The following is a 124,132-nucleotide window of genomic DNA, read 5'->3' as shown; positions in this document are numbered from 1 at the left end:
TCATTTTAGCATACTCTACACAGGTCAGATTCAGACCTCTCTGCCTTCTGACCACACAGGTTCCCTAGAACCATTCCCAGATCAGAAACAGGCATTCTTTGCAGTGATGTATAAAGGGGTTGCTCCCAAGAAAGGCAGGTAAAAAGGGTGGCCATTCACAGTAACATCAAATAAAAGACCTCTACAAGGAAAACTTCAGACCGCTGAAGAAAGAGGCTTCATCATGCAGTGGATGGGGACAAATACAGAGACCTACATACAGTCTGTGTATGGAGAGACCTTGGAACACACAACTCTAAAGGAGACGTCTCCATCAAACCCCTCCCCTCAGAGGTCAGGGAACCCCACAGAAAAGGAGGCAGAAGGAAGGGGAAAACAGGGGAAGAGGGGACACCAGGAAAACAAGGTCCTCTAAAGTTAGCAAAGCTCATATTGACTCACAGAGACTGAAGCAGCAATCAGAGGGCTTATATGGGTCTGCACCAAGTCCTCTGCATACGTTCTATACAGTTTTCAGTTTAATACTTTCATGGATTTCCTGAATGTGTTAATTAGTGGGTCTCTGACTTTTGTACCTTCTCTTGAGTCTCTTTCATTTTTTTGTTACTTTGTCTTGTCCAACTTCAAAATGATGGCTTTTGTTTTACCTTATCTTACTTTATTTTGTTAAAAATAAGCCAGATGGTGGTAGTGCATGCCTTTAATTCCAGCTCTTGAGAGGAAGAGGCAAAAGGATCCCTGAGTTTGAGGTCAGCCTGGTCTATAGAGTGAGTTTCTGGACAGCCAGACTATACAGAGAAACCCCGATGATAATAATAATAATAATAATAATAATAATAATAATAATAATAATAATAAAATGAAAAATAAACCACTGAAGAAAGATTTGGAAAGACACAAGAGAATGGAAAGACATTTTTACCAAAAGCTATTTATAGATACAATATAGTCCCAGTCAGAACCTCCATCTCATTCTTCATAAAAACAGAAAAAAATACCCTAAAATTTATATAAAACCACAAAGGAACTTAAACAGCCAAAACAAAACAAAAAGTCTTGTGCAAAAAGAGCAGGAGGCTAGGCAGATTACCATTCCAGATCTTAAGATATATTACAAATGGGCAACATGAATTGGGTCTTGTAATTTTTTTGTTCTTTTGTTTTGGGGGAGGGCATAACAGTAGAGGACAGACCTGGGAGGACTGGGAAGTAAATAGAATCAGGGTGCATTATGTGAAATTTCCAAATAACCAATAAAAAAATTTAAAAGATATATTACAGAGCCATGGTAATAAAAACAATATGGTTTAAAAACAGACACATAGACCAATGGAATATAATTAAAACCAAACATGAATACATGTAACTTCTGCCATTTAATATATGTCAAAGATACCAAAAGCATGTGCTTATGAAAAGAAAGAAACTTGAGCAAATAGTGCTAGAAAGGCTGGATACCAACTGTCTTAGTTATCGTACTGTGAAGAGATACCACAAACCATGGCCAAGGCAACTGTTAAAAGGCAGCATTAACTGGGGCTGGCTTACAGTTTCAGAGGTTCAGTCTACATTCATCACAGTAGGAAACATGGCAGCATCCAAGCAGACCTGGATGAACTGGAGGAGCCAAGAGTTCTATATCTTGATAGAAAGGCAGCCAGGAGGAGACTCACCCTTCAACACTGGGGGGACCTTGAGCACTAGGAGCCTCCAAGCCCACCTACACAGTGACATGGTTTCTCCAATAAGTCCACACCCACCCCACAAGGCTACCTCCTATGGACCAAGCATATTCAAACCACCACATTCCAGTGCCTGGTCCCCATAGGCTTTAAACACATAAGTCTACGGGGATCATACCTAGCCATAGTGTAATGCAAAATATATTTAGTCCATCTTCAAAAATGTCTGCCCTGCCACTCACTGTAGCACCCCCAGCAAGTCACTCAGGGGAGGCAGAGCACAGTTCATCACAGGGTTCCTCAGCCTGTGTTTTCTCAGTTGGGAAACAGCAGGTTCTGGGACGGTTGCTGTGGTCCCTAGTATCCTGTGTACCCAGGTGCTGCCGACATACAGACATACAGCTGGTAGTTGGGAACAAGGGTCCCCCAGGCCCATGCTTCCCCTCAGAGTGTTTATGCACCGGGCAGGAAGGAGAAGGCTGAACCTGGGCCTGGGGGAAGGGCAGAACCCAGTGTGGTTCCGAGTGAGTGCCAATAGTACAGAGGGGCTGGGAGAAGGAAGGAGATTTAGGAACAGCTCTTTATGATGAAGACCTCCGCACTCCCACTCTGCAGTGATCCTTGATGAAGAGATGGTTCTTGCTTTTCCAAACTGTTTTATTTGATAGTGGACATGAATGTATACACCTTACTCAGGGTGAACCAGGGGTTAAACATCTTCTGCAGGAAGGAGTGCCCAGGAAGGGAAGCTCATTGACTGAACACTCAGAGCCTATCTAGATACCTCATCAACAGAGAACTCCAGGTTTTTATGCTATGTGACTAGTTGGCATGGTCTCCTCAGTGGGGTGTCATGGCTAAGTGTTTCAGACCAGGTAGTTTGACAGGGAGTTGGCACCTCTCCTGCCATTCTCAAGTCTGAGATTCCCTGGGGTCTGAGCCTGCTCAACCTTACCTCTTCTGTCTAGTAGCCCAGTCCGCTTGCTCTGCAAGTCTCCATTGTCTACAGCAGTCTGAACAACGTTAAAAGACCAAGGTTCAAAGTCTCTTCTGAGAGTCATGAAATTTCTTAACTGTAATCTCTATCAAATCAAAATTAAAAAAAAATAGATCATATACTTTCAACATATCATGTCACAGGATATACCTTACCATTCCAAAATGTCATAGTAATAAAGTATTTGACCAAAACAAGACCGAAAACCAGCTGGTCAAACTCCAAACTCCTCATCTCCATGTCTGATGACTCCTTTCAGCTTTGATGACTTCAGCAGACCTCTTTCCCTTGGGCTGGTTCCACTCCCTGTTAGCAGCTTTCCCTGGCAGGTTCCCACAGCTCTGCATCTCTAACACATTGGGGTCTCCAAGGCAACTTCAACTTTACACCTGCCTGGTCCAGTGTCTGGGATGCACACATGACCTTCTGGGCTCCTCCAAAGGGCTGGAGCCCTTCTCCAGCTCTGTCCTTTGTAGCACTCTAAGCTCGGGTTGACTCTACCACTGCTGCATCTCCAATGCACTGGTGTCATCTGCTACAACTGGGTTTCACAGTAGCCTCTCTCAGGCTTTCTTAATGATGGCAAGCCTCAACTACTTTGCATTACTTCAGTCCTAAGCCATCAACTGCAACTCAGGCTGCACCTTCACCAGTGGCATTTCCTGGCCTCTCACAGGGCCAAACTTCAGCTGCTCTTCACGACCCTTTCATGCCTTCAAAATTAGTACCACCTATGTGATTCCTACATATTTCCAAGTCTGGCAGCAAGCAGAATGTCTATCTCTGGAGTACAGCTTCTTTGTGCTCTCAGAAAACACCTCAGTTATGCTGGTCTTTTCTTAATCACTGCTAATTTCTAAGCTCCAGCTAACTAGCATCAAGTTGTCCCAGTAATCCCTTCTACCATTGACTCTAAAGTCAGAGCCACATGGCCAAAGCTGTAAAGTTCTGCTGCTTGTTGGGTCTGGAACATGGTCCCCTTGTTCTATTACATCATCACTAGCTTTCTGTTTTCCAACTCCTTCATGCCTAAGCTTGGCTGTCCTGCAACTTGCTCTGTAGATTGACCTAGAACTCAGAGGTCTGCATGCTAGGATTAAAGGCCTGTACCACCATGCCTGGACCTAAGCTTTTCAAGGCCACCATCCCTCAAGAAGACTATATCTTCTGCCTCAAGATCTAGATCACTAATATACCCTCCAATTATGATATAGTTAATTCCAGATATAGTTAAGCTGACAACCAAAAATAGCCATCACAACCCATCCCTTCTCAATTCGACACACAATCATATCTCCTTATGTCCAAATGAAAACAATAATCAGATCATAACAGCACCTAACATGATATAATTAGCCTTTGTTCAACTGCAAACCCATAAACAATAAACTTAGCTGGGTTGGATCTTCCCCTGAGGTCAATGTTACCTAAATCTCTTTATCTCCTTGAACATGGGATTTAGCTCCATTCCACTTCCTGGTGCCCCTTTCATACTTGAATCATACATTTTGTATTTTTCCTTTCTCAGGTTGCTCATGTTCATCACAATGCTCTTCAGAAGAGTTCACTTTAGCAACCACTCAACAGAATTTATACCAGGCTGTTTTGAGATTTCCTTTGCTAAAGCACCTAATCTAAATCTCTTCACTTTAGCCTCAGACAGACTCTTCAGATAAGGGCAAAAAGCAGTTACATTCTTCACCAAAATAATCACAAAACAGTCTCAAGCCCACATACTAAAATTCTTCTCCTCTGAAACCTCTTGAGCCAGGCTTCCACAGCTCAAATCACCTTCAGCACAAATGTCTTCCATATTTCTACTAGGATGGGTCATTAAACTAAACTTAATGAATTCTACTGCTTTCCAAATTTCCAAAATTCACATTCTTCCAAACAAAAGCATGGTCGGGCCTATCACAGCAATACCCCACTTCTGGTACCAACTTCTGTCTTAGAGTCTCATTGTTGGGAAGAGACACTATAGCCAAGGTAACTCTTATAAAGGACAACATTACCTGGGGCTGGCTTATGCCAGCATGCAGAGCAGCATGGGAAGAGGAAGACAGAGACCTGCAGACTTCATTTCACCCACAGACCTGCCTTCCAGTGCAATGTACAGGATGGCCATAGTCACCCACTTATCTCCATGTCATGCAGCATGGATGGAGGATGTTGCCCAGAGGCCTGCCAGCCATGTGGCCAGCCTACAGCAGAAGCCACCACAATGTGAGTGTATGTGGTGGTCAGATGGAAGAGAAAGAGAAGTGGAGCAACTTGAGCATTATGTAGAGACATGGAATGGGAGACTTGAGGGTAGAGAGTTGTGAATTTTGAGTAACCAGCCCTGCCACCTGGAACCATGATGAGGTCCCAGCCAAAGTTGTCACTGAGGGCCATATTTGGGTTCATGGCTACACAGTCAGGGTTAATTTTGTGTCTCATATTACCACTAGAAAACATGGGGACAGCCTTGGTCCGGCAGCTGCTTGGTCTGGCATCCTGGATGTCCAGAACTGTCCCTGTCCCTCACTGACTGCAGTGCTCTGCAGAGTTGGCCAGCCCAATTTCTCACTAGCAGCAGCACTTGTGAGAGTGGGCCCCAAGGCTCATTCAGGCACAGTGGAGCTGGCCCTGCTGTTGAGGGTGTAGTGAGCCAGCCCCAAGGACATGAGTGAGAGAACTAACACCGCCATTTGTCTGCCCATGGAGTGGCAGAGCTGATGGTGGCAGCAGCACCTCAAGAGTGAGCATGCTGGAGAGTGAGCATGCTGGAGAGTGAGCATGCTGGAGAGTGAGCATGCTGGAGAGTGAACATGCTGGAGAGTGAGCATGCTGGAGAGCTGGCCCTGCCACTGGGCTGCTGTGAAGTGGTGTGGATATGAGGTAGATGCTCCCTCCTACCCCTTCCCACACCTGTAGTAGTTGAGAAAGCTAACGCAAGGGTATGAGAGCAGGAGCTCTGACCCTATTTTATGCTGATGGAGGCATTGGGTCACCCTAGCCGGAGCAGTGCTGGGGAGCTCACCCTGGTGGTGTCAATAAAGGAGAGCTGGCATGCTGACCAGCTGAGCTACTGCGCAGATCCAGATCTGAGCTCTGAGTTGGTCTACCCAAAAATCGACATCATCTGTGAACCTTTGGACTCTGGAAAGGGCCAGGCCTGCTGAATCAAAGCTGCAGGATCTCTATGACACAGGACAACACCAGGATAACCAGGAGGAGTCCTGGTGAGGACCTAATACTGATGGTGTCACAGAAGCCAGAGGTCTTGATCCAGACCAATGACTCACTGCAGTGAACATTTGCAAGTGAAGATGCGTGGACAGAGGGATACACTGTGGCACACTACAGCTTCCATGAGATGTTTTCTTGCTTTGGGGTGTGTGTGTGTGTGTGTATGTGTGTGTGTGTGTGTGTGTGTGTGTGTGTGTGTGTGTGTGTTTTACTTTGGGCGGGGGGGAGGTTGCAAGGATGAAGGGCAACTATGAGAAAACAGGGAGAAGAGTTGGGCTGGGTGCATGATGTGAAATTCACAAAGAACCAACAAAAAGTTTTAAAAAATAACATTATACAGGTTGTGCTTACATATTTAAGGATGTCTATGTATGTACATATATGTATGTGACAACAGTCAATGGGAAAGAGGCCGTGATTTTGAAGGAGAGCAAGATGTGGTGTGTGGGAAGGTTTGGAGGGAGGAAGGAGAAAGGGGAAATGATGTAATTGCACTATAACCTCAAAAAGATAAAAGCAAGGGTGGGGAAGGGAGAAAAGGAGGGAGGGAGGAGATGATGCAGGACAACCAACAGAAAACCATAGGCAAAGCTCCAGCCTGGTCCCTTAGGGAGCTCTGGAGAATCAACGACAGCTCCAGACAAAGGGCTTTTGTCAGTCAGTGATTCTAGGCCTGCCCTGGAAGGTGGAAGGAGACAAACTGTTGGATACTTGGACATTCTATCTGGTTTTAAGAAAAAAGAAGTCTAGTTTTTTTGAATGCAGTTCTTCAAATGGGGCTCCAGGTTGGGTGTGGACGTGTATTTGGAAATGCAGGAATGCAGGAGAGCCAAGAAGACAGCAGCACTTCTGATGACTGAATGTGTATGCCCCTCCCCCACATTCATGGATTAGCCCTACTCAGAATGGTTTCCAAGTGGGGCCTTTGGGAGGTTTTCAGGTTAGATGAATCTATGGGGGGCAAAACATTCGCACCATTGCATCAACCACGGGGCCAAGTTTTGTGCCAAAAAGGTGGGAAAGGTGAAGAGGAGACAGGAGGGGAAGTCTACACTCATCCGGGAAGGGAAATCAGAGAACAGTTCTTACTGGTGAGCTTTAGCATGAGAGAGAGAGAGAGAGAGAGAGAGAGAGAGAGAGAGAGAGAGAGAGAGAGAGAGAGAGAGAGAGAGAGAGAGGAGAGGGAGGGAGGGAGGGAGGGAGGGAGGGAGGGAGGGAGGGAGAGAGAGAGAGAGAGAGAGAACTGAGACCCCAGCAGGAGCAGGGAGAAAGTTGCCCAGAGAGATGGAGAAGTGGCCCCGGAAGGCTAGGCATAGTACTCTGGGCAGAAAGACAGAAGAAAGCACGGAGCTTCTGAGTATCTTGAACCAAAGCTGAGTTCTCCATAGCTTCTCCTGGATGGCTGCATCTCCCAGAAAAGCCTGAACCTCTTAATCACATTCCTAGAATGCCTTCCCCTCAAAGCCAGGGGACAACCACTGCTTAAGCTTTTAACCCCTGCACAATAGGCCCACTTGTCAGGAGCAACGCCTGTGTGCTCCCAAGATCTGTGCCTGTCATCACCCAGGGCAGGGATGCTCCACCGAACCTGGTTCTAGGACTCTGGATCTGTATCCCAACTTCCGAGTCAGAGTCCCTTGGAGTTCCCCTCCCCCACCTGTTTTTCTCGCTGTTTTGGTTTTCTTGTCGTTGTTGTTCTGATACAGTTTCAAATGTACAGAAAAGTTTAGTGATTGGACCACACCCACATCCCCTTTGTCCAGGCCTCTGCCATGTGTGCTACACCAACATGCAGATCTCCATGCTCCTCTAGGTTTACGGGACGGTTTAAAGAGCCATGGGTAACTAGGACCTCTCAAACAAGTGGGTAGTCCTGGTCTGGTGGTCTCAGCCAATCCCCATGAATATTCGGGCCCATCCTGCCTCTCTACTCTTGGCTCCTGGCTCTGAGGAGCTACAGCCCCATCAATGCTGGCGGGAGGACCATACACATTAAGCCCTGCTCTGGGAACTGGAGTTTGTCCCCTGGCCGCCTGCAGAAGTAGCTGCCCAGAGCCAGCTATAAATAACCTGGAGGGCCGACTGTGGGGTGGTGTCACTGCTACCCTGGGGGAGGCGGGTGAAGAATGCCCTGGTGCCCAGGGCTTTACCTTGGCTGGTAGGTCGGGCAGGGTAGGACAGGCCTGGGGGAGGGGCCGGACAGACCTCCTTCCGAAGCAGCCGGCTTCTGGTCCCTATCCCTGAGCAAGCGAGTGGCAGGATCTGGTGTCCCATGGGGACCCCAGGCTCTCTTCCCAGTGCACAACTCCTCCTCTGCCTATACTCTCTGCTCCCACTGCTCCAGGTAAGTGGCTAAGTGGGTGTGCTGGGGCCATCAGAACGGGAGCTCCCAGTTCTATGACAGAGGGAAGGAGGGGAGTCTCAGGACTTGGTGTTTGAGTAGCACTGGAATCTATGTCTCTGAAAATGAGACAGAGTCTCATACCTAGATGGGACAGGACAAGGAACAAGAAGACTAACATCAGTTAAGATAAGAGAGGAAGGAGTTCTATGTGGATTAACATGGGGCTCTGAGATGACACTATCCTGTGCAGGACCTGTCCTTCATGGTTAGCAATAGTCTAACAATTTCTCTAGAAATTCTCTGCTGTTAAGCCTCCCCTCCCCCACAGCTCTCTTCTCCGCCCTTTCTCCTACAGATCACTAGAGAGCTCCCCTCACCCACCACTGCCTGTCCCCACCTCTACTAACCTCAAATGAGTCATGAGCAAAGGGCCAGGAGAGAGAGAGAGAGAGAGAGAGAGAGAGAGAGAGAGAGAGAGAGAGAGAGAGAGATCTGAGGAAGAGGGTGGTCCCCAAAAGCAGGTGTGGAAGCAATGAACTGCCAACTGTCTTTTCACTTTACATGTGGAGAGACTGAGGCCCAGAGACCAAGGTTACCTTCCTAAGACCACACTTCTCCTGAAAACAAAAGCCAAAAAACCCAAACTACGTTCAGATCATCCCAAAAGACAGAGCCCTGGAGTAATCTCAGGGACAGCATCTTAAACCTTGGTATCCTCAGATATGCCAGGACTGATTCATTAGACAGTCATTCCAGACATGCAGTAAATGTCTATCTGAGGCACGATGGTTTTTGCCAGCTTGGACTGGCTCCCCAAACTTACCCAGCCTCAGTCTCCTCATCAGGAAAAAAAAGATACTACCTCAACAAGGTCATCCTGAAGAAGAACTGAGATGACACAAGTCAAGCCTTGAGGCACGGTGCTTATGTGGAGAGGGCCCTGTCTTCCCTAAGGCCTGGCTAGGACCAGGAGGTGGGTACCAGACTTAGGTACGGGCTATAGGACTCAACTTCCTTCAGGACCAGCCCAGGCTCATCTCTGCCTTCTCTAAGGTCCCCAGCCGGAGACAGAAATCAGTACCTTGCCCAAAGTCACTCAGCATATCCGTAACTGGAGAGTAAATACCTTGGGCTTTCTGATCCCCAAGCCCAACCTTCCTCACCCTGGGCCTTCCTGGTAATAGGATTGATTTCTGGGTGCTTGGCCAACTATTCTGAGAGTTCAGCCCCCAGGGAAATGAGAGCTAGAGAGCCAGGCAGCAGCACGGAGGAGAAGCAGCGGGAGCATGGTGGCTTGCCACCCTCTCATTTATCCAAGGCGAACTTAACACACAGAGTACCCACAGAGTAAGGACACAGCTGTGCAAGCCCACCCTGGGCGTCTGCCTTGGTGGATTCCCAGCCAGAAAGGGCCCTGGCAGGAAGACTAGCAAAGAAATAGTGTGTGTTGACAACCTTTGTAAATCGGGTCTGCAGAAAGAGATTAAAAAGGTGTGAGAGACACCAGCAGGAAGTGGAGGATTCTGGTGGGAGGAGGCCGACCAGCAGCATGTGAAGAGGGGCTGAGGGAGGCCATCAGGGGCCAGGTCTAGAGGCCTTACCTCTGGAAGAGGCATATGGGAAGACCTCTAAACTGGAGTGCGGCTGGGGCTGGTTTCCAGGAGAGAGAGGTCAGGGTAGGAGTAGCAAGAATATTCCTCCTCCAGTCCACCCCTCCAGAGCCTGGAGGGTGTAGCCAGTCTTTGAACTAAGACTTCTAGCTTATCTTCGAGGGCCTCTGGAGGCCTCAGAGAAACAGTGCATTCTGCATGCCAGGCTGTGTGCTGGTTTCCCAGACTAGTGGTCCAGACAGGGTGAGCACGCTAGATGACATGTTTGTTCCAAGATCCCTAACTTTTTAAGTAAATCTTCCAGTTTGAGTTTCAAATTTTGGCATTATAGATCTTACCTTCACTTCAGTGCAGTTCATATAAATATTCCAAATTATGGGGAAACTCCCAAATCTCAAACACTTGTAGTCCTGCAAGCAAGCACGTCAAATGAAAACACTGCCTGTCCTCTAGTCAGCTGCACCTCTGTGAAGGCTTCAGGAGCCCAGCCCCTCCCAGTCAGTCCCAGTCCCTCTCCTTGGGATGAGGAAACTTTCTCCTGAGGTCTCGAGGCAACCTCCTACAGTCTCTTGCTGGTTTTCATCCAGAGAAGGCCCAGTAAAAGGAGGAGACACTGAGAACTCTGGATGTCTTCAAACGGCTGTAGAAAACTGGACTTTATATAATCCACTCCATTCTCTCCCAAAATTGAGTTCCTGGACTTTAATACCACCCTTCTACACACTCCCCCACATGCTACCCCTTGCCAAGAGTGCAGTCTACCCAAGGCCATTTCCCAGAAGCTTGGTCATCTAATGTCTCTCCACCAAAAATTTAACTCCATTTGGAGTGTTTTCTAACCTAATCAGCTAATTTAGTTTCTTTGGCTTTTCCATTTTGCCAATGTTTAAGTATTTTATTTTTTCTGAAGCAATTTGTCTGCGGGACGCTGCCTACTGAGTTCCGCAGAACTCAGATGTCCTGAATTTGCTGCTCTAGAGTGACGGCACGGCTTCGCGTCTTCCTCATTTCCCCCATCTGACTGGAACCAGTTTGTTTAATATGATGGTTCAGAATTCTAACTCCTGAAGATGGCCTCTTAGATCTACAGAGTTAGGAGGATGGCCTGCTTTGTATCTTGACTCTGTTTGGTTTTCTGTGCAGTTGGCCTAAGCAAAGCATGTAGGGCTCCAGCTAGGTGCCACGTGAGTCCATGCTTTAAGCTTCAAAACCCAGCCCTTAGACCCTCCAATCTCCATCTGTCAATTGAGGAGGGGAGAGGAGGTCAGGGCTCATGGCTGCTGCTGGGGCCCAGGTGGGAAAGAGACGGGATGGAAGAGAAAACCCTCACCAGTTCTTAGAGAAAAGAGCAGAGGGAGGAGGCCAGAGACACCCCAGGGCCTGCCGGGATAGATTTGGAACTGGAAAGGAGACATCAAGGCATCTTAGGAAGAAGGGCTCACCAAAGAGCCCACTGGAGCAGAGCTGCAGGGGTAAGAAGCCCACCAGAGGCCTCTGATGTCTTGGGGTCCTCATTTGAGGTACCACATCCTGTAAGCTATATTTGAGCATTGAAAGTCTCCCATTAAGGTTGCTGACCCCCATGCTCTAGAAAGCAGTAGCCTGTCCAGTCTAGTTGTCACCCTCAAGAGGAATAGCTCCACTACTGCCCCCCACTCCTGAATCCCAACGGGACCCAGATTTGCTTCTCTTCCGGTTCCCTTGCCATTCTCCTCCAGTGTCTCCTTTCTCTTCCTCTTCATCCTACCTCTTCCTCCTTACTTCTCTGTCCTTATCCTGCCTTCTCCCCTGCTTCCTATTCTCCCCTCCCCACCCTCTTCTTCCCCACTCTGCCCTCCCCTCCCCCTTCTATCCTCCCCCTCCTTTTCTTCTTCTCTTCCCTGACCACCTCCCTGAGTGGAGGTAAATGGACACACTGAATGAGGCAGAGAGTAGGAGGAGCTCTCACTCCCTAGTTCCTTTCCTGACCTTGGACAGCAGAGAGAAGAGGCAGGAAGGGGCTGGTTCCTGGTCCAGCCTAAGACTCAAGGTCCATAAATCTGCCTGACTTAGGCAGAGGCCTAAATTTAGAGGGAACTTGTCACCAGACCCAGGAGGAGGAGGAGGTCCAGCCAGACCCCCTGGCTCCTGTGAGGTGGCACCTATGTGCCTGACTGGCACCTAGGACACAAGCTCTGCTTGGATAGTGCCCAGGGAGAGGAAGAACAGCTGGAGCCTTGGCTCTGACCTCCTATCCCCTTCCCTGCCAGGGCTTCTGCCTTCTTCAATAAGGGATCGTTCTAGGGGCTAGAGACGGGAAATGGGCTCCACACTGGCTAACCTCTTAGGGAACATCAAAGCAAAGGCAATCTGAGGAAGAGCAAAAATTCAGAGCTGGAGTTCCAAGAACAGGGAGTGGCATTGACCCTACCTAGCCAGGGTAACAGGGCTCTTCATCCATCCATGCACCCATCCAATCACTCAGTCAACAAACATTTGCTGAGCACCTGCTGTGTACCAAACCATGGTCAGGAACTTTGGGCACAGGTGTGTACCCTGATCTGCACTGGGACTTCTGTGGTAGCAGTGAAGGTGAGGGCAGCTCTCTAGTCTCAGGCTATCCAAGGGTAGTGTAGAAGCAAAAGCTGGCCAGTCAGAAGACTAGGGTGATGGCCAAAGAAAACGAAGGCTGCTCTCTGCACATTACATGGGTCTCTATTTCCCTGGAGTCCATCTAGACTTCTGCAATTCCATTCTTCCCTGACAATGCCTCCATGGAAGTGGCATATACCCCTCAGTGAGGGCTTAACTGGGCCTCTCAGAGAACAGTCTCATATACCCAGGATCCCAGGCTTCAGTCTATGGGGAACCCAGACTCCATGACCCTTCTTGGAGTCCAGTAATGGATTAGAAGAGCTCAAGACCTCAAGGAAACATCTGGTCCAGCCAGATACCTGTTGACGGAGAAGAAGGGAGAAAGGACACAGCTGAAGGAAGGTGCTGAATAAGGCGAGGTGGGTAGGGTGCGGTCCTTGGCTTCACAGCCAAACTACAAGTCTCTCAATGTGTCAGGAGACTGTGTTCCACAGACAAGACAGACCATTAGCACAGCGGTTACTAAGGCAGTCTATCTTAGTCAGTGTTCTGTTACTGGGAAGAGACACCATAAACCAAGGCAACTCTCTTAAAAGAAAGCGTTTCATTGGGGGCTCGCTCCCAGTTTCAGAGGGTTAGTCTAGTAACATCACAGAAGCACACAAGGCTCTGGAGCAGAAGCTGAGAGCTCCATCCTGATCCACAGGCAGAGAGAGTGAGACTGAGCCTAGCGTGGGCTTTTGAAACCTCAAAGCCCAGCCCTAGTGACATATTTCTTCCAACAAGGACACATATTTAAATCATGTCAAGGAGTCCCACTCCTGGTGGCTAAGCATTCAAATACATGAGCTTATGGGGGCCACTCTCATTCATACTGTCAAACAGACCCCACCCATTTCTACCTGGGAATGTGTCTGAAAGTTCCATGCTCCTCATCAGGACTCCAGGAGCTCTAAGAGCTACCTCTTTAGAAAGAGAAGACACATCTCCCACTCAGAAAATCACAAGGGGTTCAGGAGTTCTGTGTCAGTGGACCAGGGACCAAGGCCAAATAGAGTCTCCATTCTATATCCTAACATTGCAATGTAAATTTCCCTTTTCCTTGCTTGGACCTCTGACCTGCTGGCTGCACCTGCCTCCTGTGACCCAGCTCTCTGTGAGGTCTCCCCATCATCCACTCTGCTCATATATGGCTGGCAAGGGGCTTCTGAGCGCCACGTTTGGGCTGGTGTCCTAATGGCCTGAAGATCTTGCCTTTGTATTCTTATCTAGGACTGGCCTTTCTATGTGTAACAAGACCAGTCAGTCATACACATAGCTCATCAGGCTGTCTGGGCTGGAATCTTGCCCTGGGCTCTTACCTGCTGTGTGGCCTTGGCTTCTGTGAAGTGGGATTATTCACAGCTCTCTCAGAAACTGTGGCAGGGAGTAAATGAGCTGTCTTCTGGTCTCATTTTAGAGCTATGCCCAGCACACAGCAAGCATCACACAAGAAAGTGTCTGTCTCTCACTGCCTCCTACCCTCTCAACAAGCACCCCCCCACAACCAAGTTCTGCTGGCCTGTGTCCTCCTCTCACCAGCATCCTCCCATCCCCCAACAGTGTCCCCAAACCAAGTTCTGCTGGCTGCCTTGAGCCTTTGTTCATTTGCTTCATGGGGTCATTCCTCTTCTTACTGTTCACCCTGATACTTCTCTACTCATCTCCCCTTTGGATTCAGCTCTCAGTTCATGCTTCCCAGAGTCTTGAAAGCCTTGACAAGACATCCACTATGCAATACTGAAGAGTGAGCCTGGTGAGGGAGGTGGAGGTCATGTCTGCAGGAGCTCAGTGTCCACTGAAGAGATGAGACTGGTCTCAGAGAGGTTCAGTAGCTTTGCTGAGGCCATGCTGTACAGAAACAATGTTCCCTAGAAAGCTGAATGTGGGACTCTCTGAAGCTCCACTCAAACTACCCACAATGCTGCTCTTTCCCTACCTACCGACCATCTCAATAGCCATCAAGGGTTCTGCTCAAAATAGGTACCCAAAGGATGTGCTGTGTGCTTGAACTGAGTTCAGTGTAATCACGTAGACCTTGGGTGGGTGTGGGGCAGAGTAAAAGAAGATTCTTGGCTATGCCAACTTTGGAATCATGGAAAGAGGAGTTTGGAGAGACAGAGAAAGAACCAGAGCCAGGGTATGCGAATATTCCAAAGCCTACTCTGATCAGCTCTTCTTGTCCAAGATGGAGCAATACTGCCCTATACTGAGCACAGTGCTACTGTGCCCACACCCAGCAAGGGGCTTTGCTCAGAGAGAGCTGGCACTGCCTGGGCCCAAGCATCTGAGACAAGGTTGGTCCCATATCACCAGAGTCCTGAGAACATTGCCCTCCCCCACCCTGTGGGCTCAGAGCAAGAGGCAGACAAGTCACCTAGGTCAAGAAGAAGACATTTGGGGGCCACATATATTGTGTTAGGGTCTCTGAGAAGTGTAGATGGCATCTGAGGTGCACAGTCTGTCTAGCCATGGTGGGCTTCCACTGTCTCTGTGGTCTTTGGTTCCCTAAAAGCCTGCCCCTCCAAGAAGTACTTGCGCTCTCTCTCTGTCTCTCTCTCTGTCTCTCTGTCTCTCTGTCTCTGTCTCTGTCTCTCTCTCTCTCTCTCTCTCTCTCTCTCTCTCACACACACACACACACACACACACAATGGGATGACAGAGGGGCTGTGCACCCCCCTCCTTCCTTGCCCACTCTGCTGCTTTCCCACTCGTCTCTCTTTAGGATTCAGTTCTAAGTCCTGGCATCCCATATCCTTGACTGGTCTTGACAAGACAGGACACTTATTCATCATACGGTATTAAAGGCTGAGCCCAGAGAAGGATGCAGAGTTCATCTTCAAGAGCCCAGTGTCCATGAAGACAAGAGATGACTAAGCAGCAGAGGGTCTGGCCTGAAAGCTCCCTTAGCCACTTGATGTGCAGTCCTTGTACTGAGCAGGCAGGGTCTTTGTGACATCCAGGAGCCTGGTATAAAGGAGCTCCCAGCAGTGTCCAGAGCCTGTGCCCAGAATCCTATATCCTGGTCTCTTATATCCTAGAAGCATAAAACAAAAGCCTAAGGTTGACAGCTCAGGATGTCCCTTAGAGTGTGTGTGTCTGTGCATGTGTTTGCATACACAAACGTCCCTGAGCACCCAAGGCTACCAGCAAAGTTCCAGTAAGCCACGTAGGCACAAGCACAACATCTGAATGATGGGGTTATTAATCAGCAGCTCCAAGTCAGCATGGGGAGACCAAGTGTTCAGCCTCCAGCTCCAACCCAGAAAACAGACCAAATGTGATGTTTGAGGGCCTCAGCCTAGGGGGACATCCTGGGGCAAACACTGGCCCAGCTGTCCAGGAAAGAAATCCTGACAAGCAAGAGAAAGACAGCTGCCTGCTAAGGGAACAATGACTTATGCAGCCTCAGAATCAAAAGTGACAGGGCTGAGAGGAACCCAGAAGTACACACACACACACACCACACACACACACATTTGCGTGTGCATGCGCATACACATGCACACTAGTGTGCAACTCAAAGAGTAAGAGAAGCATGGTCTTGGGAGGAGCTGTAGGCAAGGGTTAGGATTTTAGAGGGCTTTGCTCCAATCCAGCCTTATGTCATTTTCCCCTACTTTTTCTGCCTTTGCAGATGCTGTGCTCCCCACTTAGGCAGGGACTCTTATTAGCTAAGCAAACTCCTACTCACATGTCAAAACACATTTCTTTGTGTTCTTTTTTCCATGCCACTAATCCAGAAAATGCCCCCACCCAGGGCAGACATGCTCACATCTGTTTTATCCACAGTGCCCAGCAATTACTCTGAAGACTTTCCTGGAAGATGGGGTCCTAGATGGCTTTGGGTTGGATTTCTACTGTCACGTCTGCTCTTTAATGGGTATCTGAACTGGCACTGTGGTCCTTCCTCTCTCACCCACTCATTCTTTCATCATCATAAAACTCTCCCCCTACAGGAAGCCCGCCAAGACCTGGTTAGTTCTCTCTCCCATGTGTTAACCTTTATGTCTCTCCAATTTATCAGAGACAGGAGAGCTAAACTGCAGTCTGCCTTTCCCGCCTCAGCTCTCTCTCTAAGTTTAGGATACATTCACCTTGCCTAGACACTTAAAATTACCACAGGACCAGAAGGCCAACTGCAAGCATTTGCTGGGAGCTTTACTGATAGAGATCAGGGGACTAGATTGGTATATTCCATCCAGTGGTGGGAAAATCACCTTTGGGGGCTGAGGGAATGGATAGAGTCCTGCCTCAAAGGTGTCCCTTCCTAGACCACTTGTACAGCTCTTGTGGGATTCCAGGCCAGGCAGGAGGACTGCTTTCCAAGAGGGCTTGAGTATCTCCCTGTTGAACTGTCCCTCTCTGCAGGAAAGGTAATAGAAGTGAGGTGCATGACTGGGTGCCTGGCCAGTAACCCCCTCTCTGTTCCCCTAGGTGGCCCAACCAGGCCAGGCACTCCAGGACCAGCCCCTGTGGACACTTTTGGAGCAGTACTGCCATAGGACCACAACTCGGAATTTTTCAGGTATGCATGTTGCCAGTCCCCACCCCATCCTGCAGTAATCCTGGGACCTGAGGGAGGCCCTGGAGCTTACGCAAAGAAGCACACAGGGTAGCACACTGGCCTTCAAGCCCAATTTGGCCTCTTCATTGAGGTCTTTGAATAGTATCCTATTCCATTAGAACTGTGGGATCTGGATCAATGGCAAGAATTTGGCCAGAGAGTCTCTTCTTGTTCACTGTCCCTATCTGGACACCTGGGGGAAAATATCGGCTACACTGGTGTGTTTGGGAGCCCAGAGAGAGGATGACCCTTCTGCTTTCAAACTCAGTCAAAAGGCAAGACTAGCAGAAGGTGTAAAAACATCTCTGGTTGCCGTGGCTACAGGCATCACCCCAGTATGGTCCTGTGAAACAGAAGCCAGGCTCTGGGCTCTGACCCTCTGAGGTTTCCAGAAGCTGACTCACACAGTGAGGGGACGTGCTGCTGAACATTGAGGCGCTCTGGGGAGATACTTCTAGGGCCCCTCCCTCTCTCCCAGACTTCCAAAGGGCTGGTTCACAGAAACACCATGGAAAGAGAACTTAGGAGGGTGAGAGTATCCTGTGGCTCAGAACCTGTCAGGGCTCAAGGGGACAGGAGTGCTGGCCAGCCCTGCATATCCGAACACAACCGAGGTAGACATAAAGGAGTTAAATCCGACCGCCTGCACCTCTATTATGGGGCTGTCCAGAACTCAGCTCTCAGAGTCACAGACCAATCTTGTCCCACCTCCTCCATGAAGCAGCTCTGTGGCTTTGGGCAAGGCACCTGTCTATATGAGTTTCCTAGACTACTTGGGTGGCTGGCTGGATTCGAACTCATCTTCTCTTCTCCCTATTCTTGAGTCTGGAAGGGCATGGCTCAGGTTGATTATTCCAAGGCCCCTCTCTGGCCTTTCCTGTTCTCAGGTCTTCCTCTGAGAGGGTGTGTCCCACCTCCTCTTCTTAGAAGGCTGCTCATCCTATGAACTGTGCCTACTGGCCAAATTGCATTCATATTATTTGAATCACCTCTGGAAAAATCCCAGACCCAATTAAGACCACATTCTGAGGTATTAGGACTTTGAAATGCAGTGTGAAAGCTTGGAGGGGCAGCATTTAGTCTATGTCAGTTTCTTCATCCATTAGAGAAAGTTAGGGTTGAAGTCTATCTAAAAGGCACACTTTGGCAGAGGGGACAGACAGCATGGGCCATGCCTAGCAGACATAGGCAGGATGAGATGGAGGCCCCTTACTTCAGGAGTGCCATCCCTTCCTTCACTTTTTCATTGGAGGAAACACTGCTGTTCAAAGACACCCTGGCCTCTCCCTGTCTTCCCTGCCCAGATGTTTAGAAAGGTGGCACAGATGTCCCACCCCCAACTTGAGTTGAGGGAGAAAGTCCTCCTCTTGGACACCTGCCTTCCCTGCCTAATTTTTAGGGCCTATGTCTGCTGACAAAACACACCTGAACTAAATTTAAACAAAATTTGGTTGAAAAATCTTTTTGACTCATAAGGTAAGAGCTCATTAACTCACAGCACAGCAGTTTTGACAGTACCTTGAGTCCCTGATAAGTTCCTCGTCCACAGAGCCTCACCTTGCTTGTTTGTTTTTTATTTTATTTTATTTTTTGAGGTCTTTTGGCTTTTCACTTTGCTTTGTTTTCGCCAGAAGCAAGCTGTGATTGTGGCCATGGCTTTCTAACCTGTGCTTCTCTCTAATAACTGAGAGTGAATGCTTCCTTGTGTCATTAAATATTCATCCAGTGCGTCGCTGGTGACGCTGCCTAGCAGCCACTGTGAGGACACATCACCCCTCATTAGCCACGGCCCTGGGGTGGACATGGGAACTGTTAGGATGCCTGCTGGGCTGCAGAAATTGCTTCTGTTGTCCCCACATGGGAGCAGTCTCTTCTCTTGTGTCCACTAGTTAGGAGAATGTGGAATTGACTAAGAAGTGCAAAATAAAGCAAAACTGCGCTCACCATCCTTCAGAGACTCTTACATTCGAACACCTGAAAAGGAAGAAAAAGGAGCAAGGGGGAACAAATGCAACCTTCAAGACAGCGCTTCCTCCGGGAAGGCACCTGTGGGCCTGACTGCTAATATCTGTTCCATTGGGCGGCCAGCTCATTATGGTCACTGCTATACAAAGGCCTCCATTAAAGAAATGACCATAAAACAAGTTTAGTCCATGTGTATGTGGGCTGATGATGACAAGGGACTGTAAATCAAAGGCTATGACCAATTGTGCTGTATGCCCCTGTGGTCCAAATAAATGAAACAATCCACAGAGTCAGGAGAGCAATTATAACTTCCAGCAAGATTTTAATGGAATGTTTCTATTTTATTCATCACACATGCATTTATATATATTTGAAAAATGCTAGGGAATTATTGGGAGGCATATTATTTATTCTATTCAGAGACAATATAAGGGTCCAGAGGCATCCAAGGAATCTTTTAAGTAACTTTCCAGTCCAAGATGCATGGCTACTCATACACAAAGACACTCATGTGTGCACACACAGGAAGGCATACTATGATTAGAGGGGAAGGGAGCCTGGCCAGGCAGATAGAACCCTGGGTTTTCCTCAGCCCTGTGGCTAAGGAGCCTGTTTGGTTCTTTTGATGTTTGTTTGTTGGTTTGTTGGTTTGTTTTCCCATGTGATGGATACCATCTCTGGAGCATTCTGATGGGTGTTGGGGACTCTGGGGAAAATTAGGCTTGCCCACCCATGGAACCTCAGGTGGGTAGAGTTGGCTAAGTCCGGGTTGGTAGAGCTTTAGTGAGACCTAGAGCAGCCCCTATGACTAGGGAAGCCTCTTGAGCAGTAAGGGCAGAAGAGGTAAGACCACAGTTGCATGCTTGCAGGAAGAGGAAAAGAAGCTGCAGAGTTGAAGGGAATTCTAAATGGCGGGAGACCTTGGCTAAAGCACAGAGGGCTCAGCCAGCAACAGAGTGAAGATGGGGGATGGGCTTCACCAAGTGTCTTCTTTATAGTGCCAAAGACACTGGCTCCATCCTGGAGGCTGTGCGGAGCTAAATGTGGAAGTAAGACGACGTGACCACAATTGCAAAGTCTTTCCATCTTCCCTATGAAGGAAATGGGAAGCCGGCTGTGGTGCCGCAGAGATGAGCACAGCTGGCAGACTGGCACAGGGAACTGGCTTTCCTTCTCTGCGTGTCTGGACAGTGCATATGTGGGTGGGATTATCACTACAGCCTTTCCTGGTCCTGCAGCATGGATCCATTGTTGAACATCCGGACACCATGTCATCTCCTCTGTTCTTAGGCAGAGTTAGGGGAGGTATGACCTGGAGCATCCCTCAATGTCATAGTTTAAGAGAGTTGCTCCACACCTCACTATAACTCCCAGAATAAGATGGCATTGCTTGTCCTTAGCCATCCCTAAAAAGACTTCCTGTGTACACCCTGTCATGGAGGGCAGCCTCTCACAGAAGCAACGGCTAACCCTATAAGCCTTGTTGTCCACTTGGCACTTGCATGGTTGGGGGCGTGAATGAGAGCATGCGTAGTTTTGCCTGAGTGCAGCACTCTGACAGTAGTGTCTGTGGGCTCTGCAGGCCTATTTAATGGCATGGATGGGGCTGTGCAGTGGATGTGTCTAAGCTGGCCTAGCATTATTCATCACCACCATAGCTTCTATTAGTGGTGACCCAAGATGTGAGACACTGAGTAGCAGAAACACATCCCTCAGCCCAATTCCTCATGACAACAGGGCCCTCCCTGGCACCTGATCCACTTCCCTGAACCTACCCTGCAGTGTTCCTGGCCCCACTAGGCTGAAATGTACCTACTTTCCAAATATGTGTCCTTTCATGCCTAGCTTGGGTCTACCATAGGACTGACTGGAAGCCTCAGGGACCTCTGTCCACCCCCCTCTTCCTCTTTACTAAACAGCCTCCACCTTGCTTGTATAGAGCTGGGTCTAACCTAAGGAAAGCCATCTTGCCATTTCTGCATTTGCCCCCTTGCGAGCATTAGAGTGAGCTGTGAAGCCAGTTGGTTTCCCTACTTAACATCACGAATCATGTACCAGCTGTGCCTGTAAACATGATATTATGAAGAAATGGTGACATGTCCTAGGATCCTAGAGGTCTTAAGTATTCATACATTTAGGGTGCACAGTAGCTTTTGGTCCTGACACTGAAGTGGTCACTTTCCAGAGGAAACTCTGTCAAGCAAGCAAGTCACCCAGTCCCTATTCTGTAGAAATCTGCATGTAAAAGGGTAGGTCAGAAGTGCTCACCACCTCCTTACTGTGGTATGTGTCTCCTGAGCCATGGCTCTGATTAGGAATAAAGTCACCCGGGGCTGGGGATTTAGCTCAGTGGTAGAGTGCTAGGAGGCGCAAGGCCCTGGGTTCGGTCCCCAGCTCCGAAAAAAAGAACCAAAAAAAAAAAAAAAAAAAGGAATAAAGTCACCCTTTGCACTTGAATTGGTTTCCTTCTTCTCTGTGCTATGACAGTATATGAAGGGCCATCCTTTGCTAGTGAAGGAGACTGCATCCCTGTGAGGACGGACTCAGCCAGTCATGCTCAGACCTAAGACTGCCGAGATTTGGACCGGAGTCCCAACTGTCCATCCAGGAGGCAGAGGACAGATCTATCTGGTAGTCTGTCTCCCTGCCAGTTGGCAGGTCCTAGAGAGAGTCCAGGGCTCAGTCTGGTCTTACCACTTGCTCAGTCTCTCACAAACTCACTTGCTGTGCGAGGGAATGAGGGCACCATTAATATGGAGGCTAGGAAGACTGTACAAAAGCAATGGCAAGTTCTTTGGAGGACCGGCCTCTTTAGGGGGGCTTTGGCCTTCACTAGCACCTGGTCCCCTATGGAGGGTGCAGGAGGACTGGACTGGTTCTAGACCCTCTTACACCATGTCTATAGATGCTCTGGACTGTGAAGGAACTCAGAAAACATGCCACTGGTGGAGAAAAGTCAGGAAGGCTCTTGCCTCAGGCAACATGACAGAAAAGAGAGGCAAAACCGCATCCAGACTGGAAAAAAAAAACACCTAGGCAGGTTCCTCAACCTAGGCCCATCCACAGTTATAGGCCCACCCTGAGCACTCTACAGGGTGCTCACCCCTCCATTCTTGTGACTTTTCTCCACTCCTCAGATAGCCCTGCTTAAGCCAGGAGAAAGAGACCTGTTTTCACCTCTCACTCTATCTGGTGCCCAGGATACTAAAACCATCAAGTCTTCCAGATAATTTTAATTAATGTCTTCCTAGATATTCTCATCTCGCTGCTGGTGGCAAATCTGCCGGTGTGAAATCTGGCGTTGTCACCAGTTCCTGGCTCCTGCTGAGAGCCATCTACCTACTCCATATTTTCTCCATCTCTCTTAGACCCTCTCTGGTAAACTGTCTGCAACCCTCCGGGGCCCCTTCAATCCATTTTCTTCCCCAGGGCACAAATCTGCTGCTGGGCCGACTTGTTGCCCCTATCCATCTCTAGTGTACTCCTTTGGGAGGATAAATTTCAGGGTCAGGAGCAGACCAACTTTGGCTGGCAACGGGTGTAGGAAGGTGGTGTGGATTTCCTGTAGACCCGAGGCCTGCGACCCTCGATCCTCGGACGGGTTATTAGCCACCCCAGACCGTAGATCGTCAGCCCTGCCACCATTCCAGAGACTTCTCTGGTCAAGAGAGCACCGACGGGGCTGGAGATAGAGCCCCGCCCCCGACGCCGCTATTGGTCATGGTCGAGCAGGCGGCCCCTCATCTCCGTGAGCCCCGAGGCTTCTCTTGGCCAAGGTCCTAGGAGTGATCCGATTGAGAGCGGCGCCCCAAAGCTGCCGGGCTGGCCGGGGTGGGCGGGGAGGCACCTGGACGCTGCACTCTCTGGTGGCTCCGCGTCGCGCCAGGTCCCTCGCAGCCACGCGGGGCGCGCACTCCCACTCCCAACGCGCGCGGCTCCGGAGCGCAATGGACGCGGCGCTGCTCCTCAGCCTGCTGGAGGCCAACTGCAGCCTGGCACTGGCCGAAGAGCTGCTTTTGGACGGCTGGGGAGAGCCCCCGGACCCCGAAGGTAGGCAGGAGGCGAGAGAAGTAGCGGCACGCGGGCTTGCTCCATGGCTTTCTTCTAGCGTTGGTCTGAGTGGGGCCCCCGTGCTCGGGCCACCCCCTTTGAGCCTCTGTGCGCTCCCTCCTGTCTCCAGGTCCCTACTCCTACTGCAACACGACCTTGGACCAGATCGGGACCTGCTGGCCCCAGAGCGCGCCTGGAGCCCTAGTGGAGAGACCATGCCCCGAATACTTCAACGGCATCAAGTACAACACGACCCGTGAGTGCCCCTTGCTTGTCTCGTGCTGGCCTCCCAGAAAGGCGGTTCAGGAAGAGGGGAGGGCTCTGAACCCTGAATTGGACACCTACCGAGGGTCTCTGTACCCTGAAGCGCTTATTTCTGGAACTCTGTAAATGTGGGGGCACACCTTCTGTTCCTAACTCTACGACCGCTTCTAACCCAGGCTAAGTGGTGGTTTGCCCAGAGTTCTCATGCTACATTTGGAAAGAACTGAGCAAGAGAATAGGAAATGCTTCCTCCCCTTAGAGGCAAGCTCCCACACTGTTTAGGTGCCTGATGTGCGTCCCTTCGGGTCTCTGTTCATTCAATCCTCTCACATCCCTAAGGCAACACAGCAGACCGATGTTAAGGCCCGAGTCCAGTACCCACAGTGTGACTAAGGGGATCAGACCCAACTACTGGAGAGGAGAGATCGGGAGGGGAGAGGGACACGAGATGAGCTCCTATATCGGGGAACATACCAATCCTAGAGTCCGGGAAGCCAGAGGAGATAGGGGATCATCATTTTCCCTAACCCCTGGCACGCACTTGGCTTGTGAGTCTGGAGCCCTGGGCTGCATTACCTCTGTTCAACCTCAGGTAACTTGTGGGTTTGGATGAGGTCCATACCTCCACCTCCCAGTTAGAACAGCCTTCAGTTTCCTTCCTCCTGGAGAGCCCCCTGAGAGGTACACTACAGGAAAAAGAAGAGGGAAGCGGAGGTTGGGGTGGAGGGGCATTCAATCTGGGGTTTGTGTCAATGTGCACATGTCAATACAAATGGAAGCCAGGGCATGGGAGTCAGGACTGAGCTCTGTGAGATTGTGGGTAGCAATAGCTCGCCCACTGGACATCCTCACCTGTCCAGCCCTACATGCTAATATGGCACTGATGAGACTCTGTGGCAAGCTGTTTGTCTATAGCCCTTACATCCTAGCAGTAGTGTCTGAATTGTGATCTACCTCCTTCACACGTGCATGTCCCAGCTCTCTGAAGGCAAGAAGACCTTCACCTTATAGGTACTTAAAGCAAGGCCACAGTGCCTGCACTAGAGCCAGGCTCTACTCCCTGGGCTCAAGGAGCAGCCTGCTCTGACGAAGCTAAGACTGGATGCTCCTAATAGAAAGGAAACATCTGTGGAGGTAGAGGTGCCACTGACGAAGGTTTCCCCATCATCCAATCAACGCCTGCTAAGCACAATTAAAACAGATCTCATTGAGAGGTAGTGAGGATCCTAACCCAGGAGGTAGGCGAGAAATGCCTTCAAGTTCCCTCTCAGGAATAGCTAATGGCATTGTATTTCGAGGAAGTGACCTCTGTAACACTGGGCAATGAAGATCAGGTACCTAATTCAGAAGCACTGAGGCTAAGGGCCATGCAGGGCAAAGGGGGAATGACGGAGTCTGAGGACGCTAATTGTGAGCTCTTACCCTGTTCCCTCCAAGCAGCCTGGAACCCCACCTGAGCACAGCACAGCATCATATAACCAATCGCTGAACCCCTACTGTGTGCCAGCTACAGCAACTATACTTACAGTATTGAGACTGCCCTTGCATTTGCACTAGACATAAGAGTACAGAGTGTTAACTGCCCTGCTTCAGGAAAATCAGGGAGCTTATGGGAAGAAGGAGAGGCAGGGACATCGCATACCAGACCCCTCCCATCAAGTCCAATGAGAAACTGAAAAAAGGGTCAGGATGCCACTGAGGTCGGTAAATGTGGTAGCAATTAGCCCTTAGTATCTAATGAACAATTTTCTTCATTTGGACCAAAGTGCTGCCTGTACCTTAGGAACACAGGTCTGGGGGTGGGGTGCTGGCTCAGAGAGATACCTAGAGCTGGGAGGGTGCAGTTGGTCAGCCCTGGCTCCTGGCAGCAGTGGAAATACCCAATAGATGCTCTTCCTACCTGGGGCCAGCCCAGCACCTCTATCTGCTGTCTTCAGCTGGCCTTCTCAGTGGGCTCCTTCTTTAAAAAGAGAAAACCACTCAGCGAGGAACCTGAGGGAAGTTCCTAATCTCATCATGTCACGGGCACGCTTTCCCTCCCCAGTTCCCGGCCTCTCAGAAGGCAGATAGTGCTTGAGGATAGGAAACGCTCTGTGGAGATGGCAGTGTCTGCAGAGGGGCTTGTGGTCTGTTAACTCCGCTGAGCACAGAACCTTTACGTGCTAATCGCTGCCAGGTGCCTGAATCACCAGAAGAGCCTACTACCCACAATTCCACTCCTGCGGCCCCCTAAAGACCCACGCTGTTTTCAGACCCTAGCTGCGGAGCTCAGGCGTGGATATGTACCACAGAGTTCTTATGCACCAGGCCAGGCAGGAAGCCATGACCCTTATGCAACTACCTCGGGGCAACACCAAATCCAGGAGAGACGACAGTTGAGTTTGCAAGGAGGACCTGAGAAGACTCAAACCTCCAAGTCTAGAGGGTTAGTGAGGACTCAGCCCTCTGAGCTGCACTTTTGAGGCAGGTTTGGTTGAGCAGGTGGATATAAGATGGGCAAATGAAGGTTTTCCAGGCCAGAAAGAGCCATAGGAGGCCTGTGGGTGAGGTGTGCTTAGTGCCTGGGAACTAAGGAGTTTGTAGAATATAATAGGACAAAAGTTAATGAGACCAGAGAGAGGCATGGAGGACCGAAGATTCACAGCCCTGCAAAGGGCTTTATTGTAGCAATAAGAAAGAGCTTGAGCAAGATTGTGAGAAAGAAGAGCTAGGTTGAGGTACTCTTAGTCTTGGGGTGCAGGGGGAGGGGTCAGGAACACTGACAGCCCTTTGGTGGAGAAGATACTTTGGGAGCAGAGGAGGGTTTCCACATGACCTGTTGGAAAGGGCCTCATTGGAGCCATTTGCTTATGACACCCAGGGCCTTGGATGCTGGAATTGACAAAGGGAGAGGAAACGGCAAGGAACCAGGAATTGTAGAAAATGGGGGGGGGGGGATATATGCTTGCTTTGAGGCATTAAGGGGACCTCTGAGCAGAGGCATCCAAGAAGCAGCTATCTAGGTAGCAACAGCCCAGGAGAGCATCAGGGCACCAGGGTGGGGATGAGTTATGGGGCAACTGTGGAACCGTGTGGGAGCAGGTGCCAGAGAGCACATCAGAGCTGTCATTGGTCTTGTGCAGAGAGTATCACCAGATGCCACGGCCAACAATGGCCAAAGGGAAGGGACTCAGGCAGGGTCATGCACCCGAGTCCCCGAGTCCATGGCAGAACCACCTTAGGGCTTGTGTCCCCTCTACCACACTGAGCCCTGGTACACCTGTCTTCCCAATTTACTTACCATGCCTAGAGATGGGGACTCGGGATTATCCTCATGCTACACATGGGGAAACAGAGGCTTGAAGATCTAAAGTAACTTCTCTCCTAAAGGACCAAGGATCCTCAACCATAGCTCTGTCAGGCTAATCAGAGAAGGGCTTTGTAAAGAGGGCTGGGTGTGGTGATGCATGTTACTAATCCCAGCCCTTGGGAGGGATAGGCAGACATATCATGTGAATTAGAGGCCAGTGTGGACTACACAGCATGTTCCAGATCTGTCTCCCTAAACCAGGATATTGGGAAGAGGCTGATGTGATGGTCCAGTGACTAGAGGTCAGCTTACAAATCTAGGGACCGGAGTTTGATCCCTCGAACCCATGTAAAGGTGAAAGAAGAGAGCCGACTCCAGACTTGTCCTCTGACTTACACATGTGTGCCGTGGCATGCACCCTCCTCGTCATGGATGAGCATACATGTAACACATACACCATGATAATCATAAAATTAGGAAAAGGACATTGGACACAATGAAGCCTATTATTTCATACCATTAATATACACCAATTAAAAATGGGAACAAAGGGGGCTGGGGATTTAGCTCAGTGGTAGAGCGCTTACCTAGGAAGCGCAAGGCCCTGGGTTCGGTCCTCAGCTCCGAAAAAAAGAACCAAAAAAAAAAAATGGGAACAAAGGGTACTGGCAAGCTTTGGGAGTCACTGAATGAAGGAGCTAGATTTGAGGTCCAGCCAGGAGCATAGTGGTATGATGCTTCCTGACCACCACTGGACGATGCCACTGATGCTCAGTCTGGAGCTTGTTGCAGTGGTCTCTGGAGGGAGGGACGTTCTTGTACTTTGCAGGTAGGCAGTCTGATGAGTAGGGAGCGTGGTGGCTCCTGCTCATTTGCTCAAACTCTGACTGCCAAGAATCCTAAGACTCCAATGAGAGGTGGACAGGTCTCCCCTAGACTTCCCAAGCCTAGGTTCAAATCCCAAGAGCTAAAACCAATCCTGGTATAGTCCAGGGTGAGCCCCCATCCTTCCTGGGTCTCAGGTTCCCACCTCTAGAGGGAGAAGAAGTGGGGTTCCAGTAACAGCTTACTGGGGAGACAGCACTTAAATTCACATTACTTCACCTCCCCATCACAGACCTCTCTGAGCCTGTGAATCTTGACCCATATCTCCAAGTATTCTCCCCCACGCCTCTCTCTTCCCCTTCCCCTCTCTCCCTTCCTCCTATTCTCCTCCTCTTTCCTTTCTTCTCCTTCAATCTCTTTGTCTTCTCTTTCCAACTCTCTCCCTTCCCCATTTCTTATTATTCCTTCTCTACCCCTGATCTCTCGGTCCACAGATCACCTGTGTTTTCCTGCTCTCCCTGTCCTGGCCCCGCCTTCCTTCTCTGCCATGGCCCTGTGGTTTCCTATGAGGTCTCTCTGCTTCCACAGAATGTAGTTCATCTTTTGGGAGCACTGGTCTCCACCTTGTCCTCCTTGTCCCTGTCAAGAGGGAACAATGGGGCCAGTATGTATCGAGTTGTCTGTGAGGCAAGGAGAGAAGGGATATCTGTTCTAATTAGCCTAGGGAGAAGACTGAAGCCTCACTTCCCATTTCCGTTTAGAACCCCATTCTAAAACGGAAATAGAACCTAAGCAGTCTCTAGACAGAGAAACCTCCCACCAGGTTGTGTCCTTGGACAGGAATCCCCTCTTCAGCATCATGGGACAGAGGTGCCAAGAAAAGTAGCAAAGCCCTTGGCTTCAAGAGCCCTAGACTGCTTATAAACCAGACTTACCCAAACAGTCAGAGATTGGGATAAGGGACATAGCACGCTCTGGGTCATGCCTAGAAGACTTCCTGGAGGGCCTTGACAGCAAGCATGTGGCATATGCATGGGGCTGCCTCTGTCTTTGGGGACACATGGTCACCCTCAGACTCTTTCATTTTCCATAAGCAGGAAGTTCTCTGTGTGTGAGGACTGTTTTCCTGAGGAGGGAGAGGGAAGGCAGGATAGGTGCCCCCATCATGTGAGGTGTGGAAACATAGTGGGGGAGAGAGAGCACCAGTACCTACAACTGTCCACGTACCTCCTGCCACCTTGCCCTGTCACTTCAGGTAGGAAAAAGGCCAACTATGCTCAGAAGGAGCCCAGAAGACAGGGAAGTCTGTCCTGAGGTGATGGCTGCCGTGATGGCTGCCAGAGCCAATGGGAGGATCAAGAGCAAGTTGGGAAGGCTTCCTGAAGGAAGCATTTCACTGGAGCTGGAAGAACTGAGTCAGAGATGTGTCATGTAGAGGGTATGTGAGCAGGGAAGAGGAGGACCATGGAGGTACTGATAGCCTTCAGTCTTGTAAGACCCAAAGATGCTGACTGACTGTCCATAGCCCTTTGGTGCAGGACCAGGAATTCTGGAAGGATGCTGCTTGATTTTCAAGATGTGCCATCTGAATCTTTGTCCGAGGTTACTGGGAACCTTGGCCTGTCCTGCTCATCCCTTCAGCACCATTCCTTGCCTTCCCTCTGACTGCCACCAGTAACTGCAGTAGTTTGGAGCCCTCCCTAAGGAGTACCCCCAAAGGGCCTGTTCCTAGCTGTGCTCAAGTTCAGTCACTTGGGCCCTGCTGACCACCTCCAGTCATGCCCCACAGACAGAAAGGTGGTACCTGTGTGGTACCTGCAGAGGCAGGGGGATGCAAGGACCCAGTTGAGATGTAGGAGACAGCCTCAGTGCAGGGCTAGGGTTCCCTGATGACTAGCTACCTCCTGATTTTTTTGTCTTAGTTCTCTTTCCTTTCTTCATCATGTTGACTTTTATAATTTCATTATTGTGTGTGCATAGTGTGGGAGGTACAGAACACACAATAGCATACATGTGGAGATCAGGGGACAATTTGATGGAATCAGTTCTTTACGTGGATTCCAGAGATCAAATCAGGTTGCCTGGCTGCCTGGGCGAGTGTCTTTATGCTTCAAGCTCTCTTCCTGCCCCAGTATGTTTTCGCTAGCATATGCTATTCATATATTAGTAAGCTATTATTGTTGTTGTTCTTTTGAGGATATAAATAATTAGGTTCTGTTGTTTCTGCTCCTCCTTCTCCCAGTCCACTCTCCTGCCCCAGCAACTTCTTCCCAATTCCATGTCATATCTATCCTTCTTTGGCCACCCCAGCTCACACATCTTCCTCGACATCTCCTCCTGATCTCCTCTGTCACTTTATAGTCTGTGCCCACTCTCATATTCTCTTATTTACATTCACACAAACAATAAAAGGGATCAAGTGTGACATTTTTGTCTTTCTGAGGCTGGGTCACCTTATTTAATAAAATACTTTCCAGATCTATCCATCTGGTTTCATTTCCTTGCTATTGTTGATACTGCATTCTTAGTTATCTGTGTGAAGAGAAGACACTGACCTCGCGAAGCCATGTCAACGTGGAGAAGGAACAGAGCTCACATCTCCCTGTGTTCTGCAGGGAACTGTCACTGAGGGGCAGGAGGGGAGGGGAACAGACAGTGATCAGGGGGCTGGAAGGAGGTATGTCCCTGTTTAAGGCATGAGGGGAACACCTTACACCACAGAGGTTGTCGTTTTGGGGTGATATAGTTTCTCTACATGCTCTCTTGGAAGGAAGCAGACTGTGCATCCCACCTGAGAATGTCTGATGTCCAAAAGCTGCTGGGTGGAGGCAGGCCTTCAAAAGGCTGCTCTGTTGTTGGGGGTGGGGCTGGGCCTTGCAGCCACAGGTCCACTTCAGACATTATTTTGCAAAAGCCTTGGGTTGAGAACCAGGCCTAAGTCCTCTCATAATGACTACCTGTCTTTCCTCTGGCAAGTGTTGTCCCTACACTGGGCCTCCATTTCTGTGCTTTTGGAAGGTTCCTTTTCCCTTTCATTTCTTGGTTCCAGAATAGCTTGTGCTTCATGGTACCTAGCTCACCTCCTTTTTAGTCCCTTTTCAGGCTAGCATCATGGCAGACCAACATCATAGAACATAGGACCCTAAGCATGGCTAGGGATGGCAGAGGCTAGGGTACCATGTGGGGGCTCTCCCATAGGCTCCTCTCCTGAGGAAGCAGTGATGTCCTCAGTGAAGTGGATCTCACTCACCCCTCCCCTCTTTCATGGACCTAGTGTGACCACTAATACATTGCTCAGTGTGTCCGTAACTTAGTTTCTCCGTTGTCTCCTGTCAGTAGAGGTGGCTGTCCCCACTTGGCTCAGTATGGGATGGTAGAACATAACAAGTAAAAGGCCCCGTAGAACCAAGAAGCGTTTGGTCCAGTGTAGACAGTTAAAATACAGAGAGTAATGTCCACACAACCTAACAGCAATGAGGTGGGCATTCTCTGGCCCTAGGTATCATAGGCAAATGGCTCCAATGAGGCCCCTTGCAACCCAGTATCTGAATTTGGCAATGGCAGATTCCCAGGCCTTCAGTTTAACAACCTTTCTGACCTAGAACAAGTGTGAACAAGTGTGAACACCCCCAGCTTCCCAGTCTCTGGTCACCTGCTTCTTAAGGGCTATGATAAGATCAAGCGAGATATGTAAGGGGTCCGAGATCCATCCCATCCTGTGCTGTATCAGCGTTGGGTTGTACAGACCACTCTCTCGGAGAGGCACACCTCATTTGGAAGGCTCAGGGAACTTCCTGTTGGCTTCGTGACTAAGTTCCAACCACCCGGCTCTGGCTATGCCTCCCCAGTGGTCGCTAACAGTTAGTCACACCAAATCTCACCATTACCCAGGTCAGACAGTGAAGGCTAGGCTGGGAGAAGTTGGGTAGACTTTCTTCTCATCAGGCAAGGTCCAATGTTTCAGTGAAGAAATGGTTTTACCTGGGAACAGCTGGACTTTAAGCGCAGAGTGACTGGGGTGGGGTATGTGGTCTTTAAGGCATTGCCTTCTCAGAATGTGGTCACTAGGAGTTGCACACCCTGCAGAGGTGGCCCAGCTGGTTTCAGGGAGCTTAGGTGCAGTGGGAAAGCCCCTTTCAGATAAACTGGCTCTACATCATCTCAGGAGGATGTGTTCCCCATGGGAGGCCCAGCCCTGCGGAACTTTCTTTCCCTCTTTGATTCCAAATAGACCAAAAGAGGGAGAAGTTTCTTTCCACTCTTAAATTCTCAAGGAGGTGCCCCCTGACTCAATGTCTAATGCACTCCCCTCAAAGCAGCAAAGACTGTGTGGACTGTCTGGAAAGTAAGAGATGCTTCTACAGGGCTTGCCATTTGAGACCTATGCTCCCCAGGACAGGGGCTTGGACTTTGATAACTAATGTTCCAGCAGTGGGGTTGACCTGTCGTTGGGTGTGTGAGAGATTTAGTTGCTTCCTGCTGTATATTGCTGCGAGGTGTGGTAGTAGGGTTCAGGTTTCCAAGGTTGCCAACTCTTCCTTCTGGTTTGCACTGAGTCTAGCACGCTTCGAGTTCCCCAGTAACCTAGGCAACATCAGCAACCTTGGTCCATCCCTGTGTGTTCAGCTCTGTTCAGCACTTAAGGAGGGGCCAGATGAGAGGGAAATGCAGGCCTTGCTTTAGGAGATCTGTCTGGAGATAAACTGCAGGAGCTCTGTGGGCTGGGTGAGAGAGAAGGGCCTTTTAAAACAGGAATCAGCAAGAGAACAATTCTAGCCCAGCATGAACCAGGTAGAAGTGAACAGCTGGACCCTTGGGGTGACAGACAGCTACTGTGCAAACTGCTAGAGGAACTGGACTGACCGTAGACCTAAGTGGCCAGGAGCTCTCCAAGGTCTTCCCACCTACAGAGACGGTGATGGGCTTTGGTTTTGCTGTCCGTGGTGCTGAATGGTCCAAGCCTACTCACTGACTTCTGTAAATGTCACGTTTAGCCTCCATCTCCGTACCATCACCTGCCCTCCTTATAAATCTTTCCAAATAGTCAATGGCAACATATCTCCTCCTCCCAAAACAGTCTCACTCTTTCTCTTATATTCAACCTGTCTCTTAAATTATTTCCCCAAATGACCAGTCTGCTTTACATGGTCCCTACCTTGTGAGTGAGGACACGAGAGGTAAAGGTGGTAATAGAGAAACAGTATTTAGAAATAGGAATGCTTGGAGCCATCAGAAAGGCTTCATGCTTATCATTCAGCAGAATGGAAAAGCCCACTTAGTAGGTGGAGAACCTACTGAAAATCAGAATGGCATCGTTGGGAAGCAATGGGGATGACTTTTTTTTTCTGAGAGGGGAAACCAAAACAAAGGAAAAAAGACTTGGCCATGGTCACCTAGACACCCAGAGACAAAATTAGAATTAGATGATAGGCTCCCATCTCCCAGTCAGGCTTCTAAACCACCTCAGGTGAGCCTCTGAATGAGAAAGTATTATCAGAGCTTTGTCACCTATCATGGGGAGCATGTGTTGCTCAATAGTGCCACTCTGGGGATCCCCACCTGTAACATCCAGGTCCTAATGCCCCTGGAAGGACACACTGCACACCATCAACTTCGATTCTCAGCAGGTGCACCTGTGTTGCTGTGGTAACAGGTACCCACTGCACTATATCCAGTCACAGTCCCAGCCTGGACATCTGAATTCAGACTGTATGTGCCCATCCTCCTGTGGTTTAAGGGGAGGAGGGAGCAGGGCTCCTTCACTGTCCTGTCCAAGGCTGTGCCTGAGGGCTTGGTGCCCTCATTAGTTGCAGCAGACAGCTCCCCCAAAGAACAGGCACATCTACCTTCCAGTCTTCTGGTACCCAGTGTTGATAGCCAGAAACTCATCCCAAGACAGCACTGAGGCCCAGAGGGAAGTCCTCTTCACTTGCACATCCCACATCTCAGACAATGATTTTGGAGGTTTAGCAAATCTAAATCAGTTCGATGCTATCTGCATGTCCTCAAAGTCTTGCTCCCGGGGGAGGAAGGGGGAGGCACACAGTGGCCCTAATACAAACTCTGCCTACTTGTCTGTCACCAGGGAGTTTAAGTCCAGTAGCAAAGAAAAGGACTAGATTCGAAGTGACAGAGCCCACCCTGAATCGTTGCAAATGCTCTAAAATAGATTTTTGTTTTTCAAACCACAGATTGTGTAACAATAATGGACCATGAAATCGATTTTGTGGGTCATGACTAGCATTTATGTATGAAACAAATAGATACATTAGAACAGAGTAGAATGGAAAATATTATAGCTGCGGTCAAAGTAAATTTTGCTTTGTGAAACTGGATCCAAGTGCTCCTGTGCACATAAGCACATGTGTGCGCGCAATAATACAAAAATGTATGTGTTGATGGAGTCCAAGGGCAATAAAAGGTGAAGTGCTGTATTCCAAGATCTGAGGCTCTCCAGAAGAGGTACTTAGAGGGAGAAGAACGATGGCTTCAGGTCTGCAGTGTTGAGCAGGCCGTGTGGACATGGCGTGGGGCTAGTCTGAGGATGAACAGGAGTTTCTTGGAGAGCAGAGAACATGCAGTGTCTTAGGGGCTGAAGGCATGTACTAGACCCATTAACGTAAATGTCAGCTGTGATTGGAGTGCTAGGCAACATGGGGTCCAGGGGTGGAGAAATCTTAGTATCATGCCTAGAGCATTGAACTTCATTCTTGAGAGCAATAAAGAGACACCTACTGTTGATGTTTTAAAGTATGCACAGTGTTTAATCATGGCCAGGACTACCTTCCTTATCAACAGTAAGGCATGTGCCCTCAACATGCCACGTATGAAATGTCACTGGATAAAGGAATGGAAGGGTCTTAGGAGTCTGGCTTTGTCTACAGAGGACATCATCTCTTTCCCTTTAAAAGATTTTATTTTATCTTATGAGTATTTTACCTGCATGTATGTTCTTTTACCACCATGTGTGTTCTTGGTCCCCAAAGAGATCAGAACCAGGAATTGGATCCCCCTGGAACTGGACTTAGGGATGGTTGTGAGCCATCATATGGGTATTAAGCTTAGAGACTCGGGTCCTCTGCAAGAGTAGCCTGTGCTTATGGCCACTGAGCCATCTCTCATCTCTTTCTGATGGGGACTGAGCCCTGGAGGGGTCCTGGGGTCTCTCGTTTGAGGGTAACCATCATTGTGAGGCATTGCTGGCTGACTCAGGATCCTGACAAGAGTTGGACCTCATGCTGATGGCACTGGAGGCAAAGTTTTTCAAACCCCGAATTTGGGAACTCTATGCATCCAGAGTACTAGATTAAAGAATAATTGAGCTAATAGAATCTCCCCCATTGTTTTATACTCTTCGACAAGTGTTCCTTAATAATTTCTTCTCTTTGAGCTCACTGTCAGCTCAATGGAAGTGAGTTTCTAAGTAACTTAATTTTTTTTCAGAACTCATTGCTTCCAAAAACAATCTAAAGTTTCCCCTCCAGCCCTATGACTCTGTGCTCCGAGCTACTTATTTTAATTAGCTTTATATTGTATATCTAACATGAGCCAAAAAAGAAAGCCCACGAACAGCTGCCCATTAGCCAGTAAGTAGAGCCCTGGTACAAATCATTCCTAAACAATGGATCATTCGGAATTGTAATCAAAGAGGAGGTGCACTCTCTGCTAACAGAAGTGTGGAGCAGAGACTGGTGGATGGCTTTGGGGGATCTCAGGAGAAGGCACCCCTCCTGCCTGGAAGGTGTTGGGGCGAGCTATGGAGAGAGTGACTTTGAATCCAGATCTCCAGCATCAGAGCTCAGGTTGAAAGCTGAGTCTGAATATTTTTTTGGCTTTCATGTTTTGCCCTTGATGAAGCCCCAGCTTCCATTCACTGGGTACGGCTGCTCCAAAATGTCCTGTTGGACACATTCAGCTTTGGTGTGGATATTGGTTCTCCACACACATGTAATATGTAGTGGCGTGCCAGGCAGTCACGGCTCCCAGGTAGTAGCCCAACCCTGCATCCCCAGATTTCTGTGTTTCCACAGCCAGGTGGCCTAGAGGTCAAGAATACAAACCATAGAGCCAGACCTTGCCGTCCTGGTAACCTCCATTCGCCCTGTGCCTCAGTGTCCTCCTCTGTAGAGAAAGGATCAGAACAAGACTGAATGGCAAGTGTATCTTGTGCGTTAGACTCAGAACAAAGACTGAATGGCAAGTGTATCTTGTGTGTTAGACTCAGCTGGGAGAGCACCTGGGCGAGCAAGCACATGCCGTGAGAGTGGCAGCTATTGTGGAAATGTGAAAGCTGCTGTCGGAGAAGAGTAGGAATTGCACACGGAAAATGATCGAAGAAGGAACAGAAACTGTTTGTTGTGCTAAAAGCAGCCAATCTTCAGCCGTAACCCAGGACTCACAATTGGGTCCAGCTCTGTAGCAAAGGAATAAAAGAAAGAAGCCACAGAAAGAGTTAGTCAAAGAGTGTGTCTGAAATGGGTTTCAGCGTGCCTTTCAGCCACCGTGTAAGATAAAGCCCTATGTGTAATTTTCATATAAATGACTCATATTAGCTTTCGGAGCCGCATTGTGTTTTCAGGTCCGGGGGAACTAAGGAGTGTGGACCTTACCCTGCAGGTACCAGGGAGCCAGGGAGGGTTTTCTGAGGAGGGAGCATGACCTGACTCTCGCTGGTTGGCCCCTTCTCTAGGGAATGCCTACAGAGAATGCCTGGAGAATGGGACCTGGGCCTCAAGGGTCAACTACTCACACTGTGAACCCATTTTGGATGACAAGGTGAGTGCCCTGCCTTCCCCTACTTAGGTCCTCACAGAGTGTTAGGACTCAGGCTGAGTGCCAAAGACCTCATTGGCCACAGAGCCAGCCTCAGTGACACCCAGACCCCTTCTCTGCATCTCCTACGCTCCATAGAGTCCCCTCCAAGAAGTTGGTGGGTAAAACACAGAAAGGGCACCATGTCGCCCGTGTGCCCCGCGGCTAACGGGCTCTTTGAGCACGTTCTTTTCTCTTCTATGGAGCCTTGCTTTCCCTATCTGACAGTTTGCTTCTATCATTCCATGAAGAAACAAGTACACCTCACCAAGACCATCCCAACAGGAAGCTGGACCTGCCTGGTCCTTGCCACTCTGCACTGGCTCTTGCTCTAGAAATAGATTCGGTACTGCCAAAGTTCAAGCCTCCCTTCGTCATTGTGTTTAGTACCGTGACCCAACCCAGGACCCTCACATACACGCTAGGCAAACTTTGTCCCTTGAGCTCCACCTCCAACAAGCTGGGCTGCATTTCTGACCCAAAATGATATGACTCAACTCCATACCTCCATTTATTCACCAAGGAAGCTCTCAGGTGATGGTCTGGAGCCCTTCCTCAAATGAAGTCCAAGTGTAGAGGACAGAACATTGGCCTCCTCCGAGAAGTGGAGCCACAGAATGAGAGCCCAGGTGTCCCAGAGAGGCCCCAGGGGAGCATGAGGAGAGCTGTACAGCCTGGCTAGAAGGGATCTCACTCCCAACAACCCTCTGGCCTTCCTCTATGTTCCCATGGCCCTTCTTGCAGTGAGACAAGGTGGACCGACTTGTACTCCACTTGTATCACCCTAAGTGTTCTGCACTGTACATCCTCACCGCTATGCTCAGGGACCGGTCCTCACCTCCCCTTCTGGGCCTCCCTTAGGTCAGTGCTTCTAAGGCAGGAAGGCTGGTCCCATAGTACACATGTTACAGCCAAGGGCCATCTTACCCACAATTACTCTGCCAGCAGAGGCTGGAGCATAGGCTAAACCCAGACGTGACACTGTGGAGGATCAAGTTTTTAATCTGCATCTACAGCCCTAGGGTATCTCAGAATAGCTCATGTTCAAATACGCCCTTAAAATGCATGTTGGGAGACCTGGCTACAGTTTCTGTGAATGTGTGAATGTGTGCTGTTGAGGATTAAACCCAGAAGCACACATGCTAAACAAACTATCTATCATGGATGCTCAACTCCAGCCCTATTTATTTGTGTGTGTGTGTGTGTGTGTGTGTGTGTGTGTGTGTGTGTGTGTATGTATGCATGTATGTATGCATGTATGCACGCATGCATGCATAGGCATTAAGTTGTCCAGGTAGGTCCTCCTAAGTAGCTGGATTATAGTCTGTGCCTCCAAGCATTAGCCCTTTATAGTGTTAGAGCCACCAGAGGGAAGATCTAGAAGCCTGAGTCGTAGAGTACCAGCCCTACTCCTACATAGCCATGCCTCTGTCTTCCCATGCCTGTCTGCCTGTCTGTCCAGCAGAGGAAGTATGACCTGCATTACCGAATCGCCCTCATCATCAACTACCTGGGCCACTGTGTTTCCGTGGTGGCCCTGGTGGCTGCTTTCCTGCTTTTCCTAGTGCTGCGGTGAGTCCACACCTCCACCCTGCTTTCTCCTTGTCTTCGTCTCTCCCAGACATTGTCTCTTCCATTCTGGGACCCAGGAACAGTAGCCAGAAGTGGGTTTAATGCAGGCCCCAGGGCCATGACCACCAGCCTTTCTGAAGGGTGGAGAGCCAGCCCAGCTGGGACCACCAGGGGCACCTCGGGCTCTGGTCCAGCCCCACCCTCATCCCAGGCAGGGTCATTCCCAGCCAGTCCTTATCCTGCTGACACCCAGCCCCAACCCCAGATGAGCCTGGCTGACCCTGACCTGGGCCTCCGCAGGAGTATCCGCTGCCTGCGGAATGTGATCCACTGGAACCTCATCACCACCTTCATCCTGAGAAACATCACGTGGTTCCTGCTGCAACTCATCGACCACGAAGTGCATGAGGGCAATGAGGTAGGTCACTTCCGGGAGCCTCCGGCTTGGGGGTGCCCGTCTTGCTGTCTGTCGGTTCCTAGTCTATCCCATGTAGTAGCCCACCCTGGGGCAGGCCTTGGGGGTGCTCCCAGCTAGCACTGCATTCCCTGCCCCCTCCCCCCGGCCATCTTACAAATCTAGGTGCCTTAGAGGACAGGATCTGGCACTAACCTCTATCAAGGGTTTCCTTGCTTAATCTTCAATGGAGGACTAAAGAGATTGATTCCCCTCCCACAGACATAGAAAGTGAAGCTCAGAGAGGTAAAGGTTTCATTGTTGGTGTGGTGTGTCTACTCCATGGCCCCAGATAGTAGGTGTATACCCTGGATTTGTGTCAACTGTTACTGCAGAGTGCTAAGTCACTTAAAACTGAACCTGGAAGAGGGCCAGCTCCATTCTCTGGCCTACCTAATAGAGGTCTCAGTACATGTATTTGGTTGGCTTGGCCCTCAAAACACACACACACACACACACACACACACACACACACACACACACACACACACACACACGGTCTAGTTTGATCTTTAACTCAGTCTGGCCTGAAGTCTGCCTCAGGGCCCGTCTCCAGGCCAAGCCAGTGTAATGAGGTGTCAGGTAAGTGCCAGCCTCAATCTTGGCTGGCACTAATGAGACTGCACTTCACCTGGAAAAGGGGCAGCGTTAGTATTTGTAGTTCATAGCCTCCCACCCACCAAGTCTCTAGAACAAAAGAGACAACAAGCAAATGGACTCAGGTCCAGGGCTGAAGCTGTAAGACAGAGCTACGGGGCAGTGAGTAGCTCAGCCTAGGAGCCATACCCAGGGGCCAGATGGCTAAGCCACACAGGGAGGAAGTAGGCTGCCCAGGGCTCCCCTCACCCAGCTGACTGCTGTCTCCACATTCTCCATATGCTAATGTTGGCTGTAAGATAACCCTGGGAGAAAGCCTCAGATGTGGAAGCCCATGGCTTGGACCCTGGCTCAGAGGGGTCACATGAGACTCTGGACCAGTGCCTGTCCTCCCCACATCCATCCAGTATGCTTGGGAGCCTCTCCTCACTCAGAGAAGCAGGGCAGGTCCAGTTGATAGGTCACACAATAGCCAATAGCAGTCCTGAGCACAGCCCCCATTCCTGTCTCCTTTCCTCTCACCGCTGGGCAAGGTGGCTTGGGACTTAGAAAAGTTCCTGGATTTGTAGAGGCCTCAAAATTAGCAAGAGCCTCCCACCCTAAGCCAGCAGGAGGCCCCACACACAACTTAGCAGCCCCACCCTACTCTCTGGCTTGTTTCTCTCACATCCGTTTTTCGGGTTTTTTTTTTTTTTTTTTTTTGGTTTTGTTTTTCTTTTTTTTTTGTTTTTTGTTTTTTGTTTTTTGTTTTTTGAGACACAGTTTCTCTGTGCAGCCCTCGTTGCCCTGAAACTCACTCTGTAGACCAGGCTGGCCTCAAAACTCAGAGATCTGCCTGCCTCTGCCTCCAGAGTTCCGGGATTGAAGGCGTGAGCTACCATGCCTAGCTTGTTTTCTTTCTTTTTAAGTGAAAGTTCAAAGTCTATCCCTACATGAAGCCCAGTCTGACTAGCTGTGCAGCCAAACGGACATTGAAAACAGTGTTCAGCCCCAGTCAGCTGGCAGAAAGCCAACCATTGTCTCCTTCTAGACTGAAAAGAGATATCAGACAAGGTGATGCAGGCCTTTAATCCCAGCTACTTGGGAAACCCAGAAAGATTTTTCTAAGTTTTGATCAAACCTGGGCTACATAGTGAGTTCATAGCAAGCCTGGGCAATTCAGTGAGACCCTATTACAAAATAAAAATATTGCCAAATGTCTTAAGAGGCTAGGGCTGTAGGCTCAGTGACAGGCTGCTTGCCCAGCAGGTGGGAGACCCTGGGTTCCATCCCCTATGCCACAATAAGCAAAGGGAGACTGGAGAGGTTGGAGAGGAAAGGAGGTCAGAGGCACACGTAAGAGGAGCTGCCCAGAAGTGAAGGCGGGAGGCTGAGCTACCCCACCAGGAGTTGACATTTGGAACCCTGTCCACGAGTTCCACAGTTCCAGGTCCTGTGGCTCCTCTGGGACCTGCTCTGCTGTCCCAGCAGCCTCTCACCACCCCACCCCACCTCACCCCACATGCAGGTCTGGTGCCGCTGCGTCACCACCATATTCAACTACTTTGTGGTCACCAACTTCTTCTGGATGTTTGTGGAAGGCTGCTACCTGCACACGGCCATCGTCATGACGTACTCCACGGAGCATCTGCGCAAGTGGCTCTTCCTCTTCATTGGATGGTGTGAGGGTCCCTGAGCAGGAGGACCTCCTGGGAAGGGGGCACTGTTGATAAAATCTGCTCCCCACCCTTCATCTTGAGGCCAAGGACTAGAGCCCAACCTGCCTTGCTACTCCCATGCAAACCACAGCCACCGCCCCCATGCAGTCTTGACCAATGCTTGAGTCACCTCTGCCTGTCACCCCTGTACTCTCAGGGTGCGTCTGCTCCCACCATTCTGTCCCCCCAAAACCTCCAGAAGTCATTCCAGAAAGCCTTCCTCCTACCCAAGGTGACCAGCCCAAAGACACTTGTTCACTGCGCCATACTCTGCTTGGAGAGATGGCTGAGAGTTGGGGCAGGAGCCGGGACAAGCACCATAGGGTCACGGGTGGCCTGTAGTTGGAAGGCATCAAACAATCCCAGGCCCCTGTGATGTCCCGCCTTGACACTCCAGGAGGGTGTCTGTGCATGTGGCCATCCCCTGCAGCCCATGTCTCTCCTTTCAGGCATACCCTGCCCTATCATTGTCGCCTGGGCAGTTGGCAAACTCTACTATGAGAATGAGCAGTAAGTGGGAGAGGCTGGCCTGGGGGTTTTGAGAGCCCAGATGACAGCAATTCCCCCATGAGGTCACAGGGACTAGAGGCGGTAATTGGCACTTGAGTGGGGTCACATTTAAGGACCTTAGCACGAGGAAAGTCTCGTAAAGGCAAAAGGTGCTCAGGAAATAGAGGGCTGTCTCTGCAGGAGAAAGCTTTCTCTCAAGGGTGCTCAAACAGAGACCAGAAATTTTGGGTGCTCTGAGATGACTCTCTGAGTCTGACCTGCACTGGGTGAACCTTTGTTGGAAGAACCAGAAACTTAGCTCAGGGTCCCAAAGCATCTCCAGCTGCCAGTGACCTGACAGGCAGTAGGCGCCTTCCCTGGTTTGCAGCTCAGCTCAACGGGCTGGGCCCAGCGCTGAAGAAGGTCCCATATCCACACCTGCAGCTTTGTGCCATGAGTGTCTGGCACACAGCACAGGTTCTACAAACAGCAAGTGGCATGGGACAGCCAGCCCATAGACCAGTAAAGAAGAACCCAGCTCCCCCTTGGTTCCTATACCTGCTGCATGCCAGTCCTGGATGCCCCACCCCAACCCCTGCTCCAGGCAAGCCCTGAGACTGGCTGTAAGAAGTCGACCCCACCAGATACAACAAAAGACAGGGCAGGGCCTTGCTAGGGTAGTTTATGCATGTGGCCATCCACCAAGAACTGCCCTGAGACTGGGGCTCAGGAGGGGTCACACAACACAGGAGAGACCTCATGAGTTCAGAATCTGTGTCCACCTCAGCTGTCCTATCTTTTGCAGGTGCTGGTTTGGCAAGGAACCTGGTGACTTAGTGGACTACATCTACCAGGGCCCCATCATCCTCGTGCTCCTCGTACGTCCTCTGGATTAATGGGCTGGGGCATTAGGAACTTAGCAAGAGATCCACCCAGACAGAGGCACCATCCTGTGCTCTACCCACTGATTCTCCTATGGGCTCTACCTGTGGCAGCCTGCACAAGGCTCCAGACTTTCTTTGCTATTGTCTTTAGGTGGAGAAATGGTCTGTCTGGTTGGTTCTAGCGCCTTCCCGGGTCATATGTTCCTTACCAGGTCCAATGCTGAGACAGGAAGGTAGGCAAGTTGGTACAAGTGACAGGTGAGCCAGCTTCTGTTCAACACAGAGCTCAGTTCCTCTGCCCCCAGGAGCAGCCTCTAGGGCCCCGCCCACCGCCCTCAAGCTGGCAGTAGATTCCAGAATGCGGTGTAATGAGCAATTGTTCCTAGACCAGCTCCCCGCCCTTTGCCAAGTGTATTCACATCTAAGATATAATTGCCATCACATCTTTAATGCACAACAAGCTTTAATTAAGATGGAGTTTAAGTAGTGGCTGCATTCTAGGGGAAAAAAAGGAGCCCATTATATATCATACATTTAAAAACATACAAAAAGCCCCATAAGAAATTGGCATTTATATAAGCTTTATTTTAGGCTTCCATGAGTGCCAGCTCTCTTAAAGGGCCATGGAGCCCTCCTCTTGCACATAGCAGGTGCCTATCCAGCCTTCCTTTGTCTATCATGGCGACAAGTGCCGTCTAGCTCTTCCGTTCTCTGACTCTTGCTCTCCTGTGACTGTTGGAGTCACTGGATCCCATCTTTAGAGTGTCCTTGATGGACATCAGCTGAAGATGACTAGGAAGGTTTCCACCCACCTTCGGGCAGGGCTCCACTCACTTAGGCAGAGGCTGGTCTTTGTCAGCAGTGAGGGAAGGACTGTCCTTGGACGAGCAGCTGCGGTGACTCACTCACCCCTCAATGAGAATGAAAACCTCCTAGCCAGCTGCCAGGAGCTTGTGTAAAGGACCGGGGTTTTTGATAAACCTGGGACCCAGCCAAGGAAGGCTGGCCTGGATGGGAACCAAAGGCTTGGGAATGAGTTCCAGCTTAATACTGTTGTCCAGGTAGTGAGCAAATCATAAAGAAGGGAGGAAGCGTTTGGGAGCCCAGTTCCCAACTGCCCAAATATACCTCCCTCTCTGCCTGCACACCCCTTCCTTTGGAGGCAGCTGCTTATCCTAGCAGAAGTTTCCAGGATCTGAGCTGAGCCCTCCTACAGGTTCTGTTCCCAGCACTTCTAATGCTCACACATTTGCTACATAGGAGAAATGCTACTGCCCATTGCAGCAATAAACCCAAGGTTACAGGCAGTTAGTGGAGCTGAGGCCCAGGAGCTAGCCTCCTGCTCACCTCCCTGCCTGCGTGGCTTGCCTGCCTCTCCTGTTCTCTAGAGGGTTGTCGTCATTTATTTCTGGATTCAGGAGAAACCTGACCACTGCCTAGAAGGTTATTGTGAAGAAAGGCTCTTCGTTCATTACAACTGACACATGGCTTTATAACCAGGGCTGTCTCTCTGCACCAATCTTCAAGGCAATCTGTGGTTTGTGACTTGCCTAAGGCCACAAAAATTCAGGTGAAACCATGGGGATTTGAACCTGGAGAGCCACACTTAGAGCCAGGAGTTCACTAGAGGTGGTCTCGGGATCCACAGCAGGGGATTACAGAGGGGCTAGGCAAGAGAGCAAGCCCAGTTAGGGTTACTACCTTGGTCTCAACCTGGCACCTTGGAAGAGCTGTGTACAAAGGTCTTAGACATGTCCCTTTGAAGGGGTGGTAGACTGTCCTATTTAATCTTCCCTGGATGTTGCCTCAAGACTACTAACTCAGCACATCTTCAGTCTACCCTGTTTTCACACAGAACCATCCCCATGACACTAGAGAAAGCCTCAGACTGAGCACTGTTCCCTGCAAGTGCTCTCGGGCCCAAAGGGCACAGGCTAGACATCTACATCATGTGACACTAGGTCTGACTAACTGATTCTGGGCTCTGTGACTCCTGAATGGCGAGTGCTTACTCCACATGCCTTCCCAAAGTACCCATAGCTTTTGGCCATAGCTATTACTAATGTAGATGCTTGAGGCCTCAGCCTGCTCCAGCAACATACACGGGTAACAACATCCAGGGGTCTTAGCTATGCACATCTGGGGTCCTGAAAATAACATCAGGTGTGCACAGCTGCTGGGAGCGGAAGTGTGCTGCTATCTGAGCTCTTCGCCTGTCCTAGCCAGCGCCCTGTATGTAGTGATGGACTATTGAGGACTAGTCTCCCGGGGGTGTCCATCACGAAGGGCCCCAGGCTTGACAGATCCATGGAGAGCAGGCAGGTGTGGCCCTGAAGTAGGTGTGGTGCAAGATGAGTGAAAAACCAAAGGAAGAGACAAGCTCAACACTTGGAACAGCCTGCTCAGACCCAGGAGAGGGAAGGCTAGCGATGTCTCTGAGGCCAGGGGTGACCAGCTTAAAGATGGCAGGAACCAAGTCTGAAGCCCACGGAGGGATGAACCAAAGTCACCTCTCCTGTTATCTGGCCTCCCGCTTTGTCCCCTGCCTCTCTCTCAGCCTGTGCTTGCAGTGAGAATCTGGTAACAAAGAGGCTCTTGTGAACCAGCAGAAGGACTTACTATGTACTTTCCCCTCCATCGGGCTTAGGAGCCTTACTTATTGAGGGTGCAGAAGCAGAAGGCTGGCTTTGTACTTTCTCTGCCTTGGATTATGGTGACTGTCAAGGCTGTTCCCTGTGCCATGTGGGACAAATGGCTGTAGTCTCTTGAGTGCATGGTGTGAACCCGAGGGAACTCTGGCTGGTACCAGCTATAATGCATGGATGTTTCATGGGGTCAGTGTGAGGACTGGGGTGGAGGTGGGGTCTCAGGCATATGCTAGTGCCCTGGACTCTTCCTCAGCAGGTCCTGGAGCACACAAAGCCTGCTGGGCACAGACCACTGATGGGGGGAAGGGAGTCAGATGAATGTAAAAGCATAGCCAGCTCCTGTCTGCCCACATTTCCGTAACTCCTGCAAGAGCAACGTGTAAGGGCTGAGAGGAGGCTGTTGAGGCCAACCCTGCTGCCTTTGGCTTGGTGGGTCAGTCAGTCTGTTGCACCCGTACGTCTGTAAAGCATGGCTTGTGGTAGTGCCTGCTAGTTAAAGAGGATGTGGCTTGCAGAAGAGCTGTGTAGTGCTTGGGACTGCACTTGGAGTGATGTGAGCCCTAGCTCTTCATGGTCGAGCTCTGGGCAGGGATAGGTTTCCCCAGGCCTGTCCTGTCACAAGACAATACGGACTGACATGCTCGCACTGCGGGAGTCAAGACAAGATCTCCTCCATGGTGGAAAAGTTCTTCTCACACGGTGGCTGCCTTGATCCCTACCACCACCTTCCAGACACAGGCCCTCTCTAGGCCTGGTACCCACTTCACTGAGTTCCTGAGAAGAAGCAGATGGAGTGTCTGCTTCCAAATTTCTGTGGTACTGAGCCACCAATGTTGGGGGTGTGGAAAGATGAGACTTCTCCATGAGAGCTTCTTAGGGGAGCTAGCCTCACCTGTGCACCCCAGCTGTCTCAAAATCCAGCCATGTGGGCTACCGTAAGAACATTCCAGGATGGATGGGAGTGTCCTGCAAGAGACTTGTTGAAGGGCTTGGATTTTCCTATTTGGGCTTCCACCTCCCGGAGCTGGTCTTGACTCCCACAAGAAGCATTACTCTGGCCCCAACAGGGGCTGGCTCCTTCACCCCAATCCTATCCTAGTCTCTCCTGGTCTTGCCTCTGACTGGAAGCTCTCCACTTTCACAGCTAACGCTGTCACCGATGCTCAGCTTGCTTATTTTAGTGCCGTGTCTCCAGCCTTTTCTGAGTGAGTCCCTACGAAAAACACAGTCCCTTCCCATCAGAAGCTAGGCCATAGTTCTCTGTGAGCAGACAGTGTCTGCCTGTCCATATGCCTTCCAATGATGCCCCAGTGCAGAGGGTGGCGTGGAAAGGTAATTGGCTGAGCCAGTTGGACAAGGTATGAGTAGAATGGTCCATTGAAGGCTGGTGTGTTTTGCTTTGGGGTGTAGGGGGTGTTAAGATGGAGTACTGAAGAGCTTCGTGTGGTCTGGAGTGCTCAGAGTGCTCTCTGGAGAGAGAGGAAGTTGTCTGAGATGTAGACCCTATAAAGATCCAGGCGGCACAAAATCAGGTGAGGGGAGCCTGTTAGTGAAAGGGGAGGGCAGGGTCTCCTAGACACTCCATATCAGCCACCTTTCCTGCCACCTTCATGACAGAGAACAGGGCCCTGTGGCCAAGAAGTGCTCAGTGACTACTGGGTACATGGGTGGGTGGGTGGGTGGATGGATGGATGGATGGATGGATGGATGGATGGATGGATGGACGGATGGATTGGCAAAAACGAGTTGGGTGTATGGGTGGAAAACTGAATGAAGTGTTTGGTGGGAGGGTGGTTGGATAGGTGGATGGCTGTTTGGCAGGTTAATGGAGAGAGGAAACATTTGGGTAGACAATTGAAGGAACCAATTAGTGAACTGAATGATATTCAGTGCAAGAAATATTTGTAGAAACTTGAATACCTTTTTATTTCAACAGTCTCTACTCTCAGAGACATCCGAAAGACCTGGAAAAAGAACGAGAACTTTTTGTTACCTTAGGCTAGGTGAGCCTTGAGAGAAAGCAGGCAGCAGGCCATGAATAACCTCTTTCTTCCTCCCAGCCATCTGTGGGCTCCCTAGGCCATATTCTAGACATGAATGTGAGAGAGCAGTGAGGCTGTAGGGAGGTGGGAGTCTGAGTTCTCCAGTCACTCTATTGTCCAGCTTGGGGACAGTCGACTCCAAAGCCGATACATAGTGATGTCCCTTACTCCTTGCCACAAATCTATATATAGTGTGGGAGAATTGGAAGGGCTGGATCAATCTGTAGAAGCAATGGATTTTTCTAGACAGAGACTGGGGGGCATGTGTCTCCACACAGACAGGCCAGGAGACATCTCTAGGCTACTCGCTTATGAACACTTTCTGGGGAAAGAGTCCCAACAGGCATGCACACATCTCATTCCCATTTACCCGCACTTAGCAGTACATAAAGAGAAATGCAGGTACACAGTGTTCCCTGATAGACACATATGCATGGTCGCACAAAGACCCACTCTGAGACAAGCACATATGAACACCCACACAGAGCGACAGCCATGGGGACCAGCTGATCAATTTACTGACCCTTGAGATCCCCCTTCAGAGAGCAAGAGACGCTGGAGAGCCACAGAGACCCATGCAGCAGGAAGCTGACTCAGGAGCCAGCAGACCCATGGCAGTCAGAGGCGGGAGTGTCTTTGGTGTTAAGGGAAAACACCAGATGAAGATTAATTAGTCCTTTCCCAGCACTGCTGAGCAGCCCATTTATCTTCCTCACCCCTGGGTGTCTGAAGGCTTAGGAATACCTAGGAGAAGGAGTAGTAGAGACTAATAACTCCATCTGGCCTGTGTCCCCTTCCCCCCTGGGGCAGAGGTGAAAGGACCTTTGACCAACCTAGAGCTGGTGACAGTTTGAGGGCCCCTGAGATCCTCCACCAATAAGTAAGGACCCTGTGACCAAGAGAGGTAGATCAGAGATCTAGGGTGTGGTTCCGTATAGTCTTGGAGCAAGGCAGGGGTTGAAGTTCTCAGTAGTGACTCCAGAGGAGTGGTCAAGTCTCCCACCCACCTGGCTGGCTGGGCTGTGAGTGGAGGGCAGACCCTGGAGTCAATGGGTGCCTTCCTACTCTGCTAGGAAGGAGCAGAAGATGGGCGACCAAAGAAGGTGCCTGGTGCTGGAGCTTGTGTCTAGGAGGCATGTGTCAGGGAATCTGTTTCTCAGTCCACCCCCACTACATACCTTCCCATGTCCCTCTCTGCTTTCTTCCAGATCAATTTTGTGTTTCTGTTCAACATCGTCAGGATCCTGATGACAAAACTGCGAGCCTCCACCACATCCGAGACCATCCAGTACAGGTACGGAAATGCTGGACACCTTGACCTGACAGGCATAGAAGAAGCAAGAGGGTCCTCTCACCAGAGCCCTTGGGGTTCTCACCCCTGCTGTTGCTAGTTCAAAGCAGGGTAACTCATCTTCCCCGCTGAGAGAGTCCTGCCTATAGGTGAGCTCAGGTTTGCCCTCACTCTCTTGCTTCCCCATCCAGGAAGGCAGTGAAGGCCACCCTGGTCCTCCTCCCCCTGTTGGGCATCACCTACATGCTCTTCTTTGTCAATCCTGGAGAGGACGACCTGTCACAGATTGTGTTCATCTACTTCAACTCTTTCCTGCAGTCCTTTCAGGTAGGCACCCCCAGCAGCAGTGGGGCACACCCCAGGCCTGGATACTAACACTGAGGCCGACAAGCTAGGATCAGTTATATGAGCACTGAGACACAAGCGCTTGCACATCCAGAACCCCATTTGGCCCCAGATGCTCTGGTTGTGTCACCCCCATGCTGGGGTTTAACTGTCTTAGCGTTTCTGACAATACCTAGGGCAAGCTCAGGATGTCGAGGCAAGAGATTGCACCAGCTTAGAGCACCGCCCCCCCCACCCCCCGGTATAACTGCATCCCTTGTCTGAACCCAGGACTTCTGAGCCCTGGATTCTAGGAAGTGTGCCCCAGCCATCCTGTGTCCTCCCACACCTGCAGCTGCACTGACCCCTCAGCAGATGCCTGATGTCTCTTCTCTTCCACTCTAGGGTTTCTTTGTGTCCGTTTTCTACTGCTTCTTCAATGGAGAGGTAGGAGACACGGCCTTTGGGGTGGTCTAGGGGCTCAGGTCTCTTAGGTGCTCTCCCAGCTGGTCCAGTCAAGCTGCTGAGCCTTTCTGAAGGGCTTCATCGCTGGCTTTTCTCAACTGCATCTGATAGGAGATGGGGTTTAGGGAAGCAGACCCAGTTTAGGTCAAATACACAAGCCAGAAATATTGTGTCTGTGCTCAGTGTATGCCCTCAGAGCCAGGGAGCGAGGTCCCCAGACAGCAGGGCCTGTAGAAGCCAGACAGAGGGGATGACAAAGGGAAGGAAGCTTTCAGAAAAACATGCAGTGGCATATGTCATCCAAGCAGCAGAGAAGAAACTGGCAGGGGCTGGTGAATGACTGCCAAAGCTTAGGACCAGAATTCAACACCTCAAACTGACATTGTGGAAGAAGAGAATCTACTCCTGAATGAAAGCTGACCTCCACATACATGCCTTGGTGCTCATTGGAAACATACATGCATGTGTGTATACACACGCACGTACGCATGCACGCACACACGAACATTCAGGAAGAAGCTGTTGTCTTCCATTTTAATACAAACAGAAGAGACTCGGGTGTAGAAATGACTGAGCCAGGAGCTGTCCATTAGACAATGGAAGAGAAGGCAGGGCTGCATAGGGGGCGGGGAGAGGCTTTTCCTGGTGGACAGAGAGCTGGGCCTGATGCCTGCTGAGCTGAGGGGCCTGCCACCATAGGTGCCTAGTTCATGGTGACAGGGCAACTGGAGCCTTAAGCAGGCATTGGCCTCTCCAGGAGAGGGCACAGCCTTCAGGGGAGGACCTTAGCTTGGAGCTTCATTAGCCCCTTGGAGTGAGGGTGGGAGGCCCAGGGCCATCCCAGGCAACTTTAAAAGTTCTTGGGATGGGGATAGAGGATGGCAGAGGTGGACGACTCTCCTCCCCTGCAGGTGCGCTCCGCCCTGAGAAAGCGGTGGCACCGTTGGCAGGACCACCACGCCCTCCGAGTGCCTGTGGCCCGGGCCATGTCCATTCCCACATCGCCCACCAGGATCAGCTTCCACAGCATCAAGCAGACAGCTGCCGTGTGATCCCCTGTCACCCATCTGCCCAGCACTCCACCACCGAGGCGGCTTCCTCATTCTTCACAGCCTTCCCTGGGTCCTCCTTGCTACACTGACCCTTGGGGTGCAGGAGAAGGGGGGGTGGATGAACTCTCCTGCCGGAAGGAAAGGAAAACTATGAAATGGAGGCTCTGAAAGACCAGGGCCCAGTGCAGCCACACATCTCCAAGCAAAAGGGAGCAGAGGGACACCACGGGACCCTCAGAAGGGGGAGATCTCACACCATCAAGCCTCTGTGCACCCAGCCTCTTTTGTGGGATCCTCACTGCAGCACCATTTACATCTGAAGAAACTGAGGACTGGAGCAGGCAGGGGCCTGGCCAAGTCACACAGCGATTGCCCCACTCACAGCACCCACAGCTGGCTCTGCTCCTTGCTTCCCATCTCCTCACGTGCGGGCGCCCTCTAAAGGTGAGGGAGACAAGCATGAACTCATCTGAACTTCATCCCCCGGACCGTCTAGCAGAGAAGTCTCCCTTTTCAGTACCAGCCCTTCACCAAGCTACCCCTCTTCTTCTTCCCCGGTCCTCTTCCCCATGTGTCTCCAGGAGAATGCTGGCTTCCAGTCAGTCTGCCATCCCTCCTGAGAGACCCCCCCCCCCATCGGTCTGGGCTCAGTCTGGGGACCTAGACTGTGGGAAGTGAGATAGAGGGATAGCTACACTCTCATGCCAATCATATACACAGTGCCAGGCAGAAGGAGAACAGAATTGCCAGAGGGTAACAGAGGGTGAGGATCCCCCAAATTAGAGTATGTCTGGGAGTGACTGAAACAAGGACCCCAGGCTCTCGGAGACATCAGCCAGGCGTCTGTGGAGCTGACTGCCTTCAATTCAAGCAACTAGACATTGGAGAGATAATGTGAGTCAATGAGAAAGGTAGAATGTCTACAGGACAGAGCTATGTCCCTCTTCTTAGGACCAGGCCGAAGCAGGCCTTCCTGTGGCCTGTGGTAGGCTTGGAGACTGGAGTCTTCAGATTCAAAGGGCCCAAATCACCCTGGTCACCTCGTCAAGGGTGGCATCGGCTCCATCTCCAATGCCGAGTCTGCCTGTGTCAGGGACAAATATTCTGAACTGGGACGGAAAGGAGGCAAGGGCCCTCAGGCTTCACAGCAAGAAGAAACAACTTGATTGCAGGCTCCACTTCCATTCCCCTGTCCCCGAAGCAGAAGAGGGGGGAGGGAGGAGCTGACGGACTTGAAAAGGCCCCTTGTCTAGGTACCCCACAAAAATAAACTTTGAAAACTTATCCCGCCTTACACATTTTTAGTTTGACATTTGATACATTTTAATGCATGAAAAGATGTGGTTTCTGACATTTGGTAGGTATTTGAATTTTAGAAGAAAACTGTCACAGCACTTTAAAACACACCAAACGACACCTAGACACTGCCTGATTCCAGGGCCACTGTCACCTGTCTTCAAACACTTTGTCAGCAGGTGGTTTGTGTTGCCTCTTTTCTTTCTAGCCTTCTCCTTCATCCCCACCCCCCATCCCTAGGGAATTTTATTTTTAGAGGACTTTTTGGCTTATCAAACTTCTCTGACAGGCTCTTGGGATTTTTCAGAGTCTTCAAGATTGCCCTGTCACAACTTTTATTTTTCTACATTTGCTGGACAGGACCTCACTATTTAGATCAGGCTGGACTCATACTTGCTCAGGCTTGCTTCGAACTTAAAATCCTGCCTCTGTCTTCTGAGTGCTAGGATTATAGACACACGGTTAAAAGTATTTTTAAATATAAACAATTTATTAAAGCCACATTGGATATTGAAAGTTTAAACAAAAGAAAAAAAACACTTTCTTATTTCATTGGGGGGGGGTGCATGCGTGCCATTGTTGGTGTGTAAAGTCAGAGGAAAATTTTTGAAAGACAGTATTCTCTTTTCACCAGTGTGGGTCCTTAGGATCAAACTCAGACGGTCTTGCTTTGGGGCAAGCACCGTTACCTGCTGAACCATTTTGCCGAGCCTAGATATTGATAATCATAGACAGTTTTTTATAAGTAATTGTTAAACCTAGAATGGAAGGTATATTGAAATCACACCTCAAACAAATGCACGGACGTTTAATTGCTCGGGGATCCATGCATTTCACAGCAGGAATGAGTCCGAACTCAGGATCAATTTCTTTCTTTTCTTCCTCCTGTCTTTCCTTTTTTACAGCTGTATGTGCTGAGGCTTTTCAAATAAACAGGCAGCTATAGGCACACCACTCACATCTATATACTGCTTCTGGGATGTATGTCCCAAATTGCCTGGCGATCCATCGTCAAAAATGCTCTATCAGTCGCCTCTTGAGCCTTCTTTATATGGGACTGATAAGAATGAGCAGAAAATGATCCTGCGATAAGCTCCAAGTCCCCAGGCAGTGTATCTGTTCCCTGATTCGTGTGTAGGGTAATGGTGGGAGCTGGCAACGAGGCGGTTCCCACTTGGCAGTGCTCTAGAGAGTGCTGTGGGCAAGGCTGTGGCTCTGCTTATCTTGTCCTGGTGGCAGAAGTGCCTAGGCTTGGCTTTCTCAAGAGACAAAGTCATGCATGCCCTGCAAACTCTCCCTGCCTAGCTGGAGGAACAGGGAGGGCTGAATTCATTAGCATCATGGATGCTCTCTTAGAAGCAAAGAGGTGTAAATGGCTCGCCCCAAGAGGCCATTCGAAGAGCTATTGAGACTGGAAGAGATAGGGGATTCATCAGAGCGGATGCCACAGAGCCTCAGTGCCACCCACCAGTGTTCCTTGGATGCCTTCCTCCCTCAGTACCATCAGTGCACCTCAGATGCCCTCCTTGGTACCATTCATTATTACCTAGAGGATTCAGGGGTCTTGATCTATGCTGGGTGGGACAGTGCTACCCATATTGGCACCATGAGAAGCCTCAAGTTACAGACCAGTTGGGTAGAGACTTCACCCCAGCCCTGCTCTGCTGTCTAGGCCCTGGTCATAGCCCTGGCTGAGGCGTGTCCTCAAAATGCCACCAGAGGCATTCGGCCATCTCTCTGGGTCTCCACTCATTAACCTCACTCAGCATCTGCTCCCTACAGCCCAGTCAGTCCTCATTAAGTCCTGCAGTCTTCTGTGCTGTTAGTCCCTCACTTGTGGCCTTTCTGGAAAGAAGCCTCATTATCAGACTCTGTCAGAACAACTTCTAACACCCAGACCCAGCAGGCCCTCAGGCTTTGTTTAGCCCTTCCACCCACCCTGCTCTAGAAATCGAGGGAGCACACAGGGCAAATTCCTCATCCTAATCCAAATGGTCTTCCTAGTAGTGAGACTGCAGACTGAGCCCCAGCCTACTTCCAAGCCCAGAGGGCCCTTCCTAAAGAAGGCCAGAGAGTGCCTGCTGGGTCTGTAAACACTGGTAAATTATAACTGTGGTGAGTGATGGAGCATCTGTGTTGGGGGATGAGGACAGCATTTCCCAGGGTGCTTTGGGGAAGAATCCATGGTAGAAAAGCTAGCTACTGAAGGCCTGAAATCTCTACAGCCCCAGGGTCCTGTAGAAGGTGGCTGACATGGCATGGAGAAATTGGATTCTGATAGAGCTAAGACAGTACAAAGTAAATAAAAACCAAAACCAAAAACCAAAACCAAATATGTACTTGTCCAGGATGGAGAAACAAGTCTCTCTAGAGTTTAGTGTTTCAAGACTCAGTTGAGGGGTTGGGGATTTAGCTCAGTGGTAGAGCGCTTGCCTAGCAAACGCAAGGCCCTGGGTTCGGTTCCCAGCTCCAAAAAAAAAAAAGGAAAAAAAAAAAAAAGACTCAGTTAACCCAGGAACTGCAAAGCAGTCAAACACTCCCACTCCCTGGTAGCCGTGAGCTCTGAGCATGAGCTAACAGGCAAGGAAGTCATTGAGTCCTTTTCCACTCTGTGTGTGTGTGTGTGTGTGTGTGTGTGTGTGTGTGTGTGTGTGTGTGTGTGTGTGTGTTTGGATGCTATAGAAAGCCAAGGCAAGAGGGGTCTCTGAATCCTCTGTTTGAAGGCAGCTATAATGGGAGAGGAGGAGGCCTGTTTAACAGTGTATTTATTTGCTCATCAGTGTGGACAGTATAGTTTCTAGGCTCTGCCCATGAGGTCACCCCTTATTCTCTTGTGGGGGTCATCATCACTTAAAGATGATAATTAGCAGGAGGAGTGGGCGGATCCCTCCAGGTTTTCTGGCAGATTTCATAAGCAATGCAAAGCTCTCGATACAGGGCTCAAACATGGTGCTCCTCACAGAACCACCCATGGCCTCAGCCTCTCTCTGGCAAAGCCTGACCAACCACCACTTCCAGAGATCCAGTCAGACATGTGCCTCTAGGTGCTCCTGCAACAGACACTACTGCTGGAGTAGGTATCGCTGGGGACTATGCTGTCCCTTACTGCCTCCTAGAACTCTTTAACCATCCACTGAACATCTAGTCCCTTTTATTGTTCCACTTGCATTGGGTTAACGCACAGGGGTCCAGTGTTAGCAAGGCAGATCAAAGGCACAAAGAAAGCAATCAGCACTGACAAAGGGAAAAGCCTCGTCTTTCATTCTATCCCTACCCTGATCTCCCATCGAAGCCAGAGGCCAGTCCCAATAGAGCACCCCTCTTTTCCATTTCATGGGAATGACAGAAATGAGGATCTTGAGGGTATTTCTGTCACATCCTATAGAATCTTCAACAGAGGACTCAGAGTGTAGGTCTTTGGTAGAGTGTTTCGAAGACCCCGGGCTTGACCCACAGCACCACTAAATAAATGGCGTAACCCTTTCCTGAGGATGTAGTGGCTGGACAGCAATCTCAGCAATCCGGAGGAAGAGGTGGGTGGATATCAAGTTCAAAGCCAGCTTAGCCACATATAAGTTCAAAGCCACAGTTACCTAGTAAGATCCTGTCTGAATCATAGCTATCATCTCATTGGAGGTCTCAAGTCCAGATGACACCTGACTTCCCAATGGCAGAGGATGCAGTCCACACTTCATCAGCTCCTAAGGATGCAACCAGATAAATTTACACCTGTGTCCTGGCCCTCTCACATGTGTCTGGGTTTGAACAATAAAGTACATGTTCACCCTACTTAACCCAAAATTGTCTTGCTATACGAGAAAGATCCACAAATGCAGCTGGAATAAAGAATGGTGACCCCTAATGTTAGCACCTGCCACTTGGGAAGAGAGCTGGAATAGAAGGGACCTTCCCCAGCAGAGTCCTGAGTCCCATCTCAGTGCCTGCTGGTTGAATCCACACAGAAGCATAGGCAGGGGCAAGCTAATGATTCTTGGTCTGGAAGTAAAATTGCCCCTCACTGTTGCTGGGAAGGTGGCAAAGTAACAAACTGCCCTTAACTAGCTTTGCAGGGCACTAAGTAAGGCTTCCTCTGGTGTTCTCCAAGGCCCGGTCTCCCATCAGCACCTATGCATCATGGACCACACAGAAAATCCTCTGCCTAGGAGGGCAGAACAATTCAGACTCCTCACTGTTTCCCATTAACCAAGTTCCAGCCTCTGAGTTCTCAGGGGAAGGCCAAGTGGGGAGCCGTGAGCATCCCTGCTGTGACCTTTCCAGATGTATCCTGACCACTCAGGTACCTTGTGCTTACAGAAATTCACATTGCCACTTGTCCCTCTGGAATGCACCTTATGGAGACCATGCTGTGAGTCTAAGCAAATGGACACCCAGCCCTGGGTGTATCCTCTGGGTGAATATCTGCTTGAGACAGACTGTAAGGGAGCCTCAAGCTCCCTTTAGACTTCCATGTCAAGGTCTTTATACCTGAGGGCATGACGTGCAGATCTCTAGAGAGATTCACACAAAGGAGGCATGTCTAGTGAGACGTTCTCCTGGGACTGGCAGGCAGATCTGAACTTCCTTTGGGCTGTGAACACCAGGGAAATGTGACGTCCCTTTCAATAGAAAAGTTCAGACTTCCATAGAAATCTTTAGAGGAACCAAGAAGCCCAGTTTAGAAAGCCCTGGCCTCAAGATAAAATTACAATACCTCCTCATACTAAGGAAAACTTAAGCCAGTGATGACTGGGCCTGATTAGTAGGAGCAGGGGAACTTTAGTAGCAGGTGGAATCGTGGGAGCTCTGAGTCCCACTCAGACCTGAACGCCACTCAAGACATGTGAACTGCACACAGGCAGGCGATGGAATGAGTTTCAAGGGCCTTTGCCTGTCTCCCATGTGTCTTCTCCCTGCCCCACCACTGTAAGGCAGGGAGTGAAGCCTGAGGTCCAAAGGGTTTATACAAAGGCTGTGGAATTATCATAGAGAAAATACACATTAGCAGACGGCCACTAGGATTGCTGGAACCATTGACACAGGCACAAGGACACTCCAGAGTCTGAAGGTGACCTGTGACTCAGAAACATGTGACAGAGCACCACTGGGAAGCCCAGACTATCCAAAGGACCCCCAGTGTCTGTGACACTTCCCAGTGTCTGTGATGGTCCCCAGTGTCTATGATGCTCCCAAGTGTCTATGATGCTCCCCAGTGTCTGTGATGGTCCCCAGTGTCTATGATGCTCCCCAGTGTCTGTGATGCTCCCCAGTGTCTATGATGCTCCCCAGTGTCTATGATGCTCCCCAGTGTCTATGATGCTCCCCAGTGTCTATGATGCTCCCCAGTGTCTGTGATGCTCCCCAGTGTCTGTGATGGTCCCTAGTGTCTATGATGCTCCCCAGTGTCTGTGATGGTTCCCAGTGTCTGTGATGGTCCCCAGTGTCTATGATGCTCCCCAGTGTCTATGATGCTCCCCAGTGTCTATGATGCTCCCCAGTGTCTATGATGCTCCCCAGTGTCTATGATGCTCCCCAGTGTCTTTGATGCTGGATGCTAAAACCCCAAACCCATACTCTGCCTGACCAGTTAAGCATCTTGACTTCGTCCTTCCCCTTTGGAAATATATCTTTTACTATCTCTGCTTTTGCTGCTGTTTACCAACTGCCTGTTTTAAATGTAGCTCTCACCTCAAAATGAGTGCCACAGTTTATTCTGACATCAAATATGAGTGACCACGGTACAGAAACAGAGATAATTTCATGCTACTCCACAAAAAACCAATAAATACATCACAACAAAACATGTTCCAACATGGTAACAGAGCAAAGGGAACTCGTCTATGAAGGCGCTTTAAAACTACTGCATTGGTGGAATACCAGGTGAGCAGCAGATTACAGCAAATCAGGAAAGTCTCTGTCGTAGACCTCAGATGCTGTCTGTTGACACTCTTAGCCTTTGGCAGACGCTATGGATTTGCCCATTCCACAAAGGATTTTACCCAATAGTCACAAGGATGTTAGGTCAAACTCAGAGGTGCGCGGTAAATGGTTATGTAGGGAACTAAAGACAGATCATGACAATTTAGTTCCAGTCTTCCAACACCCAGCTCTCCACAATCCATCAAACGGTCCCTATGGAATCTTTAACACGAGAGTGGCATTTTGGCATGTGTGTGTGTGTGGAGTTCGAATCAACTGTCCTGTTCCTTGTTCCTGGCCACAGGAACCTGACCATCTTGGCAGGCACCCACGGAACCCCAGGATCTACCAACATCAACTGCACCAGGTGGCCCTGCTTTTCCAGGTACCTCAGGAGCCGCACTCACATTGCACCGTAGCCATTTGCCAAACCTGGCAAGGGCTTGCAGGCAGGACCACATCTAGTCCTGTTAACTAATAATCTACTTCTTCTGGGGTCCTCTGTCTACACAGAACCTTTTCTCAGAGCACGCATTTCAGAGGCTCTTACGTTTACTGCCTAAATTTTGTGGTAATTTTTTAAAATAGCCTGCTAGTCCTGTCATTTACTTGATGCCAACTGAAAAGATGGTTTACAATTCACAGTATGAGCTGGAGTTTTTCCAGTGAGGGATTTCTGAGGGATCAAGATTCCATTCCCCTAAAAAGGAGTCCTTGCTGAATTTGATCAACTATCTAGTGGCTTCTGGTCTTCTGCCAGATGGAGATTTCAGTTCTAGCCAAGGTTGAGGTGTATGATATGCAAGGGATAGCCATTTCAAAGTAAACCAACTTTAACACCCAACTTACTGCACATTGCTTCTCCTTTTGAATGCTTTGTCCCGTTGGGTGAGTTCAAGTGTAAAGCCCCAGCAGTGGTGGTGACAGAAAAAGTGGCATGAGGTGCTGGGGTGCCAGGAAAGGACCAGTGGCAGAGTGGTAGTGGGTTAGAGAAGGATAAATACAGTGTTCCCTCCTAGGGGGAAATGAAAAGTCACTGAGTCGAAGGGCAGAGTGAAACCACTTTAGCTACTGTGTGTGGTACAGACTGTAAATGACAAATTTAGACAAGTCTTTCTAATAAAACAAACGGTGGTGGTGGTGGTGGCGGCGGCGAGACAGAGCAGTGTCTGAGAAGGCGGTAAGAGGGCACCCAGTTTATATCTGAGGTACAGGTGGGTTAATGGTTTTCTTGAGTCAAGAGAGTCAGTCCTGAGGATAGATGGGTCAATGGAATACATGAATTTGCAGGCTTGGTTCAAAATTGCAGCCCCTTAAAATGTTAAGTTTAGGTTGGATTTGGTCAGTGCATTCTCCCCACCCCCACCACCACCCCCATACACAATTTCATTCTACTTAGTATCACTGTCACTTAATGCACTTGGATGCAAAGCAGTAAGCTTTGATGAGCTAAAAAACTGTTTTAATTAGCCTAAATTGTTTTAGTTAGCATAACCACTTTACAGCTCATTGTTGGTGATTGAGTTGTAAGATCTAACAAACTTGAGAGCAGAGGAAGATCTATACTGGCTCCCTTGTGCTGAGCCCAGGTGCTGGGAGCTGGGTTCCTCTTCCTGGCCTGAGATGGAGGCTCAAGAATTAAGGGAGGCTGTCTCAAGGGATGCTGGGAGAGGACCGGAAAGCAGCTGCTTTGGGCGCAGATCTCCCCTCTACCTCTCTGCTCTCTGAGTCTACCACTCCCACCCAGCAAAGACGAAGCTCCAGAAAGGCTCTGAGGAAACTAAAACCCCAGCACTCGTCCCATCCCCTCAGTTCACTATAGGCGAGGTCCTCATGAAGTTCAGTCTAAAAGACCCTTGTCTGGAGCTTTGCCAAAGCAAAAACGTTCCCTAGGGCAACAGTAATAAGTAGAAACTCCCCTGACTCCTTCAAACACTGACACTCAAATCCACCCTAGAGAAACTTTCTAGTGGGGAAAGGTGGGACTCTGAACAGAGCATTTTTCAAGTTCGAGGTGTTCCAACACCCAGTCAGGGCTGAGAACCATAACTGGAGGCAATGGAGTTCAGAAAGATGCATTCTTCAACGTGTCCACCTGGGGGAGGGGTCTGTAGGCAGGATGGTGAGGCTGCAGGGTGCTCCTTTCAGGCAAACCTTGCTACAGCTCTGAAATCAGCATCCTAATTTCCGGAGAAGGCATTAGTTCCACTCACGTGGTCTTAACATGATTACGGCTTAGAGGCAGCCCGAGAACCAAGACTTATTGGATAGGCAACAGGATGTGAAGTTTGAGGCAGAGCAGAATTATTCATTTACTCACTGAATCTTCAATTCAATTTCATGTCCATGTTGGCAAAATGTCCCAAACACCTGCTTGAAACAAGACTTTCAACAAGGGTGGAAGCTGTGTAGTAATCGTTTCAACCCCCCAACCCCCACCCACCCACCCATTATGCCCAGAACCATGGAAGCCTGAGGCAGTTTACCAATATGGCCTAAAGTAACCAAACTTTTCTACAGGGCATCTGGTCCTCAGGCACACATTCTAGAGCCTCTCATTAAGATTATAGTGGCCAATGCCACCCTAAGTAAGGTCACCCTGGTGACCCTGTTCTCATCACCTAGAATTCAAAGTGTCACCTTATGACATTAGCAAGATCTGTGTTTTTCCAACTTGGTGGCGAGTCCCTTTATGAAATGCTTATCTATACTCGGTGCTTTGCTACTACGGCTCAGGTAACCTTAAGGTGTCAAACTCCCCCAGAAGCCAGACATGCACTGTACACAAAACTGTTACACTTGGCCAAGTGTCCTAAGTCCAACCTAAGCTGTAACCTACTGCTGGGTTCTTTTTGAGTTTTGTGGGACTAATTAGTCTGAGTCACTTCGCTGTTTGGGAGGGAGGAATGGCTTCCAAGCCAGGCTAATCTAGCTGTGTTCAGCTTGCAATTTGCTGCACAGGTTTGAAACAAAAATGTTTTTCTTTCAATCTAAAAATCCTTAGAGAAAAACATCAAGAGATAGGTGGGCTTTAATTAAACCAACGGGCATGAGCAGAGATGTGTGCAAAAGGTCTGTTCATTTAGAACACAGTGTTTTGCACACCTGTGCTTACGTCCAGTTGCATAGGTGCAAAAGCGATAAATGGTCAGAGCCGTTGTCCATGGTCCTTTCTCTGGGGAGATACATCTTGGAGATGGCATGGTTCTCTGGGGAGGTTTGCACACCTGCTCCTAGAAGCAGAGCAGAGCAAGGGTAGCCTTGCAGATCACACTCAGACTGTAGATCGTGATGAACGAGAAGAGCTTTAGTTTTGGCTGGAATCCCTCTATGGTGCAAGGTAGGAAAATCCCATGACAGGTTTAATACATCTTCCCTTCCTAATGAGCTCATCAGTTTGCTGATTGTTTGCCATGGTGAAACGTGCTGTAAGGTGTACATGGGGAGAGGGAAGGGTGAATGCTAGTGTATAAGAATGTGAGGTGAGAGGGATCCCTGGACAATGAGTTCACTTAATGTACAGTTCATTCTGATTTAATAAATGCTTAGAGAAGAACCAGACACAAGACAAGTCAGCCTTGGTACAAGGACTTCTTCCTAACAAGGTCTGTTCATAAACTCAACACTGAGGCTTTGCTAAAATGCACCAGCACCCCAAGCTCCAGCCTCCATCCTGAGTACAAAACTAATCCTCACAAGCATAAGATCTTTGCTGAGACCCTGGCACCTGCAGCCCTGCGCTCCACACTGCAAGGGTGGCCGGGGCTCTCTGGAGGCCAGCAGTCCCAGATCTGGACAGGCAAGAGCTGGGGAGCCACATGAGGCTTAAATCTACAAATTCCACTTCCTTGAATGTATTTGTTCCTTAGCTAAGTGCATGATATCTCAGTGTCCTACACAGAAATGTGCTAGCAACAAACCCCAAACTACAAAACGACTGTAAGACACCGGGAACTGCTAAGCCAGATGAGGGAGCTGGGTCTCCTTTGGCCTCAAGAACCCAGTGACAAAAATCCTACCTCCTTCTCCATCCACTGAGCCTTTCCCAGAAGCCACTCACCTGCCTGGAGTCAGCTGTCTGTCAAGCATAGAGCATTACTTGCTCACCTACAGATAGCAGACTTATGCTGCTGGGAGCTGGGGGGGGGGGGGGGGGGGGACGGACAACGGAAGCTTATGACAAATAGGCAGAAGAATTCTTTGGGATATAAATGTTCTAAAGTTGGACTGTGGATGTGTAACTCTGTAAGGACACTAAACTGTACACTTAAGGTAATTTGTAGCATATGAACTATACCCCAATAAAACTGTTAATTTTAAATGATGTACCTTGTTAAACACAAGCACGTCTAAACAAATGTCTGAGAGAAATGTCTTTGTTAAAAAATGGAAAAACAACAGATGGATTGTAAATTTGTTCAGAATTCCTTCAACTTTAATTGTGGGGGTAAAATCAAGCAGCCACTGAGGAAAAATAGTCCCTGGAAGCAGTCGAAACGTTTGTGTAGTGGACACGATGAGTTATTTATTAGCACAGGTTGTCACAAGTCGCCAGCTGTTCTCATTCTTCCACTGTCTCCTTCTTGCCAGTCTCTTGCCCTTCAAAGAGGGGGTACCTGGCCTCCACATCAGCCCAAGTGATGTTGCCATTGGCCAGATCACGGACCACACTGGGCAGTTCAGAGACCTGGGAAGAGAAGAGAAGCCCAAGCATTAGCCAACTTTACATTTGTGAAGGGTACGTGCCTTGAAATCAGGAACTCTTATACAGAGCAAAACACCATCTAGGACATATTATATATCGTGTACATGATGGCGTCCTTACAAGCTGTGTTTGCTTCTTTAATTATGCCCATCCCCTCCCAGGATGGTCTCTGCTCTCAAGTTTACTAAGTCTGTCAGCTCCCGGCACAACTCAGCACGGCCATAAAGCTTCTCATCCCATTCTGTATCTCAAGTTATTTCACGGCTGTTACATTTAACTCCTGTATTTAATTAAATCTATGCGGTGCAGCAGAGCCAGCTGCTGCCCAGCCATACACAAGTGACAGTGGCCTCCAGTAGTGGTTTACAAAGTCGGGCATGGAAAACCAGCCTATGTAGAGACTGTTAAACCATTCTACCTTCCCTACCCCCGGCTAGTGGATGGGCAGGCTTGGGGTAGAGATTTGGAAGCTCTAGCAAGTTCACAGAAAAGGCTAATATTGATGCTAACCTGGGAAACACTGAGAATTGCAGCCACTGGGAATGTAGGTACAGAGTAGCCAGGGCAGTCAGAAATTCATGATTTATGAAGTGGACTGACAACGTTTTGGATAAAAGCAATTTTTGAATTCTATTTTCCTTACTGTAACTGTATCAAGCTAAATACTAACAAGTGCCCTAAGTAAATACCTGTGCAAAGCTGAGAGCCAGGCAGCTGCCTGTAGCAGTGTCCTCAGCCCCACCCTGAACCACTCAGCCTCCCTTCTGCTTGTTCCCCCGAAGTGCCCTGCTCTTTACATAAACTTACAGGAATATTCCATCTCCAATGAGCTAACCCTAAGTTTATACACACACTTTTACGTTTCTATAGAAATATAATGATAAAGATGGCTAAGTCCCAAAAGCTCGACAATAAAACTATGGCAACAGCCTCACGGGATGGCATTTCTCTTGTCTAATAAACAGCCAAGTGTAAAAACAAACTGCTGGAAAAGGAGCGAGAGCAAGCCAAACGACTATACAATATTAGAGGAATGTTAATGGCTATTTTCAAATTAAACCAAACAGTTCTGGGAATCTGGGGTTTGTCTGATACAAACCGATCATTAATATTACAAAGAAAAAAAACCCACGAATAAAATATATCAAAGTCCAATTCAAGCCCAGAATCTATGAACATGTCTAAGACTAAATGTGTCAGAGAACCCAGTCACCTCTGCCCTTATCTGTCTCATGGAGTCTCGGTCCCTCAGAGTTGCAGTGTGGGGGGTCTTGTTCACTGTATCAAAGTCAATGGTGATGCCAAACGCCACGCCAATCTCATCAGTTCTTGCATAGCGCCTTCCAATAGACCCAGAGGAATCGTCAACTTTATGAGACACGCCATTTCGAGTCAGAGCTTCCGCTATTCAAAACAAAGCGAGACAAGAGTGAAATACTGCAGTAATTCTCCATTCATCTGAACACAGACTGGGACGCTCAGAAAACACAAAGGACCCTTAGACAAGACAGCAGCAATCCCAGGTACACGGATGTTTACTAAGCCCCCTGAGGGAGCCCCAACTGCCCTGCTGTCTCTGCCCACATAGCTGCAGGGAAGGAGACTGTGGTGCTGAGGTGGGCACTGCTGTGCTTCTCCACCTGGACAGCCTTGGGCTGCTCCTGCAGGCTCCCCTTTTCAGAAAGCAGAAGTGAGGGGCTGGCATGCCTAGGATCTCTGCCAGGGATATAGATCCAGCAGGGTGCCTCATTCCACTAGGGTTTGGGAAGAGAGTACCAAGGTCAGTAAGAGCAACCAGGAATCCTGACTCCTGACTCACCCAATGCTGACACATCTGAGCAAGTATGCTCTGTTATAAATCTGAGCAGAGGCTTAAATCCTACTTATTCAGAGCCAATCTATGCTTTTACTCAAACAAACAATACTTCTGTAACTGAGTCTGCAGGACAGTGTTCCCATGGAGATTGCCCAATTGGATTTGCTTACATAATTCCTTGACAAATGGCATAAACTCTTGGTTTTGGCTCAGTGGAAGGACAGAACATTTGAATGGAGCAACCACAGCAGGGAAACTGAAGAACTAGATGGTTTTAAAAGAAAAAAAAATTCAAATGTTAGTTTGTAAGTAACTGTTATTGTTCCAGAGTACAAAGTAGTTATCCTCAGTAGGTAACTTAGACCATTCACTATCAAAATACCGATCTTCTGTCAGTATACAGGGAGTAAATGGTCCAACCCTCCCATACTGTGTATGAGCTCAAAATCAAAGACAGCAGATGTGCTGTGGCAGGCAAGCCAGCTTTCTGTGGGCCATTTTGGGTTGGAAATGAGAGCTGAAGGCAGTTCTTAAATAGTACTTATATAAAAGGTTCATTGGAAGACAAGAACACACAACTTGGAAGTGAGTGGATGTGTTTCATTAAACCACTGAACGACAGAACTCCTGCTTAAAGCTTAATTACCGCCTTGACGGCAGGCAATTACAAATATCCTGCTATATGGGAACCTTGTACTTGAGCAATGCAGAGGCCTACATCACAGGATATTTGGAACCCAACTTCCTCCTTCAGCCTGTGATAATTCTAGTTAATAGAATCAAGCAGGAACTTGCCTTTACAGATTTTTTTTTTTTTAATTTCACTGGAAATGTTTTCATACCAAATTTGTAGGCAAATGGATTAAGTAAGTGGGTGCTAATAATTCGGGAACATTTTTGGCTCCCCACAGCCTAATCAAATTTCTCTTCATGGAAGGACTATGCAATTCATAATAATGTGACTAATTTATTCTTGTTTAGCCTCTATGAAATGTCTATTAAAGCCCTAGTTTTATCAATATTATTCAATTCAAAGAAACAGCAAAGAGATTTTTTTCTCTTAAAAACTAAAAACCTTTCTATTAGAAAAAATAAGCCGGAAAACAAGAAGGAAAATTGGCATCTAAGAAGCTTCAGTTAGCACACCATCACTCCTTGACATGGCAGTGTCTTCACGGATGCATCTGCTGTCTGGACCAAATAAAGGACAGCTACTCCCCCATGCCAGGGTGAAGATGCAGCTTCAGCACAGAGATTACAGGGGCAATTTATCAGCTCCATAGTATCATAGCGTGCCAAACTTTCTAGAAGCCGGGCACCAAGAATTCACCAGCTCACTCCTCAACGCATGATGTTTCACAATGAACAGTGGGTTGATATCTGAGATTCCACGTGTGCTCGCCCAGCTTTGGACGATATGCAAAGGAGCCTGTTTCTTAATCAGTAAGATACAGACAAAGCTCTCTCTTTTCTAGCCGTCTGATGATGTTCTCAGAACTCTGCTAGCAGCTACAGGAGTGCACCTTCCATAGACAGACTGAGATGACAAAGACAAGGCTCACAGGCCAAGGAGAGAGTGGAGGCACAGAGCCATGACGCAGGATCATCAAACAAAGAGAAAACCTGAGGGATTTAAAAGCTTTTTATAAACTCCTACTGCCTCCACACATGAATGCCAGGAAAACTCCATTCCAGGGGCAGCTCACCGTTCTCTGCTCATCTCCCTCCCGGACGTGGAATGTATGTTCCAATATGGTATACATGATCCTGCCCAGGCCAAAAGAGGGCTCAATTACACTCGGAACAACTTCTTCCACTGCAAAAAAGGAGACAATTTACTAACACTCTGTCAAGAACCATATGCTACAAATCAGAGTCCTTAATAATCCTTGGCACTACAACTGCCCTAAAACTAGATGGGTTGTAATCTCTGTACAGCAGGGAGAATACACTCAGAAAAACTATGTGCTTATAAGAAACACACGATCCCTTTAAAGTTAGGTCACAGCTTTTCTAACCTGACTACTCACATATCATAAAAATAAAGCTTGTGTCTGTCCTAGGCATGGCCCTTCTAGCGACCAGTAACAGCAGCACTCCACCACCTGCTCTGGCTTTCTAGAAAGCTAATAGATCTGGAGCGGTCATTAAAGAATTTGTAAATCCAATCCCTGGGGACTGGAGAGAGCTCAGCAGTTAAGGGCAACAGCTGCTCTTTCAGAGGACCCAAGTGTGATTTCCAGCACCCGCATGAGGGCTCACAACTATTTACGACTCCAGTTTCAGGGAATCTGAAGCCCTCTTCTGGTCTCCCGGCACACATGTGGTATGTAGACATACGTGCAGGCAAAACACCCATATGCATAAAAACAAGCCAACAAACTCAGGCCTTAAGGCAGGCCTGCTGATTCAAGCTTATAATCGGGAGGCAGGGGCAGTCGCTAGAGCAACTTTAAGGCCAGCCATGGACAACTAGATAAGACCTAGTTACTACCACTCTGGGGTCAGGAAACATTGAAAGTACATTCTGCTCAGGGCCCAGTGTCCTATCAAACACATTCTACAGAGCCTACAACTCTCCTCCCCGTAGGCCATACTCAGGAAAGGTACTGGTAACTTACTACATGGAAAAGAAGCTCTATCCTAGGCCCTGCGGTTCCTTCTTTGTGGGTAATGAGATAACCATGGCCAACGGTTCAGTTCTAAAGGGGCCATTTCTTTTGTTTGACTAGTTGGTTAGTTTTTTTTTTTTTTGTTTGTTTGTTTGTTTTTAAGATAGGGTTTCTTCTCTATGTAGCCCTGGCTGTCCTAGAACTAGCTCTGCAGATGAGGCTGGCCTTGAACTCAGAGAATCAGCTACCTCTGCCTCCTTTCTGAGTACTGGGATTAAAGGCATGCATCACCACCGCCAGGCAGCCAGGCTGCTTCTTTTGTCTATGATAAAGGAGTCATTGTTATTACACACTTGCAATAAAAGTGCTTCCCTTAATGTAAAATGTGTTTGCATTACAGTCCCTCCCTCCCTCATCATCATTAAGATACATACATCATGTGGCTGAGCACCCCATCAGACCATCAGTACAATCAACTATGCTGACAGATTCATGCACCAGTACCAACAGAAAGGGAAAGGAGGAGGAGAGAGAGGAGAGAGAGGAGGGAGAGGAGGAGGAAGGGGGGAGGAAAGAGTAAAACGTGGCTTAGGATCCTTATCTACCTAGCATGAATGTGGCCTAGCTCAATCCTTGAGTACCACAGAGGGAAAATAATGCGTTTTAAAAAGATAATCAAGGTGCTTTCTCTCTCCAACCTTTGCAGTCTCATCTGAGTAATGGCAGCCAGGGGCTTGGGAGCAGCTGCCGGTACACAAGTGCCCCTGCTCTGCCCTGCCTGTGCTGGCTGCTGGGCCAGCTGACCCATTCATAGCCTATAGCTTTCAGCAGCTTCCAAGAACCTCGACTCAAAGCCAAGCAGTTGTCACGTGTGCTCTGAAATGTACACTGCCTAATTCAAAATCTACCTGACCAGAACCCCAACAATGTAGAGTAGGGGGAAGAAAACGCCCCAAGTAAAAGTACTTTTCCTGAAAGCAGGAATGTCCTCAGAGATTTCATCTACTACCTCAGGCTGCAGGAAATACAAGGGCGCCTTTAATGTTTAATATGAGCACAAGCATCTTTAAAGAGAAAATGCCAAAGTTTCCCATACCCAGCAAACTACTTCTCTCTCCAAAATTTATGTAAAATTAATGTCACAAATCTTCTATGTTTTTTAAAGTTTGAAACAATGGCTTGTTTTTGTTTTTTTATTGTTCTAAGAAATTACCGTGTAGTGTTTTCTGGAATCTCTTCACACTGACCATGTCTTTTGTTAACTGAAATGTTTTTCCTTCAGTTTCAATAGTGAATTCCCTACAAACAGAAGAAAAGACAAAACACATTAAACAGTACTTAGAACACACACCCTGCACCGGGTGCCGAGCCGCTCTTCCCTCATTTTAAGTGCTAACACCATCTGTCTTCTCTCCAGGTGACAATTCATAAAACAACCAACAGAGTAAGTATCCCCATACCCTGGCACAAACTGTGTACCCAGAGAGGACCTCAAAAGTGTGGCTCATTTCATACAACTCCTCTAGTGATTTAACGGCAAAGTCCTCTGACCTTGAAGTGAACAACATAAAAGGAAAACACAAAAAAAAAAAAAAAAAAAACCCAAAAGCAACCATCTAAGAGTAATCACATTTGTCCAAAACAGCTCTGCAGTTAAAGTGCCCACTATTCTACACACTACCCCAGCAAATACAAACCCAAAACCAACTAAATCAACATCACTAACAGTTCCCTGACTATGTGCTATGTGAGCACAGCACGTCCTCACCAGGGCTGCACACATCCGTGTCTGGAGACCAGGAACCAGTTACCAAGGGCCCTCGGCAGGGCCCACATCCCAGCTATTTTCTCTGTTGTAAGGCCAGTTTGCATTTCTCCAGCCTGATGGCAGCAGGACTAGGAACAGAGCCCCCATGTGGTTGTCTCGAAGATGTGTAAGGGCTACTTGTAACCATTACATTTTGCAGGTGTGTTCAGGGCATATCTCCTGCCTCATCTGGATGGTTTCTACTCACCTCTTATAGTAACTACTGGTTTGAAGTTTGGGTTGTGCATAGTGTCATGTACTCTAAGAGTGTCTAATTGTACAGTAGGAAGCACACTTAGAACAGTTAACATGAGCAAGAAGAGAGTGACTGCTTGAGATTAAACCTGGCAAACAGTCTGGTAGTCATGAGTCATTAGCAAATGGTGTACACACACACACACACACACACACACACACACACACACACACACACACACACACACACACACTACAGCTGTCCCTCTCCTCTGTGTCCCTGTGCCTCAATGACAATAGTCTGCTTTCCATTACCAGCAAGTGTCTTTCCTAGGCTCCCATCTAACCACTGTCTATGACAGGCTTGAGAGGCAACCTTTCAGTGAAAGAGAAGTCACAAAGTACTTCAGGGTTTGCTGGCCCTATGTGGTCTCGTGTATATTTTTTTGTTTTGTTTTGTCTCATTTGAATATTTTTGTTGTTATTTAAAACCACCTCCCTGAAAAAGCAAAAAAAAGAGGGAGGAACAACAGTGTTCTAGTTCATCTTAACAACGGCTCTGGCTCTACACATGGCAAGACTCGGTCTGTGTCTTGTAATTCTTGTTGTGTCTGTCTGCTGCCCAGTCTGCTGATTTACCGACAATAGAAATCCACAGTAACTGAAGTCACCTAACTGTCTCTGGTTTCGTCGTCTGTGGATCTTAAGTTCTGGTTTTCAGTTGTGTACTATGCAGGAATGACATGACCTCCTGGGCAGCTACCTTCATCATTATGAACTGCCCTCTGGTCACCTAATTCCCATTTCCTGCAGTTTACTTTGATACTAAAATAGCTACTCCAACTTTTGGCATATGTACATAATATATATATATATATATATATATATATATATATATATATATATATATATGTTAATATATAATATATAAATATATTATGGTAGGAAATATTCTTTTACTTTTTTTTTTTTTTTTTTTTTTTTTGGAGCTGGGGACCGAACTCAGGGCCTTGCGCTTGCTAGGCAAACGCTCTACCACTGAGCTAAATCCCCAACCCCTCCCTTTTACTTTTAAACCCATTTCTGTATTACTACTGAAATAGGTTTGGTGCAAATCACATTTAATCAGATCTGGAATTTGTGAAGCACACAAACTAAGAGTCAGTGGCTGCCATTCCAGCACTTATGTCATTTATTTCCTGCTAACCACTGACATTAAGTACAAGTCTCCCTCCTCAATGTTATTTTCTATCTGTTCTTTGCTTGTTTTCCTCTTTTCCAATCTTCTAGGGATGCTGTTCTGGCTGTTTGTGCCTGGCGTGTGCTCTGCGCAGGTGACAGTTCTGCACGTTAGCCTTTGCCTCCCTGCATGCTATCACCCCATCTCTTTATCATAGTGCTCTTCCAGTCACTGACTCTTACTTTCATATGCATTTTATTTCCATGCATAAAGTCCGTAACAAGGATTTTGCCTTAAACAGTTTGGCCTGCACATGCAGGATTGTCCGTGGGGGTGTATATGAAGGTCAGTGGCTGTGTGGAATGCCCTCCTAGAGCCCCTGAAATCAGTAGTACTGGGGTTACAGATGCACTGCACCAGCCCAGCGTGTACATGGGGGACGGGGATGGAAATGCACATCCTCATGCTTGCACCTGATCCACGGAGTCATCCACTCAGGGCTCGCTTGGCCTGCTGTCTCTCTAAAGACTTTACAACATGATTCACACTCAGCGTGCACTTCTCGTGTTTACGGCTCTGCACCCCACACTTCATGGAGCTTGGCTTTGATGGACAGTATTGCCGAGGGTAGCATGTTTGTACTTATGGCTCTAGACAAATAAAGGCCCTAACCCAGTGTTCTGGCTTCTATCATTTTGACAAGAACTCTAAATTACTACTATCTTTCTTGTCTTTTACATAACGACTCTTCCTTCCCCACTGGCTGCTTTAAAGATTTTTCTCTTTATACAGGTTTTTTAGCAATTTGAGTTTTATGTGCCATTTCGTGATTTGTCTTCAGCCTGCCTGGGTTCTGCTCTTAAATCTGACACTGTTTCCTCCTGCCATATCACCAGATGTTTCCTCCTATCACCGTGACTACCACACATGTGCTTACCTGTGTGGCACTGTTCCATGGCACCCCAAGCCCCTTACTTTTGATAGTCCATGGATAGCTTCTGAGGCTGCATCCTTAAACTTAATCATCCCTTTGCACCCTTTAATCCACTGTTGCCCCAACGGTGGCAGCACCGGTCAGGGGTCATGCTTATGCTTCCACTTCATATGACAGCTCACGTTCTTCATGTTCTTTCTCACAGACTGATGCATGGGAACCCATGCCATGTGTGGGCAGACGGGGCCCGGAGCCGGCGCTCTTCTCTGCTGAACCAGCTCTCCAGCCCTTCTTTTAAATTCAGCACATGAGACACACTTATAACTAGCTTACTACATTTATGTATGTACTAGTCATGTTTGTTGTTTCTGGGTCTTCCTTAACTAGTTTCCCTCAGCAGAACTCACATAATACTGCTTTTACAGAAGTAAAACAATTTTCTATTATTATAGCTTCTACACTATCTGGTGCTGGATGTTGTTGTATTTCTAAGACTATTCTCTGTTACTCCTTATGTTTATGTTTATGATTACAGAGTCTTCCACACCTCTTATTAAAAAGTTAGATTAGCCTCTAATCTAATTCAGACAAGTAGTCTCCGCCATGAAAATCACTAGAAAAGAGCCTGCTGCTGCTTGTTCTTCTGAGATGTTGGGGATTAAACCCAGCATCCTGTTCGTAAAGATAATAAAGAGATCCTATTTGTTTAAATATATTTCTAGGATATAATGTTGAAATTCTAAGTTATTTTATACAACTAAGACAGGGATAGCTCTTTCCTGTCAAAAGCCTTCTAGAACAAGCCATCTTGCCCTTGCTCTCAGAGCCTTCGAGAGAAGCTCACCCTTTCTCGCTCAGCAGCAGCTCCATCTCGGTAATGTAGCACTCATCGCAGGCGCCGAGGTACTCCAGCACCAGCTTTGCATCTTTCTTGTACGCCTTGCCCACGGCTCCCTTGTTGGGCTCAAACTGTACAACGTTAACTGTTTTGTATGGAACGGTCAAGGAACCATGACACTGCACAGCTTTAGGATGCTGGAAAATTACCTAGAAACACTGAGTCACAGCAACTTAAAGCCACCACCCAGTCCTGCTAGCATTAGCCCCCAGACTGCCTATTCACAGGATGAACCGGGCACAGACCAATCCAATCGTTACTGGAGAAAGCAGGAGCTGGGGGGTGCCTCAGTCGGCAAAGAGCTTCCTCACAAGCCTGAAGGTCTGAGAGCAGATGCTTAGCATCCACAAGAAAACCAAGTGTGGCTATCCATGCCTCCAATTCCAGCACTGCGAGAAGAGACGCGGCACTCCTCAAGCTGCTGCTTATCAGGCTCGCTGAAATCAGTGATCTCCATTTTCAGTGAGGGTTTATCTCAAAAACCATGGTACAGAGCAATAGAGGAAGACATTTTATGTGGACATCTGTTCCCACACAGATCTACACACCCCCACACCCCACATGAATATGTACACATACCACACATGAAGAATAAATAAATATCATTAACAAAGACTTCTAAAAAATGACTTCTAAGGTTAAAGTGAAATAAAGGATTCTCTCTAATCTGCAATATATCTCAATCCACAGCATAAAATCTCCTGGTAATGTCTTTGGCCAGTGAATTGGTTCAGTGGGACAAGGCGCTTCCTTCCAAGATGATAAACTGAATTAAATCCCTGGGACCCACATGATGAAAAGAGGAAAGTGTTCTCTGACCTCCACACAGGTGCTACACCAAATCACAAACAATAAATAAAGGTAATTAAAAAACTCTGGTTTTGTCACTTGTCAATGCTAAGAATTGGCTCACAATCTCGGTACAAGGTAGAGAAGCAAACTCCTATTCTAATTTAGAGATAGTGAGCTAAACTATCTTAAGATGGCTCTAGGCTTTAATGAGAACAACACTTACCAGATATCCTATATCTAGGGGTACACAGGTACATGTGCAGAAAAAGACATGTTGGAAAGATGTCTTTTAAGGTCTAATGTATGTTCATTATTGCTTAAATAGAGACAGGAAGGAAGCCACGAGGGACACTAAGCAACAAGTTTAAACAACCCCAAAGCACTCCATTCATCCAAAAACCAAGGACAGACTGGGCTCACACACTGTTAGCCTTAACTCTGGAGTAGTCAGAAAGGATATGGGCTCTTTCAGGGGCTTCTCAGCCACCAGCGGGACTTTGGTGGCTCGAGCATGACAGGAGAGGTCATAGCAGGATCGGTCAGCACATCCAACAATCTCGATCCAGCCCTAGGAAGACAGAACGAACAAATTCACTCACCACTCACACTGGCCTTGCTATAAACAACCCTTCCAAATATTCCGGGACAACTGCACTATAGAATCTCCAATTGGAGTTTGTAAATTATTAAAAAGAGAATAGTTTCATACATGAGGCAGTTAACAGATCTTTAAAGTACAGAGAGAATTCTCACTGCATATGAAGTAGCTTTATTTTCCAGACTGGCTTACAATGTCATATTACTATCCAGTAAATGAATAATCTACAAGTTGATTATGTATCTGGCCCAAACTTATAGATTTGGCTCAAATTTGTAGCCAGGACTCAAACGTGGCAGACATTCCTCCTCCCTTTGCATGACGTTCCCTCAAATGGCTGGCTGAGCATGGCTAGGCATGGCTGGGCATGGCTGAGCATGGCTGGGCATGGCTGGGCATGGCTGGGCATGGCTGAGCATGGCTGGGCATGGCTGAGCATGGCTGGGCATGGCTGGGCATGGCTGGGCATGGCTGAGCATGGCTGGGCATGGCTGTAAGTCCTGGTGCTCAGTTAGTTCACCTGACTCAACAGAAAGAAACACAGAAAATGTGGGTGAAGGTTCAGTCAGGGGTGCCAGGCTCCATTTCCTTTTAATAGCTAAGGTATCTAATTTTAAAAAATTGTTTCCAATTAACATGCAACAGACTGACTGCCAGTATCACCCATATCTCCTACAATGACATCCTAACTTCTAACGTGACAGCATATGGAGGCGCCTTTAGGAAGTCGCTAGGTCACGAGAGTAGAATTCTAATCATGGGATGAGTGCTCCTCATTAGAGAGCTATCCTGACCTCTTTCCATCAGGGGAGAAGAAAAGATGGCAGTCATCAACCCAGTAAAGGGCTCTAAACCAAACCAGAGCATACCAGATTCTGTTCCTGGACTGCTACCTTCTAGAAATTTGTTGTCTTTTGTTATAAGAGCATAAACCAAGACACGACCTTACAGATACCCTATGTAAGAACAAGTCTGTAAAGCATGAAGGCCAACGACACAGACTTGAAGTCAGATAGTCAGAACTACAGCCCAGCCCACTACCCTGCCAGCCTAAGGCCTGGGAGTCTCGCCTCTTAGCACTTGAGCATCCTCAGAGAGAAGAGATGGCAGGGGACCGCATACGATAGTGTAAAGACGGCTTTAAAGGAGCAGGGTTTGTGACAGCAACAACGTGAATATAAGAAAGTACAGTGGACGAAAGGTGGGCAGGCCAGGCTCGGAGTCTCAACTGACACCCCGTGAGCTTAACAACTACTTGAAGTCACACCCACAGAACAGGGTGGAAGAGAGAAAGGCAGTAATTACTCATTACACAAACACCAAGTATTTGATTGGTTTAATATGAACAGGAGAGTAGAAAGATATGTAATAACATCTGAACTCTTAAACTAGTTACTCTCCACCTGGCAGTGTGGCTGTTTCCTCCTCCAGGTCAAGCAGCCCTCCTGGAGGGAGCAAGGAGATGCAGAGGCTCGTGAAATGCACCAGAACTTCAGATAACCAGGAAGCTCACATAATCCCTAAGACTCAGGAGCCGCCTGCCCGGGTTAGCTAAGCCATAAGCCACCATCAGGGGAAAAGAGGGTGGTGTAACTGTGTGCAGGGTGCACACAGAACACCAGTAACTCCTTTCTTCAGCCGTTACACTTGTCAGCGGGGCTTCTTGATATTAAGCTGAAGGTCACTCGTGGTAGGTAACCCCAACAAACTCAGTGACTCAAGCTGAATTTGAAAGGAACTGTCTCTTCAGTTTGTCTCTGACCTCTCTGAGGTAAATAAGCATTTCTGTAGATTTCCCAGGAAAAGCAATACAGCAGTACACAGACCAAACAAACTTGCTAAGAACAGATTTTAGTATTTCTTATCTAAGTCCACAAAGGCAAAAAAGAAGACATTCAAAGCAGCATCGATGACAGCTAGCGCAAGTCTGTAAGCCCAGCAACTGACAGAAACAGGAGGACAGGTTTAAGGCTAGCCTTGGCTATATAGGTAATTTGAGAATAATGTGGGTCACATGAGATCTTGATTCAAACAAACAAAAAGCCAAAATCCAGACTAAAGATATGCACATTATCACACATCTACACATGCATGTTATCCACAGAAAAATTATCTGGAAACCAGGAATGTTGGAGACCTGCTTGTAATCTAGCACTGGGAAAGCTGAGACAAGAGCCTCATGGCTTATGCCAGCCTGTGCGAACATGGATGACTGCATAAAAAAACAAAAATCAGTCATTTTATAAAAGAAAAACACAAAGACCCTGAGCTACAGCAGGTTCTGTCTGTGTACATGAAGATGCCTCTCCAACATGCAGTTAGAAGAGCTGGACACTCAGGCCCCTGCTCAGGCGTGTCCCGGGACCCTTGTACATACAGAAAGAGTCTGCTACACCCTGCTGCTTTTCATTCCTAAACACTAGGAACGGAAGGACACGATGGGGGTGATCTAGAGATCTCCGAATTTTACCAAATACAAAGAGAAAGAGATCAGAATCTATCTCCTAAATCTACCAAATAGTTCACTAAGCTGAAATGGTTTTAGCCACCACCGCCAGTGTCTGCTGGATGTCTGTCAGGAGGCCAGCCCATCTGAGCTCCACTGAGGGATGCTACAGCACGATCCCCCCTGGCACAGACACACCTGCACCACCCTTCCATCACCCTTCCCTCCCTACCTAGAGTGGCTATCTCTGTCTCCCAGGGGTGTTCCAACACACAGGGTGGCCCCTCTTTACAAGGAGACACAAGTCAACTGTTGTCTGGCTAGTGAGCATCACTGCAGGCTACTCACATAGGACGTTTTGGACTCAGCATCCCAGCAGTCGCAGGCATAATGGGCCATCTCATTCTCCATATGCTGTCGGAAGCGGAGTTTATCAGGAGATATTCCAACCTTCGTGAGGTAGAGGTAGATGCGGCCAATAAAATAGCCTAATACTGAGTTGTTAATCACACCCTGAACAAATAAAAGTACAGCAGAAAGAAAAGGTACACATCAATGCTTTTGAAGGTTAAAGTACTCTGTCTACCCGTGTACCTACCGACTTCATAGTCTACTAAAAACAGAACACACAAAGTAAACTTTCTTCCTACTGAAGAACAATTTAAAACACCCACAGGGTGATCTTGGTATTTTTAAAATATCAAGGTAACAAGTTAATAATGAAGTTGTTCAAAATATATCTAAGACATTGGGTTCCGACAACTGGGAGGCAGAACCAGGCAGATCTCTACGTGTTCCAGGCTAGACTGATCACTCGGTGAGTTCCAGGACAGCCAGGACTAGTGAGACTTTCCCTTGAAAAACAACAAAAACAAAAGGAGTCTATCATATCTGTCCAATAGACTTGGCTCTACATCCATATACTGCCTAATTCCAGTCATAAGCAAGCCTAATTTAAATCAACAAACCAAAGAGATATACTGAGGTTGATTTGTTTGTTTTTAAAAATGTATTCTTGTCCATTGAAATTCATCTGCTCCATATAGTACATATCGATTTATAACTTTAGAACTGGGCCTTAGAAATTATTTACCCCTATCTCCCATCACTGCAAGGATGTCTACTGGTTAGTTTTATCAACCTGACACAAACCTAGGTATCCCTGAGAAAGAATCTCAACTGTGAACTGCCTCCACCATACTGGCCAGGAGCAGGCATTTCCTGATTGCTGTAGAAGGCATGTAAGTCCTTGTGCTCACAGATAAGCAAGCAATAAGGAAGCCAGGACCACTAAACACACAGGTAGGTTACCTTTAGAACCCGCTTTCTACCCAGAAGACTGAACAGACAGAAAGCTGGGAACAGACTTGGTTAATAGCTGGGTAACCTTTGAGCTATCTGTGTGCCAGGCCATACCTGATCCTCTCGCAGACTCTCATCTTGGGCTTCTTTCTCTTAATCAATCAATCTATCTATAGCACTATCCTGTCCAGACCTTTTTCTTGAGTCCGTTTTCTCAGTTAATCTTTATGGAAGATGTCAGTCATGTCTTAATAAGCCTTGTTGTGCACATAGGATTGAGTTAATCATCACCAACAAACTTTCTTTTTTGTTCAAATTGTGGTGTGCTTAAATATGCCTGTGGTCAAACTCTCAAAATTTGAACCAATACTGGCTACTGAGTCATACTGAACCAGCTTATGTCCTAAGGACAGTTACTCTGCTGGCTATGGTGGACACAGAGACCCCTGCTGATTGCTAATTCCTATTGGAAGGCCAGTCCACTGCAGGTGATGCCACCCCTGGGAGGTAGTCCTAAGGTGTACAAGAATGGTAGCTTAGCAAGCCAAGAGAGGCAAGACAGAAAGTAGCACTTCTCTATTGGCTTCTGCTTCAAGCTCCTATCCCGGCTCCCCTCAGTGATGGACTATAGCCTATAAATAAGTGTCCAAAATAAACTCTTTCCTCCCACGTTGCTTTGGTTATGATATTTACACAGCAGATTATTTCTGCAAAGTGGGTGATACCTCTTCTTGTTCTAAAGTTAGAAGGCTAAGTGCTTCTCCAGGCAAGTCACTCACTACTGGGACGCAGCTAAGGAGGGTAAGTATTCACTCACTCATTTCTCCAGGCAGATATTTAAAGAAACTCAGAAACATACAAGGCCTATAAGCCCCTGCTATGGGTAAACAACGGGGCTTGGATTCAGAGTGTTTGCTTTTCCTGGGGAAAATTTTGGGTCTTCCAAAGTTGTGCAGACTGATAAAGTAGGATCAGTTAAATACAAAACAGTTCAAACTAAGACCAACTGTTAAGTGCTCTGCTCAACAATGACTTTTATTTTAAATTTGTGTTTGTGGGTAGAGGACAAGTTGCAGGAATTGGTCCTCTCCGTCCACCATGTGGGTCCTGGAATCAAACTCATGAGACTCACAGGTGAGCCTGCTGGGCCACCTCCCCGAGCATTTGCTAAGATTTTCTTCAGTGTTAACATCCTGGCCCAGAATTGGTTCCGATTATTTTCTCTCTTGATACTGAAACCATAAAGTATATTCTATATAAACAAACACTGTATGGAGACTGAAACTATGGTTTAGAGCTCGATTACTTGTTCAGCAAGACCTTGCTCATCAGTACCACAAAAGACAAAGACTGTCAGGGCTGAGAATGCAGTTCGTACATACACTTGCTTGACCTACAATGCTGTAAAATAAATAAATAAAAATATTGCCAAAGTCAAATATTTCATCACTCACTGCACAACCAAGTTACCAAGTCCTTCCGCTGCTGATTGGGCATCATCTAAATCAGTTCCTTCCAGAACCTTACCTGTTCAACAGCATCTCCCAGACGCATCTTGTGAGCAGACTGTCCAGTGACCTGGGCTTTGGCAGAGTACAAATAAAGGTAGAGGTCGGCCACGCTCGGGAACTTGGGATGGTCTTTCTCAGTGGGATCTACAAAGTGCTCGATCTCTGCCATTGTGAATTCCCTGGAAGGAAAAACCAGATAAAAATCTGCATGCCTAACTGTACAGCTAAGTCAGTCACCAAGGCTCCCGTTTCCTGCTGCTTACTCCTCCAGAGAGAGGGCCAAACCACAGGCTTCTCTTAGGATTGACTTCCTAAGAAAATCACTCAAAGATTTCTGGAGTAGCTGGTCTAGGATACAGCTTGTGGTAGAAAGCATGTTCAAGGCCTTGGGTGCTATCCCTAATGACAAAAATAACCCAACAACAGAAATAATAACTCCTCACAAACACTCCCTTCTATACAGCTATACCCGAGTACCAGCTAAAAATAAAAATAATTTTTAAGAGCAGATTGATATATCCTTTAAAATAGAAAACAAGCAAAAGTCACATACGAGAGAAACAAGACGCTGAATAGTGGCATCCACACAAAATGATTCTGCTTAGAGCGTCAGGTCTCTGAATAAATATAGACCAAAGCAAGTCACAGACATTTACTTTTCGAAGAATAGGAAATTAGAAGTGAACTGAAATGGTTCTCCAGGTTTTAAAGCAGGTTGATTGACTGTGTTTTACAGCTCCAAACAAGTAAATGACTGATAATGGCACCAAACGGATGGTCTCGTCAGAGTAAGAGCTTCTAAATAAAGCGTTATTCCCTGCAAAGGACGCTGGGCATGAACTGAACAAGCCACTATCAAGCTCAGCACATAATGACAAAATAAATATGCACACGGCAATGGTTTTCCAAAGAGATTGCTCTGAATTGCAATTTTGTAGCTATTACAGGGGGAGGGAGAGTGTTTTAAGTTAATTTTATGAGTCAAAAATCTTTTTTAAAAAATGGACACAATCTCACTGGTATACTCTTATGATTATCACAGGTGTTTTAGAAGCAACACAAAATTGCACAGATTGGCCTAAACACATGAAATGTACTGCCGAGAGCATTTTTAATTTTACTCGTTAATGGCACTTTTTTCCTTGGTCCCAGGGCATTAAGTCTTAATTATCTATCAACAACTATAAAACGTGTCTGTGCACATGAAAATGCAGGTGAATGTGGTGCTGTGTCCTCACAGAACTTACACTGGGGAATCAACTTTTACTGTGCAGAGAAGATGGATTAAGGGTCCTACCCGGAATACCCCAAGTGGTGCTGCCAAAGTGTTCCCCTGTAACTCCACAGCACTGACAGAAATGCACGCGCTTTAACATCATGATCAGAGGTGTTGAGCAAGGGGAAAGAATTCAGACCATGTGAGAACTGAACCATAAGCTATCGTCTACGCTCTTTCCTTTCTTTTATAAATCACTACTCAATCAAAACTGCCACCTTCACCAGATGTTACACTTGGAAAAAACAGAAACAAACTGTGACCAAGTTAACGCACAAGTGTGTTGGTTTCCATCTCCAACCCAACGCCAACAGTTAATACCTGACTCGGATCAGTCCAGACCGGGGCGAGATCTCATTTCTAAAGGAGTTTCCAATCTGTGCAGCAGCAAAAGGCAACTTCCCTTGGTTGAATTCCAAAAGTCGTTTGAAATTTAGGAAAATTCCCTGTGCAGTTTCTGGTCTCAGATATCTATAAAATTAAATAAACCAGTATGTTACAATAAGAAAATGTGCTTTCCAATAAAACAAAGTCTGTGCTCAAGTAAAGTACCACATCTATCTTTTTCAAAGCAAAGTTATGCTTAAGGCCTAAATAAAAGATTTTATAAGGAAGAGATCCTGTCCTAAGTAGCAAACACTCCCACAGAACCACGGGGACAGACTAAGAACTTGGGATGGCCAAAGTGCCATCAAAACTGTCCTTATTTCTTTACTGCAAGTCAACTTCTCTGAGTGTCACTATGGTGGTTTGAATGAGAATGGCACCCACTCACTACAAGTTTGAACACTTGGTACCCAGCTGACGGGTCTGTTTGGGGAAGTATTAGAAAGCACGGCCTGCTTGGAGGAGCTTTGTCATTGGGGGTAGACTTGGAGGTTTCAAAGGATTCATGTCATTCCCAGAGTGCTCTCTGCCTCTTGTGGTTGGAGATGTGAGCTCTAAGCTGCTCCTGCTACCATGCAGTCATTTCACCGTCAGACGCTAACCCTCTGAAACCTTACGCAGCGGTATACTCTTCATAAGCTGCCTCAGCCGGTTGTCTCTCCCATACTCCCTCACTTGCCCTGTTCTCCCTCCCATCTCCCACCCCACTTAACCCTTCCATTCTAGTTTCCCCTTTATCTCTCCAAAACACTACAATCTACTTCCCCACCCCTCTGTGGCTACTTGGAATACAGTGTATAATTAACATCCACATAGAAGGGAAAACATGCAATATCTGTCTTTTGGGGTCTGGGTTACTTTGCTCAGAATATTTTTTTTTCTGATTCCATCCATTATCCATTTACTTACAAATTTTTCTTTTTTGGGTTGGGGTGTGTGGGGGGGGGGGTTGAGACAGTGTCTCTCTACATAGTCCTGGCTGTTCGGAACCCAGAGATCCACCTGCCTCTGCCTCCCAAGGACTGGGATGAAAGGCCTGACCTTAATGCCCAGAAAGCTCATTTTTCATAGCAGCTCATTAATATTCCACTGTGCAAATGTAGCAGGTCAGAGATCTATTTGGAGTTGTTGTGTGCAGGGTGATAAATATGGACCCACTTGCATTCTTCAAAATGCAGCCATCCAGTTTGAGCAGCACTGTTTATTGAAGACACTGTCTTTCGTCTAGTGTGTGGTTTTGGTTTGTCAAAAGTCAAGGTGTCCAAAGTGTATGGACTTGTGCCTAGGTCTTCATTGGAGTCCACTGATCAATGTGTCCTTTCTAATAGGGATTGCATTGAAATTGTAGTGCTTCTGGTAGGATGGTAATTTTACAATATTAGTCCTATCAATCCTTGAACATGGGAGATCTTTCCATCTTCTAGTATCTATTTCAATTTCTTTCTTCAGTGTCTTCTAAGTTTTTATTATACAAGTCTTTCACCTGGTTGATTAATTATCCCAAGACTGGGTTTTTGAGGCGCTACTGTGAAAGGTACTGCTTCCTTGGTGGTCTCTCACCATATTTGTTATTTGTATAAAAAGGCTATTGACTTCTGTGTGCTAACTGTATCGTACTATTTTGTTAAAAGTGTAGAGATTTCCTGGTGAAAGATCTAGGATCTTTTAGGGACACTAACAATAAAGGCCTTCTGAAAAGGCATATGGAAACCTACTACTGTAGAAACTTCCTTTAAAAAAAGTCAACATATAACAGGAGAGACAATACCCCAAGTAGACATCTTATGCTACCAGTGTCTGGAATGGGCCATATTTAGTCATTGGCCAAAGGGACTCACGGGTTTCACCAAATATCACAGTCTGACAGTAAGGTCCTATGCTGCAGACACAACTTACTTAATCATCAAACATGGAGAAATTGAAACTTCCTCTCAAATAACTAGCATTCGTGGTACTGGAGGTGCGTGCCTGCCTGCAAGATATGCTAGTGCAATGGTTGTACAAGTGTCGGTATAGATAACCAACCAGCTTGTCAAGAATCCGACTGAAGGCCCACTTCATGAAATGGAACAATACCTGCTACTGCTCGAGTGGCCAGGAGCCGGGATAACACAGGTCACGGGCCTAGGGGAGACTTAATACTGTCATGATGCGAAGGAAGATGAAATTAGATCACTCCTAGTGACACACACCACACCTAAACGTCAGCGCACTCAGCCCACACTAGAGAAAGATGACTGACATGGAGACCACAACCCGACAGTGGGCAGTGAGAGACTTTGGAGCACGCAGACCTAATTGGTATGGCTCAGAGATCTGTGTGGGAAAGGAGGTAGAGAGATTGAAAGAACCAGAGGTGGTGGGTAACTCCCAGGAAACAGTATCTCACACAGCCAATAGGGCTGACGCACACATGAACTCAGAGACCATGGTAGCATGCACAAGGTACGTACAGGTTTGGGCCACACAGGGTCCCAGCACTGAGAAGGGGAAGTGGGCACTGAGTCCCATCCCTAACCAAGAAGCTATTTGCAACTGATACCTACTGGGAAAAAGAAAACTAGCTTTTGCAACGGAGTGTCACTAGGTATATCAGCCACACTCCAGGGAAGCTGTCATGCCTGGGAGTAGGGTGTATGTGTGTGGTGTGGTGTGTGTGTGTGTGTATGAGTGGGTGTGTGTGTGTGTACGTGAGTGTATGTGTGTGTGTGAGTGGGTGTGTGTACGTGAGTGTGTGTGTGTGTGTGAGTGGGTGTGTGTGTGTACGTGAGTGTGTGTGTGTGTGTGGGTGGGTGTGTGTGTGTATATGTGTGGTGTGGTGTGTGTATGTGTGTGTGTACGTGAGTCTGTGTGTGTGTGTATATGTGTGGTGTAGTGTGTGTGTGTGAGTGTGTGTGTGAGTATCCTATTAGATTTTGTTTCGGTTTTCAAAGTGCATTGCTGTTTTGAAAGAGTAAGAACATGAAGTTAGGTGGCAGGGAGGTTAGAACAAACTGGGAGAGAGGTGTCAGGGGAGGAGAGAAACATGATGGAAACATATTGTATTAAAAAAGTTTTCTTACTTAACAAAACGTTGCCCTTTTCATGGTCTCTTACTATGGCAACAGAAAAGTAACTAAGAAAGTCGGTAAAGCCTCTGAACAATCAGTTCAAGGAGGCAAACACCAAGTTTAGATTCTTTTGAAAGAAGACTTAAGCCTAGGCATAGCTGGCACATACAATAATGGTCTTCATTACGGCATCTTCATACGCACGCTGTTCTCCTCCGTTCCGACTTGTCCCCTTTCCTCCATCCTCTTCTCTATCTCTCCCTACCCTTCTCTTGCTGGTCCCTCCCACTAGGGACCCCCTAGGCCCTGCCTCCTCCAGCTCTTTTTCACTTCTGCCTAGTTCCCTAAGATATTTTCCTCCACCATGGCTAAGTGCACCTCCTCTTTTTTAAAGATTTATTTACTTTATTCTATGTACTTGAATGTTTTGCCTACTGTATGCGTACCATGTATATGCAGTGCCTTCAGAGAGAGAAGAGGGCGCCCAGTTCCCTAGGACTAGAATTACACATAGTTGTGAACTGCCATGTGTGTGTGTGACCAAACCCAGATCCTCTGCAGGAGCAGCCAGTGTGCAGTCACCAACCGCACCAGGTCACTTTCTCGCATCTTTGTTCTTTGCATTGTACTTTCCACCAAATGTTTCTCTTTATCTTAAAGATAAAGTCAAGCGAATATGGCTGCCTTAGTTACTGCTCTACTGCTGTGAGGAGACACTATGAGCAAGACAATTACAGGAGAAGCATGTAATGGTGGCTTGCTTAGTTCAGAAGGTTCATCCGGACCACTGTGATAGGGAGTGCGGACAACCGTGGTAGGGCGTGTGGTGACGGGAGGGCATGGTGCTGGAGCACTAGCTGAGAATTCTACATCCTGATCTACATGAAACCTCAAATCCCACAGAACAACAGCTTCCTCCAACGAGGATGCTTTCCAACAGTTCATAGCTAGGGGCTAAGCATGCAAATCTGTAAGGCTAAGGGGAGAACTCATTCAAACCACAACAGCACTATAGTCAGTGCCGCTCTCGAATCTCACAGAAAAGATTCTGCAAAATAGTCACTTAAAAAGCATTCCCAGAGGCTTACTTCAAAATAGTAAAACAAGTTTAAGACCAAGAAAAAGAAACCCTAAAGTTTACTATCTTTCATCCTAACAAACTATTCATTTTTATGGCCCTTTCCAGGTTTCATTAAAATCCATGTTCAGCTACAGGTTATATTCTAAGTAGTGTTATGAAACTATGGCATGTCCTATATGATTTATACTTTCCCATTTTTAAATAAGTAAATGCTCTCAGGTTAACTGTGACTGAATGTCAGACTGAAATGATCTACTTTACTACAATTACTTTAACCTCTCTCAGGTCAGACACATAAGCTATCCCTACTTTTCACTAACACACGTAAATTATTAGATTGTTTCCTAAAATGGCCTGTGTCCTAGTTAGGGTCTCTACAGCCGTGATGTGCATGTGTGAAACATGATGAATGAAGCAACCTGGGAAGGGAAAGGGTTTTCCCCCTTACTCTTCCTTCGCACCGTGCATCACTGAAGTCAGGACAGGGACTTAAACAGAGTAGGAACCTGGAGGCAGGAGCTGATGGAGACGCCATGGAGGAATGCTGCTTAGTGGTTAGCTCCTCCCACTGTCTTATAAAACCCAGGCTCAGCAGTCCACACTACCCATCCATCACTACTTAAGAAAATGCCTTAATCTTATGGAGGCGTTGTCTCAGCCCAGGCTCCCTCTCTTCAGTTAACTCTAGCTTTGTCAAGCTGGCACAAAACTAGCCAGCATGACCTGAAGTTGGCTCCTTAGAAGTATGCTTACTGCCACAACTATGAACCTGAATTCAGTCACTGGAATCCACATGGTGGAGAGAATTAACCTAAGGAAAAATACTTTTATCTGTTTGAAAATTCCACAGTGATACTCATTACTTTGTATGCCAGGCTGAAATATTTTTTAAAAGGAGACGTAGGGGAGCAAAATCCAGGCCCACCTACATCTCCTCTATAGGCCCACATCGCATTAAAAGAAAAGGGACCACATGTGATGCTGCGCCCTTTAGCGTCAAGGGAGTGGAGACAGCCCCACTTACACAGCCACGAAACGCTCAGCTCGGCTGCCTGCATAAAGGCTGTCTTTTAAGAGTATGGGCTAGACCCATGCCCTCCAGCTTCATGGGCCACTAGACATGTCTACTTAAGTGAGAGTGAAATGAATGCTGAAGTTCAAACCTCAGAGACACTGGCATCTTTTTAAGTGCTAAAAAGCCACACATGACTAATAATTCTTAGGGACAACATGAAACCGAATATAAACTGCAATGGATGGATTCAATCATTTCTAAATATAATTTATATACAATGACATTTTAAAAAAAGCCTCTCTGCCCCTCCCATCCTGTGAAGCTAACTGGAAGGTCTGAGGATCATTTTGCGAACACAAACCCTCACCCTGCTTTAGTGTATGAACATGCAGCCTTCCTCCTTGGCCCTGAGCTCTACCTTTTGTCACAGGCAACTTTAATAGGTGTGTTAGGAAAACAAACAAGTGAAAAGCAATACATACCCAGGCATGTTTCCTCCAGGCCCAATGAAGGTCTGGAACATTAAGTTAAAAGGTACCGGAGGGGACAGGTCATTGCCAGTGGTGGGAGATTTTACATTATAGTTCACAAAAAGATCCGCCAGTTCTTGTTGTCCATAGTTATCAAGCTGAAAGACACATAAAAAAGATAATTAGTGCAAACATTACAGAGCAAGGCACAAGATCAAGTACTACCCGTGGCTGCACCCCATCACTGCTCCAGTCACACTAAGTGCAGATCACCAGCCAAACATGGCCAATAAAAATCTCCACTATATAGAACAAGGTCTGCTTGGAAAAATGGCTGATTCCAGGTCTGAGACGTGAAGCAATGACGTCTAGAGTCATTGGGCTAGACAGAAAATTTGACTAAAAAACCCAAGAAGAAAAGAAGTTAAGGACACAACAAAAGAAGTTAAGGCACAGAAGAAACAGAAGGTGTGCTCCGTGGGACTTAATGACTGACAGGATGGAAAAACTGTAAACGCATTTTGCTTAGGTGGAACTACTGACAGACCCGGGTTGTTCTGATGTCTCTCCCAAGTTCTCACCTGGGCCAAGACACTTTCCATCTCTGATTTCTTCTCAGCAGAGCACTTCTTATCTGACATCAGTTTCTGTAAATGAGCTAGAAGAACAGTGCTGGTGAGTGACAGTTTCCAACAAGGAAAAGGAGGACACATTCTGAGTTCCAATGTCGGGCAATTAAAACAAATATGAAGCCAGTGTCCTTATCTTCCATTTGCTCACTCAGTTACAGGTTGTGGGCGGTCTTGAGGTAGTTACCTAGGTTTTCTCTTGTGCTGCTGGTAAAACCCAGGACCCTAAACATGCCAAGCAGTCTACCACTGAGCTACGGTCCCAACCCATAATAATGTCTTGATCACTTGCTGATTAGAAAAATTATTATCTGAACATAACTCATTTGTAGGTGACTCTGTAACATAAACTTGAAATGTATGTTTAATCTGAATATGTTAAAACTACAAGCCAACTTAAAAAAAAATGAAAAACCTTGAGAAGTAAGTTCAACCTTGTTTTGATCAAGCACAAGAAAGGTGCAGACGCTTACCTTTCAACAGGTGGTCCGCGCGGAAGCACTCTCCGTTCTTCACGTCCTTCACCATGAAGTCAGCAAATTTGTCTACATGGCCAGAGGTCCTAAGTGAACAAGTAAACCCACAAGTGAACACAGGATATCATCTTAGAAGAGATCCCCCTATGGAAACTTCTAGCTCTTTGGAAAGTTAGTTATGTCAACTGATGCTTTGCTGGGCACACAGACATGGGAAAGACTGTTTAACACAGGACCCTTGGTGAAGGATAAATGTGACCCACAGACGTGGGGGATGAGCACTGAGCCTTGGTTTGGTTTGCTCCGCCTCGATATTCTCTGCTAATGACAGGCATGTATTGGTTCACCTTATACAGCGTTGTTGAGTTCAACTTGTGCTAACTCCGACATTGAGAGAAACTTGCCCAAGAACTGCTCCTGACATTCCTACAGCAGCTTTCGGCCAGCTGGCGAGGCTGGCAGTTTTTCAGGATTGAAGTACAGCTACCCACTGAAAGGACTAGCCTATAGCTGCCGGCTCACGCCTGTTTCTGCCTGCATAGAGGACTGGTCTGCAGCTGCTGAGTCACATTTGGTGTTTGCTACAGGACTGAACCGCTGCCCAAGAAGATGGAGCTCACCCCAAAGAACTACTGCTGAGACTTCCCCCACATCCTAATAACTTCTCTCTCCCACTACCTCTGTGAGGTGGTCGGCTAGAGGTAGGCTGCAAAAACTTTATGCCTACAAATATGTTTACCTAGGTTTAGATCTATGCGTATCAAGAAGGAAACTACATCTAGAGTAACAACATATGGCACACAGACACATGCCCTGAGAAAACTCCTCTCTTATCCCCTTCTCAAGTATTTTTCTCCCATGGAAAAGAGATTAGCTAGATTATACACATTCACAAACTGTCTGAGGTTGTCTAACATTTCAGGATAATTCAAGCTTAGCCAAGGCCAAAGTCAACAGGAACTTGATGAGCTAAGAATCACAGCTCAGTAGATCCTCACCTACACTGACTGACATTAGTATTTAGTTACGTGGGACAAATAGCTTAATGAATGTATCCAGATCTTACAGACTCACTGACAGGGCATCTCTCATCTTAATTGGCTGGGATTATTAAAAGCACCTCAAAGAGGCTAATAATAAAAACTGCCCCCTTTCCACACAGCATTAAATAGTAATAAGGACGAGACACAAAGTGGTAAGACTTCCTCTTGCATGGTTACAGAAACCCTACCCTACTTGCAATAATCTTGAATGTACATCTCTGCACTGAAACTCTGATACATAAAGCATAGATGAGAATGCCTATTATTATATAATTGCCTAGCAATTTACACCATGGGGATAACCAAGGGTATAGGCACAAATGGAGCTATCCAAACACAAATTCAGAAATACTTTAAATCCCGGATATCGCACTAACTAAACTATGTTTACATTCGTAAAAGAGAACACTATGCTGTCATCAAGAAATGCTTTTTAAAATTAAAATTATTCATTCACTGTATGTCTGTGTGTGGTTATACGTGACAAGGTCAGAGGGCAAGCTTCAGGAGTCAGGTCACCCTTATACCATGTGCTGCTAGTGAATTAATCTAAGGTTTCAGCTTCAGCAGCAAATACTTCACCTGCGGAACATCCAACAGCTCCGAAAATGCTGCTGGCAGATTTACCTCCATGAGTAAATGCTCACTTACATTACATGGAAACACACAATGTGTTGGTCATGTTCAGATACACCAGGACATACAGAAGAACGAGAGGACAAACAGCAGCTATGACGTGGCCATCTGTGAGCAGCAGGTATACATTGCTTTTGTTTGTCTTTCACTAATTTTCTAAATGAGCACACGTAGTTTTTGTTAACTATTAACTTTGAAAGGACCTCCCATCAAAGCAGAGCCTCACTTTAAAACTGGCTCGGGGGTGAGCATGGTGCAGTCAATTTCCAGGATCTGTTCCTCTTGGATAAAGTGCTGCCTCCAGGTCTGGATGATATTGTTCTTCAAAGCACATCCCACTGGCCCAAAGTCATACAAACCACTGACACCTGTGAGGAAGAGAAGCGGACATGGGCTTTTCCTGTTACTCTGACACACGTATGTTGCCCACAGAGCAAGCCCCCCATGCCAAAGAGCACTACTTACACCTGACTGTCCAAGGGAAACCTCCCTCCTAAAAGCTCCTTCCACTCACCATCTGTGTTGTAATTTCATGGAGGGGTAGGATACCCTCAACTTACACTATACAAAGTCACTGATACAGGGACAGGATGAAAAGGCAGACTGCAATGTATGTGCAGAACCAGCCAAACAGGTAGGGAACAATGACCTAAGGGCCAGCACCATACTCTCTGATTTACCTAGGTACTTGGGCTGTGATCTAAACCTTAAGAGGTAGAACATGTGCTTAGCAAATCCAGGCAAGATTCAGTGACAAAGTACTAGAGGCTGACTACTTTGAGGATCTGCCTACCAGCAGGCCCTTCTTACAGCATTCAGAAAATCATGTGTCATCTTCCTGCCTAAAGAACACCTTCCCTAACCAATGCCCACAGAGAAAAGGCCAAGGCCCGTGTATGACAGTGGTCTGTGAGGAGGGGTAGCCAGGTATCAGTACAATAGTGTTCTACACACCCGAGCACTAGCAGGCCTTAGGAAGAATGCACCAGTACATACACAGCCACAGAAAATGCTAATGTCTGAGCTGTAATCCCTACCCACTAAGAGAGAAAAGACTCCAAGAACTCACAGATGGAGTGAGAGACCTTGACACACTCAGCCTTTCCCCACCCCCCAGGGCTCAGGGAACTTTGCTGAAGAGGCAGGAAGAATATCAGAGGGGATGAAGGACACAAGGAAACCCAGCCTTCTAGACACAGCAGGAGCCAACACCTATATGAACTCAGACACTGAGGCAGCGTGCACAGGGCCTGCACAGGTCTGCACCAGATGGGGTAGAAGTGGACACGTGTCCTGTCCCTAGCCCAGAAGCTGTCTCCAACTGAAAGCCACTTGCAAATGGAAATAGTTCTCGCCAAGGGAGTCTCACTGGGGAAACAAACTACTCTACTCGTAAGGGCAAGACGGATGCCCAGTGGTAGATACCAACAGAAAAGGGGCTCACGCTCTCTTGAGCTCGAGCTTGGGGTCTCTTTGGAGGTTCCTTGTCTCATAGTGTCATGGCAGGGCTTTTCCTTCTGATTCCTTTCTTCTCTTTCTTCCCATCCTATGGTCCTCTGTGCACATGTTCTAGCTTCCAGTTTTGTGTTCTTATGGGACTCTTGAGCATGGGTGAGCGCGTCTGTCTATATTCATTTCTTGGGCTATTTTCCTTTCTGTTTGTTTCATTCCATTTCAATCTGTTTGTTTTCTTCTCTTACTACATTTTAATTTATTAACCTTTAGATGTCTGTTAGTTTTCCAGGGACAGAGAGAAAGGGGGTGGATATGGATGGGAGAGAAAGGGAGGACAAACTGGGAGGGGAGAGAGGGAACTGTAGTCAGGATGTATTGTATGGGAAACAATCCATTAAAAAAGGCCAACAGTGGCGCACACCTTTAATCCTGGCACTCAGCAAGCAGAAGCAAGCGGATCTCTGAGTTTGAGGCCAGCCTGGTCTACAGAGATCCAGGACAGGACAGCCATGGCTACAGAGAAACTCTGTCTTTGGGAGGATGTAGGGGGGTGGGGGGTGGGGGATGGGGGGGTTGGGGACAACAAACAAAGAAATAAAGGGGGAGAGGTAGTCAACAGAGTGGGGAGTACTAAGAGTGGGCATTATGCCAAATACCAACTCTTGAACAACAAAAAATGGAAATTACAAGGCTTCTCTCCCTTATGGGATCTAATACAATTGGATAAACATCAGTTAGCAGGGGAAGCTCTTGACTAGGCATAGTGTGATGTGGGTAGGTTTGGCCCCCATAGATGCACGTTTGAATGCTTGGCTCAAAGGGAGTGGCGCTTTTAAGAGGTGTGGCCTTGTTGGAGGAAGGGTGGGGGTGGGCTTGAGGTTTCCATGTTCAGACTCAGCTCAGCGTAGAGACCCTCCTCCTAGCTGCCTGCAGAAGACAATCTCCTGGCTGCCTTCCAATCAAGAAGTAGAACTCAGCTCCCTCTCCAGCACCATGTCTGCCTGGATACTGCCATGCTCCCCACCATGATGGTAATAATGGACTGAACCTCTGAAACTTTAAGCCAGCCCCAGTGAACTGTCTCCTTGATAAGAGCTACCTTGGTCTCGGTGTCTCTTCACAACGATGGAACTCTAACTAAGACACATGGTACGGCACATCACTGTGGCTTCACCCCCTACCTCCATAAATAGCAAAAGCTTGATCGTAGAAAAATCTCCTCTTCAAAGTATCCTCCATTTTTGCTCTATCTACGATGTCATCTTTGGGCTGCAACGCCAGCTCCTATAAGAGTAAGCAAGAAGAGAGCAATTGGACAGGTAAGCGGAGTTCTAACACATCCAAATTTGGTAGAATCCAGTGTAAAATGCCAGAAAGATAAGACGCTGAGAAGCTGAAGCGGAGGCTTCAGTCCCCACAAACACACCGAGGGACAGAAAGAAGCTGCTATAGTTTGAATCTTTTTTTTTTTTTTGGTTCTTTTTTTTCGGAGCTGGGGACCGAACCCAGGGCCTTGCGCTTCCTAGGCAAGCGCTCTACCACTGAGCTAAATCCCCAGCCCTATAGTTTGAATCTTAAAGTCTCTAGTAGCTCACTGTTGAAGGCTCACTTGTTCTCCAGTTGACAGTGTGGCTGGAAGTGGTGGAAACATCAGAGATGCTCTCTCCCTCTCTGTCTTGAGGCAACAGCATTCCTCCCCAGGCCATCTGCATCACAGGTCTGAGCAGCAGGCTGAATACAGACAATAACCCAACACCCTAGCCAAAGGAGCCTTTGAGTCCTCTCAGGTGTGTTGCTCACGGCAACGGGAAGCTGAATACTGCAGACACTTCTACTTGTGTAGCAAAGAATATGAACACTTAAGATTGGAGAGACTACATGGTGGCCCACGCCTACAATCCCAGAATTGAGTTATTGAGCCAGAAGGAGTTTAAGGCCAAGCTGGCTAGAGTAAGTCTTGGTCTCAAGAAAACAAAAAAGACAGGCCTGCTATACTTCCTCAAATGCGAATGCTGTGAAGCAACTTGAGCATCATCTCAGTTTTTAATGTATCATATAAGACATCACTTTAAAACCTCAGATTCAAGGCTCAGAAGACAGCCCAGCAGGTAAACGCTTGTTGACTAACACAGAGGCCTAAATTCAGCAGCACCCAAGCACCCATGTAAAAGCACAATGTGGTGGCATGGATCTGTAACCCCAGCATTGAGGAGATGGGAGTCAGAGGATCCCAGGAGCTCACTGGCTAGTTACTCTTGCTAAACTGATGAACTCCAAAGGCAGTGAGGGACACTTGTTCCAAAAACTAAAAGGAACAGCAAGAAGGGAACCAACAGGGACCCCTGGCACACATGCACAGACTCAGAGACAATCCTCCCCAAATCCAAAACAAAACAAACTGACCTCTCAGATTATTTAAATTTAATAAGTGGTTTACAATTTGAAAAGGTCTGGAGTTAGAGATAAGATGAATTATAATAAAACTATTAAATCTAAGCCCAGGTAAATTCTTAAAGAGGAGCACAGTGTCTTCTGGGAAATTCATATATTTTATTATGTCTAGGATTTGGGGAACAATGAGAATGTGGGTTCAAGAATGGGGAAGCTTTAGAAAACAACGTGGTACTGTAAGCTGTACTTCCTTCTTGAAGTACTGGGAGTCAAACTCAGGACCTGATGTGTTAGGCAATGCTCCACTGCTGGGCCTTGAGCTGCTCTCAGAGAGAGCGAAAAGAATGAAGACCAAGTGGCATTTGTTCAGCCAGCGTTCGAGATCTTTCCTATAGGAAGAGATTAAACAAAGGAATAAGACTACACTACTTCTGCCTAGCATCCTAAGACTTACCTTTGCTTCCAGAACCCTCTTCCGGGCCTTGAGCTCAGCTACTGCTCTGTCCACATCCACTTGTGGGGCTTTATCTTCTTTTAACTTCCGTACAAAGTCTCCCTGGCCAACAAACAAGCGACAGTCAGGACTGGCTTCAGAAACCAGGAATCGCTAGAACTCTACTTTAAACATGCATTTAGAAAGTATTTGTACACAAACAACGATTTCACATGTTTATTCTGCAAGAAGTCTGTTAAGCATGAGGAACTGAAGGCCTGTGTCTACAGCATGCACAGGCCAGAAGAATACAAATGTGCGTTCACATGGTGAGTCTGTGGGGAGAGAACAGAGCTCACCTCAAAATGTAGTGAATGTTCAGACCCATTACCATCATGTCAGACACAGCTAAAGAGAGTTAGTGACCTAAGAGACAGACTAAAGAAAGTGCCTGGAATAGTTCAGAAAGTCAGTTTAAGCCCTCAGGCTGGAATGTATAAGGAAGGAAAAATAACTTTTAAGTGGCAAAATGTAGAAAGATGGTTGTCTATAAACTGTTACCAATTAATAAATCAGCACAAGAAAATCCAAACATACACACATAAGATGCCACACCCGGGCAAGCCACAGTTAAAAGATGCCGGGGTTTAAAGACTCAGCTTTCATTTCTATCAGTTAAACTGTGAAACCTGGAAAAAACTGAAAATCTCTCTGGACTCCTGAGTATAGTAAACCCCTGCACACTTACCCTGACCTCCTGGGCTGTTATAGAACACCAAGAATTGCAATAGCACCCAATAGTGTGTGTGCAAAATGGCTGACAGCTTTTGTTCTGCTGGCAGGTACCTCAACCTGGCTGTGGCCGCAGATGCCTCAAGGCAAATCTGTTTCACACTGAATCGTTTTCTCTATCTCTCAGGAGACATCAAGCTATGCTTCTTTAGCTCCAGCAGCTGGCCGATTTCACTTCCCTATCTAACCTCTCCCCTCAGACTAGATGCCAGCTTGTCCCACCTCAAATCGTCTAACACTAACAGGAAACTCAAATAACCTGAACTTATGCTATTCTCATCTTTAATCTTTACTTTCTGAGCACAAGTCATCCCTAGCTTGCTAACTGTCTCTACCTCGTGCTCAGTGTCCATCTCCCTACTGCTGTTTCCCTGAGATTAGCAACAGTGTACCCTATTTCCAAATGCTCCAACCTGGCTGCCCCCAAAGCTGTCCTGGGTAGGGGCACCTTCTTCTCCCATGTACACAGAGATGAGATGGTAGATAGGTTTTCTTTTTCTTTCTTTTTTTTTTCCTTTTCTTTTTTTTTTTTTTTTTTTTTTTCGGAGCTGGGGACCGAACCCAGGGCCTAGCAAGCGCTCTACCACTGAGCTAAATCCCCAACCCCTAGACATGTTTTCTTTACTGTCTTCCCTCCTGAGATCCTAGGCCCTTGAGGGATCCTGAGCACGTTCTCCTCTGACTGTCACCACTTTCCAAGTCCCTACTCCTCCCTTCACTCATGACAGTCTCTTCCAGAACCAATGTTCTCTAGAATATCCCAGTCAGAAAGTGCAAACAAGACAAGAACCAATGGCACACACAGACCCGAACGCCAGGTGCTTTTGTCCTTCAGAACCTCCCAGGACATTTTCCAGGAGTGAGCACAGTAAAATGTGACATGAAGACTATACCTTATGGTGTGGGTTAATTTTTATAAAGAAGTATTCATTGGCTGAGAAAAGTCTAATATTGGAAAAAGTAAAGCATTAACAATGGCAATGCTGCTGGTATCCAAGCAACCAACGCATTATGCCTTTACCTGCACAGCAACTGCCACAGGGTAATCTGGGCAGTGGCGTAAGCATCTGCTTACTTCATCGCAGCTCCCAGGAGACAGACTCAGAATTTACACACTAAATACACAGTACTTGTATTACAGTACTGTGTTAATGTATTAAGCTCCTTTTCTATTTCTTCCTATAGTACTATCTGTACACATACTTTTTATTTAGTTGAGCTGGGCATGGTGGCTGTCTTAGTCAGGGTTTCTATTCCTGCACAAACATCATGACCAAGAAGCAAGTTGGGGAGGAAAGGGTTGATTCAGCTTACACAGTCACATTGCTGTTCATCAGTAAAGGAAGTCAGGACTGGAACTCAAGCAGGTCAGGAAGCAGGAGCTGATGCAGAGGCCATGGAGGGATGCTACTTACTGGCTTGCTTCCCCTGACTTGCTCAGCTTGCTTTCCTATAGAACCCAGGAGGACAGCCCAGGATGGCACCACCCACAATGGGCCCTCCCACCCTTGATCACTAACTGAGAATATACTTACAGCTGGATCTCATGGAGGCATTTCCTCAAGGGAGGCTCCTTTCTGTGATAACTCCAGCGTGTGTCAAGTTGACACACAACCGGCCAGTACAGTGGTGCACTGCAGCACTTCAAGTTCTATGATCTACACAGAGACCCTACCTCAAGTAGATTAAGCAACTAATTCTATTTGACATTCTCTGTGAGTTCACTAGAACAATAAGGAATCTTAACATATTTGATAAAAAAGGAGGCAGCATCTGACATGGTGGAGAGCCATGCTATCAGCCTCTCTCCCCTCTCTGTCTCATTCAGTTTCTATTCTGTCCTAGCTACATCAACCTTTCAGGTACCCTCTAACTCCATCTCATCAGCCTCAAAATGTGATCTAAATATGGATGTTCTGGCTTGTTTAACTTACTTAGACGCAGTTCCAGAAAGGACTTCAAACACATCCATTAAAACACTCTGTTGGACTGGTACAACTATTCTGGAAATCAGTCTGGAGGTTCCCCAGAAAATTGGACATTGAACTGCCTGAGGATCCAGCTATACCTCTCTTGGGCATATACCCAAAAGATGCCCCAACATATAAAAAAGACACGTGCTCCACTATGTTCATAGCAGCCTTATTTATAATAGCCAGAAGCTGGAAAGAACCCAGATGCCCTTCAACAGAGGAATGGATACAGAAAATGTGGTACATCTACACAATGGAATATTACTCAGCTATCAAAAACAATGCCTTTATGAAATTCATAGGCAAATGGTTGGAACTGGAAAAGATCATCCTGAGTCAGGTAACTCAATCACAGAAAAACACACATGGTATGCACTCATTGATAAGTGCTTATTAGCCCAAATGCTTGAATTACCCTAGATGCACAGAACACATGAAACTCAAGACGGATGATCAAAATGTGAATGCTTCACTCCTTCTTTAAAAGGGGAACAAGAATACCCTTGGCAGGGAATAGAGAGGCAAAGATTGAAACAGACACAGAAGGAACACCCATTCAGAGCCTGCCCCACATGTGGCCCATACATATACAGCCACCCAATTAGACAAGATGGATGAAGGAAAGAAGTGCAGGCAGACAGGAGCCGAATGTAGATCACTCCTGAGAGACACAGCCAGAATACAGCAAATACAGAGGCGAATGCCAGCAGCAAACCACTGAACTGAGAACAGGACCCCCGTTGAAGGAATCAGAGAAAGAACTGGAAGAGCTTGAAGGGGCTCGAGACCCCATATGAACAACAATGCCAAGCAACCAGAGCTTCCAGGGACTAAGCCACTACCTAAAGACTATACATGGACTGACCCTGGACTCTGACCTCATAGGTAGCAATGAATATCCTAGTAAGAGCACCAGTGGAAGGGGAAGCCCTGGGTCCTGCTAAGACTGAACCCCCCAGTGAACGTGATTGTTGGGGGGAGGGCGGCAATGGGGGGGAGGATGGGGAGGGGAACACCCATAAAGAAGAGGAGGGGGAGGGGTTGGGGGATGTTGGCCTGGAAACCGGGAAAGGGAATAACACTGGAAATGTAAATAAGAAATACTCAAGTTAATAAAAAAAAAAAAGAAAGAAAAAAAAAAGAACACTTTAATTAAAACTTGCTTTGAATATATAATACATTCACACATATAAAGAGATATTTAAGACCATTCTATCCATCTCCTATGTTCCTCTACAGACAGAACTAATGTTTAAAACAGCACATTAACCCTCTCCCCTTTGAATCTTTTCTTTGATTGAATCTCCCTCAGGAAAAAAGTATTTGCTTTCTCTCACAGCTATGTGGCTTCTGTGCACAAGTAAACTACAGTTTGTCCACTCAGTTGATTTCTGTAGGCCGTTTGGGTTATTTCCCATATTTTTACATTAAAATGTATGCTGTAATGAAAAAAAAAAAAAACCACTCTGTTGGCTGACACCATGAACCTAGCATACCACGGACGTAGCATGCCAAGCACCCAGCATCAGTACTAGCTACTGGCCCACTCTCCACTCCTTGGGGGACTCTACCTCCTGTTGGCACACCCATCTCATGTACTTTCTGATAAGGAAATGAAGCCTGTTTGAGCCTTTGTTTGGAAGAGGTGACAAGAGTTCCTTTTCTGTGTTGGAAGCAACTAGGTGAGTCCTCTTTAAAATCTCCCCAGTGTGCTAAGTATGGGCTCCCGCATATCATATTTCCTCCAGTAATTTCTCACCAGGCACTGACAAGCCATACCATAGGTAAATGAGTAGGAAGGATTTAAAATGCACCATCTCAAGTCACCTTTGGTGTTTTAAGGCACAGGTTCAGTGGCCAGCCTGCACATGAGAGCTCTGTGAGGGTGAGGTTTCCTACTGTTGAGGAACCATCTTTCCAGGCCAGGGATGGGGAAAGTTACATTTACTCTGAGTGATATAGAGTATTAAACTCTCAATTTATAGTCATCTGTTTTTAAACCAAAAGAATCACAGAGATGCCTTAGACTCAGGGATTCCTACTAGTTATTTTTCTTTCAGCACCTAACCTTATCTGGGAGCTTATGTGTGCACAGTGAACGAAACAAGCCTGAATGCATCAAGAGCTAAACCAGAAGCCCTGTCCCCGGGAGGAAGCTTTCAAAACACACACACACACACACACACACACACACACACACACACACACACACTGCTCAGTATGGCACAGGTGGATGGCTAATCTAGCCTAGAACATCATCCTCACAGCCCAAGGAAGGAAATACAGAACCATTTCCTCACTGCTGGAAAGTGCCTGGCTTCACACATGTGGCTAGCAGGTTCTTGCTAAGGTCAATGAATTCATCTTAGATTTCTAAATGTTTTATAACTACTAAAAAAAACTTCATAAACTTTTCATTTGCCCTTTGTAGGTTAAGCAAGAAGTTTAAGTCACACTTGGCTTGGAAAATCAAAGCCAAGAAAGACTCAAGGTTCCTCATGCTAAATCTCCCCACATCTAAGAAGTAGGTTTCAGAGTCCCCCACCCATTAAGAGTAACAGAGTCAAGAAGGAAATTCTGAAAGGTCTTTCAGTCACCTTCTCAAATCTAGAAGACATTAAATTTTCATACATGGGTTCACAATGCTATCAGGCTAAGAATCTAAGAAAACATGGAAGCTCCAGGCCAATGGTAGCTTGGGAACCAGTGTTCCATGGGTGAGCAGTCCACAAGAATGCACTTAATAAGGGTGTACTGTGTGCTGGGGCAGGAGGCACAACCCTTTACATGAACTCACTGTCATGTTTAAAACTTTTCTGTATAACACATGGAAATGTTTGGCTACTGAAGGCTAAGTAGTCACTTGCCTAAAGTCACAAGCTGTGAAACCAAGGTCACGACCTCAACTTTGGAAATGTAGCTTCAGAGACCGCATTCTGAATGGGAAGGTCATATTGCTATCGCAGTTTAATCCTTAAAATACACACACACACACACACACACACACACACACACACACACACACACACACGGGGGGGGGGTAAAAAAAAAAAAAGGCCTACCTAGCAACTCTTGAAAGCTTTTCTTGTACTGACAATGATTACGTTCCACTTCAGCCTTTAAAAAAAAATAATACTACAACTATTCTGTTAGAGTTTCAAGCCACACCCACACCCTCAAGTCCAGAGAGCAACACCAAAACCTCATTAAACTGTCCCACCCTTACCTATAACCTCTAGAACAGGTCAGTCACCTCCAAGATCCTGCTTGTACCAACAAAAATGAAGACCCACGTGACGGCAACCACAGAACCCTCAATCACTGGTTTAGGCAGAATCCTTCCTTTCTTTCTTGTTTTTGGGTCTTTTGTTTGTTTTTTGTCTGCCTTTCTTCCCCAACACACACCTAAGAAAAGGTCCCTTTGTAGCCCTGGCTGTCCTGGAACTTTCTCCATGGACCAGGCTGGCCTAGATAGAACTTAGAGATCTATCTACCTGCCTCAGTGCTGGCATTAAAGGTGTGGCCCACCATACCTAGTTTTTTGTTTCTGGTTGTGGTTGTTTTTAAATGAGAAAAGCAATCTCGATAACAAGGAACAGGACAACAGCTGAACCCTAGGAATAGGTAAACTATCAGTCCAAAGCTATACCCATGGGTTAACCAGCAACGGTGGTGGTGAACGTCAGGCAGGTGCAGTGGACAGAGAGTGGGAAGAAGAGGATGTGAAGACAGCACTCCAAACCTAAGACACAACTTCTAAAAGCTGGTAGACTCTGGGCCCCCTTGGCCCCCTCAGGAGTAGAGCTCCTGAAACCATCTATGCCACCTTTCTAGCTCTGGAGTTATACGAATGAGCCATCCCATCCAGCTTTCTTCTCAGATGCTGAAGATGGAACTCAGATGCTCATGACTGCTTAGCAAACTCCCTGCTGACTGAGCCATCTCTCCATCCTTAGGCTCCTCCTTAACCACCCAAAGTCACCAAGGGTAAGTAAGAGCTTTTCTGCATCCTATGGCTCAACAGCCCCATCCTGACTTAAGCTTAACTTACACATTCTCAACATGGTAGAAGCAATGCTTTAAATTTTGAGCTTCTCTTTTCTCAGAGAGATAGGATGCTCTTGGGTTACTGGATGGCACAAGCAAGTTTAGCTCCCAGTCAGTCAAATGATCAGAAGGGTAAACAAGATACTCCAGAGCCGCCTGGCTGCTAAGCTAGGTATTCTTCAGTAAGTTCAGTGTTGTAATCAGACAGTTTCAACTTACACTATTTACAATATACAAAGAGTTTACCAGGCTACATTGTAGGTAGAGGAATACTTGTATTTTAAAATAAAATGAAAAAAACTTGGAAAATTTAAAACTTTTAAAATGTACTTAAAATGAAAAAGTCTACATAACATGAACATCATTCTGAAAATACTTTCTAGACTAAAATAGTTTTATGATGATTTCCTAATCCCTTAACTTCTAATTTATCAGACAGATTACCATATGTTATATATCATGATATATGGTATATATATCTTAAGTATATCAAAATACTTTTGAGGTAAAGTCTATTAAAAAAATCATACACAGCAGAATTGTAAGTCTTTTCAGGTAACTGGAAATTCTTTGACCAAAGCTCTGACAAAAGGTAGTTCCTATTTTTTTTTTAAGGTTTATTTATTTTATTTATATGAGTACACTGTAGCTGTGTTCAGAAACACCAGAAAAAGGAATCAGATCCCATTACAGATGGTTGTGAGCCACCATGTGGTTGCTGTGAATTGAATTCAGGACCTCTGGAAGAGCAGTCAACGCTCTTAACCGCTGCACCATCTCTCCAACCCCAAGAGGTAGCTTCTTACAAGTGACTTCAAAAGGCCTAGTGAGATGGCTCAGCCAGTAAGGGCACAGGCTAACAAGCCTGACAGCCTGAGTTTGATTCCCTGGGACACCAGGGTGGAAGGAGAGAACATATTCCTGCAAAACTTCCATATACGGTAACATTTAAAAAAGAAAAATTATCCTGAAAGATTGTCTTTTGATCTCCAAATGAGGTTGTGGCATGCATGTGTATACATATACAGAAAATAAATAAAAATTCATGAAAATATTTTTCAAGTAATTTCAAAGGACTAGAGACAGCTCAGTGGTGTATGTAGCTTGCCTAGCATGCACAGAACTCAGAGTTCAATCCCAGCCTCCCCGAAGGTGGAAGCTGGAAGTTCAAGGTCACGCTCCACTACCTGCTGCCTCTGAGGACAGCTTGGGAGCCAAGAAGCCTTGTCTCTGAGAAAAGGATCTCAAGTTTGAGGCCACAAAGTAGGACCTATCTCAAAAGAAAACAGAAAGTTATTCTAACTCAGAAATCACAGCATTGAACTTTTTATTCTGGGTTACATAAACCCAGGAATGTATTTTAGGACTCTGAGAAAAATGTTTACCAATGCCTGTTTTCCTCACACCGTATCCTGGTCATTTGGAGCCTCATTTATCATAATATACTTAAAAAAAAAACTCTATGTTTGCTAATATCACTACTTGATCAAAAAATTCTTGAAGCACTGTGAATCTGTCAAGCTCAGACTTAAGAGAAAACAGCTGGAAAAGCCTGAATTTTATTTTGGGGGCACAACTACTCCTGGGAACACCCTTCAAAATCCATGACATGGATAACAATCCTTTAATGCCCTCCAAACGACACATTGGTAAGTCTTCCATTGCACAAGCCTCACAAGGAAAACTCGTGAAATGGACAGACTGTGTATTCCACATTCCCATACATGTCCAGGAAGAAAAACGTTTAATTAGACGATCTTTAAACTCTTTCCAGTGACACTGGACTCAGTATGACTCAAAATTTCCAGGCAATTAATCAATGTATATGTACTTCTAGAAAATTAGAAAAAGAATCCAAACTAACTTATGAAAATTAATTCAACTATTGAGAAAGTATCCCAAAGTTTAAAAAAACAAAACAAAAAACCATCCTACCAAACAAACACGCAAAACCAAAACAACTTAACAAAAGACACAAATGTCTCACACGTAGAACAGGAAAGCTCTCCACGGTCAATGCGTCCTGAAGTGACTAGATCCAGTCTTACTACAGATGGATACTATGTACTGCAGTTCCAAGCTAACGTGGCAGAGGGAGGGGTTTGCAGTGTGTGCTTTTTTTTCTCCCAAAATTAGATATATTGTACCAAAGCAAAGAGATTTTAGGTTACAACACAAAAACAAAAGAATCATACATAAATTTATGTGGAGAGTGGAAGGTGGATGGAAGGAGACCGAATGTACAGTACAATTAAAAAAAAATGAAGCCCATAGTGCAATTCAAAATAAAAGCCTATTAAGAGAGTCAGGCTCAAACTACAGCAAAGTGGCAGAATTCCTCGAAGCTGAAGCAGCTCAGCTCCAATGAATTATCCCAAACAGGATCCCACCGTCCTTAGCTAGACAAACGATTGCATCAGGCGCCAGAGCAGGAGCAACCCGACTGGTGTTTACAGCTAGTAGGTCACGGATGCCGGGCCCTACTAAAAGCTCTGGCTCTCACTGGGCGTGGGTATCATCCGAAATACTTTTCCCCTTTCCCACTCAAGTCTGATCGCCACCACTCAGTGCTACAGTAAAAAGGAGGTCTGCATTAAATCCCCAGATTCTCCAGCTAAGAAACCTCCCTTCCCTTCCGCAAAATGACATTTTCAGGTGTTCCACCCTAAGAATGGATGACTTCACTGAGTGGCTCAGTCAGTCCAACTACAATTTCTAGCTTGATCCGAAAGCTCGCTGGTTCCTGACACCCTCTTCAGAAGGTAGAAAGATGACAGGAGAGGGATCATGAATTCGCATCAGTATTGGAGAGTAGGGAGTTCGACATCTCCCCACAGCCACGTTTCGACCATATCTTTTGAGCCAGTGCTGAGTCTAAATACGGAAGCAAGGAAGAGGGAGAGAAGGGAACGCTTCCCAAAGCATCCCCAAGATTTAAGAAAAGAAGCGCGCTGCATCGGCTCGCCGCTGAACCGGGCCACTGGAGTGCTCAGAGGAAGGAGAAACCTACGGCTGGAATCGGGGTATGCAGCGAGGGCACGAGGCCCAAGGATCACGGGTGCCCACGCTGCGCGTGGCCAAGCAAAGGATGGGCGGGCGGGGGCTGCCGCGCGCGGATGCCGGCGAGGGTCGATACCTGCTGGCGCACAGCTAGCCGCAATGGGGCTAGCAGCTCCTCGGCGCTGTCCATGCTGCTCGGAGAGGCGGCGGGCTGCGCGGGAGCGCTGAGGAGCCGCTGAGACGCGGGCGCTGCGACCACTCGGGGCGACTGTAGGAGCAGCGCGGCGCGGGTGGCTCTGAGCAGCGTGGGGAGCAGACAGGGCATGAGCACGCCGCCTAGGCGGTGCGCAGGGCGGCTACGGAAGCGGCGCGCGGCCCGCCCGGTGCATGATGAAATAGCGCAGTCAGGCCGCAGGCGCGCGCAGCCGCACTTCCCGCAGGCGCGCGCAGACGCTGCGTCTGCAATCGCAGATTCGGCACGGAACCCGGAAGGGCACCTACTTGCTCAAAAATGAGTGAGGAGGACACTCCAGACAAATGCACAGAAGGACATGGCTTCTGAGAGTGACGACCTAACCTAGATGCCATAGTACCTCCAGATCACGGGCTTCTCCAATGTCCCAAACGCTCGAATCGCCCCATTGGAACACACTCTGTTTCTTCCTTAGCCCACTGCTTAGAAAAGTATATAAAGTCACATGAAATTGGGACCTAGAGTTAATATTAAGCGGGCCACGGTGATGTACATCTGTAATCACAGTACTTGGAAAGGAGAGGCAGGAGGATTGTGAGTTCAAGACCAGCCTAAGATTCACAGTGAGCCCCTGTCTTTAAGAAACAAACAAAAAGCAGTGCCCAAGCTCCAATGTTCCTCAGACTGTTATTAGGAATATGGGTTGCTGTTCTTCTCAAAGCATGCCGGTTAATTTGAAAGACAAGGTATGGAGGCAAGGGAAGGTGCCTTTACTTGGGAAAACAGTTCACGGAGAAGCCAGGGGAACTCTTGCCTCAAAGTTCTTGCAGAAAAGCTGACTTAGGAGGCGTTATATCAGTAGATGATGGATGCTCCCAAACTTGTGGACGCTTCACAGCCAGTCAGCCAGATGATGGGTCAAATCAGGAGATACTACCTTCCGGTTCCACAAATATCAAGAAAACCATCCTTGTGCTATTGTTGTCGGTTAGCTCTTTTTTACACGATGGGCAGTCTAGAGGGCAATGAAGCTGGTCCAAGACCCTCTTTCAGAGAGCCAAACTCCAGTGAGAGACCACGAGTTCTCGACACCCCAAAATCTTCGATGCTGGTTTTTAGGATTAAGAGCCAGGCACAATGTAGTTACTAGTTTACCCAGTATCCCCAAGACAAAAGCGAAGCAAGAGCAGGAGGTTTGTGAAGCTCTTCATTTGCTTCCAAGTTGCTTTTTTCTACCAATTTTTACATGTATTTTTACTTTTATTAACTTTTCTGGAACACCTGGGGTACTATGACAATCTTTGTGGTTTTCGGGAACTTGAAGGTGTAAACCAGTTTAAGCCACTGCTCCATTCCTGGGGCCTGCACAGGTATCCAAGAGTAGCCTTTTGAGGTCTTGGGGCTTAAAATTTCATGCTTAGAACACACTAATGCCACCATTGTTTAAAAAACATGTATCTGACAAAAACATAGAATCCATTTTATGTTGGCCAAATAATCTTTTGCAAGAGATCTACCCTGGTGTTTGGTAGTATGCCAAGTGACACTCTATGAGAGAAAACCGATTTTCCCTTTTCTATAAGCTATCAGTTATGTTAGCTTCTTGGTTAGGAGTGAGACTTTCTGTTCCCTTCCTCTTACCATGCTGGGACTTTGTTTAGCTTCAACCTATAGCAGGTCTTGTGCATGCTGTAGCAGTCTCTGAAAGTCAGTATGTATATTAAAAATGGCTTGAAGAGAAGACCTATCTAATAAAGTTGTAGAACTAAGAAAAAAAAACCCATGTATCTGTGAAGGGATGACAAAGATCACTGATGCATCCTTTATCCTCACCTACAATCACCTTTCTGACACGTCAGACTAGCCTGCTTCTTTATCCTATAAATAACCCCAAACCCCGGTTTCCAGGAGTCAGGTCTGAACTTTGTTCTCATTCCACGTACTTGGTTGTCTCATACATGTTTTTTTTCCAGTGACTGGCATGATATGAGCCTGTTTGAGCAAGCCAGGAGCAAGTCCAGATAGACCTTTACCCATGGTTTAACAGCTTCCACTGTGGGGAACCCATGGACTAATCCAAGCACTAACCAGACCACTTGTCCTGGGGACTTGACCCATTACAGCTGACCTGCAAATTTCACTTAGCAGTTGAGAATGCTTCCTAGGCCTAGGAGACATTTTATTCAGTGAGTAAATTTGGTGTAAATAGCTGGGTTCCTGTTTCTTCTTCTCCTTGATTTGGCATTAGTTATGAAAGTCTTAGTTCCAGATACTCTGTATTGGTTTGGCTGCCACTTCCAAGGATCTTGGTTCTCAATACCTTGGTTGGTTGAAGTTTGATGTAGCGTAACATCTGACATTAACACCTACTTGAGACTGAGATAAGGAAATGTGGACAATAAAGGAGACTTTTCTACACCAGCCTGGTATAGCAACTTGCTTGATAGGAAAATTTAGACCACAACCTACAGAAGTTTGAAAACGAAAAGGTTAGTCATATGCACAGGCAGCTTTAACCTGTTCCATTCTGTCATAAAATGATTTAGAGTCATCTGGATTTTTACAAACTGGTAAATCAGGGTTACAGTTATTGTTCTGTCTCATTAATTTATGGTTAATTTAAAAAAGAAAAAAAGGTCTTTTCAAATTGCTACATCCTTCTCTTGCCACAGCAGCTACCACAGCTCCCTAGAGACCATGACTGGGACTCTGTGCTCTCGCTGTGACAGCAGAGGTCTGTTCCCACTCAGGGAACCATGACAGCATTTGGTGACACAGTTAGGAAGCTGTAGTTTCCTCCTTGTACTCTCTCTGTGTAGACCTCATGATGACAGCCCCTTTAACCTCTCGTAGGGATGCTCCAAGGGCTTATGCGATGTCCCACCTTCTCTCTTTACCAACACCTTGGGGAAAAATGAAAATGCATTGAAAAGAACCAAGTGGGCTCCAGTAGACAGTGGTGGAGCCCCTCTTTTTTTTTTCAAATATAATAATTTATTACAGCTTACAGATACAAAGGACTCTACGACTTACAACTTTTTTTTAACAAAAGATTAAAAACTAGCAGATGCTCAATTCTGAAGACAAAATTTGAGTGTCTATTTTCTCAATGGCAAAGGCCCAGTAGACATCATCACACTCACCCTTTGCATTTACAACCCAGCCAGCATGAGGCTGGGGAGATGGCTCAGCCAGCGGGCCTGAGTGTGATCCCAGGACCCACGTGAAAAGCCAAGTATCCACAGCACGTCTCACAAGGAAGGCAGGCAGGAGGATCTCGGAGCCTGGTTGGCCTGTCAGCTTATCTATCCTACTTTGGATGTTCCAGGCCAGCAAGAGGACCTGTCTTAAAAATAAAAGGTGGATGGCTTCAGAGGGCTTGCCGATGGCTTCTAGACACACGTGCAAGCAAACACATACCAGGCATAGGGATACTACACGCCTTGGCCTGTGAGGGATCTGACTCCTGGAGTCAGATCCAACTTTGGTGCCCCTCTTTTGTCTCCAGTACAGTCTGCTAACTAATACAAAACATGGGAATTAGTTTGCAGACAAGCATGTCTCTCTGCAGACAAAATAAAGGAACTGGGGGTTGGTTCAATGTCTCAGTGGATGAAGCCATTGCTGTGCAAGCATAAAGACATGAGTTAAGATCCTCAGCACCCATGTAGAAGCTAATCCCATAACATGCATAAATGATGGAGTATATGGAGACAAATGGATTCCAGGGGCTTGCTAGCCTGCCAATCTAGCTGAAGCAGTGAATACCAGGTTAAATGGGAACTCATATCAAAAAGCAAGATGCAGAGTGATAGAGGAAGACCCCCAACATTGAGCTCTGGCTTCCATATACACAGACATGTACTCCCTCCCCCCATGACATGAACACACATGCATACATCACAAACAACAATGAAAAAGAAAGAAAATGAAGAAACTAGCTATGAGAGATCAAGGTCCATTACAGTGTTCAGGCTAGAGAAAAGACATGTCCTGGGTGGCAAAGATGACCTGAAACACACCTTCCTGTCCATGGTCTCTTGTCATTCTTCCTGTCCCTCCTTATAAATCCTTTTGTTTTCCTGAATCCCAAGATAGCACTTTGAGGAAGAGCCTTAAAGCCCAGTGTGAAAAAAAAAAAAAAAGCCCAGTTCCACTGTCAGTCAGTGTGGCCAGTGGGCCAGTGGCTTACATGAAAGAGTATCAGGAAAAGAAAGGGTTTTGTGGGCCTCCAACCAGGGGGTGGGGAGCGGGAGGATAGGGTTCTGGAGGGGTGGGAGGGCTTCCAGGCAGATGCCATCAATGCAAAGCTCGCTCGTGTGGAGTTCCTGGGGAGCCTAATTGCAGCTATATCCTGGTAGACGGTGGGATGGACATTAATTCTTGGAGTAATTAAGTCTCTTGATGCAATTTTGATGTTGTCCACAAGTGTCCACAAAGATGACTGGTTAGGTTGTGAGACTGGTGACATTTTCCCTACTCTTAATTTCAGGTCAAGCTGACTATTGGCTAATTATCTGGGGAGTAAGGTAAGACAGGAGTAAGGTAAGTAAGACAGAACAAACAATGCCAAATTGACTTGTTAGTGCTGGGAGGACCGTTTTAGGGCTTCATCACTGTGAAGAGACACCATGACCAAGGCAACTCTTATAAAGGAAAACATTTCATTGGGGCTAACAGTCTCAGATGTTTAGCCCATTACCATCATGGCAGGAAACATGATAGCATGCAGGCAGACATGGTGCTGGAGGAGTTGAGAGTCCTACATTCTTATCCATAGGCAGCAGAAAATGTCTTCCACACGGCAGAGCTTGAGCATAGGAGACTTCTCCTTTGCCTGCCTCCACAGTGACACACTTCTCCAACAAGGCCACACCTACTCCAACAAGGCCACACCTCCTAATAGTGTCACTCCCCATGGCTCAAGCATTCCAACATATGAGTCTATGGGAGCCATATCTATTCAAATCACAAGTACCTTAACCCATTTGCCAGCATCAATGGTGCTAGAAGACCCTCAACCCATTTCCCAGTTTCAGTGAGGATAGGAGAAAACTGAGCCCTCACAAGCTTCAGTGATGCTAGGAGCATCTTAGCACATTCACTAGCTTCAGTGGTAAAGGATCACTTTAATCCAGTCATTGGTGTCACCTCTATCATCTAAAATTAGAGATCATCTAAACCCTTGGATGAATCTGGTTCTTCCCTGCCAACTCATGAACGGTCTTTGAGTACTAGGCACACTGTTTAGTTCTAATAACAGACAGAGACCCGGAGGTCGGCAGATAGTGGGAGTGATATGGAGTAGAAGAACCAAGAACTCTCTCGATAAATCTAGCTTTATCCAGGATGTAGGAGTAGCTTTCTGGAGCAGTCCTAGGGTGAAGGAGTGTCCCGAGAGACAGAGATGAGCCACTCCTGAGGGAGGGGATTGAAGGGCAATAGGCTTCTTGGGCAGAGTCAGCATTTGGTTGAAGCCAGAGTAGTTAAAATACTCCCTATTCTGGACCAGAGAAAGTGTCAGCGTTCAAACTAACAAAGCTTGCTTCAGCTTCCTCCACTGGGCAGGTGCAATGGCCTTGAGGCAGAGATGCTGACCTCCACTCATTTGCCTCTTGTTTAAAAAGTCTGGAATTCATGGGACACTAACAATAATCACAATATGGCCTCCATATCCTCCAAACTTAAAAGCAAGTCAGTCCTCAGCTGTTTAGTGGCTAAAGTATGATTCATCCTGTGTCATTTGGTCCCAGATACCTGAGTGGGGTAGTGAGGGAATGAAGACAGACTTGGGCCAGATGTGTTGTGCACACTCCGACAGAGGGGCACCAACTATGCAGCAACCTGGAACCCTAGCATGTTTATGCTCAGCCGAGTTAACTCTTTTTGGGAGGAGGTCTCTGTAGGTGAGCCGTCTTAGGCTCTAAGTGTCAAGAGACTGAAGAAATAAGTTTCACAGATGCAAGAAACAAAGCTGTAAGAACGAAGTTCTGGGAATATAGGAGCAAGGTCTCAGTGGTCAGAGTGACCAAGCTTAATGGAAACTAGCCAAAACAAAAACAACTGACCCCCCCCCCACCCCTTCCTGTGGTAAATCCTGAGAACAACCACAAGGTGTCATCCTGACCCTGCTGGACCACCCAGCGCCCCCCCCCACTCCTTCCCCAAGGGACGTGCCAACTTAGCCCTTTCCCACTGATTCTCCAAGGCCAGGTGTAGGGTTAGATGAGGAAAGTGACTAATTGAGCCAAGAACAGCCCCTTGAGCAGGCCAGCCAATACCTGACCAGATCCTTTGTCCTGTGTACCACCAATAAGAATGAACCAGCTACCCAGTTGCTGAAGTCTGCCCTCTGTAAGGAATAAAAGTTGTGTGCTTTTTGGGTTCAGGGTTGCCTCTCCCTGCGTGGATGAGCAACCCTACGTTCGTAGATTAAAAACCTTACACCCTCTTGCTATTGCAGTGATCACTTTGTCAATCTGTGCTCTGTGGGTAGCGCTCATGAGGCAGGGCCACTTTGGGAACTTACAACAGGAGGAAAAAGTTGTAGTTGTTAGGGGGGCTTTGCACATACTTCTCCACACTGCCAACATTCACACTTGCACCAGAAGAAGGCTTCACCATCCCTCTGAGCCTGATTCTGAGGGAAAAGCTTTGCTGATTCCACATGGGTCTGAGGCCTTGGTCCTTGACACAGCCAGCTCATGTCAAACAACACACATTCACTTAGGATGTCACTAGCTCAGGACTTCATCTGTTTCCTACAGGTAGGGAGTAGAGAGGACACTGGGATACTCTGTACTGGTACTTGGAAAGCAAAAGCAGCTCTGATTGGGAAAAGAAAGGAAATAAGTTAAAGGCAAGAAGGGGACATGGAAAGATGATAGGGAAGGAAACAAAATAAAAACAAACTGTAATGACTCAGATACTATGATTAAAAAATGCACAAACCTGTCAGTAAGGTCACAGGAAAGACCCAGTGACACCTGAAGGAGAGATCACTGGAAGTCATCAGCCATCTGAAACGCCTCTCAGGCCGGATTCCACCCTGAGGTTAACTTGGGTTCAGTCCATTTGCCTTTAAAGGTGGTACTGTGAACACACAAACACACACACACACACACACACACACACACACACACACACACACACACACACATTTCTTTTATCAAAGAGTTGCCCTTCAAACTGCCTTGTCACCTGAGAAAACAGAGTCCTTCTTACAGGTTCTTAATCTTGAAAATAAAGGATTTAGGAAAGGAGCCACCAAGAAACTCCGGGGCAGTTTTACTGCTGTGTTAAGAGAAAAACAACAGGACAGTCAGCTTTAAGGAGGAAAGAGACCGGAAGAGAAAAGAAGTTTTGCTTTCAGAGTTAAAGGTCAAACGCAGGCTGTTCAGCAGCGGGAGATTCCTAGCAGCTGTGTGGGCTTCCTTATGAGAAAGGAATGCCTCCTGTCAGGGCAAGCCAACAGGATGAAGAGTTGAGTTAGTGCTCAGAAAGGGAAAATGGAAAGAAAACAAAGTTCTGAGTTCTAACTCAGAAAGCAGCAGACTTAGCAGTGAAGATCCACAAGCAACTTCATGGAGTAGGGGTATTTGTGTGGGACCTAGTGGGGATGGGTGGCTGCCCCTCCCTTTTTCTGGTCATGTCTTCAGGCATATCTTGTTTCTTTCCACCTCCCCACCCCCCAACCCCCCTGCTTCAGGCTGGTTGTAAAACAGGATTTCCTCCGGTGTCAGAAGGTATCCAGCATTGTCTGGGTCTGGGAGGCATTTGTTGTCTCTATCAAAAAAGTATCACCAGCCATTGACCAGGTCAACTGTAAAGGGAAACGCTGACCATCAGCCATCCTATGCATCTCCAAGGCAGCTGACATATTGATACTCATTTCTCAAATGGTACCTGGAAAGTAGATGGCAACAGTGAATAGTCTCTCCTACCTCGCTGACACTCACCCTATGCCACATCATAGCAGTGGGAAAAGCCCTGGTGTTCCAGTCTCATTCAAAGGTCTTGTCACTGTGGCAAACACCCAGGAGAAATGGTATAAAGGAAGGAGGATGGTGGGCTGCCGTGCCGTGCATGGAGATCTCTGGTCCAGCTAGGTTGGTGCATCCAGGAGAAAGGAGGAGAACTCAGGTAGGTGTTGTTCTCGCCTCTGTTTCAGGCCAGGCCTAGTCAGCAGGAGACTGACTAGCGGCGAGGGGTGCAGGGGAGTTCTGGCAGCCATGATTTCGGGAGAGTGGATCTCTTCCCCAAGCAGCTCTGTGACAGCTCAGGAAGCTCTCAGATGATGGAGTGATTCTCGTACGCCTTTAATTCTGAACACGACAGTTAAACACAGTTTTTTGGATGGGTCAGACTTCATCTACATATTCGGGGGTGTGGTCCTGTCTCTTAAGACTGATCTATCAGCCTACATGATTTGTGGTCAGCTCCTTACCTGTGGAGGAGGGTTTGGGGGCATCGCTCTACATGACTTGGTCTGTTTCAAACCTCTCTACAGGGGTTTGGGGAGACTGCAGCTAGTGGCACCCTGATCTAGAATGCTGGGAATACGCCTGTCATCCCTTTTAGGGTCCCCCAGGGATTTAACCTGTATCGACCAGGAATCAGGGTACCTTTTCAACTCGACGTCCCACATAGGATTCTTTATCTCACTGCTTCTGAGGTGTCAATCCAGGGTCACCTGGGTCTGAAGTAAGATTGAGCATCCCAGTGTCACGAGTGTGTGGAGTAGAAGGGTGTTCACCCTCATGGCAGCCAGGAACCAAAGAGAATGACTTAGAGAAGGGGAGAAAGGAAAAGATACGTCCTTCAAAGGTATGCCCTGATTCGCTACTTCTCCAGCCACTGCCTACCCACTGATATCATCAAATGTAGAATCTGTCAATGGGTTAACTCACCAGCCACTGCCTACCCACTGATATCATCAAATGTAGAATCTGTCAATGGGTTAACTCACCAGCCACTGCCTACCCACTGATATCATCAAATGTAGAATCTGTCAATGGGTTAACTCACCAGCCACTGCCTACCCACTGATATCATCAAATGTAGAATCTGTCAATGGGTTAACTCCTTGGTGAGGTCAGGACACTCCTGACCCAGTAACAAAAACCTCCCTCAACACTGCTTTCATCAGACACTAGGCTTTCAATACATGGGCCTTCTGTAGGCAACATCATGTCCACAGAGTGTCTTTCCCTTTCTTCACTGGCCTTTTCTCTTTGGGCCCTGGTTTTCTGGAGTCCTGGTACTGCCTTGAGAATGGACTCAGTCTGACAGGGAGTCCTCTCCAGTCCTTAGCACACACCTCTCCAGGCACCTTAACTCTCAGATGCTTATGTTTTGATTGCACTCACCTGTAACCCCAACACTTGTGAGGCTGGGACAGGAAGATAACAAGTTGAAGGCCAGCCAGTACCACACTACTGTTGCAGAATATTTGATTACAAAGTGAATCCGACAATTGTGTTATTTACTAGAAAAACCTGTTTCTATTTGTGGTGTGACTCAGCCCTAGCACATACCTATAATCCATGAGCTGCCAGTTTATTGTAAACAGGCTTAAATAAAGTCAACCTTAGACCAAGGCTCAGAGCAAGCAACCAGTTGACAGGGAGTGAACATAGGAAAAAAAACAATAGAGAGTAAGAGGAAGTCAGGAAGACAGGTAGAAAGAGATGGACAGGAAGTAGAAAGGAGGGACATTCGGTTTGAAAGGTTTTGAGAGACAGCATGGAGAAGAACTTCCTTTTTCCTTTTCCTTTTGGGACATCATCAGCTGAGGCTTTTTCTGCCTCTCTTAGCAGGCTTTAACCCCCAGCATCTGTCTCCAGAGTCTGTATTGGTAAAATCTAATGTTGAGCCCTGCATAGCTGTAGTCATTTTCTTTCATGCCCACCAGGTAGTTCATTTATTTCTGTAATATGCCTGCCAGTCATTGATGCAGAAAAATAATATGGCTCAGAGCAGGGTCATGATGAACATATAACCTGTTATGCTCTGCATGTTACAAGGTTTGTTAATCTTAAGAAGTTCCATAACTATAAGCTTCGAGTAGGACCCATAAAATTAAAGGTCAATATGAATGGTTCTCTCTAAAATGGCTTGAGTCAGGGCCAACCACCAGGCAGCACTTCCAGCACATGCATATGAGCTGGTTATGGTTTCTGCAGCTTTAGCCTTTGTGAGCTGGCCCTGAGAAATGCCCATCATGCAGCTTTCAGCTGTTGCCCTGGTCAATCAGTCTTTAGATGTGTGTTCAATAAACCATCCCTGTCTGACTGAGATTGGTGTTTGTGTTTGTGGTGTGTGTGGCAAGTCCTGGACCCTGGTATATAATGTTTGAGATTTTGTTAAAAACAACATTTGGTGTTCCAACCCATGGCAGGACCACATGGACAGAAAAATCAGGCTAGCCTCGGACAACCCTGAGAAACCATCTAATTTGGTAAGGCTTCTAGGAAATCCTCAAGAAGAGAGTGAAGGATGGGAAATACCATTGGATTAGGTGATAGGATGGTGTTTAGTGCTACTTTAGATGGCTTGAAGATAGAGTCAGGAAACTAAAAGCTAGATGACTTAGGTGAAGTTGGCTCAGTACTGATTATGATTATTATATTTTTTAGTATTTCATAGTTTATCCTTAATAGCCATGGTAGCTTCCTGTATGCTCTCATAGAAAAAAATCTTTAGGGATACAGGAAAAAGAACAATGTGAAAAGTATATCAATAAGATACAAGCCCTAGAAGGACTTAGAAATGAAAATAAGAAAAATACTCAGACAGAGGGATTTAGATAAGAACCTGCTGCACCCCATATGATGTGAAGAGGGGTGGGCCAAGGTTGTTAGAAAATCAACCTTATTTTATCCAATTGCTATACAAGACCTACCAGCAGACAATAACTACTCTCAAGTTATGAAATAATTAAATGGAATCCTACAGACATATTAGATTTGAAGAGATTTAAGAAAGCTATCATTTCATATGGTATGCATTCACCCTATGCGAAACAGACATTAAATTGGCAACACAACAGAATTATTCCCCAAGACTGGAAAGATTTAGCAACAGCAATATTGAAAGCTGGTCTTCAGCTACAATGGTAAACATGGTGCAAAGAGGAAGCTAGGGCCACAGAATAACAAAATAGGGTTAGAGGTATTAATGTCTCCCAGGGTCAGTTGGTGGGGTCAGTATGCTGAGTGACAAAGCCAGCTTGAATTTAATAATCACACCTTAGTGCTATGTTATTTGGTGGCTTTACATGCTTGGGACAAGGTTGAAGAATCAGGAAAGAGGTCTGAGTCACTTATTAAAATTATATGAGACCCAAAAAAGCCTTCGCTGATTTTTTTTTTGAAAAGATTGACTTCAGGTGTAAATAGAATAGTATCAGATTCAGAAGTCAGAAAAATACTCATGGAATCTTTGGCTTTCAAAAATACTAATCCAGAATGCAAAGGGGTAATTCGACCTTTAAAGGCAAGATCAGCACCAATAGATGAATGGATTAGAAATACAGCTGATATTGGATCTCATGTTTATGATGCTACTCTGATAGGAGAAGAAATTTCTAAAACTATTAAGAAAATTCCAAATGACAGATGTTTTAATTGTGGTAAACCACAATTTTGAGAAGGGACTGTAGGCAAGGCATTCCTAGAAATAATTTTTTTCCTTAAAGATAATCCAAAAAGAAGGCCCCAGCCTTCTCAAGTATACAGAAGTTGTGTCAAAGGCCAGAATTGGACTAATGAATGCAAATCAACAAGGAGCACACAAAGTAACCCTCTGCCATTGGGAAACGCCCTGAGGGGCCTCATGCATGCCCCAATATCAAATTCAATTCAATCATTCCCTATCATTGTAGGAAAACCCTGTCTACATAGCAATTAAAAGATTTAACACCTGTTATTAAAAAGAGCAATGCTCTGGATATAAGCAAGGATAGAACGGCTTCAACAGATAAAAAAATTAGAGACCATAGAAAAGTACTTTGGCAAAAACTGCTATAAGTGATCAGAGACCAAAGCTAAAATTACAAATGAACGACATTAAAATGGAAGCTTTAGTAGACAAAAGAGCAAATGTAACAATCATTTCACCAAAATTTTGGCATCCAGATTGACCTCTTCAAGTGGTAGACATTCAGCTTCTAGGGATTGCAACTTTATCTCAGGTAAAACAAAGTACAAAACGGGTAGAGTGTATAGGCCCAGAAGGCCTACATTCTACAAAGGCCTACAGTCTACAAAGAAGAAAATTAAAGCCGTATGTAGATAATATTGTCATGAATTTATGGGGAGTGATTTGTTGCAGCAAAGGAAAACACAGGTTAACATTCTTCCAGTCTAGGAAATAAACCATAAAATAAAGAACGCTTCTGAGGAAAATGTTATTTTCGAATTAAGAGTTTGCCAAAGCACACTTGTTTACTGGAATGAAATATAAAAAAAAAAAAATGGGTTTTCTAAAACTACGTGTTTTAGCTCCATCTTAGGATGTTAGAGTTGTTGAGGCCTACTCCTTTTAACTTGGCTGTAGCCATTTTGTATTCAGTCTCCATTTTGTTCATAAGATGAAATTAAGTTCTCAGACTCTACTTCCCAGAAGTAATTATCCATATCTGGTACTAAAGAATGTTACTAATACGCCAAAAAGTTATGGTTGAGTCATCTGTAACCTGTTATCTCAATGGTCTGAAATTCCCCAGTTCACCGCCTGTCTACCACCATCCCTCACCCCACTCAGGATACTGATAATACTAATTAGACAAAAATCTGTGCCACTTCACTGCTTGCCTTTGAATTTTTGCACCCATTTTTTCCTAGAAAAAAGCCTGCCCTGAGGACAGACTGGTGCCACAATTAGGTTTTTCCTTCTTGTGGTCCTGGACATCCAGTGTTACGGTGTATATTTAATAACCCATTCTTGCTTAGTGTACATATGGTTTGTATGACAATCGCCAGGCCCCACATGGCCCACGTTGTCTTGGACATCAGCTTTCGAGGTTTTATTTTCTTAAATAGAAAGGGTATTTTTATTGTTTGGTATTAAAGACATGCTTTTAAATGTTTTAAGTAAATTCATAGGGTTACCATAGTTCAACTTGCTTTCTAAATCTTTAAGAGTTGGAGTGATTTGGAGCTAAGATAAAATATTTGAGCGAGGTGATCATAGCCCATCCCTTTAATCCAAGCAGAGACAGGCAGATCTCTATAAATTAATTGTTTTCTAAATGCTAGAGTTATAGTGAACAAGATGGACGTGGTGCATGCTTTTAATCCCAATACCCAGGTACAAATGCAGATACAGCTCCTAATTGGGAGAAATCACATACTTACAAGGTATTATAAAAACCCTCTGCAGGATTGGTAGAAAGGGATTTAATTTCTAATGGGGACAGGGACAAAGAACAGCTTTTGCCACTGCAAGTAAACTCATCTTCATGCATGCAATCCTGACCAATATTGAATCAGATAACACCATAACTATGGATATCATAGTTTTTGGTGAATTGGCAACTGTTGACTCTCAATAAAGCAAAAGGGAGTCCAACAATGTTTGCCTGCTGGCTTCTATTGCAAATGCTTTCCATGTATGGAGAATATTTTCTCTTTGAGAAACAAATCTGGACATTTTATGAGGCATGGTGTGGTGGTCTGAATATCCTTGGCCCAAGGAGAAAGTGTGTTACTGTGGGGGTGGGCTATGAGACCCTCCTCCTAGCCACGTGGGAGACAAGATTTAGAACTCTTGGTTCCTCCAGCACCATGCCTGCCTGCATGCTGTGATGTGTCCTACTTTGGTGATAATGTACTGAATCTCTAAACCTGTAAGCCAGTCCCAATTAAATGTTGTCCTTATAAGAGTTGCCTTGGTCATGGCGTCTGTTCACAGCAGTAAAACCCTAACTCAGACACAAGGAGAATACTCAGTCACTGCCAACCACCCTATGGTCATAAGCATACAATACCCCTTACAATGATGGATTGGACCTGTTCAAAGGTAGAGTCCTTTGCAGGCTTAGCCGTGGAAGGAAGGGTACTACAGTGAACTAGTACTGTCTGAATTCCCTCATGCCCAGATGTGGTAGCAAAGGGGTCTGTACCTTCCAAAAAAAAAAGGCACCTATTGAGCTGTGGGGACCAACAGAAAGGTCCTGACTTTTGGCTAACACATGGTTAACTGATGGCTCATCAACAAAAGCTAATGGAACAAAAGCTAATGGAAAGCAGCAGCCTATACAGACCAGGGGATGGAATGGCCACTACTGAGGAAGGAACCACAAAATCAGTGCAAGTCTGTGTGTTACAGAAGCCAGAGCCTGGGCTCCTGGATGACCGTGTGGAGCAAAGCGTGCTTCCCTCCTATTTCCAATGAGTTCTGTGGACTGATGACGTGAGTGGATAGCCTTGACTCTGTCAGGGGCTATCACTGGAGTAGTCTGGAGACTCTGCTATGTTATACCCCATAGCCATGAGTACTTTGGAGCCTTCATGTCCTCACTTTCATTCATGCACTGCCTAGGAACTGCGGCCTCAAGTCAGAGATTGGAGGCACAGACAGTGAACACAGAGGGGGGTGTGAAGGTCAGTGGGCCCCTGTGGTCATTATTGTAGTTCTGTAGGATGAGGGCGGGCCAAATGCAGTAAGGGGCGGGGAAGATGCAAATGAGGGCGGAGCAGAAGCAGATGAGGGCGGAGCCTATTCAGGTGAGTTCAAAGAAAGGCATTGTGTGCGAACTGCTGGCTGAGCACTAGTTGCTGGGTGAAGTGGGGGCCTCACCCCAACTCGGCTTTAGCTTCCTTGGAAGGGTCTTGTAGGGTTTTCAGAGCTATGCATCCCAGTGAGGGACCAGGACTTAGATGATCCCCTATAGCCAGATGGGAAGGGAGGAGCCAGGGTAGATAATATAAATGGCAAACTTGTGGCTTCTTTCTCCTGCTCCTGACCAGAGACTAAGGCCCAAATGCTTTTTCCTCAAAGGCTAGATCAGGACGTGTTTACCCCAAAGTGGACTTTCCTGTCTCACAGTCTTTGTTTAAACTGACCAACCCTAAATGAGAGTAGAAAGACCTTTAAAAGTCTCAGCCCTCAAGACTTAAGTCTCTGCTTTGTGGAGGGTCTTTCTCTCCATGAGCCCTACTTGTGTGAGTGTTTCCTTGTCCCTAATCAAAACCTTTCCTTTCTGGTCACTCCTGTGTGTTGTGTCTAGGATTCTCATGCCACTACCTGTCGCACTTGAGATTCTCCTGCCTTTTAATCCCTTTAGTGACAGAGAAAATGTACCTGATCAAAACCCACCAGATGATAACATCAGGTTGGCCTTGAACTCACCCTATAAGCTAAGCCGACCTCTAGGCCTACCTCTAGCTTCTGTCTCCCAAGTGCTGGGTGTTGGTATTCTGTCTAAGCTCCATCCCCACAGCTACCCCGGAACAGCCAGATATGTTCCGCCCTACAGTTGCCTGGCAACAGCCAGCTGTGCCTGAGTATAAAGGGGGCTGCTTGCCCCCTCCTCTCCCTCTTACTCCCTTCTTGCTTTCTCTTCCCCTATGTTCCTGTCCATTCTCTTTCCATCCCCTGCTTCCCTCCACGTGCCCATGGCCAGCCTTCTTTGTTCCTCCCTTCTACTCTTCTCCTCTCATTAAATCTCTCCATGTGGAACCATGTTGGCTTGGTGTGTTCTGTCCGGGCACGAGCTGAGATTTAAACCCTAACACTGGGATGATAGGTGTGTGCCTCACATCTGATTTGGGAAATATGTCATTTAGTAATAAATAGTGAGCAAGTTTGCTCCTTATCCAGGGTGGGGGAGATGGTGTCATTTAAGCTGTTCACTTGTAAGCACAACCTGAGAAATGGCCCAGGCAAGGAGCACTTGGGACGTTGCAGTCTCGAGGTCCCCTACATCCAGGAATAGTCAGGGCCAGAGGTGGACTGCCTTTCACAAAGACCTGCCTCCTGGCCTGACAGATGTTTGGCCAGATAGGACTTCCCCTCGGCTGCACTGACTCACCTGGCAGGTACAGGCTGGGATCAAACCCACTCACTTCAGTTTCTGCAGCATTTAACACGGAGGCTGGGCGGGAACACGGCTCAGTAGAGCAGGAGCCAAGCACGAATATGTGAGTCCAGCCTTAGCTCCTTAGCCCAAGCACTCTGTGGACGGCTAGTGCCTCATAGGTGCTGGGTAGCTTAGTCCGTTTGTTTGCTCCTATAACAAATCACCCGAGACTGGGGAATTAAGGAATAGAGACATGTCTTGGTGTTCTGGATGCTGCCGTGCCTGAAGGCGAGGGCCAGGACTGAGATAGTGCTAACTCCATGACTTCTGACTCCATTACCCCTGATGACATCACATGGGAAGAAGTGTGCATATACCTGAGGTAGTTCACTTCTTTAGGAAAGCCGCTACCAAAATAATTAAACCAAGCCCACAGCGACGGCATCCATCCATCCATCCATCCATCCATCCATCCATCCACAAGCACTCACCTTCTTGATGACGCCACGGTGGAGGTGGCCACGCCCCTGGCTTCCTTCCACTCCTCTGGCTTCACCACCCTATTTCCCTCTTGGGTTTTATTTTTGCCTCTAATGTTTCTCTTCCTTGTAGTTCTCTTTTAGATTCCAGGAATGATAGCTTGAGCGACAAATGTCTTTACGACAAAGTACCTCTGAGAGCCAGCGAGTCTCACTGAGTGGGTTACCTCACCTGCAAAAGAGGACACTTGCCCACAGTTGTGATTCTGCATTTGAACAAGAGCAGTCCCCTCGTGGGACCCAGACTACGTCCCTCAAGTGATAACAACATAGTGACTCCTCAGAAACCCTTGAAGGACAAAACAGATCAATAGGCCAGCCCCAGCCTGGTAAAAATGCCAGCCATGTGTGTCTGCCTTTGCTAGGGTTTCTATTGCTGTGATAAAACATCTCGGCCCATAGTAATTTAGGGAGGGAAGGGCTTATTTTATTTACAGTTCCAGATCATGGTCCATCATCCAGAGAAGTCAGGGCAGGACCTCAGGCAAGACCCTGAAAGCAGGAGCCACTGATGTTAGCATTTTGTCTAAGCTCCACCCCCACAGTTACCTGGCAACAGCCAGGTGTGCCTGACACTATAAAAGGGGCTGCTTGCCCCTTCTTCATTCTCTTGCTCTCTTGCCTCTTGCTCTTGCCCTCTTCCCCCCTTTCCCCTTTGTTCCTTCTCTCCCCATTCCCCTTCTCCCTTCCCTCCAAGTGCTCATGGCTAGCCTCTATTCCTCTCCTCTTCTACTACTCTTCTCTCATTAAACCTTTCCACGTGGAACCATCTTGGCCTGTTGTGGTTTGTTGGGTCACAAACAGAGATCTCTATGCCAACAATGAAGTCATGGAGGGTTTCAGATTACTGGCTTACTCTCCATGGCTTGCTCGACCTGCTTTCTTATAGAACCCAGAACAACCAGCCCAAGGGTAGCACCACCCACAGTGGACTGGGCCCTCCCAGATCCATCATTAATTAAGGGATTTTCCCCCACAGGATTGCCCACAGTGAGAGCCTATGGAGGCATTTTCTCAGTTGAGTTTCCCTCCTCTGAAATGTCTCTAGCTTGGGTCAAGTTGACATAAACCTAGCCATGACAATGCCTAAGCCTCTCCTTTTTCTTTCTTTTTTTCTGATGGTCTATAGCCCCCTTTTCTGTTCTTCCCAATACTCCCTCATTCATTAAATCTCCATTCTCTGCTTTTCACTGATGCTTTTCATTGGGTCACACAGAGCCAGGACTCTTGCATTATAACAATATGAGTCTTGAGCATTGTCTTAGGGTTTTACTGCTGTGAACAGATACCATGACCAACCCTTAAAGGAACAACTCTTAAAGGGACAACATTTAACTGATGGGAAGGAACAGAAGCTCAGTCACTTTCTAGAAAGACAAATCCACGATCCACATGGTCCCAGAGCTCGGACTTCATTTTTCAGGAGATGGTGGGGATACTATGGACAGATAAGGGCTGAAAAAGCTGTATCCTCAAAGACAAAACAGACTAAAACAAGCAAGCAACAATAACCTGCGTGAACCTGGTCTCTGCCAATTTTCTAAGGGGGACCTAAAGCAGAGAAGGAAAAGCTGTGGAAGACGCCCTTGGTGCTAGTGCAGTGCTGCCCTCTAGTGGAAATAATGGAGTCTAACATGGTTCAGCACGATCGGCTCCTAGAGATGCTCCTGAGCTAGGGAAGAAATGAAAGGAAAAGAAAGTGGGAAGGCTTGGAGAAACTCCTGTCCCGTGTATTTCCCGGTATGGTTTATCTGAGCAGCACTAGGAGTTGAATCCAGGAACTCTCTCTACCACACTCCATGTGTCCCATATTCTCCCCTTTTGTTGCTGCCACCACTGTTTGGTTTTTAATACAGGGTCTTGCTATGTAGCTCAGCCTAGCCTGAAGCTCTGGATCCTCCCACTTTACCCAACCCAGATCTTCCCATGGTCTTTTGGCCTATTTCCTTGAATGTTTTGTTACAATGAGCTTACCTCTGACTTCCCATCCTATAGTGCTTCAGATGTGAACTAAAGATCGTTCAGCTGTCTGCAGGACTTTGAGGGCAGTATCTAAAGTACAGGGATAGAAGGCAGCATAGAAGGCAGGTAGAAGGTGGGGGAGCTGGGAGAGGGCGGGCCAGGAAGGGCATGAAGGAGCTTGGTGGGGGTTTGAAATTTTCCCTAAGTTTTTGTTTGTTTGTTTTCTGTTTTGGAATGGTGATTACACAGTCGTACACACACATATAAATGAACTCACTGCTAACTTAAGTTTTGTGCACTTTCTATGCCATTCACAACAAAAACCAAAAGAAACACATGCAGCCTTTCAGGCTAACACGGAGCAGCTGCCTCACATTCTGCAAATGCCAAGCAAGCGTCGTTTGTCTAGTGTTCTCTTTAAGCAGATACTGCCCCGCCTCAAGTCCTCTGTCCAGCAAAGCCACACCGGGCTCTGGTGAGTGGAAAGGGTGTGTTGTCTGCTGTCCCAGGCCTGCTGGTACCTGAGTGGAACTGGCCCCATGCCCTTTGCTGAAATGTGGGGGCTGCTGACTTGGGATCAAGGAGAAGAGCAAAGTACTAAGTAGGAGATCTGTAAAGTTCCCTCCTGCCTGAGAATGCCAGGGGAGGAGCGTGGGTGGGAGTGGCTTGCAGTCTACACAGCTTGCTTGGATCTTGTGCAATGCAGCCTGCCCACCTTAATCTGGGGTGGTGCCTGACACGGCTCCCTACTTTTTTTTTATCAGATAGTCTTTTATTTAAATATTTTCTTGTTGCTTCTTTTTCTTTTTTTCGGAGCTGGGGACCGAACCCAGGGCCTTGGGCTTGGCAAGTGCTCTACCACTGAACTAAATCCCCAACCCCTTCTTGTTGCTTTTTAACTAGCTGGGCACTCCACCGCACCGCTGTTGATGTCATCTATGATGTCATGAGGGTGGCGGCCGTCCACATTGCAGCCCACAGACTGTGCAGTACCCAGGATCTCCTTGATAGTTCCAGAAAGTTCTCTGGCCAAAGACCGGTGTCTCATCTGCCGGGCAATGTTGACAATCTCATCAAAAGTGATGTTTCCACTGTGTTTAATGTTTTTCTGCTTCTTCCTGTCTCTTGGTGGCTCCTTGAGGGCTTTGATGATCAGGGCAGAGGCAGAGGGCACCACCTCAATCTGGGCCTGTCTGTTCTGGATGGTCAGTTTCACTGTAATCCTGAGGCCTTTCCAGTCACCGGTAGCCTTGGCGATGTCATCACCAACTTTTTTGGGAGACAGACCCAGAGGACCGATCTTAGGGGCCAAGGAGGATGTGGCGCCGACCTCGCCTCCGGTGCACCTCAAGTACACGACTTTGATCTCGTTGGGGTCGAACTTGGTTGGGCGGCATGGTGGAGGTGGCTGGTGTCGGATGAACCCGGATTCGGGACGACCGAAGAAAATTGCACCTTTGCCTCCTCCGAACCGAAAGCCGAAAGCCGAAAAGCACGGCTCCCTACTTGATGGAAGCTCTAGTCACAAGAACCAGCAGGTGGCAGCATCCAAGTGTCCTTTGCAGCTGAGGAGCTGAGCATAGGCACCGAGCAGATTACTATTCAGACATAAAGAGGAAGTGAACATTGTTACACAAACACACAGAAAGAGCCTTGAGCGAATATGCCAAGTGAGATAAATCACATACAAAAAGACAATCACCATAATTTCATGGTATGCTGGCTAGCTTGATGCCAATTTGACACAAGCTAGAGACATCTGAGAGGAGGGAGCTTCAATCGAGAAAATGCCTCCATAAGACCAGGCTGTGGGGTAGTTTCTTATCGATTGAGGTGAGAGAGCCAGCTCACTGTGGGTGACGCTACCCCTGAGCTGGTGGTCTTGGGTTCAATATGAAAGCAGGCTGAACAAAATATGAGGAGCAAGCCTGTAAGCGGAGCTCGGCCAAGGCCTGTGCATCAGCTCTTGCTCCCAGGTTTCTGCCCAGCCTGAGCTCCTGTCTTGGCTTCCCTCTGTGATGGGGTATGACCTGGAAGTGTGAGTAAAGTAAACCCTTTCCTCCCCAAATTGATTTTGGTCCTTTTCACCAAAGCAATAGCAATAGAAACTAAGGCATATTTAAAGTGGTCAAGTTCATGGAAGCAGAAAGTAGAATGTAGGTGACCAAGAGCTAGGGAAGGTTCTAAACACCCTGGCTGTGTGGTCTGCTGCCTGCTAGCTTCTGTGGCTTCAGATGAGGTGACAGCTGAATGTAGAAGAAAGTCAAAGTAATAGAATCGGTGTTACAAGGGACTCGCAAATATTTTTGCTTAGGAGACATTAAATCGCACAAGTAGAATTAGTTTAGAATTTTGCATCACGCTGCCCTTGAGTTCACAGACACCTAGTTAACTGCCTCCAGACTGCTGCTATTAAATGCATTTGAAACCACAGTTGGTCGTGTTTGTTTCTCTTAACTGAACTGTAGCCCACAACTGTGCTAGTCCTGAAAGGTAGAGAAGCCTCAAAAGACTTACAGGACTGCCAGAGGGGAAAAGGAGACATTAGACTCTTCCTCTAGCAAGGCACAGGCTAATTAGGATGATGAACATGGAGTGGGTCCAATGGCTTTTAAAATTGTATTTCTGACGCAGCTCAGTGTGAAAGCTCCTCAGTGGTCTGCTGTCCTGCTGCCTGAATGCTGCTGAGTGCTTTGTCTCAAGCCAGTATCCGGTGGATGATAGCTGCACCAACAACACCAAGCCATGGGCCGGAGAGATGGCTCAGTGGTTAAGAGCACTGACTGCTCTTCCAGATGTCCCAAGTTCAAATTTCAGCAACCACATGGTGGCTCACAACCATCTGTAATAAAATCTGATGCTCTCTTCTGGTGGGTCTGAAGACAGCTGCAATGTACTCATATAAAGTAAATGAATAAATGAATCTAAAAAAAAAAAAAACCAAAAAACAAAAAACCAAAACACCACGCCGTGTTTGCATGCCGGAATCTGAGTTATCCTCAGAATAAGGGGATCTGAGCAGGTCCATACGTTGGCGGGGCAAACACTTCACCAACTGAGCCACCTCCCCAGGCCCCACACAGACATCTTATTGCTCACTACTGGGTATTTACTTCTGTAACTGCTTTGCTTCTTTGGTGACTGGGTGACTTGAATGAGAATGGCTTCTGCAGGTCCTTATATTTGAATACTTGGCCTTCAGATGATGGAACTGTTTTAGGAATGGTTGGAGAAGGTGTGTCGATGGGGGAGGTGGTGAACTTTGGAGTTTCAAAAGCTCATACCAGATCCAGTCTTGCTGTCTGTCTGCATCCAGATTGCCTATAAGAGGTAAGTTTTCAGCTACTGTTTCAGTGCCATGCCTGCCCACCTGCTGCCATGGTCCCTGCCATGAGATCATGGACTCACCCTCTGACACTGTAAGCCAGCCCCCAGTTACCTGCCATGATGATCATGGACTCACCCTCTGACACTGTAAGCCAGCCC

At 47.1% G+C, this 124,132-nt stretch overlaps 2 protein-coding genes, 1 long non-coding RNA gene and 1 pseudogene across 7 annotated transcripts; 1 reads left to right on the top strand and 3 right to left on the bottom strand.

Moving 5' to 3' along the window:
• The first annotated feature begins 7,974 nt into the window (after nucleotides 1-7,974).
• On the top strand, nucleotides 7,975-51,050 carry Crhr2 (corticotropin releasing hormone receptor 2). Of its 4 annotated transcripts, none has more exon segments than NM_001439349.1 (13): nucleotides 7,975-8,257; nucleotides 16,918-17,008; nucleotides 23,193-23,318; nucleotides 36,130-36,215; nucleotides 37,717-37,823; nucleotides 38,124-38,241; nucleotides 40,382-40,535; nucleotides 41,021-41,081; nucleotides 41,866-41,938; nucleotides 47,843-47,928; nucleotides 48,117-48,252; nucleotides 48,655-48,696; nucleotides 49,626-51,050. In NM_001439349.1, coding segments are annotated over 13 exon segments (1,293 nt in total). In that variant the 5' UTR covers nucleotides 7,975-8,185; the 3' UTR covers nucleotides 49,767-51,050.
• Nucleotides 51,051-61,338: 10,288 nt separating this feature from the next.
• Gars1 (glycyl-tRNA synthetase 1) lies at nucleotides 61,339-102,324 on the bottom strand. Its single transcript, NM_001271139.2, is given in 17 exon segments — nucleotides 61,339-61,665; nucleotides 62,897-63,087; nucleotides 63,670-63,763; nucleotides 65,206-65,315; nucleotides 67,325-67,410; nucleotides 71,072-71,217; nucleotides 72,378-72,485; nucleotides 75,310-75,474; nucleotides 77,791-77,953; nucleotides 79,372-79,521; nucleotides 85,066-85,211; nucleotides 85,635-85,711; nucleotides 86,156-86,244; nucleotides 88,064-88,205; nucleotides 90,474-90,576; nucleotides 92,138-92,239; nucleotides 102,065-102,324. Coding segments are annotated over 17 exon segments (2,187 nt in total). The 5' UTR covers nucleotides 102,254-102,324; the 3' UTR covers nucleotides 61,339-61,539.
• A 2,341-nt stretch (nucleotides 102,325-104,665) lies between these two features.
• On the bottom strand, nucleotides 104,666-119,467 carry LOC147994872 (uncharacterized). Of its 2 annotated transcripts, XR_015686618.1 has the most exons (5): nucleotides 119,120-119,467; nucleotides 118,637-118,856; nucleotides 110,746-110,907; nucleotides 110,080-110,445; nucleotides 104,710-105,024 (listed from the first exon to the last, which is right to left on the bottom strand). It is a non-coding gene; the product is annotated as an uncharacterized LOC147994872 (long non-coding RNA). The 2 variants fall into 2 exon arrangements; XR_015686617.1 differs by lacking the exons at nucleotides 118,637-118,856; nucleotides 119,120-119,467 and adding an exon at nucleotides 117,506-117,572 and having other exon boundaries at nucleotides 104,666-105,024.
• A 2,055-nt stretch (nucleotides 119,468-121,522) lies between these two features.
• On the bottom strand, nucleotides 121,523-122,091 carry LOC100359613 (60S ribosomal protein L12-like; annotated as a pseudogene).
• Nucleotides 122,092-124,132: the final 2,041 nt, after the last annotated feature.

Source organism: Rattus norvegicus, chromosome 4 (assembly GCF_021556685.1).
Source record: "Rattus norvegicus strain SHRSP/BbbUtx chromosome 4, alternate assembly SHRSP_T2T, whole genome shotgun sequence".
Taxonomy (NCBI): Eukaryota; Metazoa; Chordata; class Mammalia; order Rodentia; family Muridae; genus Rattus; species Rattus norvegicus.
The sequence above is the reverse complement of the archived record's forward strand: the minus strand, read 5'-3'. Positions and strand labels throughout refer to the sequence as shown.